The sequence below is a fragment of the Pseudoliparis swirei genome, chromosome 18 (genome assembly GCF_029220125.1).
Source record: "Pseudoliparis swirei isolate HS2019 ecotype Mariana Trench chromosome 18, NWPU_hadal_v1, whole genome shotgun sequence".
NCBI lineage: Eukaryota > Metazoa > Chordata > Actinopteri > Perciformes > Liparidae > Pseudoliparis > Pseudoliparis swirei.
This window is the reverse complement of record NC_079405.1, coordinates 10,939,318-11,083,496: the sequence shown is the minus strand read 5'-3', so window position 1 is coordinate 11,083,496 and position 144,179 is coordinate 10,939,318. Positions and strand designations below refer to the sequence as shown.

The 144,179-nt window shown below is 41.2% G+C and overlaps 5 protein-coding genes, 1 long non-coding RNA gene and 1 pseudogene across 7 annotated transcripts; 4 read left to right on the top strand and 3 right to left on the bottom strand.

The window, feature by feature from the left end:
• Positions 1 to 26,588: 26,588 nt before the first annotated feature.
• dusp7 (dual specificity phosphatase 7) lies at positions 26,589 to 36,465 on the bottom strand. Of its 2 annotated transcripts, XR_008834484.1 has the most exons (4): positions 35,550 to 36,465; positions 33,381 to 33,809; positions 30,042 to 30,883; positions 26,589 to 29,781 (listed from the first exon to the last, which is right to left on the bottom strand). XR_008834484.1 is itself a non-coding variant. In XM_056438103.1 (3 exons), exons 1-3 carry the CDS (start codon positions 35,959 to 35,961, stop codon positions 30,567 to 30,569), a joined length of 1,158 nt encoding a protein of 385 aa, XP_056294078.1. In that variant the 5' UTR covers positions 35,962 to 36,465; the 3' UTR covers positions 26,589 to 30,566. The 2 variants fall into 2 exon arrangements, 1 of the variants encoding a protein (XP_056294078.1); XM_056438103.1 differs by having other exon boundaries at positions 26,589 to 30,883.
• A 15,597-nt stretch (positions 36,466 to 52,062) lies between these two features.
• poc1a (POC1 centriolar protein A) lies at positions 52,063 to 91,648 on the bottom strand. The gene is made up of 11 exons (XM_056438102.1): positions 91,543 to 91,648; positions 83,493 to 83,577; positions 83,175 to 83,346; positions 82,749 to 82,928; positions 82,437 to 82,544; positions 81,835 to 81,950; positions 80,180 to 80,313; positions 77,062 to 77,130; positions 75,034 to 75,183; positions 62,601 to 62,867; positions 52,063 to 53,084 (listed from the first exon to the last, which is right to left on the bottom strand). Exons 1-11 carry the CDS (start codon positions 91,558 to 91,560, stop codon positions 52,974 to 52,976), a joined length of 1,410 nt encoding a protein of 469 aa, XP_056294077.1. The 5' UTR covers positions 91,561 to 91,648; the 3' UTR covers positions 52,063 to 52,973.
• On the top strand, positions 84,708 to 85,434 carry b9d2 (B9 domain containing 2). The gene has a single exon (XM_056438105.1). The coding sequence runs from the start codon at positions 84,808 to 84,810 to the stop codon at positions 85,333 to 85,335; it is 528 nt and encodes a 175-aa protein (XP_056294080.1). The 5' UTR covers positions 84,708 to 84,807; the 3' UTR covers positions 85,336 to 85,434.
• Positions 91,649 to 96,836: 5,188 nt separating the features above from the next.
• On the top strand, positions 96,837 to 100,573 carry LOC130208521 (uncharacterized). Its single transcript, XR_008834437.1, has 2 exons — positions 96,837 to 96,899; positions 99,898 to 100,573. It is a non-coding gene; the product is annotated as an uncharacterized LOC130208521 (long non-coding RNA).
• A 6,252-nt stretch (positions 100,574 to 106,825) lies between these two features.
• alas1 (aminolevulinate, delta-, synthase 1) lies at positions 106,826 to 112,397 on the bottom strand. The gene is made up of 11 exons (XM_056437197.1): positions 112,243 to 112,397; positions 110,806 to 111,042; positions 110,434 to 110,613; positions 110,180 to 110,323; positions 109,745 to 109,964; positions 109,050 to 109,234; positions 108,762 to 108,941; positions 108,410 to 108,574; positions 107,613 to 107,881; positions 107,336 to 107,498; positions 106,826 to 107,149 (listed from the first exon to the last, which is right to left on the bottom strand). Exons 2-11 carry the CDS (start codon positions 111,011 to 111,013, stop codon positions 106,989 to 106,991), a joined length of 1,875 nt encoding a protein of 624 aa, XP_056293172.1. The 5' UTR covers positions 111,014 to 111,042; positions 112,243 to 112,397; the 3' UTR covers positions 106,826 to 106,988.
• Positions 112,398 to 117,477: 5,080 nt separating this feature from the next.
• On the top strand, positions 117,478 to 127,696 carry LOC130208736 (protein shisa-5-like). The gene is made up of 5 exons (XM_056438022.1): positions 117,478 to 117,620; positions 118,526 to 118,664; positions 119,116 to 119,255; positions 124,862 to 125,188; positions 125,824 to 127,696. Exons 1-5 carry the CDS (start codon positions 117,551 to 117,553, stop codon positions 125,988 to 125,990), a joined length of 843 nt encoding a protein of 280 aa, XP_056293997.1. The 5' UTR covers positions 117,478 to 117,550; the 3' UTR covers positions 125,991 to 127,696.
• A 4,757-nt stretch (positions 127,697 to 132,453) lies between these two features.
• LOC130207905 (protein shisa-5-like) lies at positions 132,454 to 135,897 on the top strand (annotated as a pseudogene).
• Positions 135,898 to 144,179: the final 8,282 nt, after the last annotated feature.

The following is a 144,179-nucleotide window of genomic DNA, read 5'->3' as shown; positions in this document are numbered from 1 at the left end:
TGTGTAAATCATATTCTGGTGACTCACTTGTATCACTCGCTCAATTTCACACAGTGCACACATATTTATTATACATATAGAACACACCTACGCACACACTTGCACAGAGTGCCGCTCAGCACTGGGTATTTCTGAACACAGTGTTGTTGGGTAGGCTGTTACACAATATGTGTCTCAGGGACAGCCAGGCTTCCTCTGACCTGTTCTCTGTGGGAAGACACCGGCCTCACAAACAGGCACGACTCACCATTGTCTTTGCAGAGAGAGAGGTGACTAGTTATCTCCGCCACCGGGCATTTCTACTGAAATATAACGATAAGTTACTGGAAGGAACACAGGAGGAGCCACTTCAGTAAGAAAACACAGAGGGGGTGTCGTGATGTGAGGTGTGTTTGATTTGAAAATGTATTACTGAAGTGTTGATGCTCACGAAAACAAAATAATCAAACAACATATCTGATATGATGATGTTGACATGTTGTGATGAGACCTTTATATATAGTTCTTTCTGTATATTGTTCCGTATACGATCTATTCATGTGTATTATTAGGCACTATTGCTTCCGTTAGAGATTTCTGCTTTGATGCTAAACTGCATTTCATTACTCAATGTGTGAAGTGACAAAAAATAATCAATCTAATATAATTGATTCACTGTTCCCAACGAAGTAAATACTCACTATTTGGCTAAATTATTAGAATTATATTGAAGTTTCGGACACTGATGAATTAATATGGATTGCAGATGTTGTTTTTAACATATAAAAAAAGGGAAATCATTGCACTGTGGGATTTAAGCAAGAAGGGCATACGCCATACGCAATCATGTTTTAGGGCACTATACACGCGTCAAAGGAGAAATACGATACTTAAATAAACTAAGAGAATTAAGTGCGCAGGTAAAAAGACGGGAAGTGGTTTCCTACACAGCTTTGGTCATTTCCTGGTCCCAGTTTCCCTACCCTGTGATTTCTCACATGCCCTCTGGTATAGTGTTTCTCAAAGGGTATTTGGAGTACTGCAGGTGACACGTGAGATTTGTAAAACAAACGTAAAGGCGCACATGTGTAGGATTTGGCAGCATCTAGCGGTGAGGTTGCAGATCGCAACCAACTGAAATGTATCCTTTGTGAACCGCTTTTGTTGACAGCTGACCCCAACTGCTGCCAGCTTGTTTATCATTTTCAGTTGTAAGTACATTTTAGACACTAACACCTCTGTTGTAACACCCTGTGTGTGTGTGTGTGTGTGTGTGTGTGTGTGGTGTGTCTTCCCTGTCCCCTGATTCTTCATTCCCTACACCTGTGTTGTTCCCTCTTTTATATACTCCCCTGCTTTCCCTTGTCCTCTGCCAGATTGTCTTTCTGCTTGAGCGCTAAACTGCATTTCAGTAATGAATGTGTAAAGTGACAAAATAACATCAATCTATTCTAATCGATTCACTATTCATCTAATTGATTCACGACTAAAGTGTGAATCGCCTTCCAGTGATGTTTCCAGTGTCGGCTTTGCTTTCACCTCACCTCAATTCCTGTGTATTCCTCTCCTCCTGAGTCTCAGAAACTTGACATCTGATAACTTCAGAAGAGATTGTCCATTTCTAAAAAACTACATTACACAGTATGAGTGAGGTGATTGTTTTGAAAAAGCAGTGATAACGAGTGTCCTTCAACTCAGGTGACAATGATTAATTGATCACATTATAATTCAGACAGTCTGAGGGAAACAAGTCCCAATCAAAGAATCAAAGACACTGTCATCTGGTCTGTAATGTTGAATCAGTCTTTCAAGCAGAAGTTCGACTGTTTCACAAAAATGAAGACTAATTTATTTTAAGGCAAACAACTTTACCAGAGGACCACTGAAACCACTTGACAAAAACAAAATAACAAATGGCTCATCATTTGTAGATTTTTAACTTATGCAGCCAGCACAGTAACCTGAAATATGCACCAAGGAGGACGTTGTCAGCCGTCTTCGTTTGAAATCCTGAGAGACGCGTCAGACGAAGCACCGTCACATTAAGAAGTGGCAGCAGCTCCGATCTGTGTACGTCTGCACTGAGTTCACATCTCATGTGAAGTTTTCTTGTGTTTCACTTTTTTAGAAGCTTTTACCAAGATAATGTTCCAGTAGCTTTTAAATCCTTCCAGAGAACAAACTGTGAGAGTGAAGAGAGCTCAGCAGTTTGATGACCTAAAATCCAACACATTAGTGCTACTTAAGATAGAGACAGCTTTGAGCTGAAGTCTTAATGTCAAGCTAAACTAAACCAGTTGGGAAAAATCTTCAGCAGATTCAATCTGCATTGATTAAAAATCAGTTTAAATATATTATTGGCCAGCTAAACTTGTTGGGGGTGGGTCATTTATCTAGTCTGCGCTTTCCTTCACTATCAAACCTTGCGGCCATGTCTGCGTTTGAATCCTGCGTCCGTCCAACAACGACAACCACCAAGAATTTAAAAAATGGTATATAATCACCTTCAGTTCGATCACAACACATGTTTGAACTAAATACATGGCCTCCATGCATAATTATCATATAATCTGATTATGTGACATCTTCCACCTGCTGTGTGAGCAATGACAATCATTCACCACTTCCCTTACATCAGATACTTTTGGTCACTTGTGCTTTGTGTTGTGATGTTGGAGAGCTAATTCCAGACATGGCCTCCTGACTCTTCACAGTGGCTAAAAATGTGCTTACATAGCGTAGAAATTATAGAGTCACTGTAACAAGAGTGGGTTACCTTTCCGTGTTTTCCCCGCAGCACCAATGATCGAGCCTACTCAAAGTATCGGTTCGCAATACTTTTATTGTGTTATGCGCGCTCTCCTCCTCTGTTACCTCCAGCCCTACTCAGCTTAATATAGAGAAGACACAACACATTCCATTAGCTCCAGCTGAGGCCAATTAGGCCTCCTCCGCACCTGTTCCCTTTGCCACTCCCCCTCTCCCCTCCGCAGCTGAGCCAACCACGCCCCTGCCACCACAGTCACGTTGCCATACTGTAAATAATGTGCGAATACAAACATTTACTTAATACTTTCATTAAAACTACAGTGGAATAGGGTCATTTTTTGTTAAAATACAAACACCAGATTGTCTGAGGAAAATGTAGGTGGACAAATGTTTACAGGACGATGTATGTGGTTCAAATGTAGTCCTGAGGCAAGAGAAAAAGATAATGCATTTGTATTTGCAATCGAGCATGAACCGGACACAGACTCCCTAAATGTGACGCGTCCGACAAGCTCTTCTGATGAAGCTTACAGGCAGCTTTATTGTTCTTACTTCAGTGACTCAGGGACACAGTTTGTACTGATTTTCGTTTTTTTTAGGAAAAATATGTGTGGATTTTTATTTCCAGGATGATATACTGTAAAATTCGTAAAGGTAGTTTCAAAGTGCTAAAACAGTTGACAGTGAAATCACCCCCCGACCCCCTGTAATTTTCTCTATAGCGCCAGATTACAACTAACGGCTGTATGTTATTGATCGTATCTACACAACGGCATGTCATTTATATCTCTACGTGTCGCGTTAAAACTTCTCCTCGGTTCTCGGTATCGTGCGCGCCGGAGTTCCGCCCCCATGCTCACTGTTACTTTTTTACTTTTTCATTACTTTTTTACTTTTATTACTTTTTTCTTAATTTCTTTTTATTACTTTGTTCATTACTTTTTTACTTTCTATGACTTTTTTGCTTTTTCATTACTTTTACTACTTTTTTTACTTTTTAATTACTTTTTTTACTTTTTATTACTTTTTAACTCATTTTTTCATTACTTATTTACTTTTTATAACTTTTTAACTTTTTCATTACTTTTTTACTTTCGATTACTTTTTTACTTTTTCATTACTTTTTTACTTTTTATTACTTTTGTACTTGTGATGACTTTTTTACTTTTTCATTACTTTTGTACTTTCCATTACTGTGTTACTTTTTCATTACTCATTGCTTTCCACTACAGATCTTTACTTTATCAAATGTGGCCCTTGTTTCAAAATGTTTGGACACCCCTGGTATATAGTATATATAGTATATATTTAGTAATACAGAAATATGCCCTCGATGGACTGGCGGCCTGTCCAGGGTGTCCCCTGCCATCGCTCCAGCGCCCCGCGACCCTAATGAGGATGAAGCGGTATTGATAATGGATGGATGGAATACAGAAATACATTTGTATTACCTTAAAACTAAACAACAAAACCACAACATATAATTTTTTATTTTATTTTACACTCTTAAAGGTAGCCGGCTTAACAGCTTCTTAAATGTGCAATTACTCTATTTTAAGCTGCTATTTGCAAAGCCAGGACACTTTCCTGTCGCAATTAAATTCCTTCAAATGCAATTATTATCGTTACTGTCATAACTTCTCTGATAAAGTTGCATTACTGTTCTGTAACAGACACATCGTCATAAAATGACTTTTTATAACAAAGGTTTTTTTAAACTTAATTTACAAAAATAGATAATCTATGATCAATCTGGAATCCAATATTCACATCAAGTATTCCTTCATCTTAAACATGCCCTCATTATAGAAAATAAATAGACCCCTCTTAAATACATATATAGTTTAAGATAATAAGAGACTTCAGGATTTAAATAAATAGGACAGCACTTCCTTATTTATTCTTTTAGGAAGTAATCGGCTGTCAAGGTGTGTGTAATTACAGTGGATGCTCTTGGGTGGTTGGACTGCACATGTCGACATACACACACACACACAGACACACACACACACACACACACACAAGCCCACGCATCATGTGTTGGAAAGGAAAGCGCTACTTCCAGCTCGAAACCCGCTGCTGTCTGTGTGATGGGAGGAAAGTAGGTCTCTCATCTTGTTAATCACACATATGCAGTTTGCTGCGAGTTGAAGGTGTTGATTACACGCGTAGGCAAGCAAAAAAGAGGGCTGCAGCTCTGCCTATGAAATGATATGCTGAGGGAATTTTAAGGTCAGAGCTAAGTCTTTGTGCAAACTCTCTCTGCTGATCAGATGTCTTGGCATTAAGTGCTTTCAATCGTGAGGTGTTTAAAAAGTCGCATTGAGATTTGGTTTGCTAAAATGAAAAGTGTGATCTATGTGTGTCTGTTATGCCTATTATAAACTTTAAAATATGGAAAGAAAAGGCATAACAGCAACAAACAGTTTTGCACCTGAAGGATTGCATTTATTCCCAATGAACATCCTTCTTATGTAAACTGTTTTCCAGGATAACTAAACTTCAATCCGTCTTGAAGAGTTGAGATACTCACTTATACCCACTCACCAACTTCCTGTTGGGTACATTAGACACATGTGGAACGAGATATACAGTATCTTATGTGTGCAGGATCAGGCAATCCGCATCATCATTGATATTAAATATATATATGGAAATCTAAAAGGCCTTCCAGTAAACTAAGCACTATATGCACCAACCAGCACTAACACGTTTAGTTTGCCCTTCACTCCCTCTCTTACCTTCTAAGTAGAATTGAATTTGAGTTATACATCAATAAACCAAATATCGCCATCCAACATCCTAATAAGATCTGTAAATACTGTTCTAAAAAAACCCACTGCTTCTCGGAAATCGGACATTCCAGCATCTGGTTTGTATCTGCTGCTATGGGAAACAGAACAAACTATCAGAGAAACATGGACCTGACCCATAACAGCTTTATCAAATGTTAGGCCCCACAACTTAAATCCATAAGGACTGCATGTGTCACTGGTGCTGTTGGGAGTGAGATGACGCATCTGTAGGAGTTTGAACTGCAATGCTCGGAGGTCCTGCAGGTGTGAGGAAAAAAATGTCATGTCCAGGAATTCTTACAGTAAGCCTCACATTAACATAATAACATCTCACGTTTATAGCCAATGAGCATTCGTGACAGAGCTGATGAACGCAAGCCCACTAAAAATATTTTCTTACAGGCAGGTGGAGAAGTGGCATGAAATTCTGACGACGTGAGGATTTTTCTCTGCACAGCGGCTGTCTCGTGTGTTCCCGAGCAAAAAGACATGTGACAGCAACGAGACAGCAATGCACAGAAGCATGCACGCACAATTACACACCCGTTCATGCACACGCCAATGTATTTCTCCATGCATGGGAGCAAACATGCTTTATTGGCACATATTCTTAGCTACAGACGCACTATTGTTTCTGTATGTGCTGAAAAATATCATGTGCATGTGCCAAGAATGATAAGATGATAATGAACAGTGATATGTGGAAGTGAGACATGCAGCATTAATGAATGAAACGCTCTCACCATTAAGTGTGTGTGTGGAATTAATACTCCCTTTGATCCCCTTTTTGCAGATCATTCAGTCCTGTGGATGGTTAAGCATTCACGTATGTGTGAGAGAGATAGTGCAGAAGAGGGGGTGTTAGCAAATCCCTCTCATTCAGCAGCTGGCTACTGTTTGAAATATCATTCAACTAAAAACGAGTCTTGAAGGAAAGGGAGGGGTGAGGAGAAAGACAGGGATCAATGCGGAAAAGTGGAGCTGACAGAGATGAAGCGATGCAGTCTGAGACACATTTGGAGGGGAAGAAAGATATGAAAGAGGCAGACAAAGGGAAGAGAAAAGGGAGAACGAAAAGAGGCCACTGCAAATGATATGAAATCAACATTTCTTCTCCATTGATTATGAATGGAGCTCTGCAGGCAAGGTACATGTGGGACTCTCTCTCTCTCTCTCTCACTCTCTCTTTCTCTCTGCCCTTCCCTCTCTGTCTATGAGCCTCTGGCCTCCATTGTTCCCAAATGTGGTTGAGCACAATTCGCTGGCCGCGTCCAAGCGTCCTGAGTGAAGCACAGTGATCTGTGAAAGTGACAGGATCAGTTCTGCTCGGAGGAGCACACACTCTCGTAGTCTCAGTCCTCCAGTAGTCACTGAGCTTATATTAAGAGCAAGAAAGAAAAGAAACCTTGTATGAGAAGAGTAAGATTGCCTTCTGTTGTTTTAATGATGTAACAGGCGAGTACAACAGGTGTTGTGCCGCTTGTTAATATGAATTACATTAATATGAATCCGACCGGGACGGAATCCGCACTGCTGGTCTTGAATATGAGATTCGACCAATGGTCGGAGCCTCCTTTCCAGCACCCTGGCATAAAATTTCTCAGGAAGGCTAGCAAGGTGACGTTCCACGTCCCTAGAACTAGTCTATGCTGCCGGCGCCCTGCCCGGCCCGCCGCCCAGTCTACATAGCACTGGTTGTTGAACCGCTCTTACTCTGGACTCTCACTCGAGACCTGTTTGCCTTGGGAGACCCTACCAGGGGCTAATGCCCCGGACAACATAGCTCCCAGGATCACTGAGCCTCTCAAACTCCTCCACAACGTTAGGGTGGCGATTCGCGGAGGATAAACCCACTCAATCAATATTAAATGCTATTAGTGTTCCGTGTGAAACAAAAAGTCAAGGTTGACTTATTTTGTTAGTCATTCGTTGGTCACGTGAAACACAAGGGTGCTTGTCATGTGACACGTTAATGTCAAAGACGATCTTTGGCGAACCCAACAGAAGTTGTTGCCTGAAACTTTCTCTGGAGATGGAAGTTAATTTTCAAAAGATGATGTATTGAGTGGAAACGGACATAATATCCCTCACACATCCCAAAGCACCTGGAGAGTCATAGTTCGAAGCTTCGGGGCCACTGACCAAACATCAGTATCTGACCAGTTGGGAATGAGAACATGTTGATTTAATGCAAAAAACAAAGGCTGTCCATGTGCAAAGTATAGTAAGATATACAATATAGATGATATTCCAACGGTAGGCCTCATGAGGCGCATGTTTTGTTTTAATCACTTTTAATGGTCCTTGAATGTACTTTGGATATCTGAAGGCTTGACCACCAGAGGAGACTCAGAGGTCTTCTGGAGGATCTGCCTTTGTAGGCTTCATCCTTCAGAGGATGCATCTGAATTTAGACTCAGCTTTAGTGTACTTAAATTACAAAAAATCCTATATTTTCATTTGCAGGCCTGGGAGAAATCTCCATTACATGTATTTATAGTGTCAATGTTCATTGTAAAAAGTCCTTCACTGGCACAACTACCTCTTACATTATTCTGAAATGGTCCCTTCCTAATAATAAATACTCTCTATGCTATTACATTTGTACTTTTACTGCAGGACAATATTGAATGCAAAACATCTATTGTAATAATTCCCCAAAAATTGAAAGTGCATATATTTTGTCTGACTACTATATTTTATACTGATGACGAGTGTAATGCTTTTTGAAAGTGAAAGACAATCTGTTGTTTTCGTCAAGGCTTCAGATCCCACGAGAGGCCGGTCCATAACTCTGACTTTTTGCTTGGGCCTCCACAAGCTATCGATTCTCTGGTGCACTTTAGATGTAACCCAACTCTCCGCCTCCATCAATCCTCTCAGCCTCCTCTGCATCCCGCTGCAGCATCCAAAACTGCCTCACTGGAAATTATTGATCCTGGCATGGACCATCTGATTATGATGTGTTTTATGACTCTCTGGATCGGAGCTTTATTGTTTTAGTGGGTGCATCTGGTTTCTGATGATGGACTTGATGAGGTCAGTGTAGGGGAGAGGAGGGGAAGAGAGTTGGGGCACAAGTGAAGAGAACAACACAGAGAACAATAGAGAAAGAGCGAGACAGAGTGGTGTGTGAGAGGGGGGAGTTTAATCGATACTCTAAAGCATTACATCATCGTTTAGCCAGTCTGGAGGGACATCAGGCGCTCTGCCAGTAACCTCGGGCATAAATAATGAATGTCATCCGCTCATCCACCCCAGTCCAGTCTGATGTTACAGGTCGGGGCACCTTCAGTGTGTTGTGTTTGTCAACAGCACTGTCATCTTGGACAATGTCTCCTGTCCACTCCATGATGTAAGTATTTCTACAGGAGGACATTCAGTGCAAGACTCAGTCCACTAAGATGCACCACAGAAAGTCCTTCCTGCCTGTGGCCATCAATCTTTTCAAGTCCTCCCTCAAAGTGTCAGACACGCAATAGACTAGTCCGTGGACCTATTTTCACCACATCATTTCGGATGTCTCCTATGTCTAATAATGATTAAACCTTATAATAATGGGCAATAATTCAATTATGCAATATTCTGCCAATTATATTGCATTTATCATTACATTTATTGTGATATATATAAGGGAACAGAGCAAAGCTGATAAGATAAATACATCCCAGACGATCACAGACAAAAGGAGGAAAAAATACAAGGACAAAAGGTCAAACTATCAGAAGACACAACAGGCAATTTATTTCAAAAGTAAACTTGACTCGAACCAAGATCGTGATATTTATGCTTGCATTTTGTACATAATTTACATTTTACTTTATTTACATTCACTAAGTATAAAATGCAGCTTCTTGAATCTTTAATTGTCTGTTTTATATAATTATGAATTGAATTAATTTGAAGGTTTTACATTGTAGTTTAGATGAAAACACAATATTTAAAGATGTCTACAAGTGATAATGAAAATAATTGTTAGCTGCAGGCCCAGTAATTATTTGCTGAACCCTGAAAATCACAAATAAATATTTTACTCTGCAACAGCAAATCTACTAAGTTAGGAAAATGCCAATGATTACATTTATTATCATTATGATGAAACATTACATAGCATAAAGGCCTATCATGGCAAGTTTAAAAATGTTAACTGATAATGTATTTCATTTATTTTCCAAGTCATACCCATTTGTAGCAACGAGCATGAAAACACTTTTCTGTCTTTTGGTTTTGGCACATTGGCAAAGGACAGGATGCATTCAGGCTCAGGATTGAGTGTAGGTCAACCACATTTTGGCAGCGCTCAGAGCCCAACACAGTTACTTATCGTTACAAATGAAAAATAGAGAAAAACAGACTTAAAAAATATGCTTCAACCCATTAAATGGTAAACAGCAGAGGTCCTTTACTTCACCAGACGGACCTTCAGACTGTCGAGAGGTCATTTATAATTGCAAAAGGTAGAGACTATACACCAGAAGAAATGTGAGACACACTCATGCACAGACAGACATGATGAAAGGGAGTCTGCAACTGAGGAAAGGAAGAGGTTAGTTATTATTCCTGCTGTCTGGAGGTTAATTGGTCTCTTTTGGATTATTAATGAAGAAGGGAGATCCCCGTGTAACTCGGTACGCTCTCCCGTTTTAACTTTAATGATCAAGACGCATCCGACCAGCGTATCCTTACTGATAGAGTTCAACAAGCAGGTGGGAAGATAAACAGACAACATCTTACATTTAAAGTTTATTATTATGCAACTTTACGAGCATACATTAAAAAGGTTTTTGCAGTAATAAACAGATTTACAGAACTAAAACTGCATTACAGTAAGAGTAATACACATACTAAAATGTAAACATGACGAATCATGGGTCTTGAGCTGTTTTTGAAGGTTGCCACTGACAGGAGTGCCACTGATCCCTCACTAGCTTCCTTCCTATGATTATTTTAAATATGATAAAGAGTTAATATCATGGATGTATTAAAATAACTTAAACACAATTCATGATACAAAAAGTAATAATTGACCTTGTTTGCAATTGGAGGCCCACTGGTTTCTTTTATAATGGAGGGTTATGGGATGAGGCATTTTTTACATGCGGGATCTACACTAGCTGCTGGAGCATTTCAATATAAAAAACTTGAATATCCACTTCACAGGCTTAAAGGAAGGTGAGATGGGACTGTATATCCATAAATGTTTATCACATATGCAAACACCTAAGCACATGTTTATTTACACAAACAAATGTGTTCATGAATAGATGTACTTATACTTTCACACTTAAACTCACACATTACCACACTGGCTATTGCTGTGTACCAGTTGCCATAGTGACAGGGTGACAGAATACTGAGTTCAATGTGTCTGTGTGTGTGTGTGTGTGTTTTGTCACACTTCACTCTATCCCATGTCGAGTGATTTGAGAGGAATTCAACATTGCATCGCTACATTGTTGGTTTGTGTGCGTACACAAATGTGTGTGCGTCGAACTCAGTGTGTGCCTTTACTTACTGTGTGTGTGTGTGTGTGTGTGATAAAACAGAGGAAACACTTGAGCTTGTCTGTCGGCACTCTAACCAGAAATAGGCCTCATGAACACCTACTCACCAGATAAGGGCCTCTTTTCCATTGAGCCCCCAGACTGAAAATCACTCTGACCACTCTGACTCAAATATTACTCATATTCTCCCGCTGAATTAACCAGTGAAGAGCTGACTTTTGCGAATAATGGTTTACTTTATAACTTTAACTTTCGAGCCAGACATTTATTCTATACTGCCCAAAACATCAATCTTAATGGGAAAACCCAAACATGTGTCAGATTAAGTCTTTAAGACTTAGATTCAGCTCTTTACAATGAAGGTGAGCTAGTTCACTACAATTATATAAACATTATAATTGATTTTAGAGACTAAGATCCTCTACATTAGTTACACTTGTCCTCTACACTGAGGAAGTCCAAGATAATGATGATAGAGGATTTCTGCAGTATATCCTCTTTGTTATTTCTCTGCTTTAATTTCCACAAAAATGTAGAAATGTTCATGGGGTGACATTGGGATTAAACAAATAATTGAAAATCTTGTTGAAAGTGAATTTATGACAATATAATTGTCAGCCCTCAAAACTTTGACCTTTTCAATTTTCTATCTGACAATTGCCAGCGCTGTAATAGCTAAAGTAAAGCTGTTCACACCTTATCTGGATTACCATTAATTTCAGTGAGAAAGGTGCCAGATGTTTTTGCTTTGTCAAACACTGATCCAGAAGCAATTCTCACAACATTTTGACCTTTGAACTTTGTAGTCACACGGCTCTCCAATGTCCTTGCCAGTTCAAGAGAAGGATTGACCTCTCATTCAGAAAATACCAATTGGTTACACCCTCCTCTATTTAACTGCATATCCAAATAATACGAGCAGCAAGGAGGGAGGTATGCCGCGTGTCTGCAGTGAGGGAACATACAGGCATAAGGTCACCTGGAGACAGGCAGGGACATGAAGACCCGACTGCTCAGGCTGGGTTGCACAATAGATGATCTGGTGGAGAGGGAGGGCAAAGGGGCTTGTCTATAATGAGAGGCTTAGGAGCAGATTTGTGGGTGGATGTGAGCTTCAGGTAATGTAGAAAGTGTGAGAGAAACCAGAGAGCAGAGAGGGAATGTGCTTTTTTTGTAGAAAACATTTTGACAGTCAGAAAAGCACACGTGTAAATAATCAAATGAATGAAGGTTGAATTATACGTACCTGCTTCAGGCCATTTGAAGTGAAAGTGTGTCAACCCTTTTCTATTTCTTTTCTATTCTTTTTCACCAGAGGTAGTATACTGTAGGTGGTTCCTCTGCTCTCTATTTATTCCAATGTCCCATCATTGCTTTAACAGGGAGCTTAGTGGGTAGCATGTTGGATGTTAATGGTCATAGCGTCTATTTTCAGTGCCGCAACCTGAGACGACTGGCAGCTGTGTGGACCCAGATTGGGCCACTAACCCTGAGCATAGGACAGGAAGGCAGACTGGACACCAGGGTTTAGGTGTCAGTATGAGTGTGTGTGTGTGTGTTGTGTTTGTCCGTGAGGGCAGGAAGCGGACGTGGACACCCGAGTCGTCTGATATGTCGGGAATCTGTCGCCTCCGATCACATGGTGGAATCTGAAGTCCCGGGCCAAGGACAGGCCAAGACTTTCCCACAGTCCGAGCATTAGTCAGAGAGAGACAGACAGAGAGAGGCTCACTTTAGTCAGCTCGGCCAAAAACACAAGAACAGAGGAACACTTCCTGTTCCACTGCAGCACGTATTAAGACATGACAACTCTCAACACCAGAACATTGTTTTATATTTATTTAGGGAAAAACTTACACGTAATAGTGCACTGAGCTTGATTTTTTTATTTGATTTATTTTCTTCTATGGCCCTTACATCATTTTATAGTTATTTCGGGGAAAACTGACACATAATCATTACAATTATAATTTGTGTAAGTAAATAAGCATATGAAGTTTGCCTGGTTAACTATTAAGACAACTTGGACAAACAAATGCACATAATGGAAGGTTGCTGAGGTTGTTATGTTTTCATTATAATATAGTAGTGTATACCGTAGATAATGTTGTGTGGTGTATACTTGTTTTACTTACATTGGAAATGTTTCTTAATTATTACCCATTGCAGAACAATTTCCAATAATGATCTGTTTTCAGCTCTAAGAGCTCACACCATGTGTCACTGGGGCTTGTTAACTAAGTGAGAGAGTGAGAGGGCAGTTTTGACTTGACCCGTCGGACACCATATCACAATCATCAACCCTCAGAGAGAAAACAGAAACTCAGATTTATGTGTTGGGTGGTAGTTTATTTCTGTATTTCAAAGACTGTTTTCACAATTGTTCTTGTTGTCTTCCAGGTTATATTTAGTGGGTGGAATTTATTGAGTAAGTACTTTGTAAAATCCCTCTTTTAAAGGGATTCCTCTTAGTGTCATGATATAAACTAATCTCTCTCTCTCTCTCTGTGTGTGTGTGTGTGTGTGTGTGTGTGTGTGTGTGTGTGTGTGTGTGTGTGTGTGTGTGTGTGTGTGTGTGTGTGTGTGTGTGTGTGTGTGTGTGTGTGTGTGTGTGTGTGTGTGTGTGTGTGTGTGTGTGTGTGTGTGTGTGTAAAGCCCAGATTCATGTTTGCAAATAAGTAGCACTGACATGGAGCCTGGGCTGCGACACAACCACAGGATTTGTAGATGATTAGTACACTCAAAGAAATGACTCATTGGATGAACTCAATTAAATTGTTGGCAGGTTTTCCATCCAATAATTATATGCAACTCCAACTCAAATTTAGCACATCAGTGCAATAAAATGTAATTAAGTTAGTCCAACTCATTTGTATCAAATACATCTCAAATAAAATAACGATATTCATTAAATTAAATTAATTTGTGTTTGTCCAACTCAAAATATAAACTAACTAACTAAATATGCAAACTCCGACTGGGAATTGAACCCACGGACCTCTGGCTTTGAGGCGACAGTGCTAGCCACTACACCACTGTATAGCAATGAAAGTGTCTTCACCTCATGTAAACAACTGATTTTCAGCTGGCGCATGCGCAAAGGGTAGTCCTCAATGAAACACATTTATTTTGAGTTGATATGCACACCATCTAACCTAAATAAATCTAATAAATGAAAGTATTCATACATTTTGTGTTACACCCATTCAATATAAATATCTTCGTTTTGTAATTGATTTATTTAAATGTATCAAACAATATTTAAATGTGTCACCTCTAAGAAGGGCTTGAATCGTTTTTTTGAGTGTAGCCCTGACAGACAGACGCACACACGCGCAGACACACACACACACACACACACACACACACACACACACACATACCATCCTGTGTCTCCTGCAGGAAATGACTTGTTGACGTCCTCTTTCTGAATGCTGCATCCTTAGTTCTCCCTACAGATAATGGACACTAATGAGGTGAGAGGATAAAACAAAAGTCACAGGGAGACAAGTTGATAGGAACACCAGATGAAAAGAAGAAGAGAAGAGAGACCCCCCCCCCCCCCACAGAGATAATTAAACATGTTTGAATGAAACAAGAACACCCTGTGAGAACACAATGAGATTACAATGTGGAGAGAACATGAATCATTACTTTGAATCCAGAGCTCTCGTCCCCGTTGATACCCAGATGAGTGTATTCCTCGATAATAAAGCACTTGGTATGCAGTCTGCATGCGTTTGCTTCATCTTAACAACAAACACACACTATGTTCAGATAGGAATTGAAACAATAGCTGCTTATTCAACTTGTTTTTGCCTCAGGTTCATAAAAACCAAACAGGTGTATACAGATGTACACAACTCCCTGTGTGGTTAGCCACTCAACGCACTTGTAAAAAGTAAGAGGAGTATCCTGGTATTGGTTTAATGTTGAAAAAGACAACAGTGCCTTTAATTATGAGACTTTATTTGAACGCTGCATTATCTGAACACTCATGAGTCCCTTACTGTGGGAATACGACACAATATATCCTCAACTGAATACTGTAATGATCTGCAATGCAGGGAAACAGGGTTTGGACCAAAGGCAGACAAATGAGGAAGAAGGATGAATATAGCAAAGCTATAGAGTCCAAATGGCAGTTTGTCCAGGAGACAAATAAAAGCCAGAATAGCAGGTAAGAAGAACCTGCACAGTGATGATGATGATCCGAGGAGGCACAAAGGGGAACGGGGAATGAGATGCAGGCGAGGAGCTGGAAGGAGAAGGCCAGACAGAGCTGATGAGGGGAATGGCAACAGGTGTGTCATGGGAGGGGCTGTCAGGTGAGGAAGACGGGCAAGAGAGTCTGAGGGCATCTGGTGGACAGTTAGAGCAGCGGTGCTCAACCTTTTGATGTTCCCCCTGTGAAATATTAGTTTCAGCCGTGTACCCCCTGACCAGTGCAAAGCATTTTGGGTTTAGAAAAAAAGCATTTTGCATTTGTTTATGAACTTACACTTATATTTTATTGAAATATGTATTAAATAACTATTTTCAAAGGGTTTTTTAATGGATGCTCATTTGAAATATATTTAAAACAAATCTCATGTACCCCCTAGAGGGCCTTCACTTGCCTTCAGGGGTACGCGTCCCCCCATTTGAGAGCCACTGGGTTAGAAGATGGCAGGTGTGGGGAGTGAGAAGAGGGTAGACAGCCTGGGGGAGAAAGCAGGAGCTCTCAGGAGCTTCCAGGATGGACAGACATCCAACAGAAAGAGGCATAAATAACAGTATATAATAAAATAATTGTAGCAGACTGCACTCGTCAAACATCTCTGTCCAAGCCGGGGCCCCCCACTGATCCTCTGATGTCACTTGAATCATTTTCTCAGACTTGACAAGGCTCCTTTAGAGGTACATTACACAACTGTTTAGCAGGCTGAGTATAAAACTGTACGTGAGGGAAATGTTCCTTTTAATAAATGTACATTTATTTCATACAGACGAGTTACATAATTTTTCATTCATCTTCTACACATTGTATTACTTGTTGTGTCAATTGGAGATGAGAGAGCGAAGGTTATATGATTTTTTCTTTTCATAAGAGCTTCTATTCATAACAGCACTATAAATAAATGACCTTCAATACTTTACAGTACAGAATAAGCCAGACCAGGTTTTTCTCTCATCTACAGAGAGAAGTTTACACAAAAGTAGAGATTTCAAGGTTCCCTTTGTTTGGGAAGATGCTATTTTAGGGTGATGCATTTATTCAACAAGCATGGAACAACTCAACTTCCTGGATTTTAATTCATTCAAATCTGTGAGAAACACAGGACAACACTGAAATGGAAAATTTGAATAATTAGTAGAAATTGTATTAATATGTATTGTTTGTCAGTCTTTGTCGACCCTGCAGGGAATCCTGTTGCATTATGTAACACAGCATGTAGTTCAACAAGGCATATATTTAGGCCAGAAGAGGAACGCTTTCTCGGTTTCAGAGCATCGGGAGAGTTGCTTACTGGAGGATTAAAGAGGAGTTTTCTAAATCTTTATTCCCCGAGGGAACAGTGAATTCTTATCAACCCTCGACTGGGGCTAGCGGTTAATGCGAGAAGCTGTGTGACAAAGGGAAGTGTCCTGTTTCAGAACCACACAGCAGAAGTTAAAGGAATTGCTCCATGTTTTGGTAAATATCTTTTCTATTTCACTTATTCTCTTTCTTGGCGAGAATGAGATGAGATGATCACTCTCTGTCTGTGCATGAAATAGCCAATGAAGTGTCATTAATGGATCCTCCTCCTTAATGGGGAAGCAGCTAGCCTGGCTTACTCCAAAGTTCATAAACCCAAATACTAACATATCTAAAGCTCACTTACATGTTATATTCATGTTGTGTCATCTGTACACACAATTGTAAATTAAACTATGGGCAGGAACTGGCAACCATTGATGGCTCAATCCAAATGGCGGGCTAACGGTGCTAACAGCGGCAACAGCGCAGATATACAGTCGCTAATGGTGTGAACTTGGGTTAGCTTGCACTCACCTGTGACCTATCGCAATGATACAAATCCCACTTTAGCAAAGGCACGACCCACCGTACGCTAACTCTGATTGGCTTACCCTTATATTCTTACCCTGAGCAATCTGCTTCCTCATGCCTAAAACTAACGAGAACTACGAACAAAGGCAACGAGTAGCTACGAGCCAATTAGAGGCGCAGCAAGATGGGTCATGAACACGAGGGAAGGGAAGACACAGAAGTATAGCCTACTTCCATGCTACACTTTTGATCCCTGAATCCTTTTACTTTGCCGACAGTGCAATCAAAGTTTCTGATACTGAATCACGCCACTTGAGCTACAAGAGATTAATTGTGTTGTTCACACTTCCGCGGGGTGCATCTTATCTGTGAATGGAGGACTGAATCACTTTGCCACCCTGCTCAGCACTTCTATAATCAGGGCACAGTGTGGTGTGCACATTGTCAGTTCACTTGATTTGGGTTCAGTAAAGTTCAGTTTGGGTCAGCAGGAGTTTGCAGAGGCTGATTATGCAGGTTGATAGATAATCTAATGGGGTCAGATAAGGTTCTGGCTAGAGTCCACAGCGTGACGATAACAGCTCACGACTGCGGCGCTAACAAGGAAGACTCCGTAATGGGAGGCTTTCCAATTTCATCTTTGACTTTTGAGCTTTGTTTTAAGAAACCACAAACACACACATTCAGGATTTTTTTTTACAAGCGGTAATCGCATATTTTGGTTTCCGTCAGTGGTTCAGTCGGTCTTGCTGAGCTCTGCAACAATCCACTTCCTTCCTGTTCCATGATTACCATAGTTACAGGAAAGGAGAACTCTGTTATAAGATGGATCCGCAAAAAAAATATTTGTATCTCCACTTCCCCATCTCCCTGCCTCCATATAACCAGGGGACTGAGTGTCCTCACGAGTTTCATGATGCAGCTGGAGTGCGCAGCCATTTCAAAGGATGTGAGAGAAGCTAAAACGAGAAAACACCATGAAGACAATCAGAAACGTGTTGCAAAACGTGTGAATTGTTACCAGATCTTCTGATACGCACAAATAAACAGAAGCACAAATAGATGCAGACAATGTGTTTGAGGATCCGTCTTCACAGTTTCTTACATGAACGGCTCTTCTTCATTGTATGGAATAATGACATTAAACTTTTTCGAGCTAAAATAAAAATATATCGTGATGATCATTTCGTTGGGCTGCACGGTGGTGTAGTGGCTAGCACTGTCGCCTCACAGCAAGAGGGCCGTGGGTTCAATTCCCGGTCGGGGCAGTCGTTCTGTGTGGAGTTTGCATGTTCTCCCCGTGGCAGCGTGGGTTCCCTCCGGGCTCTCCGGCTTCCTCCCACAGTCCAAAGACATGCAGTCAGGTTAATTGATCTCTAAATTGCCCATAGGTGTGAATGTGAGAGTGAATGGTTGTCTGTCTCTATGTGAGCCCTGGATGGACTGGCGGCCTGTCCAGGGTGTCCCCTGCCTTCGCCCTATGTCAGCTGGGATCGGCTCCAGCGCCCCCGCGACCCTAATGAGGATGAAGCGGTATTGATAATGGATGGATGGATCATTTCGTCCTCAAAACACCAAAGAGCATTGAAAAATTTAAAATGTGTTTTGGGGGGGAAATGTTGATCATTTTTAAAAAGTCAAAGTTAAATCCACCAGCTATGGAATCAATCTGAAAATAGACCCCTACTAATGCATTATATGCTTCAGTTTGAACAAATGATACGTTCCGAAACGTTATTCTTTGAAACCCTAAAGGAGCATCATGGTCTGATAGTGCCGCCGTTATTTCAGAGGTCAGCTCATCCACGTCCCTGTGAGTGCCGGGTGCCGTCTCACATCCAGTGATAATTTATAAACTCGCCGTTTGTCTCGGAGGAGCAGCCAGGGTGAAAAAGAGGGCTGAGGTGGTCTAACGCCAGCAAGGTGCTCCCGAGACGATCAGGCAATATAAGAGTCAAACGTGCTAATGGCGTGCTAATCTGACTCTGGGGAGCACGCCACAGCGTTTCATCCATCATTCATGAATGCTAGAGGAGAGAATATGTCTGATCACTGATTATTTTATCGATGCATCTTAGCTGTGGCTGAACAAAGTACTGGATATATCTTGTTACTACAAGAGTGAATAAATATGATTATACATGAAACACATTTCAAAGAGGCTTTGACAAATTAAGATGTTTTCAGTGTTAAAATCAACATAAAAATAAAGTCCAAACAGCACAGGATGCTGGATGCTTCTTATTGTTAATGTATGCCACAGAATATAAACCAACACATTGCAGTCCTTGAAATTTACTGCAAAAGAAACACACACGTTTTCTTTAATACATCCCAATAACACTTACAAAAATGATATTGGGTTAAAATCCAGTTAGTATTTAAAAGTAAATAAAAGCTTGTATAACATTTTTTTATTTTTAGAAGAATGTATTTTCTTCTTCTTTTTCTGACAGTTTATTGTTGGATTTAATTGTATTGTGTTCGTTTTGGGCCCCCTCAACAACACTGTTCAGCTGTAGAGTTAACACACGAGTCACATAGAAGTACATCATGATTATTTAGCATTTCTAAATCTAGCGATGCTCCATTAGTTTCCCTGAATGATCATGAGCCTAATCTCTTCGGAAAGCACTCATTTATATTTCCCCCGGACATGGTTGCTACAATGTGGACTGTGGTCTGACCGGCAGTCGTGTGGCGATCACCTGTTGTTACTCTTTAACTTGCCAGCGGATGTGTGGTGCACTTTATTAGCCTAGTGAGGCCTCACCCCGTCTGGAGTCATGTTACACCGGCGGAGGGGGAGGGTGGGAAAAAGGATATCAAGATGAAGTGAGCAAAACAGAGGAAGGTAGTTGGTGAAAAGGACAGGATAAAGGAAATGAAAGAGGATTAAGATATAATAAGAGGGAGAGAAATTGAGGAGTACAGAGAGGGTGAACAGTGAGATAAAGTGACTTAATTAGCCAGTTATGAGAGTGGAAAACTACAACAAACAAGACATTATGTATAGTTATTTCACTTGTGAAAACTGTTATTAAATATATGATAATATAAATGAATGCAATGTAATTCATTCATTGTGTATAACCCAAAAACGTCACTTCATGGCCTTGGTCAGGACTACAAAGGAATAACAAGATATCTGACTATATTATCAAATAATACAACCAATAACAGCTCGAGTTACGAAAATGTTTAGAAGGTTCACCACAAAACTTATAAGAAACACATTCAACATTATGAGAATTAGATAAATACAGGCGGTAACGTCACAGGGGGCAAGGAGATAAGAAGAGAAGGAATATGTTTGCTCACCAAGGGCAGGATCAAAGTCAAACATTCACATGTGGCTGCTCATGCGCAGCATCAGACATGCACTCACACACACACACAAACACACACACATAGTGTGTGTGATCATACTCTATAACAATCTTGATTGTACAGTCAGCAGCAAGTGTTTCACCATATTTGGCCTCGACTTAAACATGGATTTATTTCCAAAATGCCACACATCCATTTCTTTGTGGGGGAGTTGGGTTAAAGATTTGTTAGAAAAAGTCTTGAATTATCTACATTTAAAAAAACGATTTTCCATTTTGAGTTTCCGTTTTATTGCAGCAATCACTGTGTGTGAGGTGATGTCATTGATTGGTTATGCTCAAGGTTCATTCAGGTGTGTGTGTTCAATAAGCCAGCTCAGGTGGACTGACGTGGTGTATACCCCACAAGAGTCTTCTAATAATGTTCCTCTGACCTGCAACGGCACTCAGGTTGTCAGCTTCACAACAGCTGATTTCACTGCCTTCGCCCCTTTATGGCTTCCTCTTTGTATTGTTTACTCTCTCAAACAACTTCCTCTTAAATACAAATTTAGATCTATTAGTTCAATATCAGGAACAAACTCTGATAAACATGCAAGCCCGTATAAACTCAGCTCCGCCTGTGCGGATCTGTTGCACTGTGTTTCAAAATGGGGATGTTATTATTCCAGTTTTTCTGGTATTCTATTTTTAGTCCATTTTCACACCACTAGACCACAAACTGAAGCGTAATGTCAACATGTCATCAGATTACTGCTAACATCTTTTTCTGGATTAACGGAAATGTAATATTAACAACAATGTGAGGGTGATTGTGATCACGAAGGCAGATAAATACAAGGAGTGAGTGATACAGATTGGAGCTGAAACATCCGTCCAGCCTCGACTGCTTTCCTCTCGGTTTTGGTTTCCATTTTACGGGTATGCAGGCTTCAACATGATGAAACATGAACATCTCTTCCTCCCTCGCTCCTCTCATCCTCCCTCATTCCCTCCCTCCTCTGCTGCTCCCTCCCAGCTCCCCTCTCATTATGCTCTTGAAGTGGTGCGTTGCTGGAGAGAGCGCTGCACTGGTTCCTTATATAACTGTGAAAGTGAGCTGAAAGAATACAGCACATCAGAGTACAGTAAGACTCACAGTGGGAGGACAGTGCTCGCCTCAGAACTGTGGCGGCAGCAGCAGCCATAGCAGCTATTCAGTGTAATTATTTGAGCCCATTAATGGAGCTTTCGCAAAAGTAGTTTGACCCCGAGCTCCTCTCTTTGTTAATGTCATGACTGTGGTAGATGTAATTTATCCGCACAGGTTTCAGTTCTGTCAGTCATGAACAGAAGCTCATTAAAAGAAGATGGAGGACCATTACTGTAATAAGTCTGTGCAGCATTCACAAGTGATGGCATTAACATTCAGATATCGCTTCAAACTGTGTACAAATGATAAATGACACACACATACACACAGATGTACACTGTGTTTCTGTGTGATCCTTCATTTATCCCTCGAGACATGTCCACATTCCTGAACAGACACGGTGTGATTGATGCAGTTTGGTTATAAGCAATGTTCCCTGTATAATCTTGTTTTATGGCTTCTACTCTGGTTGTAAAGGGTACGAATAGCGTCTCTGACCTGGTGTCTTCATTGACTGATAGTGAGATTGTATTTATTTATTAATATTTTCATAAATATTTAAAACAAACACTTTGGCCCAACAATGTCAATACATGCATAATTATCAGCAGCAGGGTTACAGGTGTCTCTTAAATAGTTGTGGAATAGTGCTATCAATGCACACATATTCTGCTAAATTGACCTTTTGGGAGAAAAGTATTGCTTCTGCAGGAGCCTTAAACTGACAAATGTGAGGTGTGAATCTAAATGTTCTCGATAACATTGTAGGACTCACGATTGACAAAAAGAAATGACCCAAATCCGTGCGGCAGGACCAGAGTTTTCCTCGTCAAAGGAACTGACATTACCGACAAGATTAGATTAGATATTCCTTTATTAGTCCCACAGTGGGGACATTTCAGGATCACAGCAGAGGGTGCACATTAGAGCATTAATACAAATGAAAAAATAAAACACAATAACAATATTAAATACTTATATTAAAATACTAAATTTACAGAGGAAACAAAAGTAGGTGATTAAAGTGAATTTCCAGCAGGTAACTGGACCGTAGAAAATCTCTTAATAAATGACATTGAAAAATAAACAGCTCCAAACCAAACCCTGAACAAGGGACATCGAGTCGACTGGGAGAGAGTAAAGACAAACAGAACCAACACTGTCCGTCAACAGTCAACGGATACCCGGGTGAAGCGTCTTCATTAGTGAGCAGAGCGAAACATGTTTTCAACTCTCAAAGAAAAACACTGCAAATGTCACAAAGCTGTTCTTACTTTCACTAAATTCATGACAAAGTCTTCACATTAGAGCGGGAAACATTTCCTGTTGCATGAACTGTCACGGTGATGATGATGATGACGATGATGACGAGGGGCATGTGGGAAACCCTGTCGTCATGTTGCCAGGAAACCAGAAAGTAATCAGTCGGTGGTGTCTGTCACGCTGTCCCCAATCTCTTCAAACAGGCCTTCATTTCCTTGACTTCACCTCGCTGTCACTGTAATATCCTGTCTGAATTACCACGAGGCGAACGGCTCGCTCGATGCTGCGACGGCACAGGAAGTCAGAGCAAAAATAAAAGACGAGCCGTTGTCGAAGGAGGGAAGAGAAGCGAGGGCAACACTGGAGGAGATATTTATAGCCAGCTCAACTCACAGCGCTGTCTTTAAGATGCTCTTTTTCTTTTGTCACCAGCCCTCCTCGGTCTCTCTCTGACTGCAGCTCTCATGTGCTGCACATCTGCCATTATTACCCACGAGTTGAGAAGGAGAAGGCAGCTTGGGTTATGTGGGCGCACAGTTAATGGACACACACAGGTTGCAGCTTGGAGAAAGAGTTGTTATCCCTCACAGCTGGATCTCGACTGACAGTTTATAGAACAAGGGAACCGTAAACTGCAAAAAAAAAAGATGTAGGCTACTAAAAGAATGGTTCAACAGAATTAGATGACGAGATAATAAGAACCAGTTAGCTTAACTTAGCATAATAACAGTAAACAAACTGATTTAGACCGGCAGGACTTAAGTGCACAGATTATTATATTGTATCTTTTTTGTTTAATTCTGTACCAACACCAACGTGTACATATATGTCAACATGCCAATTTATGTGCTGACTATAGTTTTGTCGAGGAGCAGTTGCCCGGCAACCAGCGGAGAGCAAAAAGATGCTGCGTTCCATTTAAACTAAGTTGAGTTCACGGTTGCAAAATGTAATCTAGAACGCCACCTGAAGTCAGTTTGCTAACTTGGAAAGTTGGACAAACCACAGCAACCCCGACTGCAAAATTCAAGATGGCCGCTCAGTGTAGCAATATTCTGTGTATTTGTCTTATTGTTGTCTCCCTAAATCAGTCGCATGTAGCCTACAGTACTGTCTGTGGACGTGTTGCTAAGGCATTTGTGTGCGCGTATCCCGTCATAATGCATTGTTATCAACTGTTATGGATAACAATGACCTACAATGGCAAACCCATGAAGTGTACATCAGTGTTGGGCAAGTTACTGAAAATTAGTAATTAGTTATAGTTACTAGTTACTTCTTTTAAAAGTAATTTAATTACTTTACTAGTTACTGTATATCAAAAGTAATTAGTTACTCGGGAAAGTAACATTTAAGTTACTTTTATGTCTGCTTTTTTAATGTAATGAACAGTACTGAACAGTCAAACACAATAAACATATGTTGTAGACCTATTTATTGCAATCAACAGGGCAACAGGCCTTCAAATCAAGCAGCAGTACAAAAGTCCCTTTTAATACTTAACTTAATACAAAATAACTGTCTCAGTCATTTAACAGTGGTTTTTTTACATTAGGCCCAATGAAATAAAAGTGATTGGCCTACAGTATTAACACTAATTAAAAGAGAAAACAAAGGTGCCTTGAGGTGCTGCATATAATTGAGGGGGGGGGGGGGGGTGCTAGTGAGGCGTGTACGTGCTGATCTGGAGTCAGTTTGGTAGGATTTGGGTATAAATATATTATTTCATTTAAAATATGGATTTCTATTTAAAGATATTCATGTAATTTGCATGCAAAATAGGTCTACCCGAACCAGCGGACAAAAAATTCAACCAGCGGCAAAAACCGCGGACCTGGCAACACTGGAAGTGGCTGTCAATCACAATGTGGCACCGTGTGTGCTGGTCGAGGGGGCGTGCCTGTGATTGGCGGAGGAGAGGGGAGGCGTGCCTGTGATTGGCGGAGTAGAGGGGAGGCGGGGTTAACCTGTCGTAAAACGGAAGTTACGGGTGGTTGACGGGAACCGTTGTTGTTGATGTTCGAGCTGCTGAGCTGAGAGGAGCACGCTGTCTGTGTTGGTGGATGCCCAATAAAGTGAGGATTAATAACGTCGTCCCGTCTCCGTGTCATCAGTGCCATAACGTCCGAGACGTTACAATATCATTGCGCCACCAAGGTCCTGCGATGTCAGATCAGAAGCAGCTAAAGTAGCCTAGCTTGTCTTCTTGTCTGCAAGTGTTCATTTTTCACAAAAGAGAGTAACGCGAGTAACGAACTCATTTAAATTTCAGTAACTGTAACTGCGTTAGTTGATTTAAAAAATACTTCGTTACACGCTCGTTACCGCTAAAAGTAGTGGAATTACTTTGTAACGCGTTACTCCCAACACTGGTGTACATACATGTTGTTATGGAACAAAGTCAACTCTGATGTGAGAATACTAAAAGGAACGCAGTAATAGTCCATTACATAACACCCGGTAAAAACCACAACTACTCATTTTCACACACGTTGGTGTTTGTACAGATTAAACAGATCAAATATGAGGTGTTAATTAGTGAGCTTTAGAGGTGGAGGAGGATTTTGTTTTCATTGGACAAAGCCAGGGAGCAGTTTCAACCGGTTTTGAATCTGTGTGCTAATTTGAACTAAATGTCTTCTGTTGGTAGCTTTTATCTGTAAGTGGTGCAAGGGAAGGGAAGTGACACAGTTTCAGTTTTAGCAATCGGATGTGAGGCTGACTGAAAATGTGTAAACCGCTGAACAGATACAACATGACAAACCGTGTGTGCGTGCGTGTGGTTGATGAAGAAGATGAAGGGAAGTCAGAGGCAGAGCAAAACCAAACTAAGCTGAGCCGTTTCTATTGTCTTATTGATCTACACACAATCTTGTTTTGTAAAACCTTATTTGCCTTTCCGAAAGGTGATTGCCTTTGGTCCCCTTAGTTAGCATTCATAAGCAGTATATTACTATATAAACTTATTTAAAATATACCACACACTCGTAATTATACGTTGATTAATGATTTTGTCAACAACTTAAACTGATGGAATGGAAGCTGATATTTGAACAGACATTGGAAATATAGTAAAGCAGCTCTACAAAAACTAAAAACGTCCTCATTCACCCTTCGCTAAGCCCTTTCCTAGACACTATTAACTAGACACAGGAGGCCTGTCAAGCTTTCAGGAGGGTAGAGACGAAAGAGGGAGAGTGTCATGTTTGTCACCTTTCAGAAGCCAAAAAGAGAAAAGAGACTTCGGATATAGATTCTAATTCTTAAAACAATAAGCTTGCCTCACACGTTAGCAAACAAAGACGATTGAATATGAGTATTTATGAATGAGATCCAGTGTTTGAATCAAGCCCACCATGTGTGAGCATTATTCTAGCGCTCTTTAAACAAATGGTAAAAGTGGGATAATTTAGTGTTATATTAGTTATATTAGTATGAAAGCTACAGGGAGTCATAACTAAAAGTTTGTTTTAAAAGAACAATATATTGACTTATCCTGCTGTGCAGCAACATTGTTGTTCCCCTTTGTCCTTACCAGAGTTGTCAAGGTGAACCGCTCCCTCCATTTTAATGGACTCTTCCCGACCTTGAGGCTAGGAACCATTGGTTATGGTATAACCTGCAAAATCAATCAATCTAAAAATAATCCAACAACTGTTAATTGTATCGGCAAGTTCCTCTGCATTTTAGATTGATTGATTTCTGCATTGTAATTACTACTTAAAGTGATCTTTGCATAATCTTGTGATAATTAATGAAAAGGACACAAGTTCTAAAGAAAAAAATATTTCAATATTTATTTGCAGTATAAACATGTCTTGTGTTGTTTCCATATACTGTACAATACATCGGGTCAATCGTATTTCCTTCAGTAGACAGAAAGGTGAAACTGCCCTGGTTAACATGCCCCTTGTTTTTATACAGATAGATTGCATCTTCTTTTAAAAACTGTTTACAGCACAATACAAAACAGCTATTCAACGTGTGTTTCGAGCTGTAACACGATGCAAGATGCATTGTCAAAAAAATCCCTGAAAAATCCCTCACTGAGGTAACATTTTGAAAATCATTCACTTCTTCTTTCACTTTGTATTTCGCGCTGCCACCCCCTCTCTGCTTTCCCTCCCCAGCACATTCCTACCGAGATGTAGCAACAACTTTAAGGACACAGAAACGTCCGTTCCCGTGATCTGGCAAATTTACAAACAGAGAAAAAGACTTAATTTCTCTTTCACCGTTACAAAGACAAAAACACACACACACACACACACACTCAAAAAGCAGCTTGAAATCATCCATTTTCTTTTTAAATAGAAAAGCTCCGTACTGAAATATATTTCAACCCTAGGGTGCAAGTGATCAAGTTGGTGGTATTATTCTCATCTCTGATGTTAGAAGAGAAGGAATTTGCATATAAATCCATCACATATATATACTTAAATATATATTCATATTTAAAGGCCACGGGAATAGCATAGAGCGCAATATATCAAAACAAAACGGAGAAAGACGTAATTATATAAGCGGGGTGGTGTAATCGTCTATTGTGAAACATAACTGGCATGCTGTCCCACAGCTCTGGCTGCGTGAAGCAGTGTGTGTGTGTGTGTGTGTGTGTGTGTGTGTGTGTGAGAGAGTGTGTTAGTGAGGGCCTCTTTCAAGTTGGTAACAGGCACGCCGGCCCTACATTTTGGACACCCCAGTTGAAATGTTACTTCAGTCCACAAGCCATATCGAGCTGGATTTTGTATAATTATAATAGAATAGATATAGTACAAAAGAAGAAGATTTTAAAAAAGGACTTGGATCTACAAAATACTGCAAAAAGGGTCTTTTGATATATTGCAGAGTAACAAAGAGGACCTTTTGTGACCCGTGGTGGTAAAAACAAAATAGAAAGACAGCTCGCTGTCTGCTATTACCATGTTCTGATTCAAATAACAGATAAACAAAAGACTCCTTTTTTCTCTTCCTTTTTACACAACGTTTTTCTAAAGTGAGATACAAAGTATTGAACAGTCAGCATTAGAAACAAGTTAGAAAGATTATATAAGGCCAGCAAAAACCAACCTTCAGAATCAACCGTCCCATCTGAAACCCAGTTCTTTGTTTCTGGTAAGACCCTGTCCACATGAAACCTGTAGCCACGCAGCTTGCTTTTTTAACGATGGGCCTCATGAAAGAATCACACTGTGTTTGTTTGATTTGTTCTCAAGTGTGCAAGTTATTCAAGAGAACTTGTCAAAACAGTTGCGATCCCAGCGCTGTGTTTTTTCTTCTTCTCCTCATTGGTTTTCTTATCGAACCATTCCTGCTTTCACAGTAGACGAGCATATTAATAGCCTTTTTTTATTTTTGGGACTACCGTCAATGCTAAATATTACGCCTGCGATTCCAATCTGCTTTAAAAAAAAAAAAACTTTTCGTGAACAACACGTGTCCAGCGGAACAGGGAGCCTTATAAAGCGATTCTCAAGCGGCAATTGTGGAACAATCGCAACTCACGAATGTGCGCGTCCTCATACGCAGGCGGCCGTCACCAGCTTGAAACGTGCCGTTTACAACATGTTTGTGCAGTTTCAAGCTGAATCCGACTCGTCTGAGCATCCCTCACCGAAGAAAGTGAGAGAGATTCAGGATGTTCCTGCATGACGCCCAGTGTACCTACAGACATTGCCATACATCTAAGTGCTTTTGTGTTGTTCTGGAGAAAGACGACATTAAAAGCAAAAATAATGCAGCATTTGCACATGTTTTGGAGTCTTTCTTGTTCAGGTGCTTCTGGTGTGGACAGGATCTCAGAAAACTCTTTAAACTACATACTGTGTACCGCTGTGTGCAGCAGCAACAGCAGTTAAAAAAACGGTCCTCATCATTCATCTTCCCACCTGGTAAAGCAACATCCAACCCGTGGTTATGTCGACTGTTAGAGAGCATACAGTACCACAGCATGCTCAGGTATACAAAATAATATATAGAACTCTTTACTATTATCTCTATAATACATACATATATATATATGTGTATATATGTATATATATATACATCAATTTATCTTTCATATACCCAAGGCTTAAGGGTAAATCAACTTAAACCTTTCTTTGACAAAATGGACGATCTCTTGGCAGAAAGATCTTCCTCCTGTTTTCTCCAATGCAGTTATGGGACGTGAAGCTATTGAAGTAACTAAGTGCAGTCTGAAGCCAGTCCCAGTCAACAACCCCATAATACCAAGACCAGGATACAATCGCAGTCCTGTGTCCTGCAGTTCTTCTATTTTTTTGTTGGTAAAAGGAACCTAAGCTATGACAACCAATTGAAAAACTTCCTCTGGGGCAAAGCGAAGTCGGGTAATACAAGAGTGTTGAGGCACTTCCTTTCCAAAGGTCACTAAAATAAGCTGCCCAAAAAGTTGCTCAGTAAAGTTAACACTGCCTTAGCATCCCCACAATGACCTCTCGGTGAAGTGTAAACAGCAGAGGTGTGAGAAACCAGTTTGGCAAAATCATACTGTGGTAAGACGATATGCGATGTGATGAAGTAACCGAGGACTTTCAGTCGTTTACTCTCTCACTGAACAAATCAAAACAGTTGGCGGAGACAACTGGTACTTCTCGTAAGGCAACTGGATGAACAGTCATACGGGGAAGGAAGTAGGAACTTGCGCTTGAAAACAGTTGGCCGGATGCCAACTGGCCTGTCATGTCTTCACCCAGACCCAAGCCCAACCCCCTGATCCTGCCCGCTGCTCGCCCCTGACCCAACTCTCTCACCCCTGAACCTCGTCCTTGGCTTGGGGGCCAGTCCCCCCCCCCCTCCCCACTCCACTGTGCAGCTGTCGGGACTCGTCGCAGCCTGGGACTGGCCTCTCCTCTTCTCTGAATGTCTCTTTATCTGCCTGCATCCAGCACGGGCTCCAAGTGCCAACGAGTCAATGGCTACACCACTGTGCAAACTGCATTAGGTCATGACAAACCTAGAAGGAAAACAAAACTTACAACAACAACAAAAAGATAACTCGGAATATCACAATAACGTTCCTCTTTGTTGGCGTCTCCGCCGTTTCTTTAGTTTCACAATCTCTTAAGCCATTGTTGGATCGAATAGATACGATTTCTATGTGTATATATTTATATAAGGTACAGATTTGTGCGTTAATGTACACAAAAATGTACACGAGACATACTGAATTGTTCGCTCTGTACGTTGACAAACATACAGCGCGAACTTACATACTTTGTTTCTGTGTGTGTTAATTCCTTGGTTTGTGCGAGATTTCCTACGAGTACATCCCAGATTCTCCACTTGGCACCAGTCAGCTCGGCCAGGCAGCCGAGAGAAAGACAGAGAGGATGTTGTTGTCTCAGAAGTCGATTTTTCCTATCTTTGTATGAAGCTGTCTGTCCTCCCGCGTCCTTCGCTCAGTCACTTCAGTCTCTTTGGCTCTTTGTGGCAAGACGAGTTGATCGGGGCTCTTCCTCCCTCGATTTCAATCAACTCCCACGGAGGACGCCATTGTAAACCCATTTGTCAGTTCCCCCCACTTGGTAAAAAAACCCCACCTCGTCCTCTTCTTCAACGCGGCATCTGTGACCTCCCACTGCCGCCGCCCCTCCTTCGCCAGGCTCTCAGACAACGAGTCTCAGGAGGCTAAAACATTCATTGAAACTGGCAGCTTCCCTCCAGTGCAGCCGCTTGTTATCATGGTAACAACACCACCGTTAACCCCCCCGAAGAAGGAACAGTCACCCCCGCGGATTTTCATCTGGACTCCAGCGTGTCCAGTTGAAACACATTGTGATTGGTCGGGGTGGTGAAGAAGAGCTGGTCGTGCGTCGGGGAGGTGGAGTGGTTATCACACGGGCTGTTGAGGCCCAGCGTCCGCTCAAAGTCCAGCAGCTGGCCCATGAAGTTGAAGTTTGGGGAAATGTTTGACTTTTTCCGCTTGACAAAGTCGTACGCGTCGTTGAGGGACAGGTTGAGCTTCTGCATCAGGTAGGCCACCGTGACGGTCACCGAGCGGCTGATGCCGGCCAGGCAGTGCACCAGGATGCCGCACTTTTTGGAGCGAGCTTCGTCTGCAGAGGAGGGTGAAAAGAGGAAGAGAGGTTTAGAATACGTGTAACACCCACTGTATGTTTTAGCCTTTGAATTATCATTGAGTGAGAAGGAAAAGTCTGTAGATTCTCTGATCTATGATTTCACTGACAATATTCTTTGTTCTAATAAAACAATATCCCAGCTGTCATTGGGCGAAGGCGGGGTTCCCCCTGGACAGGTCACCAGTCTATGGCACGTATAGAGACAGACAACCATTCACGCCCACATTCACACCTACGGGACATTTAGAGTCCCATTAACCTGAGCGAGAAGCAGTTTGAATCATGGAATGGAAAATATTATTTTCTTATTTGTTTCGCTGTAGTGTGAATGAATTTAATAAACAAGATTTATTAACTATAATGGTGATATTGAAGCTGTTGTATTTAATGTGATTATACTGTATAGTTTGATCATGGACCCTCTATCAACATAAACATTATTCACAGAAAACTTTGAAAACCTATTTTTTCAGCTTGTTACGATTAGCTATAAATATATTACTTTATTTGTCAAGATGTGAGGCTCCATCGAGGCATAGAATCAACTTAAGTAGAAGAAAAAAAGGACATCAATAGTCACACCAATAATAATAAATCAAACAAAAAATAAATATTGATGCACATTAAATATGTTTGTTGCTTATTTAATCATGGCTATTTAATGTTATAGAATAACATATATATATATAGACTGACTAAAACCACATTTTCAGGCACTTTTAGTAATGGACGTATTTTAATTACATGAGAATAAATTATCCTCATGGAAATAATATCATACACTCAATCTATACCACATTTTGTTGGTATTGAATTACAACTAAAGAGCAATCCTTTGTGCAATAGATACTAAACATTATATAATCACGATACAACTCGCATCGTACAACACACGCATAACGCTGAAAATTAGACAATTCATTTCTCTCTCAACATTTATTATATTTTTACTCCAGAATGACCTTTCTCAGAATGTCACATTTCATTCTGCTTTCTTGCTCTCAGTCCGTAGAAAAACGTGAATAAAAACTCCATCTTACATTATTAAAGGGCTACATCCATCCCCCTTCTATCAGTTACAAGCCCTTGCACTTGCATCACTGCAGGCCATTAGAGCGAGAGAGTTAAGTGCTTCTTTCCTTTCTTCCTCCCCTCCCTCTCTTTTATCCTCTTCTTTATCTCTCACTGCCTGATCTCTTGTTGTAGGATTGGGGTCAGTTGGCTCTTGAGTTCAGGCTGCTGACATTTAGATGTGATGTGTGCTCACTTTCCACAAATATACAAGACTCTGAAGTCAAATAAGTAAACCGTGGTTAATTTGTCCTGAAATTATCTGTGGACTGTGCAGCGTTACATCACTTTATGTGTGCTTTAAATGCGTTATAACACAATAATTGTCCATTTATTAGTTTACATGAAATTCCTCCATGTTCATACAATAATTTCAGATATTTAAGGAATCTGCAGTCTACAACAGTTCGTGGAAGTCACATGTGGGTCTCCTTTTCAGCCTGAACGTCTCTCCTCTGCCCATAATGATCCTGCTGTTACTAAAAAGACCTGCCTGATGTAATCCCTGCACACTACAGACTGCAACATTCAACATCAGCATGAGCCGAATCTGCCATGACCTCTGGCTCTGGCATATGTCTCTCCTCCTCCTACTTAAGTTGAAACATTAGTCTTAAATAAGAAAGGAAATGTCCGGGGTCTGGCCGATCACAAAGACTCTGGTTCTCATTGACTCATCAGAGAGGGAATTCACTCGTTCTCTGAGAATTAAGTCAGAGGGAATGATGGGAATGATGGGAAATACTGAAAATGGGATGATGAGGGGTTAAAATTATTGTGGCTTCAATTCTAAAATAACCTATTTTCACGTTTTATTCAAAACTTTGCTTTAACCTGAACCCTTTTGTGATATTTAATAAATTTCTAATCAGGAATGGTGAAATAGAATAAATAAATGCAGCTCAACGAAGCAATTTTAAGACAATTTCACACGTATTCTATTAAAAACTATTTCCACAAAAGCTATGATATGGCGTATGATTAAACTCTTAGATAAATGTATTTAAAGATGGTAATGGAGGATTCACTTAACTTAACAAAGATAGTAATGAAATCATTTAAATATTTCACTGGTTTAAATTGCTCAAATCTAAGTATTTAATGCTTACATTTTATATAAATCAATTATTTGCTGGAAAAATGGTATTTAACCAATTTATTTGATAATTGTTTCATACATTTTAATGCAAAGACACAAGATGTCCAGCTTCTAAAACTGTTCAGATTTGTTTCTTTTCTTTTTCCAGGTATGATAGTTTACATTTTGGACTATTTGTTGGACAAAACAAGACATTTAAAGACGTAACATGAATGAATCGATAATCAAAATAATTGTTACCCTTCTGTTTCCTAAAAGATCTTGTGTAACATAACAGAAAGAGTTCTGTCCACCATTACTTACCAATGAATGAAATGGCTTCGGGGAAAAACTGAGAGAGGTTCTGGCTCCAGTGATCGGAGATGGGGATCTGTTTGTACTTGAAGTCGCCTTCGTGTTCGAACATGTTGGGCAGGTTGGGCGTCACGTTGAGGATGTACTTGATGTTGTACTTGCTGAGCACATCCAGGTTGGTGGAGTCTTTGGCACAGCCCAGGTAAAGGTACGGCAGGATCTGGACAGGAAACGCTGGCTGGTTGTTGGGGAGCGGGCTGCCCTCCGACTCTGTGGCGCTGCCCGGCTCACGGTCGGATTCCCCGTCTGAGCAGTCGGAGCTGATGCGGAGTCCTCCCAGGCCGAGGACGGAGGCCGGTGGCGAGCTGCTGGGACAGGAGCAGTCCAAATTGGTCTCGCAGTGCTCGGGGTACTCCGACTGGAACTTGTTAAAGCCCCCTGGATGACAAGGGAAAGATTAAAAAAAGTCAATATCAGGTTAAAAGCCAAGAAAGTAATTTCCCTGGGTGGTATAAAACAAAGTGCCGTGTCCACCACGACCACAGGAGAGGTTGTGTTATACAACAGCTACAAAATGGCAGCTGAGTGTCAAGTCTGCATGAGACAGGAGGTGGATCATAAACCTGAGAGACAAGAAATAAATTAGAAATAAAATAAAACTAAACTAAAAATAATTGACAGAAATATTTTTTTTAAAACAACATTGATGTTACTGGTAAATGAGCATAATTTATATTCTAAAACATTATAATCTAATAAAATACACAATGTATACTCTAATTACATAATAGTATATAAAGCAGCCAGGTGTAGTGAATGCTATCCAAATTAAATACATTCACAAAACGTTTTTTCATCAACTCATATAAAGATGTATAAATAATAAATATTATTAAATTGGCCATTTCTATTGTAATAGTGTGTTACAATTAAATACATAACACAACACATAGATGTTCTCGTTAAAAAAAATGCATTTACTGCAGCCACGCCACCCTTTTCATGTAACACTACATATTCATATTTTATTGCGACAGATAAGAGGAGATTAACATGATATTTACGTCATTGTGACAAAGCAAACATGCCGGACAGATGTGCTCCATTGAAAAAAGCTGAGCCCCGAGGAGGACGAGCAGGGCAGCGGGCTCTGCTGCTTCAACACTCAGCGCAGTGGACTTTTTGTGAATGGCAGCTCGGTTTATGACTCAAGTGAAACATTTCTTCAATTGCCATAAATCAAATGCGTCCACGTCTTCTAATGCGACCACCTCGTAAACTATTCATATCATATTTTAGTCCCGGAGGATCAATCAGAGTGGGACGTCGTCTCCTCGTTTCCTTGTTCATTCATGAAAAAAAAGAAAAAAAGAGCCAGTCTTTTCCTGAAGGAGCACAACATGGCGCGCCATTTTTGCAGCATTTAATTGAAAACATATTTGACCCAGCTCTATTTACCGACACACAGGCCACCGTTGAATGCTTTGTAAAAAAATCAGACGATACTTTAAGCGATTCTACCCAAATAATCACGAGGAATTAGACACAAATGAATGTCGGCATTGAGTGAAGGAAGTCCAATGTCAAACTTCATTCAGACTTCACAGTGAGCGCAGCTCACGTGTTTCACCTCGTTTATATTCGCCTGAGCAAAAAAGTGGAAACCGTGGCTGCCTCATTATAGTTCATCATGAATAAGACACCAGCTCTAGACTGAAGGCGGATGATAACAGCTGGATTCATTTGAAGTGTCGCCACACGGTGACACTTCAATATCCCGACAAGCTACTTCCTAATCCGTAATAAAGGTTATATATGATATGGCTTGTCAACATCTGAAATAATATCTTCTTAAAGCTCCTCAATATCAAGCGGTGTGTTTCAGATGTATCAACGACCCAGACAGAGGATGAAACATGCGCACATGTATTCATTAATAAAACCATTCAAGGCGAGACCATTCATAACATGTATGCTGTTCAGTGTGGTGAATAGGACACATTCACAAGAGCCGCATATCCTGTGATTATATCCTCAGATTATTACATCAGAGTGAAAATAAACAATCAGTGTGAGTTATTTTAATTTAATAAAAAATAAAAAAATGTTTATGAATTAAAGCGACTTTAGGCGACAACCCAGGCGCAGACCTCCGGGTGTAAAGCCAGCTGCTCTTACCCTCCAGGTGGAACGCCTTGCACCCGTCGTCCCGGAGCTTCTGCAGCAGCAGCCCCAGCACGGAGCTCCCCAGTCCGGACTCCTGCCGCTCCGGGGTCGCCTCGTCGTACAGCACCACCACGTCCGTCTTGCACCGCTTGACGAATTTCTCCTTGTCCTCGTTGTTGGGGATGATGGAGCGGATGGGGAGGTTGCCCTTCTTCAGCCTCCGCAGCATGAGGCCCGGGATGGCCAGGTTGATGGCCGACTCGATGTGCGAGGACTCGTACAGCTCATGGGGTCTGCAGTCCAGCAGCAGCAGCAGGGAGCTGGCCCCAGACTCCAGCTCCTCCTGGAGCCACTCCACGCTCTTACTCGACATCATCGTCATGGTCACGATCACAGAGTCTGTCCAAAGATGATGTATTTTCATCAGGGAAACGTTAATCCGCCCGTCCCCGGGTGTGACATGAAAAAGCAACGCAGCAGAGGAGAGAGAAGACAAATCACGGCGCTAAACTTCCCGCGGCCGCCGCTGCTGCTGCTGCTGCTGCTGGTCCTGCGGGCGCGCACACACACTTCCACACACACACTCACACGTCCACGCACACATCCGACACGCACGCACCGATGCCCCTCTAGTTGGAGCAGGAAACTTGAACATGCAGGGGGTTTCTCTCCCTCCTTCTTCCTTCGGTCCGATAGATGTGGAGCTTTTATTCCAGTCCATGGACGTCCATTGGGCGAGCGAGCTCCAACTTTTGAGGGCGCCCGAGGAGCCACGACGCGGCCCCGGGAGAAGCCTCGCTGGAGTCCGAGGTCGTGAGTTCCGGATGAGTTGCACGTCGCTAAAGCTCACGAGTGTTGTTGTTATTTGACATGCCGGCCCGCGGAGCGCCTCTGGGTTGTCATTTCCACTGGATGCGCCGAAGAGGCTCTGCGGCTTGTCATTGAGGAGAGGGCGGGGCGGAGGGATTTAAAGGCGCAGCGCCGCTGGAGAGTCACACGAGCTCGCGCCGCTTCCGCGACATTCACAACCATTCATTGATATAGTCTGCACGGTGTGGTCGAATCTTGAATGACACGTTTGACTAAGACATCTGCAAATACAAGTCACAATTCAATATACACACGGGTGTGTGTTGGGTTGATGGAACTGCACATAACATGTTTTTATATATTATTTATTTTGTTATAGATATTTCTAAACTTTCTCCATTAATCTTAAATAACACATTTTACATTGTAAGTTAATGTTGGATCATTTTTGCCTCGTACCCTATATTTTCCTTTATGTTATTACATGTTACAATGCTTTTATAAATGTCATATTAATAATTGTACATAACTAATTCCTTCCAAATATAAATGAGAATTAGAAAAACAATCATGCCATATTCTTTGTACTAAATGGGGTGACTAATTAACGTTTAATCTCAACATTTGAACAAAAAGCATCCGTAAAGTTCTCACAACAATTGAAAGTTGAACATGTGGTAATCCATCGACATGAAGGAAATCTCCAGAGTAGCTCACTAAAGGGCCGATGTTGTGTTGTTCAGGTACAAAGAGGAATGACATGGAAGTGTTCTTCATCATTCAATAACACATTAGATACATGTGATATTCTGAGCATCCACAGCAGCATACAGCTATAGTCTATGTAAAGGTCAGGTGGAGTAATGTCCACCTGAGCAGAGAAATCTCTCGCTCCCTGTGTGTTAGTGTGTGTGTGTGTGTGTGTGTGTGTGTGTGTGTGTGTGTGTGTGTGTGTGTGTGTGTGTGTGTGTGTGTTGTTATCCAAGCGTCTCTGTGCTTTGTTTATGTAGCCAGGCTTTTTATTACATATTTGTGCATCTGAGTCCATGTGAGAGTGTTTCACTATAAAACAATATTCTCAATGTTTTTAAAATGTTTTATTCAACCCATGCTGACACTACCATGTATAGACTGCTCACAAATGTATTCTTACTGGTTTTGTCTATTTTTGTCCCTCACATGACTCGATCCTTACCGGCACTGCAGATGATTAAGAAGTCTTAATGATGAGCATGAAATATACTTTCCCTCCAATTTGTGATCATCCTGTTTGTTTACTTTGGTAAATACTTGACAATGAACTGTTTTCATGAAATACTTGAGGACAGAGTGTAACTTCCACACATTTGCTTATCAATTAATTACACATTACAGATGGAAATTTGGCCTTTGCCCACCGTCTCGACAGCATGAAACGAATGACAACAATCAGAGTTTGTCTGCTAAAAGTTTGAGAGTAAAATGTATTTTTTGTTACAGCTAAAAAGAAATAAAAAATACAGATAGGAAACATCTTCTTCCTCACTCCTTTATTTATATTATCTCTAATTATCTGCACTTTTATTTAAACGTAGAGCTCAATTCTTCAAATCCAGATTGTCTAATGTAAAAAATATTTTCACGGTTTTGAAATATTTCTTCTTTTTCATATCATTCTTAAAGCTTCTGGTGTTATGATGATTGTTCACCTTGTGTAACAGTGGGGCTGATGTACCTACTGCTGTGGGTCATCACCACATACGTTTCACCATGAATGACCTAATAAGGCATCAGCAGGTTGTGACAGAGGCAGAGAGGAGGAAAAGAGGAGCGTTTGATTTCCTCACAGCTGCAGAAAGGAGGAGTTGGGGATGCACCAGCTGCAGACAATGGCTCTTTATCCCCCCCAGTGAGACACACACACACACACACACACACACACACACACACACACACACACACACACACACACACACACACACACACACACACACACACACACACACACACACACACACACACACACACTTTAGGGCTCTTGTGTTTCCACTCCCTTCATGGACAACAACAGGCTCTCTTAGAGATGTGCAGCCACTTTGTGCGTCTGTCCAGTGGTGAACACAAACTATCATAACTTATTTTTAACTTTCATGACTGAGGACTGAAACTTCTGATGCAGCTCTATCGGAGTTGTTTGATTTAGTGTGTGGCTGGCTGACATGTTGCTTTAAAAGTACAAATAGACTGTTTATGAATAACATCTGGAGGCAATCTGTCACACTATAAAATATAACTTTTGGGGTTCCTATATCAGAGTGCGTGGATCATTTCTTATCTTTAAGAGCTAGGTGAGTTCAGGGCAAAGACGGCAACATGAACTTCTGACTTGAAAAGTATGTTTCATTATAGTAGATCACCAAATATAATTGTTTGGTTTCTGAGTCAATACGTTTGTACTTTTGCAAAAAGCACCTTTAACGAGCTGGATACGGTGCGGTCACTCTGGTGCTGGTAATTAGCTCCAGTGGCTAACCGCAGCAATACAACAGGAACATCTCATCAGGAACAAAAAGCATTTCAACACCGGACCACCAATCCCTCTTATTTTATATTTGCAAAAATGTCCCAGAGCACAGAGAAGTGAAAAGTAATGTGACGTCATTCCAGTGTAAAGTGTACGGGCGCAGCGTGAGTGGGTGGGATAGGGAGGAAAAAAAACCTTTTTCCTTCAAATGACCGGGTGCCAATTTGGAGTCCTGTAAATTACACGACCTCCATGGTGCATTGTGTGTCATCACATGTTTTATTCTGAGTGGCTGGTTTCTAACTGTGGGTCAAAGCAACAGTCACTTTATGCTACTTCTGTCCCAATTTCGACGTGGCCCCTTTCAGGTCGGCTAAACTCTAAATCGGCGAATCATCGCTGGCACATCCATCGTGACAGTAGCCATGGCAACATCAGCAAACATCCATCCACCTTTCTTCAGATTCTGATTCAAATGTTGCCGCATCTTGATTTGTGGTCAGAAGTACGTGACACGGTTTAGTTGAGCCACATCGCTCATCGTGAGAAGCTGATTGGTCGCCAGTGCCTCCGACTGGTCTTTCATCGTCACAAGCTGGATGAGCTATGTAATAAAAGCAGGGTAAGACAAATGAGTTTATGTAAAGATTAGGACGTATTCAACGCTATCTGAAGAACAAAAGACATGAGCTCATCAGCAGCTTTGCCCACCGTCGTGAGTCTACTTGCTCATACATGCATCAACAGCCTTTAATCTGCCATTTTGGAAAGAACAGAAGCTTTCAGATTGTCTTTGTGCACACGTTTCCTGTTTCACAATACATCTGTGTCACAGTCAAGTCTTTAGAAAAGATTGTCCTCCTCCATTCTCCACTATACTTGAGGGTTTTAATCAGCTTTTTCGTTCTCATATTGAAATGGAATATGAATAACTGTCCGTACAGTATAACCTAATCAAACAGAAAAAGCAATATATGGAATATGAATCTATTCAGTGTTGACACTGAGACTCATCCTTCACTGGTGGGTAGAATCCTTCTCCCAGACGGAGAAGCCCTTAAGTCCATCTGAAATCTATACTCCAGAATGTTAATGTCATTTTTATGAAGCATGGGGTTGAGATGAGCAAAAAAGTCCCTATTTCCCATTTGGAAATCTAAGATCTGGAACTGAAGTGTATGAAGTGTTTTTCATCTGAATGAAAAGCCACATAACAAAAGTATTACACAAACCCGGTGGAGCAACCAAAAAACAAGGACAAAGATACATCTTATGTGAAGATTTAATTTGTGTGGGGGGTGGGGCAGTGTTGTTAGCGAGGATTTAGAGATTGATGAGAAGCAGTTTTTGTGGTTTAGGATTCCACATCCTCCTGGACTGCACCTGAAAAGACCTTCTGACTGTCACATTGTCTGAATCTTAAAAAGTAAAGTCAAACACAAACCATAAAATGTTATTCTGTGGTGTAATTTAGCAAAATTCTAATTGGCAAAAATGAATTGTGATACATTTTCCTGCATCAATAGCGCCCCCTACATTAGCGTTCTACGGTGGGCAGGAGACTTTTCGGACTGAAAGACAATGTTGGTGCTCTGTTAATGACGTGAGGTACGGAGGATTGTACTGACTACGATATACTGAAATACAGATAATGTCGGACATTTTATTTAAGTGTCCGAATTGTCATACATTTACCACATATTAGAGATATAAATGGTTACATCAGAACCATGATGATCGCTGGTCGGAGAGGATTCGGCTGTGGAGACGAGACGTTTGCAAAGGAGCCGCATCAAGTCGGATGTGTGTTCCCTCAATCAAATAATCTGGAGTCGTGACTCGTGCGGCTGTTTCTTTATTTATTCCAAGAGGTTAAGTGGTGTAGAAATGCAGGAAAATCAGTTTTTAAATCATATTTTTTTCTTGAGTATGCTCTCCATTTTAAGACATAACCCAACTTAACTCCCAAAGCATCCTCTAGAAACTATAAGTGGAGACAGTCTCACTATAAAATATGCATAAAAGCTGCAGTGTCATTATAGTTGTAGTCTATAGAAACAAATGTGCACTTCAGACAAAAAATGGAATATTAATCTGACCGGTATGCTTGCCAAAAGCACCTATTTTGCAATATTTCGTATTTAAAGCGATCTCCAGATAGATCATCCACAGATATTGTATCTGTGTTATCACACGTTTATTAAACGGGGGGAAATATACCCACCCTGGTATCTTTACTGGACTCGTCTGGGCCTTCTTTCTCATGAAATCTGCCCACTTCCCTGGATTGTATCCATTATTCATGAAAAGTCTCCTATTCATTGTCAGTGGAGAGGCTCCAAACACCTTTTTTCACAGGTTAAAATGTTCTTGATTCAAATTCTCTGCAAGGATTTAAATGTCGTGTTCAAACGACTGTTCCTGATCATTAAGACAACATCTGTAGCTCAAATCCTGATAACAAATGAATTTGATCATGCGCCCCGTCTATCATTACTATCCCAATATGCTGCATGTACATCGAGCGTGTGTGTTCTTTGCTCCTGTCTGAGTCTTGAAGGCAGACTCTGGTTTAAACCCACTCACCTCAGTGATGGAGTGAGGTGGCCACCCCTCTCCCACGCTAACGCTGGCATTTCCTCTGCTGTTTCCTTTGCCCCCAAACACGCAGGTCGCCAGCACATAAAACACGGGCCTGGAAAATGTATCACAGCACGTTGTCCATCTCTGCTCAGTCGCTCTGTGACTCGAGTCCATTTATTAATCACAAACATGTGAGAGATTGTTCTAGGGAGCGATTTAGTCATTCAATCTTAGGTTTTCATATGGTGACTGATTTAGTTTGAATTTTTTTTACGGTGTTTATTGTACTCATTAGAAAATGACAAGCTTGACACGGGTACTTTCACTGTATTGCAAGGGTATCGTGTTCTGTATAATGTACTGAAGTGGATTGCATTACATTACTTTAGATTACACAGTTCAACAATGCTCTTCTGCCCCAGACAATGTCTCCATGATCTTATTTTATACAAAGCACTTTGTAAGAAAGCATAGATAAATATCAGTTTAAATTTTTTTTTTCTTTCTGGTATTGTCGGTTATGTGCAGAACTAAAATGTGCAGTGAGAGCAAAAAGCTTTTTTAAATTAAAATTAAGAAGATGCAGAATATGAATTCTAAAATGTTTTTTTTAATGTCAGCATTGCCACACATGTCATTATTGGAAAAAAGTATATTGTTTTCAAATTCTCGCTTTTAAAAAGTCTCTGCATTGCCACTCCACAATGCCTCTGGCTCGAAGAAGGTCTTATGGTTAGCACAAAACCAAAAGTTAATTAAAGGTCTGTGATTGAAGATGACATAAGGTCTCCCACCTATAGGTCACATACAGTACATCCTTGACCCCAACCTCCTCATCCTCACACTCTGAAGGTTCACTTTGGACATCAGAGACGCAGATTCATCAAATGTGGCCGTTATTGCAGCCCACCCATTGTGACATGTTACAAAAGTTGTGGTAGCATGATGTGAAAACATCCTTTACATGATGATCATAGCTAAGCTTGTTAACGAAGGCGGTGCTTCTGTGAAGAGATTTAACGAAGCCAACAGCCAGAAACAGCGAAGGTGCTGAGTGATGCTCCACCTCGCACACATGTGATGAAATAACACAACAGCTTCTCAAACATAGCCGCATTAAAACATCTGCGATGGGATCGGTGGGTGAAGTGGTGGAGCGATCGCTGTGTAAAAAGTCAAAAGGAGGCCAGCGTTATTGCTGATGTGTTTACTGGAGGAGTGTGAGCACTGACCGCAATGAATTTGACAGAAATCCAAGAGATAGAGAAGTGTGACTGTGTGTGCATTGAGTGTATATTCTGTATGGATAGTGTTTGTGTGTGTGTGTGTGTGTGTGTGTGTGTGTGTCTATCGAAGAGTGGTGAACACAAGCCATAGAGAAGTCTCTCAGCTGAATGCATTATTAAAGACCAAACCAGAAAGATGGAGAGAGACAGAAAGACTGACAGAACACAAAGAAAGGGAGACAGAGAGACAACAATCTTGAGGGAGAATGGATTTAAAGTGCCGCTGGCTGAGCGACAACGATGGAAATCAGCAGCAATCGTGAGAGAAAACAACTCAATTAAACTCACACTCTTTCATTGATCCCGTCATCCAAAAAAATAATTCACTTAAATACTGCTAATCAGCGTATTATGTCAAATATGTGGCAATGTTTTATTCAATGTGTGACTCTCTCAAGGGGAGACACCCCAGGTGAACAGGGTCAAATATTTAACGCTTAGCTTTCAGCATGAAGCTTTCTCAGTTGACTATTTACATTAAGACCATTATGTTTTGTATTATAATTTTTCTTGAAGAAATGTGTTTAAATAAGCAAATGAGCCTTTATCTTGAAGTGTGCGTTTTTATAACTTTAAAGAACAGAATTCTGAACATTAGATGAAGACAGGTTAGAAATTCGTGTTTCATTTTTCTTTTATATATATATATATACACCACTCCACACATCAGAAAATATACTGTCAACAAACATAAAAGATGAATCAATTTCACCATGATTTTAGGAATAAAATGTTCTGTAAATCGGGCTATGAATTATGTATGAACAAACCCCTCTGTATAAAACCTTTATAATATAAATAGGAATTTACCAGAAAAGATTTGTGTTTAAGTGAAGAGGAGATTTATTGTTCAGAGTTTGAGGAACAAATGTGTTTTGAGTAAATGGGCTTCAAAGATATATATTATTTTCCTTATTTTTGCAAAACACAAGATAATCGGGTATACAATATACTATAACTATATAGCCATGACACTTCTTCTGTTGATAACTTACATTAGAACAAATCATGTTTGCATTACAGGTTTTCTGAAATATTATGTTTGAATATTCTTACATTTTCTAATGCTAGCTTTGGTAAATTCAGGAGAAATCTACATAAAATAAACACTGAAATATGTATTTTGGATATTTACTCTCCACTTAAGGTCTCAGTAGGCTAGTTCGTACAACCACATCTAAAGTCAAAATATCTGAGCGAGACGGAATGAATTTCTTAAATTCAAATGTGAAAAGTGTTTGTGGGAGAAGAGATTCAGAACCTACTGAGCCTCATTTCCACAGCATCGTACGACTCGACTCACTTTTGGTACCAAGTCCATTTTTCGTTTTCCCCTGAGGTTATTAGACCGACTGTAGGCGGGAATCTCAGCTGATTGTCGTCGGGATCTTCATCGCAAAGCAACAGAGGGACGTCTGCACTTCGTCAATTGTAGCATGTAGTTTTGAGGGCTACCATTTTTCTTAAATAAAGAAAATTTTACAAAAGATCGAGTTCAAGTTAATAACATGATTGCGGACCCTGTGTTTTGTCTCGTGTGTTGTTGCTTTATTAAAGATTTTGATGAAAGCAATGGACAGATCGTGGTTCGGTTTCATAGTTCACGGGTCGGTCGATCCACCACTTTGGTTGAGATTGAAATATCTCAAACACGTTTTTTAAGGACGTTTGTGACATTTTGTACATAATGTCATGGTCCCCAGAGAAGGAATCCTTTGATAGTGCCCTGACTTTTCCTCTAGCGCCACCAACAGGTGACATTGTAGGTGATGAACATTAAACATGCTAAATATCAGCATGCTAGCATTAGTCCCGCCTCACAAAGCAGCGAGCATGGCAGCCAGAGAACGTTTATACAGCCACGCCACGTCCCTGTTGACTCATACAATATTTAACCAAATATCACTTCAACAAAGTGCTTTGAGTTGCTTGGGAATGTATTTGCTAATGCAAATAAGTTGTTTATTCACATCATTGCAAGGAAACATGGTGAGGGAACAGGGGAAGATTCCACCGACACTTCAGTTGAAGAACTGCTGACTGCCAAACAACAACAACAACAACAAGTCTACAGACCATAATGGAGCAGGTAGACTGTCAATGGGTTAACAATAGAAATCCACCCTAAAACTGAGTCACCCAACCTGTCCTCCAAATCACTGTGCGGCTCTCGAAGCCCAGAGCAGATCCAGAAAACACATTTGACTGGTTTTATTCCCAGTTTGAGTGAGTATTGAATAAATCGCTGAGCCAACACGACAAAGGCAACATTAATTGTCAACGACTCCTGATTTGAACTTTTAAATCGTCTCTTTAGACCACCTGTACGCCGACCGTATCTAATCAACCTGCAGAGCAAACACACTGCAACTGTGTAAGCAAGATTGTAAAAGCACTGAGGTGAGTCATCGAGTGTCCTTCCTCACCTCTTACACACACACACACACACACACACACACACACACACACACACACACACACACACACACACACACACACACACACACACACACACACACACACACACACACACACACACACACACAGTATTATAATGGTGTGTGTGTGTGACAGCTGAGAGGCCGGGCAAAAGCCTGATGGTCAAAGGTGGCCCAATAACACACTAATGATCTGTTCTATCTCGGTTTCAGCTCCAGCAACAGTTGCATCAGCGCAACTGTAACCAGCCATTTGAAAGCAAATACAGGCAACCTCATAACTACTGCTGGCACATAAATACAATAAGGGATCCGAATGCTCAAGATTTAGGAATGTAATTGCCATATGTGGAAGTTAAAAATCAGTTTGGATGTGAGTTGGCTTTCTAGCTCTGATAATACAGCTGCAGTGCAGTGAGGTCTTATTTTAAGAGCTGATTCTACGCCTCGTGTGAATGGCGCACATCCATCTGTCTGCGCTCAACTCTTCCTCTCCTCATCATTGTGTGTCTGCGAGTGGAGACGTAGGGTACGTTAAGGTTTTGGGGGTCTCCCACGCTAAATAGTGAGCCGACTTCCCTCATTCATGATGTTGACATTATAATTCTAAAATCAACATTTAAATGCTGCGCAGCTTCCACTTGACCTGAAGTGATTAGCCTGAAACGTATGAAACATGAAACGGTGGAATTGATATGAGAAAGTTCTCAAACTTCCCGGGTGGTTCATAGTTTGAGTGACGTTTCGACAGATGTCTCGTACTAATCTCCGTCAAAACTAAACTAAAACCAAACTTAAATAGATTCTGAAGAGATTTTAAGTTTTTTTTTGTTCCAAGATATAAAATAAATCAGTTAATATTAAACCTGTACATTTTGAAGCTTTCACGCACATTTCTGCCTGGAAAAGTAAAAAAAACTATTTTTTGGGGCCACAGAGCTTATTTTCTTCATTAACCTTTTTGAGAGGAAGCCAGTGTGACGCTAGATTCCTGGTTGGACTACACAAAATGATCATCCCTGCAGCTCTTTATACAGTTATGAGAGTGTTATGCAAGCCTGACACACACACACACACACACACATTCAGGTAAGTGTTATTCTAGAAAGTATCATAAGCACTTACACACATGAAATCTAGCTTCGAGACACATTTCTGAGTTACATCTTTGACTTAAATGGCGGGTGGGTGTCACAGCGTTCAACCGTTCGATTTCAAGGTGAGACGGAGTTATCTCAGTCTGTTTTATGGGCTGGCTCGTGGTAAAGTAGGTCATCAACTTTAAACTCTCAGCACACATGTACACACCTTGAAGCGTGTGTGAGCTGGTTGTATTTGTGTTACCTGAGAAGTGTGTGATTTAGAGGCATTGTGGTTACACTGCAGACGCTGGAGTTTCATATTCTACTGGAAGGAAGGACTTTCCCCTAATTATATACTTAGTAAATATACATCATAGATGTGTATAGAATGGCAATCTTTGCTGAGCAGCAGATGTGGACACATTGAAGTTTGTGCCCCCTGAAATGAATCCGGAAATAAACTGATGATAAGAGGGCAGCGTGAACAACTTTTCATAAGAGCTGCTGCTCCTTTCTTTTCTTCAGATTGCCAAAAATCAACAAGATTAAAAGCCTGTTGTTGTTGTTGTTGTTGTTGTTGTATTCAACTTAAAACAAAAAAAGAAAATCTCACTCCCGCCGTGCAGTCACGATGGAAAAGATAGTTTTGGAGCAGAAGCTGACGCGTGGGTTGGAGAAGCCGAGCGCCAAACCTCAGCCACCGCCGACGAGCTGGGCTCAGTCTCAGAGGGTGAAGGAGTGGGAGGAGATGAGGGGGAGGGGGAGGGAGAGAGAGAGAGAGAGGGAGAGGGAGAGAGAGAGAGGGGGGGGGGTTGCCAAATCCAGCAGTGGTCAGAGAAGACATGGCGGCACTGAGGCTCAAACACGTTTCTCCCCTTTTCAACGGTTCTGTAAAGAGCGTGACGCATGTCCACACCTGCACTTGTGTTTATATTGTTCATGTGACTTTGTTGCCGAGAGGTCTTTCTGATCAATCACAATAAATTACAGAGCAAATAAAGGCCCGTGTCTCATTCTCTTTGGTCGGTGATATAGCACCTCTGCTCTTTTTGCCTTAAAATTAAGGTTTTGATTTATAAAACTGCATTAATTGTTAGTAGAGGTGCTCTTTATTTCAGGGTAGGTGTCCCGCCTCCAAAAAATAACACAGTAGAACATCCAGACTTTTTGAAAAAGATGTAGGCTACCAGTATTCGTCACCTAAGCATGACGTCACGGATGTTTTTACACGACTCACTTATGAACATATGAAGAACACTTTTCTAAAAAATAATGCCGCTGCAGTTTGGACACACAAGGCTTCTTTGGGGCTTGACTTGTTCCTCATGTTGCTTTAAAAACTCACATACCTGCTGATCGCTCTTATAGCCGACAACCTGACACTCACAGTCAGACCCTTGTGTAGCTGTTGTGTGCCCACATTGTTCTGTTTTTATGAACTTCTCTTTGGGCTTTATGTTTCTCACTTCAGAGCGCAGACTTTTTCTTTGTTTTTCTCCGGTGGTTCCTCTTCACCAGGCAGCGACAGTGAAGCTATCTACGTCAGCGCCGCCTCCACCTGCTGCCCCCCGGACGCAGCAGCCGGCCGGCCGCGGGAGAGGCCCGGGATCTTTTTAATCTCATAAAGTCAGAATATGACACAATGTTTGAGGGCACACAAAAAGCCAAGAGGAGTCGAGCCGGAGAGCAAAGACACTGACACACTTAACTAGTAAAACACACACTCGGGAAAGCAGTAGCAACGACCACAGCGCACCAGGAAAAACATATCCAGATGTTCTCCATACGATCACCAACCCCCCCACACACACACACACACAGACACAGACACACACACAGACACAGACACACACACTCTTGTGGGCCACACATGGGCCACATATTAGAGTCTTGCTCTCCAACTTCTCTTTGCTCCCCTTTCTTTTTCATGTACGCACACACACTCACACACTTGTACAGCTATATGTGTGAGGACTCTTTGACATAAAGTGTTCTCTCAATACTTAACCGTAGACATCACAACTGAACCCTAAACCCCAAAACACACGGTGGTGAAGTGCGGCGAGCTGCTCTGCAGCGTCGATGGAAAGCTGTGACCGTGTTGAGTAGGGATGGGTATCGTTTGGGTTTTTTCCGATACCGGTGCTAAACCGGTACTTTTAAAACGATACCGGTGCCTAAACGGTGCCTGAACCGATTTTTTTTTTAAACGCACAATGAGGACATTAAAAACCTCTTTGGCCATATTCCCTGTAGAAGCCGTTATCATGGAGCACGACAAACAACGGATATCAGACTGTTAACATACACAATATATGTTCTCCGTTATATGATGTGATATGTATTGTCATGTGCAGACCTTATAGGGTTAATCCTGTCACTGTTTTGATGGGCAAAGAGAACAACCAATCAGAGGTACTGAAGATGACACGTGACAAATAAAGTTTTGCTTCTGACAGCGAGAGTTCCACTGAAACAAAGTGATGCCCCACGGTCTTTATTCCTCCGTCATTATATTCCCGGTAACACCGGGTATACAGCCGGGATCGCTGGACACCAACACACCTGCTAGCAGACTGTCACGCTCGTAGCTAGCGCTAGCTACGAGCTAGCTTAAGCATGGTTATAATGGCTAATTTATTATTTCTTGGCCTACTTTTATGAATGCAAGACTTGCAGTCAACGTTACGGTACTAATCTAAGTTCAGGCTGCTCGTCATAATCGGTCTCCACGTGTTCAGGGGGACCGGTGACGGTCTCCCCGTCGCGCCCAGCCTGACGCTGGTGTGCTCGACACGGGCTCACGTAGTCACACACGGCCAGGGTTGCCAGGTCTGTGACAAAACCAGCCCAATATCAGAACTCAAAATATGCCCGTGCCAAACCATATACACTGCTTTTAAAGTCCATGTCCAGTACCGCTGCTAACCATGTTGGTGTCCTGAGCATAACTCCTCCATGATGGGGGGGGGCAAGTGACTTTTTTTCGTCAGGCGCCGGCACCAGAGCTCTGCGGCGCGCGCGAGACCGAGATCGGAGGAGCGTTAACGCGACACGTAGAGACAGAATGACATGCTGCTGTAGAGACGACCAACAACAGACGTATTGGAAGCTCATTCTGCACATGCGTTAAATGCGTTAAACAAAATTAACTAATTAATCCTGTAATTTAATCATAACGCGTTAACGCGTTATTTTTCACAGCACTAATATATATATATATATGGTTCTTTGAAATAAGTTTTTTTGAGAAATCATAGGTTAGGGCACTTATAAGCTAGATAGCTTCAGCCTCGACCCTTTCGGTCAGCCACTTTCTTCTTTTGTTGAATTCTGATTGTTGTATATTTTGCTGATCGAAATAAACTAAACTAAAATAAACTAAACTAAGGGGTTAAAAGGGCCCCATTTGTGAATCCCACAGAACCAAACCCACCCCGGGATGGGGTGTAGGAGTAATCACACGAGGTGATTCTCGCCAAACCGTCCCACCCCGTTGGGGAGGTAGGCGATTCATAATCAGACTCGCCTATGAATCGCTCCTCCCGTGTAGGCGATTCTGAACCGCCTATCGCCCACCTCTCCTGTGAGATTCACAAATCCCTGCTGCTTTGCTGGAAATCACTTCTACTTACAGACTCTGGTCCAGGGCTCCGTGACGTCACTAGCACCAAAGTGCTTAGATGTCACGTAACAATGTTTCCATGGTGACGGACAAGGTCGCGGAGATCGAAGGCACTGCGCGGATGTGTCGGCGTGTACGTGCTGATCTGGAGTTAGTTTGGTAGGATTTGGGTATAAATAAATTATTTCATTTAAAATATGTATTTTTATTTAAAGATATTCATGTAATTTGCATGCAAAATAGGTCTACCCGAACCAGCGGACAAAAAATTCTACCCGCGGCAACACTTCAAAAGTAGCCCAATTCCGCGGGAAAACCGCGGACCTGGCAACACTGCACACGGCGCAGCCTCCGCTGTCAAAGTTAAATGATAGGCTATCGTAACCTGCTGACAGGGCGGAGTCACCAGAGAAGTTCACAACAATAGTTTTTTTCAATTTTAATCGGCTCAGGCACCGGAAAGAAGCACCGAAATGTGCGTTGCGTTTCGGTCCGGGTAATACCGGTTGTATTGGAACCGGTACCATATTGGCACCGGGTTTCAGTACCCAACCCTAGTGTTGAGTCCTGTGACTCCTGTGACGTGTTGACCTGTTACAAAGAACTTCTTCCAGGAAGTCCAGTTTGAGTAACAGATCCATTAGTGTTATTATCAGATGCTAAAACACTGCAGAGGCCTCACCCTTAACTGAACCAGGACTGCAACTCAAATATATTTTCACGTTCGTTAATACTCCAGTTATTCCCTTGATTAATATTTTGGTTTATAAATATATATGGTTTTATAAAATAGAAAAAAGACCTTCACATACTGTGAGAGTTCAATGTGACGTCTTCATAAGTCGTGTTTTGTCAGAACAAACGTCCGAAACTCATAGATTTTCAGTTTACAATCATATAAAACAGAAAAAAGCAGTAAACTTTTTACAGCAGAAAAGAACCAACCAAGAATCGGTTGGTGTTTCTACTTAAAAAGTTACGATAGATTATAGTTGCCGATTAATTTCCCTTCAACTGACTTATTGATTCATCGTGTAAGCTCGAACTTAAACCTAATTCTAACCTAAAAACCTTAACATAACTTTATCCCTGTAACAAGCAAACAATCCTGTGAATGTCTGGCCTTAAGGTATTCCCCACTTTGTAGAAATTACCCCACTCCCAAGACACACACACACACACACACACACACACACACACACACACACACACACACACACACACACACACACACACACACACACACACACACACACACACACACACACACACACACACACACACACACACACACACACACACACACTTTCAGCCCTCCCCCTCCCCCCTCGAGCTGCTGGCAGGCCGTCTGGTTGAGGCCCATCGTAAAGGGAGCCGTTTTCTCTGGCACGAGTGTGTGTCTGTGTGTGGTGTGTGCGTTTGAGCGCGTTTGTGTGTGCGCGTCTCCTCGGGCCCCAGACAGGAAGGAAGAGAGTGGGCCCGGCAGCACAGCTCCAGAATTCCGGTTTTGTTTTTCTTCTTTTTCCATCAGTGCAGAGCCCGAGTCGGGTCTTAAAGAAACAGTCATTAATATTTTCCCCTCTTAATGACGCCACACTGTTCTCCGAGACCTCCACAATAGGAACCAGGATCATTAATTACAGCTCTATGTAAACATAGTACCAGTTTGTTCAATAAAAAAGTCCAATGAATGAAAAGGTCTTTTATGGCTCAGATGAATCTGTTCCTGGAGAAAGCACAGCGTGTGTCTCAGCGTGGCCTCGGGCTTTCATTGAGCATCTAAAAATAAAAGTACTGATCCAGCATCAGTGGTCAGGTTATGAAAATTACTCAGTGGGTGAAACATAAGGATTTTGGACACAAGCAGGTCAGGTGAATTTAGCTGCCACCCCCATGTTTTTGTAATAAATCATCACTCAAAATCTGGCAAAGTAAGGGTTGAAAATGAGCACTTGATGACAGTTCACGGCTCGTGAACTTAACATCTCGGCTGAGAACAATAAAGACAGGATATCTTGGGTAACGACTCGAGCTCTGTGGACCAATCAGAGCAGGAAACCGTCACTTTAAAGTAACCCGGTGACATCATCGATTTGGCAACGGTTATGAAAACAAACGCTCTTTCACTCGTTACACAAAAAGAGCTTAGTGTTGTGAAAGAGCAACCAGAATCCTTTTATCAACTGATTTCAGAGAGATCACAGTGAAAAACATTTATTAAGAAGGTACACAATAAGTTACTTCCATTGTATAAAATATTCAGACGAAAGAGGACGCAACGAGACGCTCATCTTTCAAACTGCAGTCATTACAATCGGCCATTCTGCACTCGTGCCATCATTTCAACTGAAAGTATAAACTACCTTTATTCTACATTTTGTTTCATTGTCATCCAGTCAGGAGACAACAATGTGTGAGTTCATTTCTCAATACTTGAGAGATGAACTTTCCTATCCCGTCTGTGGCTCTCAGCCGGAAGCTAAAATGAGGTCAAACTCAGGTTCCTCTTTCTCCTCTTTCTGCAATTTGAAAATGATTAAATCCCCGTGCTGGCCTGAGTGCATCGACAATAATAACTGTGAGTAACTTCAGCACACGTCGGTTCTGATTACTGCTCACAGTGTATTTGCTTTTTGGACAAAAAAAGAACATTTCCTTCTGATGCCTTTCTGCGAGAGCCTGCACAGGTACAAATAGATTTTAAAACGCCCACACGTGGAGAGCAAAGGCAAGTATGAAAGTCTTTTGCTTGTGTCTACACACACACACACACACACACACACACACACACACACAGTGACTTGTACCAGCAGGTCCTTCGTCAGCAGAAGAGGGGCCTGCGCTCTCAGCACTCTTGTAGAAGAACGACTTCTCTAATATTCAACTCCTTCCCTTCTTGTATCTCCTTGTGAAATATCCCGATGCGGTACATCAGCAGTCAGGCTCAGAGTGCATTTGAAGTCCAGAAAATGTTTCCAAACCGTGTGCAAGTTTGCACATTTTACGTGCGATCCAACAGCGCCGAGTACCGCATCCGCGTTTCTGCTGCTGCCGTCGGTGCGACCCGGTTCCCCTCACACGGCGCCACCTCTCTCTGGGGCCGCCATCTTTAGGCCTCCTCTCGTCTCTGGAGATGCAGACCGATCTCCATCTGGTTCTCCAAGCACTCCTTGAGCTTGTCCTCTGTCAGCGTCAGACGCTGCTCCAGAATCGAAACCGTCTGGTAGGAGGCAACAAGAGAGGGACACGACAAAGAAAGAGAAGGGGGGGGGGGAGATGGATAAGAGAGAAATAGCATGTGAGAGAGGGCTGTACAGCATCAGCTTGACAGTAATGACTATATAATGGCTGTGTTTGTGTGTGTGAAAGAGGCAGTTGTGTGTGTGTGTGTGTGTGTGTGTGTGTTTGAGACAGATGTTGTGCATGCAAGACAATCCAGCTGATTATCGTAGCGAGATCTGCCGCCTGAGCCTAAAACACCAGCGTTTCTGTGTCTGGCACGCCGTCGCTCTTGTTCTCCCTCTCACACAGTTGCATAAGCACTCTTACGCGCAGAGAGAAGACAAGAAGGTCGCTATCCGAAACCGGACGGGCGTGTGTGGGTAGTGAGATCACAGTGCGACATACTTCTCCTCTCAGCATCCTCCAACAGTGACAACATGTGTTGTGCACTCGTGTCATCGGAGCCTGTTGACCAGAGCAGCACCCAGTTGTAATTTCACCATCTGAATGAAGCGATTCGTGGGGGGAGAGCTGGCTTTTCTATATTTGATTGCATCTCACATTCAGGCAGGAATGTAATAAGTCTTTTATCATCGAAAACAATTGCAAATAAGTCCTTTTCTTCAGAGTTCGAGCAAGTTTAAAGAATATAGTATCCTAATATATTTGAAGAATACAAACCCAGTAGGTTCCTCCTTACACTGTCAAAGTGTAGAAGTCTTTGTGAGTTCACTCAACTTCAGGGTGAGCTCGTTGCGTTAAGATTACTTGAATGTGATGCTTCCGTCCCTTGATATGTTATTTTAATTGCCTGAAGCTTTTAAAGATGACAAACTGAGGAAGTTAAGCCAATCACTGTTTAACTAATCTTGTATGAAGTTGTTAACCGTTGTGGATACAGGATTAGAAAATGTATCCAGCAGTAAACACTTATTTGCCATGTAAAGATATAGTGGAGTGATGTTGACCGGAGCAGTGAGCCCCAGTGAGTCCCAATGAGTCCCAGTGAGTCCCAGTGAGTCTCAATGAGCCCCAGTGAGTCCCAGTGAGTCCAGTGAGTCCCAGTGAGTCCAGTGAGTCCCAGTGAGTCCCAGTGAGTCCCAATGAGCCCCAGTGAGTCCCAGTGAGTCCAGTGAGTCCCAGTGAGTCCCAGTGAGTCCCAATGAGCCCCAGTGAGTCCCAATGAGTCCCAATGAGCCCCAGTGAGTCCAGTGAGTCCCAATGAGCCCCAGTGAGTCCCAATGAGTCCCAGTGAGTCCCAGTGAGTCCCAGTGAGTCCCGCTGAGTCCCAATGAGCCCCAGTGAGTCCCAGTGAGTCCCAGTGAGTCCCAGTGAGTCCCAATGAGCCCCAGTGAGTCCAGTGAGTCCCAGTGAGTCCCAATGAGTCCCAGTGAGTCCCAATGAGCCCCAGTGAGTCCAGTGAGTCCCAGTGAGTCCCAATGAGCCCCAATGAGTCCCAGTGAGTCCCAGTGAGTCCCAATGAGCCCCAATGAGTCCCAGTGAGTCCCAGTGAGTCCCAATGAGTCCAGTGAGTCCCAATGAGCCCCAATGAGTCCCAGTGAGTCCCACTGAGTCCCAGTGAGTCCCAATGAGCTCCAGTGAGTCCCAGTGAGTCCCAATGAGCCCCAGTGAGCCCCAGTGAGTCCCAGTGAGTCCAGTGAGGCCCACTGAGTCTCAATGAGCCCCAGTGAGTCCAGTGAGTCCCAGTGAGTCCCAGTGAGTCCCAGTGAGTCCCAGTGAGTCCCAGTGAGTCCCAATGAGCCCCAGTGAGTCCCACTGAGTCCCAGTGAGTCCCAGTGAGCCCCAGTGAGTCCAGTGAGTCCCAGTGAGCCCCAGTGAGTCCCAGTGAGTCCCAATGAGCCCCAGTGAGTCCAGTGAGTCCCAATGAGCCCCAGTGAGTCCCAGTGAGCCCCAGTGAGTCCAGTGAGTCCCAGTGAGCCCCAGTGAGTCCCAGTCACACGCCGGGTGACAACACAACCCCAGCTAGTCAGCCGTTATGGACAGTCGTGCTTGGCAACATGAATGGTTCAGAGCAGGAACAATCAAACAGTGAACATGTCTCCCCCCTTAGATCTGGGCCGGTGAGTGAAAGATATGTCAGCATGTCTCGACCTGTGATTTTTTTTATGTCCTCCTTGTTCTAGCGAGTGTAATTTAAAATTGCTAGAAGGAATCGCAGAGATGAGTCATTTATCAAAATAAAACCAGCTGTGTACGAGTCATTACAAAGAAAGGGAAACAAAGTATTTAATTAACAAACTTTCCAGTTTGTTTTATTGAGAAATAACCTGATGCCGTGTTTGTTCATTAAAACTATACAGCAGGTAACTCAAAACTATGATATATAATTAATATAATCATGATGGTAAAATTTCTCCTGGGTGTTTCTGTTTCAATGTCTCTTCCACATCATTAAACGGTTCCTTCACACAATCAGGATCCTCTTGTCTCAATGTCTCATTAAGAAGATCTGAGTCCACAGATTGTCTTTGGATTTTTAAGGTCTATTTTGATGAGTGTAATATTTTTCCAGGTTTATCCTCCCTCCACAGATTAACCCTATCCTTAAGATCTGATAAATATCAAAGCATATGCATATGCCGTCATGCCGTAAGCAAATGATTATTTTGTCCATGCATACGGCCGAAGGTTAACTCATTGACGACAGCGCGCCTTAAATTCCTTTAATTCAAATTAGAGAACACTGAGAGCAAGAAAGAATCTCAAAAATGCACAAAAGAACAAAAGTTAAAAAGAAGAAATCCAGAGACAAGTTTGGACTGAACACATGCTTAATACTCACATAAAAAAATCCACTCCTGTCATGTAAATGATTGAGTGTTTAATTATTAATAACCACAATAACCGTATGTCATTTAATAATCACAAAATTGACAGTGCAGGTATAATTTGATAGGTGGACAAAAGTCGAAAGAAAAACTTGTTATTTTTTCACTTATTGATAAATGTACCATTCACTGAAGCACTCGCTATGTGTGATTTTATCAACGTTAAGCAACAATGACTTTATGAGCGCAGACAAAGACTACAGCCCGAATGAAACTTAATATTTGCGTCACTGTAAATTGTTTCGTCCACATCCATTGAGTTCACTCTTCTTTTATGTATTGCTGTTATCTCTGCGGTCTAAAAAACTCTTCTCTATTATCTTCTGTTATTACACACACGCCTGGGGAAATTGCCACTCCTCGCATCTTTAGTCAAACTATTATATTCACTCGCAACTTCACTCGCGGGCTTCTGGGAAATGGTGTTCACTGAAGGTCGATAAAATACAGAACTATTAAATAAACAACATCTTATCGTTCTGGTTTGCTGCAAACCATTCCAACACCGTTTTAAACACTTTTATTTTCTTCTCAAGATTACCGTTAGCTCAGATGTAAACGCAGTGATTTTCAAGCCCGAGACTCCACGCGCAGCATGGCCCAGCAATACAGCTGCGTTTGGTACTTGGCTATCGAAGTCCTGCCTGGACCCCACAGAGCCACGCAAGCGAACACACACCACCAGGCACGAACACTCGAACGCGCAATGATGAAGGAGTTGACAAGGCTTGTTGAATCCCTGAGATGAGCTCACACTCAGCACACACCTCGTGACTTCAACAATGTGCGGGCAAGTTGTGTTTTCTTTCGGGTCATCAAACTAGATCTCCTGCTATTTCATGCCTCGCAGAAGAGAAAGGGCTTATATTTCCTTTTTCTCTCCCTCTCTCTGCCTGTCTCCATTTTCTAGATCAATACCACCCTGTTTATCTTACCAACCTGATATGGCTACCCAGTCCTCAGCCCAGCCACCTATGTATATGTGTGTGTGTGTGTGTGTGTGTGATTCTGCATGTGTCCCCAGGCAGCGGCAACATTATATGGGCATATAGTTTTCATCTGGAGTAGAAACCAAATCTTCATGCCCCTAAAAATAGAGCGAGCTGTTTTTCTTTTCTTTCCAGACCACATTCTACTCTCCATCGCCCCGAGCATTACTGGCCTCAGTTACAACGTCTCATAGCTTTGGTATGACACGCACTACAATAGTCTGTGAGTCAAAGAAGCGCAAACTGGTGCCGGTGAGACGTGGAAAAGTCTGTTCTCCTCTATAAATGTAGGTAACGGATTACAAAATATGCCACGACTAAAGTGAATTACAAGAATTAAAAGAGAAGAGCAAAAAATAACACAAGTTTTTAGTATTCCCGTAATATGATTGAGGAACTGGTCAAGAACGCAAAAAAATGAATCAAACAAGACTGAGTTGTAACCTAGTATATGACTGACATGCCTGAAATTAAAAAGATAATTACACCTGATTGACAAAGAGCTGTGACACTGTTTACACCAAACAGTTGGTCAACTCTGGCCTCGCACCTTAAGCTGTAATTAAGTCTTTATAGCTTGAGCACTTGGTGTGGGAGTTAGTTTGCACACAGACGATTCTCAGTGGACTTCAGACTCAATGTGCTAAATTGTGGCCAAACTGTGAGAGGTGTAGTTCTGGTGTCCATCACGGGAACTCCTGGATATTAAAACGTTCTGTGGTGGTCGCGGTGACATTTGTTCTCCAAGTGTACTGAAGAAGCACATCATATGACATGGTTAAGATACGGTTGAAACAAATAATTTATTCAACAATATTACCATGCAATCTTCAACCATTTTGGGGTTTTGGATTACGGATCAAAAGGTTTTGTACTGTAACTGGTGGTATTTTTTTACTCTCCTGCTTCACGTGTTGGACTTTATTTTGCCTCCAGGGCTGAAGTTCATGCTCCTTTCAGTGAGGTGAGGCATTTATTCAGGGACAAACTGAAACCTACACTCGACATTTACAACCACATGACGATTTTACTGCTAATTTCTCCTCTGCTTTGATCACCAACTGCGGTCTGAGCTGAGCACAGCACTATCGCTCTCTCTCTTCGCTGGACCACACACTTAACAAACATAACTCGTGCATCACACGGTGTCAACAACCTGAAAATGTAGGTTTGTAACGCGAATACAGAAAAATATAAAATCACACAGAAGGATGAAGCTTTGCGGAGAGAGTGACACACGTGTTGCACATCAACAACAAACGCATACGTATCGAGGAAGTGGATCAGTGAACCGTGATATATTACATTTGTATACGCTTTTGGAACTTTGAACATAAAAGTCAAACAACTTCTTCATTTGAACAATTTCACAATTTGGAATTTCTAAAGTCTTTCTAAAGTCGGCCTTCTTTTCTGCAGTTCATAGAGGAAGTAATTTAACTACGTTGGCTGCAATTATTTTGCAGTGTTTCATTCTCTCAGAGCACCGCCGTAAACATACAAACCAGAGACTCTGCCTCCGTTTCCTCAGAATCTTAAACACTGAGGTGAAAACTTAATTCTTCAGAAAGCATTTGGTCAACAAGTGGTTTAGTGGTGTCTAGTACGACACTTCACAGAAATGTTTTTACTCTTTTCTGAGTAATATTTATTTCTCTTTCTCTGTTCTTTGCAGCTCTGCTTTGACAGGAATATGTAAGCAGTGGATTGGTCCACATCTATTCATATCTATTCTGACGCACACATTGTTAAGCAATTGTGACTAGCTACTCTGGTAGTTTGGAGGAATTACAGAGGGACAATATTATTAAAAGACTTTCTGCTACAGATTTCTCCCGTTGAGCCACACCACAGAGAAAGTTCACAAACTCTTCTCATCTTCTGTCTCGTGGTCTATTGAGGAAAAGACAGCGCCACTTAAATTGGTACATGAAATTGAGAGAGAGAGAAATTATTTATAATTTTTTTCATAATTAAGAGGGGGAGTGTTGAGGAAGGGGTTAAGTGTGGGTACTGCAGGCTTGGTGTGAGAAGACATGTAAGAGCAATGAATCAAACAAAGGGAGAGGAAAAAGAAAGGGGGGGGGGGAGACAACTGAAAAGCAGCTAACACAGCAAACTGTGGCTTTGGAAGCGTCAGTCTAACGGTGAATAATTCAACATCTTCCCTCTCTGTCTCCTCAACTATTAGAGTTACAAAGAGCTGTACTCATACAAAATAATGCTGGGGAAGAGAAGTACAAAAGAAGCAGGGATATAATGCAGAACTGAATAATGTCACTTTGTCAGCCTGGTCGCAGGACGCCTAACTAAGGCAAAAGTTGAGCAGAAATTAGAACAAGCGTGACTTTATACGAGTATAATGTTATACGTGCACTTTGTTGTGCATTGTAAAAGCAGCATGAGTGCATTTTGGCAGTTAACTGCAGCATAACTTGATTAAACCTGTCTCGTAAATACTTGAAGTAGGCTGCTTTTAAAATGCCTTGTAGGGAATGTCTGTATATTAGGGAACTGAAAGCATCGGGGGTCGCACATGGACTAGAACTCTCTTTCTTTTTTTCTCTCATCATCAAACAGCAGGTGAGTTGCAGGTCACTGATCTGCCAGTGTAAACATCTGTATGGGAACCAGCTGTGCGAATTGCTGCATTGTTAGAGAATTTTATGCAGGCTTTGAAATGATTCTGTTTCATGTTCCACACCTGGGTCGGAAACCAAAGTTGCAAAAAGTGATGTTTACATTTAATGTTACTCACCAAAACGCACTGATTGTATCCTTCAGGTCTAACAATTACATTTAATAGATATTTTTCCTCATAAAACATTTGCACAAGACATTTTGACACTTGTTTAAATTGGTGTCTACAAGCTTGCGGAAATCTTTTCTGCCTTTGTTGGGGTATCGGTGCTTTTGTTGGTGCATGACACCTGTTGATCGGTAGATTAAAGTGAAGCCATAACGGACTGTGAATGGCATCACCCTGAGCGCACGCATGAGATAAACGGGGACTTATTAATAAATAATTTAAAAAACTGCTTCATAGCATTACTATAGGACAAGAGGTCTCCTCTCCACAGGGTCATTTCGTATCATTTTCATTAGTCGTGTTTTCGTATGATTTTCTTTTTAGTTGTATTCGTTTTTACAGTAAAAAAAGACACAATTAAAATACAAGTTACTCTCTGTATAAGGTGTACACATGTATTATGTTCTATACTGGATTGACATGACTGCAAGTCACTGCAAGGCCACACAAAGTTTATTTTCAATGACCACCTTAAGATGGTCAGATAGGTTGTCAGAAATGTATATACTATAAAGAAAACTCTACAGAAACCATGTACGTGATTTACCAGCGCTCTCAATCTCTTGGCCTAATCTGGAGAAGAAGAGTGAAACCAAACATTAAAAGAGTAGAAGGATAAAAACCAGATGCAGACGATCCATCTGGTATCCGGGTTGGGGTACAGTGGGCTTGAAAGGAAGAGGTTGGCACCACCCCCCTGGGAGGGGTTAGCTAGCTGCCTGGCTGCCCTAGGCCAATATTAAATGCTCCCATATGCTGGATTGCAGCTTGAAAGAAGAAGAAAGAAAGAAGAAAATACAGCCAGAAACACACATTCAAGTTTCTGCTCCTCAGCGTGGCCATTGAGCACTCACACTTAATATCAGTGAGTGAGGCAGAGTGCTGCCATCACTCATATATGAATGATGCATTTCCCCTCAGGACAGGTTCACAACCTGCAGCTAAAACCCATCAATACATGAGGAAAACACAAACAAAACCTCCATGCTCTCTCTCCTCATTGCCCTCCTCCCATCTGTCCGTCCTCCTTGTGGTTTCTCTCACTCTAAATCTTCCTCCTCACCTCACTTAACCCTCCTGTTACCTTTAGGGTCAATTTGACCCCATTCAATGTTTAATGTCGGTGTTCTTTGGGGTCAATTTGACCCCAGTCTGTTTTTCACTGTGTCAAACAGATAAGAAATATCACCTTTTTTATATATTTAAAGGGCTATTTAGGTAGTCAACAAACAAACATAAAGTACCTCACACTTAACTTGGGAAACAATATTCATTCTAATAATTTTCTGGAGGTTTTAATAGCTGGGGTCAAATTGACCCCGAGGGTAAAATATGTGAGTAAATGTGAAGGTAACAGGAGGGTGAAACAACTTTAGTTCATTGTCCCACTTGAACCTTTATCCAGTGATATTGTTCCTAACAGTAAGTAATTTAAAGAAGGAATAGTACATTATGTCTCATATTTTTGGAAAATAGTGTTGAAAAACGTAACATGCACACATTGTGTGTTTTAAGGGTCTTAGAAATTGCACTGAGATTAGGACCATGGTAGTTTTTGCTTCACGATCACTCATCTGTTGATCAACAAGTTCAAACTAACTACTATAATACAGGATAATGATGAATAATGTCGATGAATTATTCTAATCCACACGCATTTAGACCGGCAAAGTAAATACAAGTTGAATGTGACGCCCTGAGTTTAAAACACATGGGAGATTATTTTCATCATCTGACTTCCACAGCTACACATTTCACAATTCACAGAAATTATGCCTTCTAATCATCCTCACAACGTGGTCTTGGTCAATGAGCTGGAAAACAGCTATGTAGACACATAAAATAAATTAGATGGGTGATAGGAACGATTTGCAATGAGGTGTGGTCACAGAGTGCAACTGGCTGCAGCCTCAGATATCCATCAGAAAATCTTAACGCCAACAAAAAGATTTATTGCTGTCCAGTGCACTGAATGTTTACAAGAAAGATGAATACGAGTTGTAAATTTAAAAGCTGCAGTGGATTAATTTCATGCGGGACAGTTTAAGGGATTACTTTGTGTCAAATTTACTTTCAGGTTTGTGCCAACAGCTGAGCGTCAAACGTTTTGCTGTATTTTACAGCAGTTACTCAACAAGTGAGGAGTCTCAGTATTCATCAATGATCACATATATGAAGCGAAAAACCAACACACGCAACATAATACAAAAAGAAATTAGAACTGATTGTTGATTGTGTCTGTTTTTGTTCGAGGATATATTTTTAGTCCTGCAGGCTCTGGTTTATTCTGACTTTGTCAGCAGTTATTCAGACCTCAATGTGTAGAATTAGAGCAAACAAACTGGTTATAGTAAATATCTTGGCTCGCATTAAGGTACAAATATCTCATACTTAATATGCACTACTTTGGAAACAAACCGACACAAAAGGGTTTCTATGGAAAGACGGATTGTCTTCCTCCAGATCACCGAGGTGAAAGTAAATGTATTTGTGGTGCATCAAAAACATTTTAGCGAAATAGCTTTTTACCAATTTACTTTATCGTGGACAGTATCAGCGTTTTTCACCTTCTGTAGAGGATGGTTGTGGATGAAACACTGAAATGTAAATATGAATGTGTGGAATAAACTCAACCACAGACACCAACATCTTGTGTCGAGTGAATGTGCCAGTCTAACTCAGTACCAAACAACAGGGAAGAGGTTGTTCTTCTTTTGAAAACATATATTTTTGTATCTGTGATGCTGAATCCGTCTCTGGGCTGCAGGTTGAAAGGAAAGTAAGCTTTTGTTCTGAGCCGTGTGAGTGGGTGGCACAGCCAAAGCACAATGCCTGCTGTTTAGGAGATCAACACATCTTCTGCTTACCTGAGTGAGAATATCCAGTTGACCTATGATGTGATCAAGGGTGCGGGCTAAAGCAGGGGGGACCCCTCCATCTGAGGCCTGGGACTGTGCTTGGGCCTGGGGGGAATGCTGTGGTAAACCGTGGGCCTGTGGCTGGCGGGTGGAGCAAGAGCTGCTGCTGAGGTGTCTGTAGGTGTTGGAATGAGGCGCGCTGCTGTGGCTGACGCTCTGAGTGTGGGCGGCAGCGTGGGAGTCCTGTCCATTCAAATGTTCTGATGGTTCAGAAGCCTAAAAACAGAGAGGAAGGAGGGTGAGAGTTGTTGATGTGCTTCACAAAGAATACTGTGGAGTGCAGCGCTACTGAAATGGGCACTACTGCCAGTGTTTTGTGCTGGAGTGCACTATCAAAAGAAAGGAAAGGCTAAAACTATTTTAAAAAAGGGGTTGTAATTTGTTTATTTCCTACACCATAACACTTATAAAACTGGCTCCTAATCATTTTATATACTGAAAATATAAAGATGGCTCTGGTTATTGATGAAAAATTGCCAAATTAGATCACTGATGAATCACAGGCTGACTTTCTGAACAGTCATCATATCAGTAACGGTATTAGTATCAAGCAGCGACAATTGTGGTACATTTAGATATCCTGAGACATACTCAGCCCATAAATAATAAATATGTATGTATATATATATATATATATATATATATATGTGAAATTTATGGCAAGACCAATAAATACAATCAGAAACATGACATCGTGCATTGAAGAAATGATCTGGGAAAAAGTGTTAATGTCATATCACATACAATTTTATAAGATATAACTTAAACAGAAACATGTGAAACTGAATAGAAGCCAGTATTTTTAAATCAATGTTGAATTTTGAGTTGATAATGTACCAGCACAGTAAGAACTCAAAATCCACCCGACATTGGAAAACAACACAGACTTTGCTGGAATCTGTTTTGTTTCCATAAAAGGAGCCTTTTGTACAAAAGAGAGAAACTGTCGTCGACACTCTCTTTCGCTCTCACACATTGTCAGCCTGTCTGCTTTATGATTAATTTCAATGAGACATAAACACATGACGGTCTGTGACCACATGTCTCCCTCATCTTGTCTATGTGACAAAAGACTGTGCACACACATCTATAGGTTTCTTCATATGTCTGTGTGGGGGTTAGGGTGTGTGGGTGTGTGTGTGTGTCTGTGTGTGTGTGTGTGTGTGTGTGTTCAAATGAAGCCCGGTTTTGACTCCACAGACAGGGCTAACACATACTGCCACAAGACAATTCCTGTGTAAGCTTTGACAAAATAAAACAATAAGCATGGAAATTAAGTTTCACTGAAAGATATTTCTTGACCATGTAAATAAATGATTCAAAGCCTTAAGATAATGCCTACAAGTTTTAAAAAATGAAAGAGGAGGTTGGTTAAGGAAAAGCTGGCTCTGCAAAAAAGAAGATGTAAAAATAAGATTGCGCAGACAGAATCAATCGCAAATGCAGAGGAAGAAAACGTCAGAAGGGGAACTCAATGCCCATCTGTAACTCGCTGTGATCTCTACACAGTACATGGTGCCCGCCAACAGACATGTTCTTTATTTAATAATCAGCATGTTTTTGTCAAGTATTTGTCACGCTGAAATGGTTTAAAAATGTTGATATGTGGTAAAAATATGTATTTGGATTAAGTTAACAAAGTAATCTACAACTAAAGAATTTGCAGAGAAGTGGATTACATTAGAAAGTTCAGCAGTTGATGGCTATTCCTTCACTGCCACCACACAGTAATAACTTCAGGTCAGACCTATGAAGAGGGTCAGGTGTTGGACATTAAGACGCTGATATAATTATACACTTTCCTCACTCAGTCAGGTAAAATAGAGCAGACAGGCCACTGGTGTAGGGACGCTACGCCGGACACATTCATGTCAAGCTGAAGAGGACGGTGCCGTTCTATAGTATCTTTCTATCTTTCAAAAGGAAAACAATTATGTTCAAGACGCTAAATAAATAAATGTTATCAATGCACAGTGCTATAATTACTTTATATTAAAGTGTGAAAAATATGAATAATCATTTTACAGAAGCTCTAAAACACAATTCAGCTCTAAACCTGATGAATAAATGAAACACAGTATCAGTCGATTACATTATTTTGTTTTTTACTATGGTGCTTTATCCCTCTGCCAGAGAGAGAGAGAGAGAGAGAGAGAGAGAGAGAGAGAATAGAGCAGTTCTGCTGAGCCTACAAGCTCCATCAAGACTGGATTAACTTGTGTTGAGAGTACGATTTGTATTAAAACAGCTGCTCAAACACACACCAAGCACTGGTCCTCACATCAACACACACACACACACACACACACACTAATAGATAACAGCATATGAATAATGGATGTGTATACAGTAGAGAGATGCACTTGTTGTCCAACACACACACACACTGTAGGGAGTTGAAAACATTGTGGGGAAAAACTGCTGCTGGAAATCTTTGAAAAACAAAAAGTTTAAATATAAAAATTAAATTAAAGAAATGTAGCATTTTCTCCTGAAACAATTGTCTTCTGCCCTCACTATAAGATACAAAATAACAAGACAATTCACACACTTTTTTTTCCCCACTGCATGCTTAATAATCAAAATGTTGCTAAATCCAAATGAACCATGTCAGTGTGAATAATTGCTTCGTCTTTCAGGTTAGTCAGGAGAAGCAAACTTTTCTCGCTGTGATAATTTGCAATACAGCAGTAAAGGGGTTGACACAGTGTACCGTTACTTTATCTTATTACAAACCATCCTTTGCAATGTGACATGTGTACATGGCGTTATTGATGCTAAAACAATATATTGTTCTGCAAACTCAGCACATCCTGTACCGCCGTAGCCTTATGTGGATCCAGGGAAAACCCTGATACGCACAAGTGGACACACACGTGTGCGTACAAACACAGCACACATAGTAACCAGCCTCCTAATGAATCACCTGGAGTGGAAAGAACAACAGTGGAGAATTTCCTGGGGCCCAAATTAAACTCTTCGTCTGACACAGCGAGCCATCAATACACTGCTAGCTCCATACAAAACCATTCATCACTCTACACGTGCATGCACACACACGCACACACACACACACACACACACACACTTGTAGCAGCAGGTGTTCCCCACCTGAATATTTATTTATGAATAGAGCATAAAAGTGAAGTGAGGTGAAAAAAAGCTCAACTAATAACATTAATTCTGGTGATATTTCATGTACTTGCACCAGTGCCAGAGTTATTGTACGCATGCTCGCAGAGCCATCTTTAATGTTATTAGTTACACCTGTGAAATCTCAAAATGGCTGCAATTAGAAAGGCCTAGTGAGGAGTGTAAATTGAGAAACTGGAATGTCTTGAATCGGCATTTTTCAACATGGCTACCAAATACTTAAGGCAGGAGGAGGATGAACACCAAACACAAAACAGTGATGTTTTATTACTGTAGTTGTGAAAATGTTGCTCTTTTGATAATAAGTAGCACAAGTGTAAATAGCTCATTCCTGTTTCTCATGGGAGTTGATAAAACAACAAAAGGAGTTCTTGCTTGTTGTCTGCTTCCTCATCCATGAAAGACATTTTGCCTGTTGTGATGCTATTACGGTGACAACATATGTGTGTTCAACAGAAGGAAATATAAACTCCTGTCAAAGTACTCAAACCCGCACCTGTAGTAGTTCCTGCTCCAGCAAGTGTCTCTGAGATTCCCTGTCTGACGAGGAGGCACTCAGCAGCTTCAATCACCACAGCAACCTTTGATGCTGCTTGATGAGACACAGCTGACTGAGATGAGCTAATTAGAGCCGTCTAACACAGACACACAGGACACACTTGCACATCGCCAAGCTCTTTAGTTAGACTAAAAGTCCATTGAATGCTCAACATATTTTAAACATTATTGTTATTTTTGAACTTTCTAAAAGCCACCAATAGGAGTAAACGTCTTCAAATGGTTCAGAAGGCTCCAGCTAAAATCTCAACACTCCCATGTGGAGACGTCAAACGTATCAGCTCCGTTTCTCAGTTGCACATCTAATGCAACAGATAGGCTCTCATTCATTTATGCAGCTGACCACGCGGGCTGCGCCCAGGTTTGCGTCTCACAGGCATAACTGTGACCTGAAGCATTATTTACGATTCAAGTCTATTGCTCAGTAATACCTACATAAAAGCGAGGTTGATGGCCAATAAAGCCCACACTGCACAGAGAGTTTAGCTGCTCATTAGCTGACGGAACCGGTATGGACAGTCCCTTCAGCGTTGCATCAGCGCTGTTGATAACGTAAGGGCAACGCTGATGTGACGCTGGCGCTCTAGGCACAGGGTAGGAGGAGAACATTTGAGCCTATAGGTTCTTTTCACAGTCGCTATTTTGACAGTTAAACACAGATATTATTGATAAGATCCCCCATTCTATTCAAGTGGGCCATAATTAATATCAACAAATACACTTGTGGATACCATGCAGTGACATGTCAACATGAAAATTGCCTATTACACCAGCTTCAGCTTCCATTTATTGGCTACCCATCTATGTCAGTTCAGATCTACTTAGAATACTGAATGAATGGACACACCCCTTCCTACCAGCCTGATCTCCTTTAATCTTATACTCTAATCAGGAGGCCAAAGGGCCTTTTACCCGTCACATCCCCTTCTTATGGAATAACCTATGGGCATCAGACAGTCTAGCAGCCCCTGATTTTAGCCTCGGCTATAGTTTACAGAATGGACAAGAGAAGGTCTTTCTCACTAAACTCTTTCCTTAATGATACTTAGTTCTCACTTTGCCATTTCTTTCTGACTGCTGGTTCCATTTGCATCTCTTCCTGCTATTCTTTTGTCGCCTCTATAATCACTTCCTCTCAGTGTTAAGTGTAACAGGGATGAACAGGTGTTAATGGCTATTATTCCCGTGCTTCCGCTTCCCATTACGATCTTCTCTTTCTGTCTCCTCCGTGCTCATGATGGCTGGCTGGCTCACGTGCTCACCCTGTTTTCCCACTTGCTACCTTGCCCTTTACCTCTCCCTCTCCCGGATGTTTTCTCGCTTCACTAGACCGTTAGGCTCTTTTTAACTCAATTGCAATCTTGTCTTCAACACACCCTTGTCACACCCCCTGCCTTTGTCTCTATTCCCTGCTGTCAAATGCATTCAACTCCTACCGTCAGAACAATACCACCTGCCTTTCCGTACCCACAAACTGCATCAGAAACTGCAGTTATCAGTGCAATGCTCGAAGATCTTTCATATACATCCTCATATATTGTTTCACTGCTTGTTGAGTCTTTAATTTAGGAAAGTGCCAGAAAAGTTTGGTCTGCTGTCGCACAGTTAAAGCGTCTTTGTGTACCTAAAAAAAAAAGCGCTCTAGAAGTCTAAATGAATATTATTATTTTTAGTTACAGCTGCCTATAAGTGAATGTGAATGCAAAAAATAATGATGGAGGAGATACAAGTTCATACAGCCACGGCAGTCTCTCCAATCCACATCCCAAACGCTGAGCCGAGTTGTGCAGTGATGTGTGTGTGTGTGTGTGTGTGTGTTTGTGTGGCACTGCGAAGGGAAGCCTGCTGCGAGTGTGCAGCTCGTCTGTCTGCACACGTGAGTCGGAAAAAGACCCAGATGTGAAGCTAGAGACAGGAAGGGGGTGAGGGGGTTGAGGAGGGGATGGATGGAGGGATTAGGACGGATGTGATCAGAGGGAGTTGATCTGCCTGTCAGCAATGGTTGGCACACACACATCTACACACACACACACACAGCGAAACAGCCGCACATGGAGATTTGCTCAGCTCTGTTGAGCACAGAGACAGCCTCACGGAACCACACACACTCTCAATGTTTAGGCGGAGGAACCGAATTTCAAAGATGGCTTCGTGTGTTTCACAAATAGGCCCACGTGTTACTGGTACAGTGCACTAACAAATTATCATGGAACGTCGCATTAAAGGATCAGCTTATCAAATTAGATATTTCTGAAATCCCTGTCAGGATCTCATGTGCTTCTGAGAGGGCAGCAGCCATGGGTGGCCTTTGCCTCCCTATGAATAAACAGGGCATTACTGTCTCATTAGTCAATTTCTTCCGGGTGAAATGAATTAAAGCCGAAGGGGGTTGTGTGTAATACTGGATGTTCGGCACAGTAAGGAGGGATGGTTTTAACACCGAGGTCACATGAGACAATTCAATTGTAGTGCTGCCGGCTTTCCATGCCGGTCTCTGCACCACAAGCGTCAGCCGACTATTATCTCTAAAAGATTCTTTGATTTGTCTTTTTTTGAAGAACTTTGAATATCATATTATTATTTAATGATATTATTTTGCGTGCAGACAAATACAACGTATCCCATGAATTTTAGGCGCACTCCAAACCTCAAGGAAGCTTTTACTAAATGTATAAGTGACACTCGGTTGTAAATTTATTAGGAACGCCAAGCTTTAATATAACAGTCCTGCAATAATTCCTACCTGTAAGTAGGTTTTATTGCTGTTGTTGTTTGTTTGGAGAGGTTCAAATGTATTGTTTCCTGTTGACATTATTTTGTCATATATTAATTAGGGAAGGCTAAATAAAACAAACAGCTTTCTGTATGATACAATACAATTCAGCAGCACTCTGTTACATACCCCAAAATAAACACCTCCATCTAAAACTGTTATGAAAGAACTGAACCCGTAAACCTTAATGAAGGATGCGTCGCTGTACTGTTGTATTAAGACTGCTTTAGCTTTAGTTACCAAGCAACTACGTGTATAATAACGTGTTGCTTTATGCTTGACTGAACTTGTGCCCTACACCACTTGTATCAATTTAGTTTTAGTCAGTTTTCTGTCACACACAATATGAATCCACAAATAGCTCCTCGAAGCATTAAATTAGTCCCATCAATTATCTGCAGTCACATGCGCCAGAATGAGAAGAGGTGTTCCCATCGGTCATTCAAATTTTAATATAAATGAAGTTTTATCTTGAGCGCTGTGCTTCTCTTTAATTAGTTTGCAGTATGGCTTTTGTTCGTATTAGCTGCAGTAGCATTCAAAAACTAAGTTCATGGCTGCAATAACATCTTGTTTCCCACATTATGCCTCTCTGAAAACAAGTTCATTTACAACATCACATGAGATCCACTTCGGCTTCATTAGACTCAGGGTGGACGACATTGGGTAATTATGTTATTGGGATTTTTTTTTTAGAAAATCTGAAAAAAGAACAGGAAAGCACTGCAATAAAATAAATATGAATCTTACTGACTTCCAGTCAGTAACAGTAAAAATAAAACACAAATTAAAGTGCAGAAATACATAACCGATCTCCTTATTATCTCTAAACATGAACAACAATGATCTTTAGTCGGGTCTTGCAATTGTCAGACACTGCCTCGCGATAGTATCTGACTCTGTCGAGCATCATCTTGTCTAAAGCGTTTTTGTGGCATTTTACAAGTTGTTTTCTTCATCTACTCTCATTCTCATATGTCCTATGCTGCGTTTGTGCACCTGAAGCCCACACCCAGCTGTTACTGACCCTTTGGTTGGTTATAGTCTCGTATTCATAACAAACAATCGCAAGCTAGTACATTGCAAAGGTGTTTATTTGATTGTTCGTTCAGGCCTCATTAGAGGACCTCTCTGAGATCTAGACCTTCTTTTGAAAGTCATAAGCCTTTAAATACTCTTTCTAGGGGGAAGGAAACAAACACATTTCGGCGAGCTGGTGACATTTTTCGCCTCCCTGCATCGTCTCAGGCAACACGTATTTGAGACTTGAAGCAGTTTATGAGAGATAAAAGCGCCTGTATTAATAATAACATTATGAATGGATAAATAAAACATGAAAAGGAAAATCGAGGAAGCTGGCACTTCCAGGTGCAGCTCCCATAACTTTAAATGTAACAACTGGCAGATGACAACAATAAAAAAATGATGAAAGTAATCCCATTTCCAGGAACAAACTCAAGTTAATGAGGTTAAAGTGTGTGTGAGTGTGAGGTAGTGTGTGTGCGCTTAAACTAACAGGAAATTAATATTATTAGAGCATTCTTTTGAGAGCACTAGTCGCAGTCAAGACATTTTTGGGGTATTAGTCACTAGTGTCTGAAGTCAAATGCCAAAGCAGCATGTATTATTATTATCTCAATCATTTTAAACATGTATTTTTAATGACTTTATGTTTCCTCCCTGTGAATATGATGGCTGCCACTGAACAAGAAGCTGTAATGGTAACCGAAAAATTAGTAACAATCGACAAAAGGAAAAAGACTTTGAAGATCAATCTCCACCAGAGCTGGTTCTGACATGTTCCCTCCATCAGTCTACGTTACACGTTCTACATTATATAGCTCTGTGTTTTAAATAGACTCAGCCATTGAAATGCTGTGTTGAAAAACAGCACCATTGTTGTCGTAGGCATGAATGAGACTTAGAATGTTTATTGCTATTGTAATTGTCATTTTTGCAGTCAATCCAGATTCTGCAATTATGAAATAATAGCGTATACTCATCACTTAGAAATGTGACTCATCAATACATGTTTTCAAGATATGGAGCCAAAACAAACAGTTAAACCATTTTGCACTGAACCCAGCAGACGTGAAGTGAGGTGCCTTGCTTCAGAAAGATGTATGTAAAAAAGAAAAAAAATGGAATCCGAAGAAAGGGTTTTACAAGAACAGTTGTTCTCAGAAGAGGTGAGTACATTTTAAACGTTGCATTAATCATTTCTCTCCCCTCGATCAAACTGCTCATTTTCTAATCACCCTTTGAGGCACGTCTTTAATAACGACTGTCGAATGGAAAAGCTATTAAAATCAATTTACACTCCTGTATCACAGCAGCGAGAGTGAGAGAAAGGCACAGTCAGACATAGAAGAAGAAAAAGAGCCCCATGAATAGCATGAAGAAAAGAAGTGCTTAAAGGAAATTAGTCGATGTGAAGAAGATGTTAGAATAACCACCCTCTGAACGCTGATGCTGCTTAAACGCTTGAATGGAGTTGGTCTCAGTTGACTAGAGAAACAGCTGACGTCTTGTTTGCCAAGTTTCTGAGAGAACATTTTCCCTAAACCGTGTCACTTGGGTTTCGCCACTGCCCCGCCCCGTTAGGAGACCAACAGCAGGTCCGGAAACGTTTCACTCCAATGGGAGAAATGAACGCCAGTACAGATTAGGACCAATTTTCCATATTGGACCCTATTTTGGACCCTATTTTCACAAGCCACATAACTGTTGAACATTCTTCGACTAAAATGGCATTTTCTTTGATCGACACATTCACCGACATCTCTTCTCTCTGTTGGCACTGAACCGTCAGTCTGGAGATTAGACTGCATTACTCATTGTGGCAGCGGGGGGGGGGGGGGGGTGCTTAGGCTCGGCTGCAGAGTGGTTGGAGCGGGGGGGGGGTTCAGGGAACGATGTATAATTGCCCTCAGCTGGTGGCTGATTATTAATTAGCACAGCTGAGGCCAATCTGTGTGTGTGCGTCTGTCCCCATAAAAGAGCAGTAGGGACAGTCTGCAGTTACAATAAAAGATATTACCAAATATCCTTTGTGTACGCCTATTCTTTGGTGCTTGGGGAAGAAACCTAGTGGTGACAGCCCACGAACCTGTTACACTCGACTAAACGTTAGCTAAACTGTGCCAACATTTCAATCTGACGTTCTCAAACGACCTAGCCGACGTATTTTTGAAATGCTCGATATGCGATAAATATTTAATAAATGTTAGCAAAATAAAATATAAATACATTAGGCCGCACCCACTCAGGAGACAGGAAGTGGATACCATTTCATAGCATTGGCGTAGCTTGTACTGCGTCACCTTTTAAAAGACAGATCATGATGCATCACATTTGTTATGTTACTTGTTATATATCTTTCGTAGGATCTTAACTGAGCAGTGGGATCAATAAGAGGGAGGGTGTGTGTGTGAGAGAGAGCATGAGACAGAGAGGACGTAGCTGTGCCCTTGTTGATGTAAGTAACACTGTAGCAGTCAAAGGGGTCGAAATCCAAACCATTGGTTGCCCAGCCAGCCGGTGACACCCTGTCCCCTTTGTGTGGTTGTGTGTGTGTGTGTGTGTGTGTGTGTGTGAGTGAGATATCTAACAAGGTATTTTTATATTTAAATGTCGCTAAAAGCTGCCCTACTCTCTCACTTTGTTTTAAAAAAATAATTCATCTTTCGGTTAAAGTATCACAATAATAATAATTATAATAAAAATGCACAGCATAAACATTTGTCCCTTTCAAAATCAATCTCCTGCTTCTCCAATTGTTTGTGTTTTTTTGAAAATGCATCAGCCTGAACTAGTATTTATATAAGTAGTGTTCAGTCTGAAACTCGCACTTAAAAGTGAATACTACGTTTCATGAAGTGTTTTTGTCATCACTCTTAGCTACACGTTCTCATTGGACAGATGTACACAGCAGTCAAACAAAGGGTGTGGTGGATTCAGGTCAAGTGCAGACTCCTCCTGATGTTCTATTAAATTACTATCACGGAAACGGAGGCGACGCTGCCATAAAATTAGCTTTAGTGTCTGGAAGGCTTCAATCTGAATATTTGTTATAGCTTAACTGACTTTGGAATTTATTGACTCGTAATTTAGTGTCCAAGCCTCTTAGTCGTCAAATTAAATAAAAACAGTATGAATCAGGATATTGGAGGTCGGACGATAGTGGATTTTTGAGGGCCGATATAATGACATAATGGATAATGTATTTAGCCGATTAATCTGAAAAAAATTATATAGACTCTATAACGGCAGAGATCACTGCCTGCCTCATTTCAACAATGACAATAACTGCAGTATTAACAGTGTGTGAAAACATTCAAACATCATTGATACTTGCTGCTGTTGTACATTTTAAGAATTTATCATCCAAAACGTACCTATAGTTTACCTATGAGCACATAAACTGAGCAGATTAATATTTAATGATCTCATGTGGTCAGAAACATGGAAAAAAACGTCCTCCATATCAAAGTGTAGATGCCGGAATAGGTCGGTATTTCTTGTCCTGCATTAGAGATATGAAAGTAGCTTTGGGCCACGCTGCAGACTTCAAAGGAAGGATGTGCAGAGAGGGATTAAGCCAGCAGCACTGGCAGCATGAAATACTGAGGGGCATCTGTGCCTTTGCATGCGTTTCTTTTTGAATTTATTTTGTTGCAAAACGACACGCATGCGTGTAAATGTGTATACATTCTTGTTTTAATTAGTTTTGTGCAGTGCGTGTACATTTGTGTATGTATAACCTGTTGGTGAAACTATAAAATGACCCTGCTTTTACATCGTTTTGAAGACTTCATGAGCTTGCACAATCCTCAGAAAAAAAGTATATTTTAGTAGCACGACTGGTAAACCTCTAAAAATATTGAAAACATTTCGAGGTTGTCCAATTGCTTGAAATCAGAAAGTTCCACACATATCACATATTGCTTAAATCAATCTTAAACACTTTAAAACAGCAAATTCAACTGAAGTATGAAGCGTCCTGGTGGTTTAGTGGTTAAGCTGTGACTAAGGAGTTGAAGCGGGTTGCCACTAATCAGAAGATCGTCTGTTCGATACCCAGCCTGTTCTTGAGCAAAATACTGAAACTCAAGTCGCTCCCAAGGACTGTGGCTTCAGTGTGTCCGAGTGTGTGTGAATGCTTAAACTAAAATCGGATTAGCAAGAGGCACCTTGTATACTGGATGAATGTGCGCGAATGGGTGAATGTTGACATGTAAAGCATACCTATTCCCACATTTCCATTCAGCAAGATGCATACCAAACGACTGCAGTAACATCCATCTGTAGCCTCACTGTTAAAATATCCAATACAAAATGACTGCAAAACTACTTGCTTATCATTTGGTTATATGTAGTTTGATTGTTTGGTCCTTCCCTCCCTCCTCATTGGGTCCTACTCTTGGAGGGTATAAACATGTGGGAGGGGATGGGTGGGAATCTTTGGCGGGTGTTTATGTGGATATGGATGGATTTGGATGTGTGCTGATTTTATTTTGTTGTAGATATATATATATATATTTTTTTCTTTTTTTCTAGATGTCAAGGAATAATCTGTTTGTGGAAAATGCAAAATAAAAAGTTATACAAAAATATATATATCCAATACAAAACTCAAAATTGCAAATGTTGAATAATTTTGACATTTGTTAACAATCAAAACTGAGCCACCAAAATCACTTGATTCAGACCTCCTGATGAGGACACTAGGTACACACGTGTTAACTAAGGACAATTTGTGCATGTAAGAGTGTCTGAAGGCAAGAAAAGGATATATTCTGTGTGTCTGTGTCTTGGATAAAATGCTGGATCTAAATGGGATATCAAAGTAGATTTGCTGTCAGCGTGCTGTGGTTGTGTCTTGCTGTCTGAACTCACCTTGCTGCGGAGAGCAGGCGGGCGCGAGTTAACGGAGGGCTGAGCCGTGGAGCTGGCTGGGAGTGTCTGCAAGCCGGAAGTAGTTTTATGTTGCAGCCTGACACCATCGCTGCCGTCGGCACAGTCAAAGTTACTCTTCCACACCATCACCTGTACGGTGAATACAAAGCAATGATGATTCTACAATATTATATTATTACTAGAGCTGTCAATCGATTAAAAAAAATTAACTAATTAATCGCACATTTTGAAATTGCGATTAATTAATCGCGATTAATCGCGATTAATCGCAATTAAAAGTTAAAAGTTCATTCTTTTTAAAGACAAAACTTCACACAGAGCTGTGTTTTCAAAGAGGCTCCTACATATACAGTGCCAGCGAGGTATTTAATATCGTGGATGATAAATTGTTTCTTCAGTGAAACATCAGATTAGTAAAAAAAAAGAAGTATATTGAGACCCCATTGGTCCTGTCATCTTTAACATTGAACACAGCAGAACCAGTGGCCTTGATAACTGACTGACATTCAAATATGTCACGTTAACCCTCTGGAGACTGGGCTCATTTTATACATTTTACAAAAAAAATTAAATTCACCGTTTAACCTTAGAAGTTGCCTTGGTCATTTTGACCCGAATCAATATTACACCTCCTGCCGCCTTCGGGTTAATTTGACCCCATTCAATGTTTAATGTCGGTGTTCTTTCGGTAGTCAACAAACAAACATAAAGTGCCTCACACTTAAACTTGGAAAACAATATTAATTCTAATAATTTTCTGGAGGTTTTAATTGCTGGCGTCAAATTGAACCCAAAGGGTAAAATATGTTAGTAAATATAAAGGTAACAGGAGGGTGAACATTGAATCGGGTCAAAATGACCCAAAGGCGGGGAGGGTTAATATTTAATCGGGTCAAAATGACCAAGGCAACACAAGGGTTAAAAGTGTTTCCTTCTTTTTAAAGACAAAACTTCACATAGAGCTGTGTTTTCAAAGAGGCTCCTACATATACAGTGCCAGCGAGGTATTTAATATCGTGGATGATAAATTGTTTCTTCAGTGAAACATCAGATTAGTAAAAAAATAAATAAATATTGAGACCCCATTGGTCCTGTCATTTTTAACATTGAACAGCAGCAGAACCAGTGGACTTGGTAACTGACTGACATTCACATATGTCACGTTAACCTCTGGAGGCTGTGGGCATTTTATACATTTTACAAAATAAATTAAATTCACCGTTTAAAGTATTTTGCATGTGACACACCCCCACGTGTTATACATCAAACATTCCAGAACAATCTCAGCTCTGAAATGAGCCTCATTGTCCTCGCGCCGTGTCCTCTGGTTCTCTGACTGACAGGCTGCTAAATGAGCCTAACCTGTGAGGTGGGAGGTCCTTTGTGATTTACTGAGTGTTCATTGGTTTTTTTTCTCCCGAAATGTTGACAGACAAACGGATTGACCAATCACGTTGAAGGTTTCGTGTGTCGCGTTCTTTCCGCGCCGCGTCACCCGACACGTCCCCCCTGTGTTCCTCTGTGTATCAGAGGGGGAGACGGGAGGAAGGAGGAGCAGGAGGAAACCCGACTGATTCATCCACGAGTTAAACTGATTTCTGCTCCTTATTTTCGCGGAGAAATGATTGTTTTAAAAACGGAAACAGTGTCAAACCGTACTGCCGCGGTTTAAAAAAAAAAAAAATTTGCGTTAATTGCGTTAAAATATTTTAGTGCGTTAACGCGGCCAAATTAATCGCATAGATTAACGCGTTAACGCTGACAGCCCTAATTATTACACCAAAGTCAAATTTAAAATAATCCTACATACAAAGAATGAAACATATCGAAAGCCAGGGTCTCACAAAGTGACCATCCTGGACAAATCAAGGTTAAATTAAATACAAATTAAATTAATTGTAAATATACCTATCAATATCAGTAGTATGAATAGGGCACATAATATGGCCAATCAATGGACTATATTGGTTCAATGTTTTAGGATCAGTTAGAAGAACAAGTCATCACCTGTTCATCGGAACCTCCAGAGGCAAAGTACTCTCCAGTCCTGGAGAAGGCAACACTGGTCACTGGACCCTGGAGCGAAGGCAACGACACGGAGCATGCAGGTGACAATCAAGTACAATCATATCCTGACTTTGCCTTATTTTTATTGCAAAAGAGAAGTATCCTGAAACTATTAGCTGCAAACTGTTCGAGGAAAACAATGTTATTGTTGCAACCAATTTCAATGAAGAAAACAATATTCATGAAGCACTGATGTGATAATCAAGAACAAATCTCATGAAGCAAATGAAGCAAACGGATCGATTAAACAGCAGTTCATTTGATAACTGCCTCATCTCTTGAGTCATTTTCAAAGCACGCATGACACACCTGATCTACTCCACATCCAGCTACTCAGTTGAGAGCATCTGCTTCTTCTCTTTGTTTTATTTAACAAACTGGATATCCGACAATTTATAGAAAATCAAATTAAGAGATCAATAATTTAAAGAGTACAATTATTGATATTACAAATAATTGTTGGTTTCAGAACTATGAGGCAATCCCTGTGCAAATGGTGTAGTCTCTGTGTTTCATGAAGCCCATTCATTCATTTTCAAATCCAACATATTGTACCTTTGAAATATAGAAGTAATAAAAAATATATATATTTTCTGCCAAGCAATAGCTGCAGTGAAAGTGTCGGTGTTCATGCTAATTAAAGAGGGGGAAACACTACAAAATTAACAAAGCAAATCCACCTCTAAAAATACACAGAGTGACGAGAAGAGAGCTGGAAAGGATTAAGTGTTTGTGTGTCTGTAACTCAAAGCGTGGAGGAAACCGTTCTCCTTTGTCTTTATGCTCAGTCAGAACTGAAGTTCTTGCATGTGTGTGAGTTTTTTATGTTTGTGGAGGAGGAGGTGGGCGGGTGGAGACTTTGGCAGAGCAATTATAACAGAAAGCAGAGACCCAGGTGAGGTGAGGTCACACATGGTTGGAGCCAAAAAGGATCACCTGCTGCTGTCAGGACTTTGACAAGTGTGTGTTTGCGTGAGCTTGTATGAAACTGGAGCGCACACCGAATCCAGCTTGAAAAACTCAGAAATCCCACTCTGGCTTTTTTACCTTCTTTTCTCTACCTGCAATGCAAAATGGGGTCAACGATTACAGCCTGAGCCCTCTGACTGTGTTCAAAGGGAGGATGAAGGAGAGAACAAACAAAAGAAGGGGAACAAAACCGACAGGGAGGCTGCTGGGAAGAAAATAGGGTCTGTGTGTCCTGCGGCTGGCACCCAGACAGGCTGGTTTGGGTGAGGAATGGTTTCCCAGAAGCACCTGAGAGAAGCAGACAGTGTCACTATGGCAACGCGACGGTCTGACAGACAGCGTGTTCTGTCTGTGCTCTGACTAATGCCTGCTGCCAGGCTGGCACTTGCGTTGGCCAGCCAGACCGACACACACATATACACGCACACTCACACATGTATGTTATGTTTTGTACACTTATTTAAAATCTATATTTAAGAGCAGTTCTGTGTCTGAGTCCGTGTTGCTATAAAACCTCTATCCACATTAAGAGCCGTTGAGAGGCGATCGATAAGCTCAATTTCGAGTTTGGCCCCTTTAATTCCCCCCCAAGTCAAATTGATTGTGTGTAACGTACTTGGCCATAATAAACAGGTCTGATTCCGATTCTGAAACTAATAAAGTCTGATCGTAGAGGCTCTTTGCCATACTTACCGGACATGTCCCACCCTGCAACCAGTTTCAAGCAGGAATACAGTTAACTCTGAAAACCGATTCTCGTCCGCAGGGTCTCTTTAAAAGCTAAATTGTAGTTGAGATCTTTCTTCAAGCAAAGGTTTTGTATCACGCTGTGAAAGTCCGTTGTCAGGCAGCGAAGCAGAGAGAGAATTTAACCTAAAGGGGGCTGATTCTACCCGGCGAGGTAAGCCGGTACCGAGGTGAGGTAAACAACACGTTTGACGGATCCAACAAAAAAAACACTTCCTTAGATCCCTCCTGTGTTTTCACATACAGTTCATGCACGTAGGTCTACACACATACACAGACAAGCAGACACATAAACACGCACAAACCTACGCACCCACGCCGAACAGATGGGGGTCTCTCCCATTTTCAAGCCTTGAGACGAGAGGGACAATTAACACCCTGAACGCTGCGAGCACCAACGGATTGGGGAAGTCGCCACTGAGCCAAAAAGAACAGCAACAGAAATGGAGACAAAGTGCAGGAGATGACAAATTTGGGAGGTGTGAAGCGAGAAAAGTGCCTTTTCATCTCGACAAAGAAAAGAGTCTTGGCGAGGGCTTGAAGAGAAGCATGGGTGAGACAAACACAAAGAAATGACAGGCAACCTGTACAGAGGGATAGATAAACAGACGGACCACATGTGGTCTTAGCCAACCACTGATTTCCACAACTAGCCAGCAAGCCAGTCCATCAGCTGTTGAAACAAACAGAAACAGCCAGTGAGCCGTCCGGACGACCAGTCCAGCCACAAGGTGAGGACATGAGGGGTGGGAGCTAATAGAGAAGGACAAGGAGGAAAATGAGGATGAGGATCCATCCATCCATTATCAATACCGCTTCATCCTCATTCGGGTCGCGGGGCGCTGGAGCCGATCCCAGCTGACATAGGGCGAAGGCAGGGGACACCCTGGACAGGCCGCCAGTCCATCTCAGGAGGATGAGGATGGTGGCGGCAATATTATAACATCGCCAGAACAGACGGAGAGGAGTGTTTAAGTCGGAGAAAACACATGGGACATAAACAAGATAGGAGGAGGAAGAGGAGAGGATCCAGAGGAATGGAGGCAGAAACACAGATCGGTTTCCTTCCAACAACCCTGAGATGAGTCATTATGAGTGGGCTGCCCGCTCGCCTGGCAAGTACTAAAATACACCATATACAAAAAAGGACTCGCATGCACACGCTCACACACTTTACAGAATCCAACATGCACAAAGGAGATGACAAACACACACACTCAGAAACACACTGAAGAGCACAGATACAACCCATCATGATCAGAACTGGGTTAACTGCACATTTTGGCCTGTATGGTATCTAAACAGTGTGTGTGTGTGTGTGTGTGTGTGTGTGTGTGTCTACCTGGTGTCCGTGCAGAGTGTACAGTAGCTTGCCCTCTACCAGGTCCAGTATCTTCATTGTGGAATCGCTTGACGCAGTTATGAGGAAATTACCAGCCGGGTGGAAAGACAAGCTGTTCACCACACCACTGTGGACTGGAAAACACACACACACACACACACAAACTTTATGACAGTACAGGAATAGACATTCTGTCACTGTAATTCAAACTCAATTACTCGTGTGTGATTGTGTGCAATTAAAAGTTCCAATTCACATTGTTTACATAACTTGTACAACTGCTTGTTAAACAGCATGTAATTATTCAATTGTATGATTTAAATCATGATGACAATAACAATGACTTTCACACAATTTAAAGACATCTGTCTTTTGAGAATGATCATGATATGAATATCAAATATCACCAAAAATACTGAGAGTCAAAGTTGATCTTTTCCAATGCCAGTTCGATACCAGCATTTCTGCAGCGTTAAAGAGTTCGGCGTCTTGCTCAGGGACACTTCAGCAGGCCAGATGCTCTCTCACACGGTTGCCTGGATGCCCCTGAAGAGCACTGCTGCCGTACATCGCAACGCCTCCGTTGCTGTGTAACTGGAGAATGGCTTAACATCGGCTTTCGATTAGCACGTATCAATACGACACAAATAGTAGCCTGCAGCAGCTAATCCAAACTTCCCCAGACCTGAAATGAATCTAAGCCTGGTGAGCCGGTGCTTACTGAGACAACAGCAGGACATGCAGCGGGCAACATGGTCCCTCTGCTGGCTGCACGATGCTATGACATTTACAATATACTCTGACACCTCGAGCTGCAAAAATATGTTGAGAGGCTAGTTTCCCACAAGGATAGTGAGCAAGGTAAACACCCCAATAAATCTAAGGCAGTTAAATGAACCACCCGACACAAAGCGAAATGACTAAAACAAACAACTAATCATGGGTATCCAACAGAAACCGCATCACATTTTAACCACACTTTCACACTTTAGGCTGGCACAATTGGTGATTAACTACAGTATGTAAAGCGAAGCCCTGTGGAGTGTGGAAGACATGAGAGGAGAGGAAAAGCTTTTATCTTCATGCCCCATCTCCTCAGACAGATGTGATTATCCATTATTAGATCTCACAACTGAAATCCATTTAAGAGTGCTGATTAGAATAATCAGACCGAGAGGCAGACTGACAAAAGGCATCAACATTTGGCTTATTGAATATGCAAGGATATCTTGATTACCACTTTAATCGAGAGCTTTAAAGCTTTAATTTGATCTTGGTGTGATTTCAGTCAATCGCTGTATTGGTCAAAGTGTTTAAAGGTGAGGCATAACACCTCAAGACATTTTTCTCCCAAACACAAACACTTTGCAATTGTCTTTACTGTGTTATGGATCTTGTTTAATATACAAGTGTGTAAAACTCACCTGTGTTGTTTAAATGTAAAGCTTCTAAAAACATAATATATAGAGATATAAAGAGTGTTTAGAGGGGGCAAATACATGTAGTAAATAATTCAATTAATGTTTCTTAAATATATAAATGACTTTGCATTAAAGCTATGAACATGCAGTAATTTAATTATGTAGTCTTCTGTAATCTTAAAATGGTATTATTGGAAACTAAATACTTCCTTTAACAGTTTGAGGCGTCTTTACCTTGGTAGTGCTGCAGCATCTTATGTGATCTGATGTCCCACACCTTCACAGAGTTGTCAGTGCTGGCTGCAGCAATGCATGTTCCACTGGGGTGGAATTCCACATGGTTTGCATAACTTGGTAGAAAGAAAACATGACATTTAAAACAATTAGATCTTTGGCCAAGATTGTTTTACATTACATAAACATAACTATTCCAGCAGGTTAATTCCCCTAACACCAAATATTTGATCTGAAATATTAATTGGAAAGCACCAAATGTAAAAAGGCTTCTGGATGATGCTTTTAGAAAAGTCTGTGATGAATGAGTAGATGTTCAGTGCCTTTGTTTACAGGGATTTAGACAGAACACATTGAACCTGTAGTAGCCTTTCTCAGTTATTGTTGTTGTTGTTGAAACATCAGTGTAAATGTAATAAAACATTTTTTAAAGGATTATTTACACTCATTAAATAACACTATACAACCTCAACATTCACAAAACATATCAGAATAAACAATTACATAATAATTACAATTAATTAACAATTAATTTTGACAACATTTCTCATCCACATTTTACCCCTCCAACTAGTTTATTTATTTGTATTTCAATTGCTCACCCAGCATGTTCATAGAAAGAATGAATACACTCTCGGCTATTCTTGTCCCACAGCTTTATGGTCTTATCATCACTGCACGACACAATCAAACGATCGTCTGGAGAAAATCTGCAAAAAGATTTGTAGACATTTCTAGATCAAAAACTGCTACAGTCTTCAGCTACAGTTGTTACAAGTGACATGTATTCATCAAAGTTGTATGACAGTAACATGTATCAAATCTATCTATATGTATATACAACAAAGAATAAAAATATATAATATATAATAATACATAATATCTTGAGAAAACTATGCGTGTGTGCATCGTACTTGGCACAGCGGACCCAGTTGATGTGCTGGTTCAGAGAGAAGAGAAACTTTTGCCTGTGGACGGTCCACACTTTGATGGTCTTGTCGTCGGAGGCTGTGACCAGATTCAGTCCATCACCAGAAAAGTTAACGCTGCGCACGGTGGCAATGTGAGCCTTGAAAGATGTTGACTCAGCCTTCCTGTACACACCCACAAACACCAAGACAACATTTCAAACAAATTACCAAAAACAAAAACAAGTGGGTGATCTGAAAAGTGTGCCTTCTTGTGTGTTGGCAAAGGCAGACGATTCAGTACAACTGTCGAGTTTTGTTTATTTTTAGTCGGCCACATTGTCCTTTGTGAAAGCTTTCTAGTGCAATACAATAATAATGAGATGATAGGGATGTAACCAAAAACCAAAGGTAGAAAACTTCCAAACTCACATGCTGGGCACCCAAAGACGAACAGTCTTGTCTCTGGAGGCAGAGGCCACCAGGTGGCCAGAAGGAGAGAACTGAACAGAAAGGACAGCCTCTTTGTGTCCATCAAAACGATACGCTCGCATCTGAGTTTTCATGTTCCAGATCATCACACAGGAGTCCATAGAGCCTGTGGCTGGGAGAGGAGGGAGCACAGGAGTGTCAACTGAACTCATCGTGTAGAAAACATACCATTACATACAATCACATACAAAGATAACAGTAAGCATGTGCAGCAAATTATTTGGTTGCAGACAAAGAGTAAAATTAAGTAGAAGTTACCAATCTGTTTCATGTTGCAGCTGAAGTCCACACTTGTAACATTGTCCCTGTGACCCTTGAAATGTCTTTCCAGAGTTGGATCCGACTGAATGAAGAACAGAGAGACAAGTTGCGGCAGTCGCATATTAAAAGCTTGTGAGCACTTATTTCTAAGCATTTCTTAATAACATTTGATAGTCATGGCAAAAAATGTAACAATTAAAGTTGTGTGTGACATGATTGGCAGTGGCCTGGACACTTCCGCTAACAATCCCATTATTGTCATCCATAGCTCAAAACCGTTTCCCGAACATTCTCTGCAATGTGTTAAGAGTTTGTACAGCCAAGTTATTTTAGCCAATACAATTTGACAATTAAAACAAATAATCAATAAAAATGGAACTGATGATTTAGCTTCATGCATTATGTCACCAAAAGTATGAAGGTGTTTTTTCAGTGTCAAAAAAAGAAAAGTGCAGGTGTTAAAAAAACCGCGAATGGTGGCTGGATTCAGTTTCAGGCTTCTAGTTTTGTGTGTGCATTCCGACGCAACCTTTAAACTGCCCTGAAAAACATGAGTTATTGGTAATTGTACTCATAATACCAGTGTTTTTTATTGTATACAATGTTGATAAAGGCCCATTACTTCCATATCTGATAGCTCATTACTAAACTAGAGGAATTAAGATAAGATGCAACTTTTTTTATCCCGAGAAATTGTAATGCTCGATCAGTTTAATTGCTGCGGGGAAACAAGCATTTCAGGTATAAACATATATATATATATATATATATATATATAATATTATATATATATAATATAATATATATGTATATACCTGAAATTTGTAAACCATACAGTGCTTCAACAAAATAAAGTACTACTGCCGTGGGACGGCAGTGTTTCACAGTCAGTTGTTTCCAGAATCCAAAGCCTGTTTAAATCCTTGCTCCAACACATTTTGCCCTCCGCGTGTCCTGCCAGGCAGCAGTTTTTAAATTCGTGTCACCGCAATAAATTAACTAGAGTTAAATTAGCTATATATCTGGTATAGTTACAAAACAATGCATCTCATTTGGGAAATGTTGGAATGTGTGTGTCTAAATGCCATTTAGCAATGCATAATCTGTTCACATTGGAACAGGATGTGCTGCCTGAGAAACTGAAATCAGGGATAAATGAACAGAGTGTCCAGCAAGCTCAGTTACCAAGGAGACGAGAGCTGTGGCGCTAGCCTCTGCTCGCCGTTAAACTAGCGGCTGAACTCGGACTAGAAATCCCGAGAAAAGAGCCCTCGGTGCTCGATATATTTGTGTGTGCGAGCACTTTGGCAACATGGCCGAGCTCCACATTATAGGCCAGATCGTTGGGGCCACTGGTTTCCCGCAGAGCAGTCTATTTTGCAAATGGGGAGTCCACACGGGAGGAGCATGGCGCCTTCTGTCCGGGCTGAAGGAGGGTCAGACCCAGGTGGATGTCCCCCAGACGGGAGAAGTGGCGTACTGGAGTCACCCGATCGATCTGCACTACGCGACTAAGGGACTCCACGGCTGGCCGAAGCTGCACTTCCAGGTGTGGCACCAGGACTCTTTCGGGCGCTGCCAGCTGTACGGTTACGGGTACTGCCACGTCCCGTCCAGCCCGGGACATCACCGGATACACTGCGTGACCTGGAGGCCGCTCGGCTCCTGGCAAGAGCAGCTGGCGCAAATGTTTGTCGGCGGAGGACCGCAGCTCCGCAGCCCGGACCTCGTGTACAGCGGGGCGGACAGATACCGACTGCACACCGAGGCCATGGGGACAGTGGAGCTCGAGCTCAGCATCGTCATGAGACACTTTGACAAATATGGCGTCGAGAGTTAACGCTGTGAAATACAACAATACTTTGGAGAGTTGTGATGGGTTTTATAATGTGCAGATGGAGGTCTTTTATGTTTTTATTAAAGGTTTTTTATTACTTTTTCTAAATTGCATTGGTATTTATTTATTTATATATATATATTATAATATATTATTTATTTATATATTATTTATATATAATATATATTATTTGTATATATATAATGTATATATACATTATTTATAATATGTATAATATATTATATGTAAATAAACTTATTTGTTCATATATCATTATCCACTCTCGCCTAATGTTACTTAGCAGTGGTAGCAGTAAGTGGATGGTGAGTAACCAGATCATTCTCAATTATGAGTCATATTTATCTTTGTTCTACATTGTTAACTAGAATGTTCTTAACATGTATTTAAAACGAAATATTAAAAGTCTAGTCCAAAAGAAAAAAGTCACACTACATAGCTCATATTTAACTTTCTTTTTGTATCCTTGATTGACATCCACAAGAACACCTCTTGGTTATGAGGCACCCAAAGTGGGTGATTTATAACCTTCAAAGTTTCCTACTCAATGCATACAACTCGAGTTTTCGATAACTTATGTTGTGATTCAGGGTGTTATTAGAACAAAAGTGCATTATAGTTGTTAAAAAATGTATGACAAATTGATTCAAGCTGCTGAATGTATTTAACAAGGGTTGCAAATGTCACCTACATGGGCAAGCTAAAATCTTTGCTCAACATTTGTGCTGATCGTTTAGCAAGGATCGTTTCATGTGCATCCAGGCATTGAGAATGCTCCGATGGGCAAACAAGTACAACATATATACCAACTCCCTCCTATGCAGCACCATGCACTTTTCAGAGGAAGACACTGTATCACATCTGTAATGACAACTTTAATATGACACCAAAGCGGCATACATGGGATTACACTATGAAACTATAAGTAGTATTAACATACAGACTGTGAGTTTCATGATTACGTGCTATGTGTATTACACAGTGGTAAACAGCATAGTAATTCACTTTACAACTAAGTGGAAGAAACATCAAACTACTTATGTGTTGTCACAGTTGTATGATACACATATATGCTGTTAGATTAGATTAGAAACTTCAGGATCACAGCAACGGGTGCACATTAGAGCATTAATAAAAGATACAAATAAAACACAAAAACAATACTAAATATACAGACTATATATGTTGTTGTTGTTGTTGTTGTTGTTGTGTTGGTACTATATATGTGCTGTTGACCTGAACAGACTTGTAACGCACTGAATTCCCAGAAGAAATAATTTAAACATAATTCCCATTCATTAATTTGTGACCTATTTGGACCATAAGCATATCACAGAGCCCAGCATCAGAAATAACTTTACAACATATTTCCCAAAGGGACACACATACAACAGGGACACACATACAACAGGGGTACACATACAACAGAGGTACAGTTTTAGGATTGGTTTTGGTAGAGAGGTGTGTCCTGTTTACTGACACCTGCATCTTCACTGATTGGACGAGCGTCATCACCTGGTTTCAATTGAGTGTCATTTGAATACCAACGAGCAAGGGGTGGTGTCAACGCGGCTGGAGGTAATTGGCACCAACTTGGGCTCATAACCGGATCGGGTCTTTAGCGTCAGCGGACGAAGACTCGGAGGACAAAGACATAGGAGTCTTCCGTTGGAGTCTTCGTGGGTGGCTGTGTATTCCACCATTTTGTGAATATGTGTGTATTTTCCATACCTGTGCGTATTTCAACTCGTAGTTACTATAGGACTCGTTCATTCATGCACCGGAACCCCTCCTCGGTTATCCTTCCTACCCGTTCTACTCACACCCAGCACCTTGTCACAGGAGGCCTCTGGAACTGTCAGTCAGCCAACCGCAAGGCCGGTTTCATCTCTTTGCTGTGGAGCAGTCGCTTGACTTCCTGGCTCTCACTGAGACCTGGATCACAGCAGACAACACGTCTACCCCGGCTGCTCTCTCCTCTGCCTTCTCCTTCAGCCACACACCCAGACCCTCTGGTCGGGGTGGAAATACAGGTTTACTCATCTCACCCAAATGGTGTTTCTCGCCCTACCCCAGGGCTCCAGACTAACTTTTTTAACTAGGAGCACAGTGGCCCCTAACTTAAAATTTTAGGGGCGCAAGCAGAAAATTTAGGGGCGCACACTATAAATCGACTTGCAAAGTTTTCCCATCATTTTTACTGTATTACTGATAAATAATTTGACAATATACAATCTTATGCCTGTTTGCCTTCATGAACTGCAAAACAGTCACAACAGAGAACTCTTCAGAAGTTACTGTATTGAGTTTAAACATATTTTAAGAGAAAACGTACCTTGAGCATGTGCATGTTGCACTTCGATGTGGCCAATCAAAACATTTATTGGTTTCTAGAGATGCACCGATCAGGTTTTTGGTGCCGATCACCGATCACTGAAATCAGTATCTGCCGATCTGATAATACCGATCACCGATCACGGTGTTGATTGAAGCATTCTATTTATTGTATAGCATTATTGCTATGAGGACTATGAGGAAATACATATATAAAGCAACTCAAACATTAAAGAAATTACCGATTTCTTTAAACATTTAGGACTTTTACTTTGAAAAATGTCCTAATTGATACATTAAAATTGTTTGATTGCTATTGTAGGGGATTTCAGATATGTATGGAACACATCTGCATCATTCATTTCCTGGAACTCTTGGGGAAATCTATATACAGGACTTTTCTTAACATACAAAAGTCTGACTTATTTTTATAAACTCTTCCTTGGTCCAGTAAAAATGTTTTACTGTTAGCATAATTTAAGCTAAATCTCAGAAACTATCTCTAAAGATACAAAATCAGTTCATTGTTTACTTTTATATGTTCGTGTATGATTTGTCGACATCTTATTTTGAAAAACGGATGTTGTTTCACGTGGTTCTTTCCGCTAACTTTGCAAAACCGGATGTTGTCACTTAAATATTTAATAAAAAATTAAAAAATCTGCTAATTTACTGGTCACGCATGCGCGAGTTGATGAAAAATTTACTCGCACTGTGTCTAATTTTAGGCGCAAAATGCGACCATTTGGTCGCAGTCTGGAGCCCTGCCCTACCCGCTTCCACTCTTTATCCCACTGACTTTTGAGTTCCATGCTGTGACGGTTACTCATCCGGCTCAACTACACATTGTTGTTCTCTACCGTCCCCCTGGTTCTTTGGGAGATTTCTTGGAAGAGCTAGACGCCCTCCTGTCGAACTTCTCGGAACACGGCCCCCCGCTCCTCCTTCTGGGTGACTTTAACATCCAGACAGAGAAGTCATGTGATCTCTTACTCTTACTGTCTTCCTTTAACCTCTCACTCAGTCCCTCCCCTCCTACTCACAAAGCCGGCAACCACCTTGACTACATTTTCACTAGAAACTGCTCTACCTCCAACCTCACTGTAACTCCTCTCCATGTCTCTGACCACTTCTTCATCTCTTACTCTCTCTCGCTCTCTGGTACTGACAACCCGCCCATATCTACAGACTCTGCACCTGTACGCCGCAACATTCGCACCCTCTGTCCCTCCTCCCTGGCCTCCTCTGTCCTATCTGCTCTCCCCTCAACTGACTGCTTCTCACTCATGCATCCTAACTCTGCCACAGACGCTCTCCTCTCTTCCCTGTCTTCATCTCTTGATTCTCTTTGTCCTATTAAGACACGACCGGTTCGGAAATCCTCTCCGGCTCCGTGGTTGTCGGACTCGGTGCGGGCCGAGAGAGCCACCCTGCGAGCGACCGAAAGAAAATGGCGCAAATCGAATCAAGCGGAAGACTTGCTCTTCTATCAATCTCTCCTCTCCTCATTCTCTACCTCTATCTCTGCAGCCAAAAGCTCGTTCTACCTGACCAAAATTCAGTCTTCCTTCTCTAACCCCAAAAAACTCTTCTGTCTTTTCCAACCTCCTTGATCCCCCCTGTCCCCCTCCTCCTTCTACCCTTTTGCCGAGCGACTTTGTCGACTACTTTACAAACAAGATAGACGACATACGCTCCTCCTTTACTTATCCATCTTCTATCACCTCACCAACACTAACTTCTTCATCCCCCTCTCTTTCCTCTTTCACCCCCCTGTCTCCCAATCAAGTTCTTAGCTTGGTGACCTCCGCTCGACCGACCACCTGCGCCCTTGACCCCGTCCCGTCTCCCATTCTCCAGGCTATTGCTCCTGACCTTCTGACCTTCCTCACCCATCTTATTAACAGCTCCCTCTCAACTGGCTGTTTCCCCAACTCTCTGAAGGAGGCGAGAGTCAACCCTCTCCTGAAGAAACCCACGCTCGACCCGTCTGAAGTCAGCAACTACAGACCAGTCTCTCGTCTTCCTTTTCTCTCCAAAACTCTGGAGCGAGCTATCTTGAGCCAAGTGTCCTCCTATCTCCACAGTAACAACCTTCTTGACCCTCACCAGTCTGGATTCAAGGCCGGCCACTCGACAGAGACGGCCCTCCTTGCTGTCTCTGAGCAGCTTCACACTGCTAGAGCAGCCTCTCTCTCCTCTGTTCTTATCCTTCTAGACCTTTCTGCAGGATTTGACACAGTGAACCACCAGATCCTTATCTCTTCTCTTCAGGACCTGGGGATCTCAGGCACGGCACTCGCGCTTTTCTCTTCCTACCTTAACGACCGCACCTACCGGGTAACTTGGAGAGGATCTGTGTCTGATCCTTGTCCTCTCACTACTGGGGTTCCTCAAGGCTCCGTCCTGGGTCCCCTCCTCTTCTCTCTGTACACAAATTCTCTCGGCTCTGTCATTCGTTCGCATGGCTTCTCCTACCATAGCTATGCTGATGACACCCAACTGATCTTCTCGTTTCCACCGGCCGAAACACAGGTGGCGGCGCGAATCTCTGCCTGTCTGACTGACATCTCTCAGTGGATGTCTGCTCACCACCTGAAAATCAACCCTGACAAGACTGAGCTACTATTCCTTCCAGGGAAAGGCTCCCCACCCATGACCTGACTACCACCTTCAACAGCTCTGTGTTGGCCCCTACCCTGACTGCCAGGAACCTCGGGGTGACACTAGACAGTCAACTCTCCCTGACGGCCAACATCACTGCGACGACGCGTTCCTGTAGGTACATGCTGCACAACATCAGGAGAATATGGCCTCTTCTTACTCAGAGGGCGGCACAGGTTCTGGTCCAGGCTCTGGTCATTTCACGCCTTGACTACTGCAACTCCCTCCTGGCTGGTCTACCCGCTAAGGCCATCCGACCTCTGCAGCTCATCCAGAATGCAGCAGCTCGACTGGTCTTCAGTCTCCCGAAATTCACCCACACCACTCTGCTCCTCCGCTCTCTCCACTGGTTACCGGTGGCTGCTCGCATCCGCTTCAAAACACTGGTCCTGGCGTACCGTGCTCTAGACGGATCGGGCCCCGTCTACATCCGGGATATGGTCACACCGTACATCCCGGCACGTTCGCTCCGCTCGGCAACAGCCAACAGACTTGTGACTCCTGCACCTCGAGATAATCACTCTACATCCAGACTGTTTGCTGTCCTGGCTCCTCAGTGGTGGAACGAGCTCCCCACTGACATCAGGACAGCAGAAAGTCTCTACATCTTCCGCCTGAAACTAAAAACACATCTTTTCCGACTATATCTGGATTAAAACACAGATTTGCACTTCAGTGGCACTGGGATAGCACTTATTGTGGTACTTTTGTAGTTCGACTGAGCTGAGGAAATGTTACTTCCTGTATTCTTATCGTTCTTGGTTTGTGCTCTGGGTTGAAATGCACTTATTGTAAGTCGCTTTGGATAAAAGCGTCTGCTAAATGACATGTAATGTAAAAAGGTACACATACAACAGAGGTAAACACACATACAATAGGGATACACATACAACAGAGGTACACACACACACACAACAGGGGTACACATACAACAGGGGTACACATACAACAGAGGTACACACACATACACCAGGGGTACACGTACAACAAGGCTACACATACAACAAGGGTACACATACCCTCGTTTGTGATTAAGCCTCGTCACAAATAGAGATTTGGGTCAATCCCATATCATATACAAACATCTCTTAATCTCTACTATCGACGTTTACTAGTAAACAGCGAGTGTGAAGCTACAAACCAGAAGCCAACTTCAGCGCGCCACACAGCTAACTTAACTTAAGGTGCACTCACCAGGGAAGAAGTCATCATTCCTCATACAACGAGGACGCGAGGAGACGAACAGCCGGGGAACGCGGCCACTTCCTACCGTAAAGTCTACTTCTCTGTGGTGGAGCTAAATGTGCTGCTAGCTCTTCGGTTGTCCCTCGCTAGCGCACAACTGTATTAGCCGGTTGTTGCTGACAACAACAAGATTCAGTTTACCCGCCGCGATTGGGCGCTGAGCGTGGAGTCGGATTTCTTAAAGGGAAAGTTGTAAAACTACCGTTGACAACGTTTATGTGTAAAAGTAGAACTTCGATGTCAGAGAGTACTACGGTATAAATATGACTAATGTGAGCAATTCACAGTTCATTATGATATTAATCTGAGTATATATTTGACTGAAAACTGTCATTTATTTTTTTAACTTGTAGTGACGCACAATCACCGCTAGGTGGCAGCAGCGTAGCACCGTTAGATATCTAGCATTACGGCTGTAGTGGTTGTATCACGGAAGTTGTATAACACATATTAATAATGCATTAAGACCGTGGAAATATATGAACATTGTCTTTAATTGAAACAGAAGCTTTTTTTCATGCAATAAGAGAATGTGTGAAGTGCTGTAGCTATCAGTCAGACTGTTAACATCACATATGAAGCACTTCAGTTCCATTGTATTCCCCTTTATACTTCCACACCCCAACATATATGAAGGAAATATTGGAATTTTTTACTTTTATACTACTTTTATCTGACATTCAGATCTTAAGATGACTTACGATCATGGTAATAAAGCAAGACCCACATTAAGGCCCTTATTGTGGCAGTTCATAATTTAACTTAACTAGCACAAACCAGATGAAAGAAATTTAAGCCTGGAGATTTCCAGCCTCGAGGCATTTGTCTGCTCTTCCTGGTTGATAATAAAGCCTTGTGCATAACCTGTACAAAGGTATATTGTGTTGTCACCATAGTAACCCTCACTGAATTATGGTCAAATCAGGCCACTTTATCTGCCATGTAATATTGTTTGTTTTATTTGTCCAAACATGTCATAACACAGGATTAAATAAGCACACTGCAGGTGGAAAGACTATAGCAAAAACTGCATAGTCAGACAAAAACAGATTTAAGTATTATAGTGTGTTATTTCAAGGACAATTTAGTCATTATATAATGCACTTTGTTGTGGTATTAATGTCAAAACAAACCCTTTCATTAATGAAATCCCTTGCGCACCATTTAAAGTGGATGGTTCTCGTGTCACATAGCTAATTATTCATACCACACCTATTTTCGTGGGTTTCCTTTGTTACCTCGTCGGACTAGTTATAATTATTTAGTTTTCATATATATTATACACCATGTAGTCATATTTCTGTTTAGGATGTATTCCCATAAACGGTCTCCTTTTCACACAAGAGCAAGAGACAGTTATTTTACAAGGGTAATGACATTTTTAAAGAAGTTTGATATTTGCTTTGGGATACATGCAAAGCTTTTAGCAGATGCTGTTATTCAAACGTATTTTCAAAACCTACTCAACCTTTTTAAATCAAGCTTTGGTTAAGCTTAATGTTTCCTTTATCAAGAAATATACTTTCTTTTAAAAAACACATTACATGTGAGTCCAAGTCAAACCTGTTTGTTGCACACTGAAGATGGACATTTTTGTTAAATCTAATAGGAGTGTCAAGAATTCCCCCAACATACTGTAATTTAATAAAACAAAGGGCTCATAAATTCAACTAGCTTTCAGGAAGAAAATCATGAAGAAACATTTGCCCTTCACGTCACTTAGTTAAGTATGCATTCTGCTTGAGGCACACCCATGGGGTTATTCCCTTGGCAAGTTACATTAATTCTAAACACACTGCACCCTTTACGCACCGCAGTGTAACCCCATCAAGGACATGACCATCGTGATGGGAATACTTCACATGTCTGATTATTGTTTCCAGTTGATGATCAGGAGAAGGAAGGAGGAAGTAAAACAAATCAGACTGATGAACTGGAATCGTTTTTACAACAACAACTACTAAGTAGTAATCATACATTATTAAAAAAGGATAAAGAAAAGGATCCAGGAAATGTGTTTTCTTTGGGCTTGGGGGATTGTTCAAGTCAAAAGGATCCAGCCCAAGTAAAGTTAGGAGTCATTGCTGATAAAGTCAAATTGCAGGTCCTTTTATTATTTTGCCAAAGTCAGCAAATCTGTGACTCGAGTTTGAATCGAGTCCATGTCATGTGACTACGATAAATACATAACTCCAGTACAGTACCAAATAATTATCTCTCTATATATATACTGTATATATATATATATATATACATTTCAGTACACTATCTGTAGAGGTGATGGTAGGGTTTAGCTTTGTGCTACAGTTAAAGTTCCCATGAGAATTGACACATGAGTAATGTGTCAGATTATAGAAAGTCACTTCACAACAACAACTTTACTCACTTTGCAATAATCAGTGTAAACCATGTGTGTCATGTACATGTCTACTGCTGACAACATGCTAGGGTTGAGATATAAAAACCAAGGAGTTTCTTGGTTTATGCTCTTCCTGAATAATTAATAAATAGGTAAATAAAAATGAATTCTCTCTTAGTGAGAGTAAGAATAATTATTATTTACAAAGTTAATAAATGTCTTATTTATATATATATATAAATACTGTTTTTTTTAAACTAAATTACTTTTTTATTTCCATGGGGATATGTAGATGCTGTTATTCAAACAAAACCTCATACACCTGACAGATATGGCCTCATAGATAATGTATTTTTCGAAACAGTTTAGTTTATTATGATTTGGCTAACTCACAATATATTTTTGTCACAATGGATCTGAGTTCACATAGACCCACACAACTGCCCCTCTTAGGCACACACACACACACACACACACTTACTGTAAATATTGTGTTGTTTTTTATTGTAAATAGTGTGTACTTGTTGCCCTTGCACATTCCTGCTGAGCATTGCCACTTTCATTTCACTGCACACCCTGTGTGTGTATGTGACAAATAAAACATCTTGAATCTTGAATCTTGAGTTGGAAACATTCCAGTGTCAGGCTAGACTGCCATCACAATAATGATGAACTCGACCTGGTGTATTGTACACAACTGAAACAACTATATCGCTCATGAATGAGGAAATGTGAATAACTCAGAGAGCCACTGAACAGCGTATGACGGCGTCCACATAACTGATCCATTGTGTTGCTGTCAGTTACTTGATGGTTTGGCCCGGTGGTTGTCAAATACAATAGAGATGGGACTTTTTGGAAATATTCATATCGGTACATGTTCTAATCAGACACACATAGTTGTATTTGCTCAATGCATGTGACCTTTGACTATGTTTTTGTGGTCTTTTGTGGTTGCAGCGTCAAACGCAAAACTGTTGCTTACCAACGTACTTTTATTTTTTAAGTGTGTTTATAAAGGCGTTATTCATTTATGTGCAATTATGCTCGAGTGAGGAAAATTATTGGGTGTGAGGAACATTCTCAAACATAATAAGGTTGTGGTTGCAGCCAACAGTGTCACGGAAGAGCAGCAGAAATCATCCTTCTTCTTTTTCTCCGTATGCACTTCTGTTTTCAGCCGCCTTGACTTTGACTGTCAGGTGATATTGTCATCTTTTTAACATATCAGAAAACATGACAAGTTTAAAGAAGTGAGCCTGAAGCATTCAATTCCACTTGTATTTATTTTAATTAGTAATGTCCTCATGCACGTCTTTGGACTGGCTTTTGAATTAAGTTAGAAAATAAAATTACGCCAATGAAGGCTTACATATTTCTGGTTGTTTAAACAGGACAAAATCCAAAGTAAATGTAAAACTAGGTGTAGGCTTTGATGCTACGTGTATTTATTTTTATAACAGCTATTCAAGGTCATTGGTACATTTACATTATACTGTAAATGTTGTGAATAATTCAATCTATAAAATTCAAATCAACTTGCAAAATATGAGTTATGGCTCTGGTCTTATTCCAAGAGGTTGCACTGTGCTCTTCCTGCTGCAGCGAGGGGAAATGCATTCATGATTACTTCTATTGTGAAGGCGAAAACATGTGGACTTTCCTGCCGACATCCTTGTTTTTGGTGCATGACCATGTGACAGTACGCTGTGAAATGAAACACCAACCAAGATAACTATTAGGAAATTACAGTAAGTGATTGAAACTAAGAAGATGTAAATCACTATTGAAAATAGAAGTGAATAAAGCAAAAAAATAAAAACGCTCTTCAATGCCACTCGGTTACCAGGGGAAAGGTTCAGGGTTTTACGATAAAGAGGATCCGTTTCCCTGCATGACGTGGAAAGAAGTTGGCAGTGTGGAGAAACACGCCCAGTTCTGATAAAAGTAATGACTGCAATGCGTGAAGACTTCTCACCCAGATTGTTCACACAGATCATTTATCAAGTTTCCCTCTGCTTCACCATGAGGAGGACGAGCAGATTTTTACCTTGATTGTGAAATAAAATGATTGCTACCCTGGGCTATTATAGTGTTCTGGTGCGTGTACAGATGTGTTTATTGAAAGTTATCTATCACTGGCTCACTCATTACAAATAAAGAAAAAAAGAATGGCGTGTTGCTGCAGAGAGGAAAGGAAGTGACCCTGTGGATGTTTTCCTTTTATCAGGTCTGGGTCTCACGCACATGCAGCTATACTGTAAACACAAGCACGCTCTTTCTCTCTCTCACTGAAAACATCGAATCTCTACAGAAACACATAAATATCTCCAGCTGAAAAAGTCAGCTGCTCTTACCAGTTTTCTGTATCGTGGGATACAGGCTTCGACTTTAAAAATGACCCATCTATACGGGTTTAACCCTTGTGTTGCCTTAGGGTCATTTTGACCCGAATCAATTTTACACCCTCCCCCCGCCTTAGGATTAATTTGACCCCATTCAATGTTTAATGTCGGTGTTCTTTCGGTAGTCAACAAACAAACATAAAGTGCCTCACACTTAAACTTGGAAAACAATATTAATTCTAATAATTTTCTGGAGGTTTTAATTGCTGGCGTCAAATTGAACCCAAAGGGTAAAATATGTTAGTAAATATAAAGGTAACAGGAGGGTGAAACATTGAATCGGGTCAAAATGACCCAAAGGCGGGGGGAGGGTGTAATATTGATTGGGGTCAAAATGACCCTAAGGCAACACAAGGGTACTAGTTACATGTTTCTTTTCCTGGAACTTTTTTATAGATTTTGAAGTTGGAATATTTTTTAGTTCTATTATCTTTTGTTCGACGATGAGATGAGAAAGAAAGTGAACAGGGAAGTGTGTTCGGGTCTAAGTGGTGTAAAGTTCCTGGTGAGAGCCGCTGTTATGGACAGAGTCATCTACCACGGTATGTTACCTTTACACATCCTTGTTCCTGGTGTTGCTTCAGACGGGTAAAGTCTGGTTTTAGGGCGAATGTTGCAACAGAGATTACGTGTTCCAACAAATAGGGGAGATACTGATAATCTTTGCAAAAATACTTATTCGCTATCACTGTTGTCATGAGAATAAAAAACGGATTCATTAACATGTATATTCTTGACTTATGAGGACCACTTTTATACTTAAAATATCATTAAAAAAGTGCTTTCCCTTTCACTGTTGATACAGTTCTGATCCGTAACCTTGTAGGTGTCCCTCAACAAGGTCGCAGGGACACGAGAGGCCTCAGGGGAATGTCCAGCTTGAGTTTGTGTCCATGAGAATGCTGCAAGGCCAATGTGAGCCACCACTTCAAAGTCCTCATGCGCTGATGGAAATATTCAGCTCCAATGGGTCTAGGATCTGTGAATACTTCCATAATCTTTTCCAAGAATTCCTCCTCAGTATAGGAGTCTTTCGTGTAGAGCTGGTCAGCTAAACATGAAAACAATTTTAATTGGTTGACATGCGAGCATAAAAATCCACATATACAGAGATTTAAAATTTCCAACTGCAAATGCATGATGCTTTGAATTAAGCTGTTGGTATAGAGAACATAGGAATGTATATATCATTTCAACCACATTACAAAGTTCTTTCCAGGATACTTCCCCGTAAATAGTTAATTGTGGATCTTTTAAATAAAACATTATAGAATATGACCCCAAATATAACAGTGTTGTATTTATACTGCTTCGTAATGTGGATTGCTCTCAAAACAAAGAACACACAGTATAATTGTCCTTTATTCATTCAATCCGGTCAGAGGGGGGGATTGTTTTGGAGGCCCCACAGTTTCATTCCTGTATGATTTCATGATCCAGAAAGCCAAAGAGGAAACTTCTAAAGCCATAAAGAAAACTCACATTAAACAATCACAAGTTGTGAATGTCGTTCCCTGAACGTTGCATCAAATAATGAAAACCAGTCGTTACTCAGTAATACTGCAATTCCTGAAAAAAGGAACAGGTTGTGTTATACCAAACTGGATTAAAGATTAAAGATTAAAACAGTAGTTTAGTTGGCACTATAGATTAGTTGCTCAACACTTTGTTATCAAGCAATGAACCACATAACCATGACTTGCATTTTCTGCAGTCAAAAAAAGAACACAATATTTATATCTGCATACATTTTGGAGGTTTTCTCTCTACTTTGAGGAGTGAAACTGCCCGCTGCACAATAAATCAATTATCTAGAAACACAAAAAAGGCACTCGACTTAAATCAAACTCGTGACACTTGTTTTTTAGACTACTTCCACAGATACAGGAAGTCTTTATTATGGTTCCCTGGGAATTCAACAGACGTGTCTCTTATCCACCATAACTTGGGGGCGGCTGTAGCTCAGTGGGGTAAGAGGGCCGTCCTGCAACCCCAAGGTTGTCGGTTCGATCCCGGCTCTCCCCATTAGTTGCAAGTCGAAGTGTCCTTGAGCAAGGCACTGAACCCCCAGTTGCTTCCCGGGCGCATCACTGCAGCCCACTGCTCCTTAATAACTAAGGATGGGTTAAATGCAGAGAACTAATTTCCCCTTGGGGATTAATAAAGTATATATCTTATTTTATCTTATCTTATAACTGAAGGAATCGTGTAATAGCCAGTGCAATAATCGCTTGTCCTTGGTGGTCAATACATGTACACAGGGAGGAGTCACCTAGTGATGCAGTGTGACTCAAAGCCTCCCTTTGTAATCTGTAATAATCAAAGCAGTCAATGTGAATTTGTTAAAGTTACTGCGTTTACTTCCTCCTCGCGATTCATCTTATTGGTGATTTGGTAAACCCTGATAATCTCATAATGGGCTTATTCAGTAGATATGTAAATAATAATGAGAATCTCTCATTATAAATGATGTTTGTGTTGGATATTTTATGGTGAGTTATCAATGCATAGGGACATAATGGGCTTCCATAGTCTTTAATGTATTATATTACTGATACCTCTTAAACGGTGCACGTCGCCATCATGAACTCAATCAGTGAGCAATACCGAGTATTTTGAAGTGGAGATAGATTTTTGTTCTGTAATGAAATACAACGTGACAGAATGGACCTCCTCACATTTAAATGCAATATGCAGTTCAATAACTGCAGCAGAGGATTCCCATGAACTCATTGTGTTTGTCCCAGCACAGGCCTGAGATAGCTTTAAGGTATCTTCCTATCCGTATGATTGAACGCAATTCATGCCGACCCAAGCACCTTTTAGATGAGCCAAAACAGTGAACCAGTCACATGGTCACATTCCTTGAGGCTCCAAGGACCTGCAGTTTTCTGGACCCTGATGGCAGCTGCAAGATAATGAGCTCAGTGTCAAAGACAAACCAAAAAATGATAACGACAATTCAAACAACTATTTATATAAATCCTCTGACTGCTGTATAAAAACTGCAGCGACAGACCTTTTAACAATGTCTCAGAAGTCTTTCTTTGAATCACGGACAGCAGAAACGTCTCGGCTGGTGCATCCATTTGTCTTTTTGAGTTGACTTTGTAGGAGAAGTTCTGCTTCTCCGAACAACGGGTCCATCTTTAAACTCGGTAGAGCAAAGGACGCTGAACGCAATAAAGCAAACCTCTATCTATTCTAATTCTCCACAAGCCAGTGGAACACAGAGGAATGAAATGATCATGTCTCATTTCAAACAAAAAAGTAATGTCGATGGATGAGACTGCAATCCTAATAAGGGATGTATTGTTTTCAAAACCCAGCTGCCCAGCTGCCCTTAAATCACAGAGGAATGTTTAAGGAATTTAATAATTTCAATCAGCCATACAGAAATGTGATGACAACGTTACAGTCACAGATTTCACGAGAACAAACCATTATTGTGTTTATGTGTTTATGTGTGTGTGTGTGTGTGTGTGTGTGTTATACAAACACATCTACTGACTGTTTCCTGCTCCGGGTGTTTTGCTGCAGGCTATACAGCATATTAATGGCAACCGCAGGAACTTGTCTACATACCTGAAATAAGGTCAGTGTTACTACAAGTTTAAGAGATTTTAAATCTACAATATAAAATATATATTTGAAGCTTTCTACGTGTCTTACAAAAAGGGCTACTAACAAATGGCTAAATGAGACTAGACAACGTCTGCCTCCACAGCCTCGTTGTGTACTTGGTTTACAGCCTTCAAAGAGGAAATTGCTGTTGATTTCTAAAGATTACCTGAATAAAACATGTAAGTATCATAAACTTGTGTTTGTCGCCAATGTTTATTTTCTGCAATAATCCCAAATCCAATGTAAAAAGTCCCATTGGCTTTTTTTGTGAGGAAACCAGTGCGACGCAAACTCCCAAGGGTTGGAAAAAGTAAGTCTTCCCTTTCGGGCAGAAACCATTTGTTCATGTCATAGCAGTGTAAACACATGTGTAATTTATACACGTTGAGTGTGTTACAGCCGTTCCAGTGAGCCAGGAAGAGCCCCGGCCCCCTAAATGCAACAGAGCCGTCACTAACGTGTGTTCACGCTGCAGTGACGGGTACAAGTGGCTGCGGTGAAAAGGGCTCATTGGCAGCTCAGAATATTTGTTGTGCTTTTTAATCAAAGCAATATAAACAGAGTTGATCATATATTAAACCTCACAGCCAAACCTTTGTGCACGACTTTTTTTTATTCATAAATGTATTGTATTCTAGCCGTTTAAAATGTGTTGGAAATATTCGATTGGGCTCATCTAACCATCGCTATGTGGTCAACATTTTATTTAATTCTTCGTTAATATACAAGGAAGCCATATACATAATATGGGAGTAATACGGGAGTAGAGACATTCCTATTGAATCAGCAGGATGATCAGAGTGATGGCCATTCTTATGTGTAGAGTTGCCCTTGTGATCTTTGCAGCAAGCTAACTTCCGTATAAACTAAACCAACGAGTCCTCAGTGTGGTTCGGCTTCTCAGAAACAACTCAAACAGGGAGTGGAGATCTTCCTCACACAGTCTCACAAAAGCACAAACATTTAGGAACCATCCAACCAAAACAGTGACAGAGGCACTGTAACATTGCAGATCAATTAAACTAATTACCATTAATCAACAGCAATGTTCCCAAATGACAAATGTGCTTTATGAAATTAGGCTGTGAAAAGATGATGATCAACTCCTGTGTGTGGACATTACAAGGTTTATGTCCACACACAAAAGACAAATTACAGGTAAAAACTGAATACATTTGGGTAGAAACATAACGGATACAAGTGCGTCCATACAGGTGACGAGGGGTCACTGAATGGTTTCATGTCAAAACAAAATAGAAAATACAGCTCAAGCCAACTCAACACTTCAGGAAGATTTTAGACAAACATGTGAGACAGCTCCACATTCTTATCTTGAAGAATGGAGGTCATCCGTTAGTAGAGTTGAGAGACGCTACAAAAAAGCCCTGAAGCTGATCTGGTAGGTCAAAGTGACACGATACTATGTTTTGTTTTTTCTTTCACTTGGCACCCATTTGGGATATATAAGGCAAAATGAAACTCTAAACACAACTGTAATATGTATGTATATTGATACATTATGTTTATTTAACATTGTATATACTGTTATGTACATTTAATATGTTGGCATGCTTTAAGACTTTACACAACATTTAACTTATTATAAATAAACAAGCTGTTCCTTTTAGGAATTTACCAAAACTCACTGTTTCATTAAAACTTCAAACAACTTCTCTCCACCCCATATTTCAGAGATTAAATATAAATGATATATGTGTAGTTAATTAAGAAATAGATTTCTCCTCTAATAGTGAATCCCCCTCAATGTGTGTGTGTGATGACCTTGTTTATGGATCAAATTAAATGAGGAGCCAAGTCAAAAGGGGAAGCAGTAGCTACATCAGTTCTGTGAAACAGCTGCACGTATTTCTCACTTCCATTTTCAGAGCACTTCTGCCTCTTATGACATAACCGTGGCTTTTACAACACCTGAACTGTCAAATGAATGAACTGTCAACGCAAGATTGTGACAAGAGCAAAGTTGACTCACATGTATCCTCATTAAAAGAGCTGGCTGGAGTTTGATGGGTGCTGACCAGAAAATCACTAAATGTATTAATGATGTCAACACTGACAAATAAGCGTGTACAGCCTATTATGATGAAGAGCAGCAGAAGTAACTTGAAGCCTTCAGCCCCAGGCGCCCTCAGCACTCACATGTATCCGTCAATACAGTGGATTAAGAGAGGAAAGATAAGAGACTGATCCAAATGGTTTCCTAAGACGTGTGTGTGTGTGTGTGTGTGTGTGTGAGGCTGACAAGGTGTTTTCATCTCCGCTCTGCAAACACAACGAACATGAACCATCCATGACGGGCTCCGAGGCGTATGTGGATCCTGCGGATGTGTGTGTGTATGCTTTTGAAGCGATTTGACTTGTATTTTGTGAATCTGGATCACCTCGAGTTTCACAGCAACACTTATGTCATCTCCGTCTGAATTTACAGGGTTCCACGTGTACGGTGGGATTGGTCTCCCAGACACTCGGACCTCAGATCTTTTACAAATCATTCTTATGTCTCAGGATTTGGAGAAAAGATGTGTTGATGCATTCATCTTACGTAGACTTGACGACTGTAACAGCGTCTTTACATGTCTCCCGAAAAATATGGACCGCAAAGCTGCAGCTGATTCAAAACGCTGCCGCTCGAGTCCTCACGAAGACCAAAGCAAGTGCGTCACAAATCGTCAGTTCTGAGGTCTTTACACCGACTTCCTGTTTGTCAAACTTGAATGGTTTAGGCCCAAAATACATTTCTGATCCGATGCTACATTATGAATCATCCAGACCACTCAGGCTGCCGGGGACTCTTCTGCTTCCTTTCCCCAGAATCAAATCCCGGAGGAACAGCGTTCAGTGTTTATCATACATCTGGAAGAAACTCCCAGAATACTGCAGCTGTGACTCTAAAGATTAAGGCTGATGACTTTTGTGTGACGCTGCTTGTAAAAATATTAAGTATTTTTTCCACTGCATAAGAACTATTATTATTTGTGTTAATCCATTATAGCTTTTGTACATTTTCTAATCTGTTGGCTCTTTAATGATTGTTTTAAATTGTACGTGAATGTCCTTTTGTGGTGTCTTACTTTTTGCAAATGGTCTCCATATTTCTTATTTTTTAAGTAAGTGAATTGTACTCCTTAATACATACCCGCAAACTCATAATCATTGTATTATATACAATATGGTTAAAGTCATTGATGAGCCTTTTTCTTGCAGTCTGCTCTGCCTCTCCTGGTTGTCGCGATACCAAAATGATAACTTTGATACGATACCTGCCATAAATATCATGATATACCCGATACCAGAATTAAATTAAATATCATAAATACGATATAATAGCACAAATACAATACTGGTATATTTATCTAGAAAAGTAATAAATAAAACATCTGTATGGTTGCCTTTTTTACCACTTTTTGAACACTTAACAAATGGCATTAATATTAGCCTACAGCAAGATATTAATAAAAACTACATGGTGCCATAATAGCATTAATTATAAACGGCTATACATGCCTTTTGTCCGTATCCGACCAGATGACTACTTAGTTCCTGCCATAAGAAGCCTTCTGAATAATAATAATAATAATAATGATAGCCTTAAGATAGCCCCGCCCCCTTGCAGTCAATGCGTGCAGACAGCGTGACCGGGAGCGGAGCAGCGCGTGCGCTCTGATCGCACGCTATTTTTAATGAAGTATCGATAATAAAAATATGCAAAATCGAATCGTTTTTGACGGACGGGTACCTTTTTAGTATCGATACACCGTGCAACAAGACAGCAACTAACCCCCGAATGAAGACGCTGTAGACATCTGATTGGCCAAGACTCGACACGTCACACCAAATATCTTTTATTGCGAAGATCACCACATCACATTTTCTCCATGTCTCACTTCTTCGGATCTACACGTGGATGACTTATTTTGATTTCAAAACGGCACATTTCAACAAGTTTGCAGGTATGTTAAAATAGCTACAAATGGCAACAAGTTTGTTCCAGATGTTTATTGGTCCCAAGCGGGAACACTTTCAATGTCTACATTTATCACAAGCACAAGTCAGCCACTGGAGCAGAAATAATGAGGATTCTAAGAGCACCATCAGTACAACACAAAGATTCAGTGTTTTAATTAGCGGAGCAGACACATTGTTTTGACAGTTGATCGTTGTTGTGAGCGGCAGAAGAAAGGGATTAAATGTTAAGACGTCAGCTCACCCAAATTACCCAACGAACACAATCTGTTCTGTTATATCATTCAGCCAGTGGCGTTTCTACATCTGGATCAGGTGGGGCACTGACCCACCTGATCCAGATGACGCTGTTGTGCAGAAAGCTCAATACATTCTTACTTCTCGGCAAAATATATATATATTTTTTTTTAAATGCAAAGTAGCGTGAATATATGTATGAATAAACTTGACTCACAAGCATTGTAGTATTGTTTTGGAGTAATTTGATTTGTGTGTTTGTCTGTCTGTGTGCTTGCTCTGTTAAATGCTGCTCTCCGCTGTCCTTCCCTTTCCGGTGGGCCAACAGCCCACGCTGCCCCACCGTGACCATCAAACAAGCAGAAAAAAGAATAAAAAAAAACAAAAAATGTTCAACAAAGCTTTATTTCAAAAACACTGTCCACAAACAACTATCAACAAACAACTATCACACTGTAACAGGGCATGAGAGGCTGAGCAGAAACATTTTTTGTTGGGTTGGGTTGCAAAATAAAGGTTTCTAAAGTACATCCTCACATGGTCAGGGTCCAGAGCAGAATAGCAGAACAAAGTCAGAGGGTCATCACAGACAGACCATGGGGACAGAAAGACAAGACAGACCCCTCTTTAAAAGTATCTCTCTCTTTAAAGTGGTCAAACTCAAAAAGTCATAACTTCTTAAACCCGTCATGTTTGTCATTAACTTCCTGTTTTCAGTCTGTCTTTCTGTTGTTTTTTCGTGTTTTCGATGTCTCCTTTGTGTGCTCTGCTGCTCTGCTCTGCAAGCTCTGCTCTGCTCAGCAGGGTAGCGATCAGGCTGTTAGTAGCAGAGTGCGGCCTGATTCCAAGATTCGTAACTGCGGGCAGATTGTGCTTTCTTTTTGTCTGCAGCTCTTTAGATCCCCCCCCCATCAGTCCAGAGTTGCAACACCAGACAGAAACTGGAACAACCAACAGGGGCTGACAGCTCCGTTAGCAACAGCGTTCTCAAGAGCTTCTCTGCTCTCTGGACTCTGAAGAGTCTCTCTCTGATCTGCCGAACTGATCCAATAACAATAAAACGATGAAAAAAACGTGAAATAATAAACATTTGTCATATTTTGTGTCACAATATTCACGCGTCCAAGATGTCCTCCGAAACGCCGACTGTCGAATGCGATGTTTGCTCCCTGTTTCACACCACACACGCCAGTGTCGAAAATGGGGGGGGGAGGCTTCTCTCCGTGATAATGGTGGCGATTTTATATTTTATTTTTCACAATAACACAAGTGGTTGTTGACAGGTGACCCACACACATTTTAGCACGTCAACACGGTATATTTTTCTATTTAAATGATTTGGCATATAATGTTTTTTGACAGGATGTATTTTTTTTTCTTCTTCTTTTTTTTTTTCATCTCAAAATTTTAAGAGGGGCGGCGCCCTAGCACCCTCTATGGACGCACCGCCACTGGTTACCATGGAAACACCAATGAGCGTGAACCACACAGGCCAAGGTTAACATTGAGCGGTGGGGCACTTTCAGATGTGCCCCATGAAATCTGCCTGGCAACTAGACTGGAATAATGCAAAAACGGTGAGACCTGTACCCCGTGACTAAGAAGAAAATAACATAGTCAGATCAATGTCAGTTACGGGTTAGTTAGCTCTCGCTAGATTTAGACAACTTTGGAAGAGTTTTTAAAGTAATATGAAAAACGTAGATTATTTGTTGAGGGTGCAATTTAGCACATTACCCCTGGAACTAAAACGTTTGGGGCCACACAGACCAGATGACTTGATCCTGCAGCCTGGTGAGAAAGTGAATCGACCTTTGAAGATGGATGGGTTTGAAAGAAAGACATGGCTAACTATGAGCACAACAAAAAGAGCACTGTTCTGCTTTCCATTCCTTCTTTTGGAAATACAACTAATGCAGACTCAGTTTGGACAACTGATGGACATAAAGACCTGAAGCATCTGGCAGAAAGAACGGTGAAACATGAGAGCTGTAAAAGTCATATCAATTGCGCCATGAAATTGGGACTATTGGGACGGGTCAACATCATGGCACAGATAGATAGTGCTGATCAGCGGAACATTTTAGCGCACAACAAGCAGGCGTATTATAGTGCGTACTATGTTGGCACTCTGAGATTCTTTGGAATGAAGAGTGCTTTAAAAATATTTTGCAATATTATTAGTATTATTATAGGCAACATCTTTGTGTCGTGCTGTGAAATGTATTTGAAATAGGATTTCTGCTCCCTGCAGGCACTCAAAATGCAGCCCATAGTATATCTGACTGGTCTATATAGGCCTACTGTTATAATAATCAGCTACCCCTATTTGTGTGACGGTGACATGACGTCATACAAAATTGCCCCACCAGAAATGTCAGGCTAAAATCGCCACAGCATTCACCCATTTTAGATTGCGTATTTATTATGGTTGTCAGCAGCACGACAATCTGAACACACAGCATAATTACTTTCATTTACCTGTCTTGTATACACAAAAAGTGCAAGTAAAATGTAGTCCGAAATTTATATGTGCGGAAGTGCATCTTCTTCTTTTTTTATGCGTTATCTATCAAATCATCGTCTGTATAAATCCACCCCCCCCCCAAAAAGACACAAACACAGGTTTTCTTTCCATCTCATATTTTATTCTGAGCATATAAGAACATCTGAACATATAATATATTAAATCATATGTGTTGAAGGACTTATCAAAGATAATACATTCTATGACAGTGATAAGAGGAATGGCATTGAGTATGTATGTGCCCTCTCTAGCAGCAGTGGTGTTATGCGCAGGCTGAGATGAGGTGGCTGAGGCCGCTGAAGTAAGACTTTTCACGGTCGCTCATCACCTCAAAGTGCAGCGGCTGCTGGCAGAAGGTGCACTCTCCTGAAAAGTGGGGCTTCAGCCCCAGGCCCACCTCCTTCCATGTGTGCACCAGCTTCTCTGTGGAGGGAAAACAAGGAAATGATCAGTACAGAGAGGAAGCTGCAGTCAGTTTGCACATGAAAGTTGAGCATTTTGACCGAAGCCAATTATACATTCACGTACATGAGGGCGAGTGTCATATCCAACCGGGTGAATTTACATTTTAACTTCAACACATTTCACAAGATTACTATATGCTCTTACCAACAAAGAATTTCATCATCTCGGGGGTGTGGTGAGGTGTTGGGGCGATACGCAGGAGCTCCTCTCCCCTGGCAACGGTGGGATAGTTGATGGCCTGGACGTAGATGTTGTGGCGACTCATCATGAGGTCACACACCTCGGTGTTTTTCTCCGCGTTGGACACCTACAAAATAACAAAAAGAGACACACATGGTGATTAGAATGGCGCTGTATCGGAACCGCACGCAGGACTACTTTGTGTGTCGTTTACTTTTTATTATTGAAGTGATTAAATTACCCTGATTGGGATGATGTGGCTGGGGCAGTGCACCACCGGCAGCCCAGAGTCCATCAGCATTTGTCTGAGCAGCTTGACGTTGCGCTGGTGTTTACGTCTCAGAGTGCGGCCCTCCTCCCCTTTAAGGATCTGGATGGAGTTCCTGGCTCCGTGTAAAAGCATCGGCGGCAGAGAGGTGGTGAAGATGAACCCCGCAGCGTAGGAACGCACCGTGTCCACCAGTGCGGCGGTGCTCGCGATGTAGCCGCCCACACAGCCGAACGCCTTGCCTGGGAGAGGACGCGGCACATTGGGGGTTATTCTTTAATCTGGCGTGTTGCTACAGCTCCGGGGACATCATTTAGCATTCTTTAATAAAAAGTCACAACATTAGGCTCAGTGGTCGATGAAACATCCTCTGTGATCTCACAAAGTCGATCACTCTGAATTGGCAGCGGAACAGGGCAGTAGAACAGGGGCTGAAAAGCTCTCCGTGAGAAATAATTGTCCCCTCAGCTTGACGGCGACAAACAGACGCAGGGAGTAATTCAATCAGAGCGCTACAAGAGCCCTCCGTCTCCTAGCAACAACAGAGCTGCTCCGGCTTCTTTATGCCCTCTGGCCTACTTTGTGACACAGATGAGGTCAGCAGAATTGAAAACAGAGATTTAAAAAAATAAAAATAAATAGATACTGGAACATTTGCACACATTTAATGGCTCAACAACATGTTGGCATGACTTCATTAATCTAAATGCTCAGTTGGAACAACATCAGGATTTTTTATTCTCCTTTTTTACAAGAGATTACATGCTGACCTAATGTCCCCGAGATGATGTCCATCTTGTGCATGACGCCATCCCTTTCTCCGATGCCTCCTCCTCTGGCGCCGTACAGGCCCACAGCGTGAACCTCGTCTACGAAGGTGATGGCACCAAACTCGTGGGCCAAGTCGCACATCTCCTCCAGCGGACACACGGCTCCTGTGTTCCAGAGTGAGACGTTGAGCCATGAGCCAGAGGACAGCCACAACAATAGGTCTTTTTAGTCGGACACCACATTATAAACTACATTCACGTTGCGAGCTTTATTGCTTTATTTTTTTAAAGATGTTCTTGTGTAGCTTCAATCAGTTTTAAAATAAAGTTTTAAAATAAATCCCAAACTAACCATCCATGGAATGAACCGTCTCAAAGGCCACGATCTTCGGTTTGTTGGGGTCTCCCTTCTGGAGGACCACTCGGAGATCGGCGACGTCATTGTGGCGGAAAATGAATTTCTTAACGCCGCTGTTCTTGATGCCCATGATCATTGAGGCGTGGTTGCCCGCATCAGAGTAGATCTCACAGCCTAAAATAGTTCAGAAGAGAATGAGAGTTTTCATCACACATTTATTCACGACTAACTTATAAACAGACATAAACGATGGATTTATTGGAAACATTTTGCATTGTGTACCAGGCAGCATCTTGGCAAGGGTGAAGAGGGTGGAGTCATTGGCGACAAAGCAGGAGGTGAAGAGCAGTGCAGCGTCCTTCTTGTGAAGGTCAGCCAGTTCCAGTTCAAGTTCCACATGGAACTTACTGGTCCCAGCGATGTTCCTGGTGCCTCCTGCCCCAGACCCATGCTTTCGTAAAGTATCCCTAAAAACAGAGAAAGACCGACAAAAAAGAAAAGTGTTATCCTGTCCAGAGACTACAATAATTGGAAGGATGTCAATAATTAAGCAGACGGGTAGGTAACACCTTGAAGGGAAGGTAACACCTCGCTCACGTATCCCCTGTGCACCTTACTTCACCTTGCTTCAAGGTGTTACCGCGGCGCAGGGGATACGCAAGCTGGACAAGCTCAAACAAGAAAACAAACGGCCCCACCTCACTGGGGCCCCGTGAGGTTTAAACTCTAGCGTACTAACGCCCACACAAACAATGGGCCGGAACACCCAGGTGTCAGGTTGATTTCACTAACGATGTGGCGTGACTCGGCTTTTGCACGTTGTTTGGCCTCTCAAATTAAAGCGCACACAGGAGATGTAAACAGCCAAGACAAATATTTGTCTCATTCCATGTAAACACATCTAGCCCCAAAAGGACCGAATTATTTGTCCTACACGACACACGTGTACACACTCTCACACACACACACACACTCACATGATGGACTGCACCACCCGCGGGTGTCGACTCATGCCCAGGTAGTCGTTGCTGCACCACACGGACACGTCCCTCTTTTGCTCCAAAGAGCCGGTGAAGTCGTCGGCCATGGGGAACTCGTTGGCCAGACGGTTCACAGTCTTGAACACACGATATGTGTGGTCACTCTTCTTCTCCTCGATCTTCTTCTCGAAAAACTCATCGTATTGGTAGCGGGACACTGCAACAGAACAGGAAGGCAGACGCTTGCTTAATGTGGCTTCTTGCATTGTGGCGGATGAAGCAACAAGATGAAAGTCTTAGCTACACTACATACGGGAGTGACCTCGTATGATCATAATGTCGCAGGACAAAGTCGTAGCGTTACAACTCTGCAGTCCTGTATTGACACTTTTCCACATGGTTCGGTTGCCATAGCACCCAAATTAAACTTACAACTGCCAGGCAAGTTGTCCTGCAGCAAGTGGGAGACGCTTTTCGGTCTCTGTTTCAGGAGAGTCTTCAGCAGATTAGTTTCCTCCCCTCCGCTTCCCTTCATGCTGCTGGCCAGGGACGGCTGCAGCTGGGCAGGGGACATTTCTGCAAAAGGGTCAAGAGAGGACGCAAAGAAAATGGCATCAACATAAGAACAAAAAGACGGGCTAAATCAGTCTCGTCAAAAGCCTAACCCATTTCTTAACAAGTCTTACCTTTGTTGACTGTGCGGACTTCCTGGACATCCTCTTGGAACTCCATGCTGACCTGGCGGACCACACTGCTGTTCTTTTGGCCCATCTCAGCAGCCAGAAAAGGGCATTTGGAGGCCACCGCCTGACCTGAGGTCGGCACAGGGTGGAAGCGCAGCTTGGGCTCCGCTTCTTGTTTAGGGCCTGCAGGTGGACAAAAGAGGTTTTAAACTTTAGTTAGATCCTTATTAAGAACCTTTAAACAATGCCATAAAATGCAATGATTCAGTCACTCATCGCATCAACTTGGATAGTTAGTAGTAGGTAATAATATAATGCAACTACCACATTAATTATGCTAAACATCTGGATCTACTCCTCCTTTGCTCCCCTCACCTTCAACCGACATGAGGTCCTCAGTCTTCTGGCGGGAGGAGGAGGAGGAGCAGAGGGCCCGAGCCATTGACGGGGCCATAGGTTTAGCGGCCAGCTCCATCATGAGGGGGCATCGCTGGGCGTACACCACCATAAACTTTTTGGACTGCTGGAAGAAGGCCTGAGGCACACGAGCCAGGAAAGGACAGCGACGCATGATCACATCCATGTCAGCAGTGGTGACTCTTGTCCAGGGATCTAAAGGAGACAGTAGACAGTACATGTAATGAAAAGTAGAAACTCCAGTTTAGATACTCCTCTGTGCGGTAACAACCGGTTTAGAAAGGTGTTTGCTTGAAGGCAAAGTACACAAAACACAATGGATTATTTCCCCTTATTTACCTGAAATGCAATCAACCCACAGTTTTGGTATAATTTACTAAAATCTACTCAATAATATGAACACATTTAAGTTAACTGGCTCTTCTCTCTGTGCAAGGAAGACCGCTGTAGTACTTTAGTGAAATATAGTTATGAAAGTATTCACAACATGATTTTTAGAGCTGTCATTTTATTGCCATCTGGGTTTTGAACTCTTTTTCTTTTGGACCGCAGAGCAAATGTCTCTGGAGTCAAATGTTTTCAGACAAAAAATAATCGAAAAGGAAAGATTTTAGGAAAACAGAGAAGGACTAATACACGTTCAGTGTCACTGCAACAAGTGTCTCATCATACCATTCCAACATGTACAAATAAAAAGTCCCATTACGTAAAAAAGGGAAAGGTCCTACGTATATGCCTGTGTCATAACCCTCTCTACATTCCTCAAAGAGTAATCACTCCCATACTTTTTCCGTCCACTTGAAGTTCGAGGAAAAGAGATACGAGCGAGTAAAACCGCGCAAGTGCGACCGATTTAACCACTAAAAAGCAATACATTGCCCAAAATAGCTCGTGTAGATGATGAGAATACTTTTGATTTATTTCCGTGTGTTGACTTGTGTTAGCAGAGTCTTCACACTCCAGCCAGCATTTGTAACTTGATTCCCGGTGTCCTCCTTTGCACACTATACCGGTCAGATACACACACTGGCAAGGACACTACTTGCTATCATCGCGTGATGGCCAGATGTACAGACACTGCATGGTTTCCGGGTGCTCGCGAGCCCTTTGACGGAGTCTTACGCGCTGACTCGCAAAGCGTTTCATGTTGCACGTTACGACACATAAAGAGAGCAAGAGTCACGACTCGTCTGTCTCTCACGTTACAATACAAGTATACGGTTGCGGTTATAGCGTTTTTATACACAAGTATTCAATGTAAGAGGGACTAAGTGTCAACACCAGCCGCTCGTGACCCTCTCGGGTTGACCGAGAGCAACGTTAGCTAAGCGCCTAACATTAGCTAAGAGGTTACATCGAGAAGTCAAGATAATAAGATGCGAATAAGAAACTTACCTCGTGCAAACTTCACGCTTTAATGACGTTAGCCTCTTCAACAGTCGCGCAGTGGACAGGGTGACAGCAGCGGAGCGGATCTGGTGTTAGACTCGGACTCAAACGCCTGGTTTTAGGAGCTGGTGCAGAGAAAGCAGCTTCGTTATCCTGCACTGAGGACGAACGAAGAGGACGCGCCTGTGCAAGCGCTTATAAGAGCTTACGCTATGGCGGATACCACGCGGCAGTCTCGCGAGATCTCGTTGGTGGACGTCAAAAGGTCATTTATGTCGATCAGCTGTGTGACTCATGCATGTGATCAAACTGTCACTTCGCAGGGTAATTTACGTGGTATTTATTTCTGTATATATTTTAAGTTATATGTATACTTGGTATGTTTGGTTTATTTCACTAAACACATAAATAATGAGAGTTTATGAATATAACTGTCATTTCCCAATTACTGCTGATTCAACTTTATGTCAACAGTGCCATCTCAAACTGCTCCTTCAAGTGCATGCCTTGTTTTTTAAATTACTTAAATGCCATCAATTCTAACTTCAGCTCAAGACTTACATGGACTAGTTGATGTGGCGGCATTGAGCGATGTTCTGTGCACACGTGACCCCTGGTGGTGATAAAGAGACATTGCTGGTTCTTTAACATGGACTGCAGGCTATATATTTAAAGTATACAATTGTGTAAGTGTGATGACCTGCTATGTTTGCTGGTGTGAGTTTGGCAAACAATAGAGGAACTAAACGGGAAGTTTACACCTATTGCGTCTTAAACATTTAAACAATAGGACAATAACTGAAGTTAAACTCAAACAGTATGCACCCAGTTGCCAATTTAAATAAATAAAATATACACTTTTATTAATCCCCAAGGGGAAATTAGTTCTCTGCATTTAACCCATCCTTAGTTATTAAGGAGCAGTGGGCTGCGGTGAAGAGCCCGGGAAGCAACTGGGGGTTTAGTGCCTTGCTCAAGGACACTTCGACTTGCAGCTAATGGGGAGAGCGGGGATCGAACCCACTACCTTGCGGTTGCAGGACGGCCCTCTTACCCCACTGAGCTATGTAACATTACACCTACCAGTTATTGCAATAACTCCTACCTTTCAGTTTTTGTTACATTTGTTCTATATTTATATTTTCACCCTGGCTTATGGCCTCCCCTTGTAGATGAAGTTGGCGGGGACCAAATAAAACATAAATATGAACAAAGAAAGACAATACCAATTGACCAATTTGAACCTCACACCAGTAAAAAGAGTGTCTCCAAATTGTCTTTTGAATTAAAAAAGCAAATAACTTTGGCAACTTCATCTATTAAATGTATTTCGGTGGTATCTTCGTCTTAGCTTCACAACAAATGCAATCACGGTGAATTGCTGCCCCCTGGAGATCCATTAAGGATTTGGCACTGGTGGTTGTAAAGTTTTACTAGCTGGACTTCCTGTTTTTAAATGTGACATCCATAAGGAAGGTTATAGACTTGAGAACAGGTTGCTAATTTAAAAAAAAATCAAATAGAGATACAAAAACAGATCAATTCAACACAATATAATACAGAACAACTACATGCAGGGTTGATTGTATTTACTTTCTTTTTTTGCCTTTTGGAGACACAACAAATGTATATAACAATATATCAAATAGTCAACATTATCAACACTTTGATCAGCAACAAAAATGCAATTTACACAATTTCTAATCAAATGACATGATACATATGAACATACTAATGACAGAAGGTATTGTGCTCCATAATGAATATGTTGTACTTTTGATCCTTTGCTGATAAGACTTTCATACTTTCAACTCAAGTAACATTTTTAATTCAAGGTTTTTACTTTCTGAATGCTCCTTGCTTTTGATCTCTCAACCACAGATGCAGCAGACCGCCCTGTCTTGCTTTCATCAGCCAGATGCACATCCGGTCTATCTGCAGAACACGTCAGAGGACACAACTCCAACCACAAAAGGCAAAATAGATAGGGTGGGCGAGTCTTGTATGGATCCCACATGAAAAAAATAAGATGTTAGTCTTGTTACTTCCTAAATGTTGTTGGGCAGTTTGACTGCTCTTGACTGAATTGCCATTTTGTTTTCACTTTTAAGTAAAAAAAATACTTTTCGTACAGTAATTTTTGGACTGGTGGTCAGATTAAAACCAGAGGTTTAAAGAGATGCCACCTGCCTTCGCCTGGTAACCACCAGCAGGTGCTCCAGTGACACAAGGCATTATAAGGGAATCTTGAAGTTCCCCCTTGAGACCCAAGTTAAATGATAATTTGGATTTGATAGAGACTAAAGATGAATCTATTATAAAAACAGTCTTTATTTGAAGGGAATGTGGGAATATGCATTTCTAAAGTACACATGTTTACAACATTATAAGTGCCCTATGGTGGGTCCAAGAACTGTCTTGAAGAAAAAGAAAACATTATTTCTGCTGATACTGCAATTGTAGATATTGCTCCACATTGACAAACTACAACATTAACATTATCTTACATTAATAAAAAAATGAATAATCAGATATTCTATAATAATAGTACTCTTTGAAAGGACCCATTAGGATGATAAGAAGGGTGTCGGTGCAATGATTTTAATACATTAAATTGTGCAATATCATTAAAAAGTGCATATCTAGAGGGACCATTTGTGCCAATAAAACAAACAAATTGTGTCCATTACTCCCAACCACGTCAGGTGGTAAACTCTGATATGATTGTGTCACACAGCAACAAGTTAATGGAGCTGACTTACTGAAAGTCAGCTTCAGACTGGTATGATTACATAACTGCATGTATTAGGACTATGCCTCAATACTGTTCATTCTTTTGAGAAATTAAGATACTGAAATGTCGGATATACTGTTTAGTGCTAATGCAATTTGAATAATATCACCATCTGTTAGATTGTGTACGGTATTAACAATAAATAGCATTGAAATTCCCCCACTTAGGGGAATTATCTTCTCTTTATCCGACATCTGAACATGATTCAGATTGAAATGTGTTTCTGTTTTTCACTATAAAACAGGTCTGAAGTATTTAGGTTAAAATGTTTCACAATACAAATAGATCCAAAGACGGTAGCATATGCAAACCTGCGTTACGATTAATAGGGTCCTTGGGAAATATTCTCCTCTGTAAGGGGTTCCATGGGTTTTCCAAAGTGTTTGAAACCCCTACTGGAGTACATGTAGCAAAACAATCCACACACCCTGTCCTATGCCAAGTCCCTTATCATTCAGCTTTCATCCATTCAATATGCTGTCTTTAAAAGCTCATCTTAACCTGTTAAATGGTCTACGTGTTTTCATTTCCTCACAATAGATACTCCACAAACTAAGATAACTCCTTTGATTGCAATACAATGATGTTTTCAGTCCTAAAAAAAGTAAAATATGTATCATTGACTATATATTAGAAAAAAAAATCTAAAGGTTTGAACATTATAAAGCATTTTGCCAATAAAGTAGCCTAAAATAAATGAAGTAGGTAAATAGAGTCAATATCATCTGAGAGGAATTTGTTTGTTAGAGGGATACAACCATGGCCCTGTAACATACACTACCGTTCAAAAGTTTGGGATCACTTAGAAATGTCTTTATTTTTCAAAGAAAAGCACCTTTTTTTCAATAAAGATAACATTAATCAAAAATACACACTATACATTGTTAATGTGGTAAATGACTATTCTAGGTGGAAATGTCTGGTTTCTCATTAAATATCTCCATCGATGTATAGAGGCCCATTTCCATCAACTATCACTCCAGTGTTCTAATGGTACATTGTGTTTGCTAATCGCCTTAGAAGACTAATATCTGATTAGAAAACCCTTGTGCAATTATGTTAGCACAGCTGAAAACAGTTATGCTGGTGATATAAGCTATACAACTGGCCTTCCTTTGAGCTTGAAGTTTGAAGAACAAAATTAATACTTCAAATATTAATCATTATTTCTAACCTTGTCAATGTCTTGACTATATTTTCTATTCAATTTTCAATTCATTTGATAAATAAAAGTGAGTTTTCATGGAAGACACAAAATTGTCTGGATGACCCCAAACTTTTGAACGGTAGTATATATATATATATATACACACATACTTTATTCATCCGGGGGGACATTTGGTAGCAGCAGCAAGCATGTTACAAGATATACACTACACAATAGCAGAGCAGGACATATAACATTTTAAAAATGCTAAGGATATACAGTGTATTAAGTGAAAGCGGTGCCAGGGTTATTGATGTTAATTCAATCAGGTGATTTATTATAAAGTCTAATTGCAGTTGGCGGGAATGCCATCCTGCACCTGTCCAAAATTGTCTGGATGACCCCACACTTTTGAACGGTAGTGTAAGTATTGATATGCTCCGATTCATCTTCATCTCTAGCAAGTTTGAGGTATTTTCATTAAACATCTGTCAAGATATTTTTGAAATCCCTTCAGTCAGCCTCAAGAAAAACACATCAGGGAGGTCAGGTTTAATTTATGTGGGTTCCAGCGCATCTAGGGCTGAGTGGGAATGATAGGGCGGATAAGTTGGCAAAGAGGGTTTGAAAGAAATGAAACACAGATATGTAAAGATCAAATGTATTATTTGGGTAAAAATCAACCAAAAGTGGCAACAACTGTGGAACAGAGGATATAAGGAGACATGTATCATATTCAAAAGGTTGACAAAGTTACAAGGGTAGATGAACAGGAGAGAGGATACATGGTTAACAAGGTTAAGGTTGTGGGCGCTAAACAAAACACAAATATGATAGAAAAACACCAGCCAGGATTGTGTGAAGGACGTGGAGGAGAGGAGTCAATGTAGTTTTGAGTAGTAGTGAGTATGATGAGGAATGATCTGAGGCAATCAGGGGTGCATGAATGAACATTAAAGCAGTACTGGACATGGCTGAAGGAGCACAGGATAGCTTTCTTAAAGAACACATGGATTTTTTATATAGGGATGATGGAAATGTAGGGATATAGTACAAGGATACTTGTGAGTGGTGAATAAAATATAGGTTAATGTGGTATGTGTGACATTTCTTAATTACATTTTTTAAAAATCTTTATTTATTACATTGTTTCTTAATTTTGTTTTGGGGAAAAGATTGCAAGTTTATTCACACTCCGGACAATGCTGCAATAAGCTGAATGCTGACCGACGTAAAACCGGATGAAGAAGAAGATGGGCGGGACCGCGATGACGTCACCGTGTGCATAGACGATCTTTGCGGCGGTCGCTCTGCTCAGTCTGTCGGAGAAGAGCCCGCACAGTTTCTTGTTGTCCTGGAGTCTTGGAGTAGCCATGGCGTCAGGCCTGCTCTGTGTTGTTGTTGCTTTGGCTTTAACTGTGGTCCTGGCCCCGAGTGTATCCGGTGAGTTTTCATTGTTTAAACTTGAACTGAAGGGTGGTTGTTTTTCTTCTTTGTCTCGTGTCGTCTCGTTTCGTAAACGTTATTGCAACACTGGCTCGGTTAGCTAGAACCCGGGGCTCAAACAGACCGAAGATCCGGGGCGATGTCAGAGAGCCTCGCCACCGAGAGCTGGTCGGTCTGTGAAAGTGGCCGCCTGTTGTTCACCGGGTTATCTTGCTAATACGTGTCTAACCGGATCTGGTCCATTCTTATAAACGTGTCAGTAGTTAAACCGATAGAATCTACAAGTTAAGGCTCAACTGAATCAACTAGTCAATTTCAGTGCTTTGCTATTTCCTCTAAGGTCTGCTGCTACTGTCCAATATAATATGCTTATTTTAAATAATACAAATAATGTTCTCCCTTTAGAAAGCTGAACAGCTGTAGCCAAATTAGGCTACTAGCTACCATTATTTGTATGAACAAAGATGGCTTCAAATTAAAAAGTCAAACGCAGTACAGCGACCTTACTAACTTATACAGTTTCAACAAATAATCACTTTGATGAATGTTTGTGTGTTTCATAGACTAACAGTTTCAAAACCAAAATACTTTCAATACATAACATAATAGTAAAAGTAATCGCATTGAAGATAAAAGTAGAGAATATTTGACAGTTTAAAAAAAAGAAAAAAATCTATTTGAAAACCAGCGTGGACTTATTCTGTTCAGGACCATCACACCATTATATGAACTCCTTACATTAGCACTGAGGCTTTAAAAAAAAAAGAAAAAGTGGTTTCAGTGGAGTCATGCATGGTTTTATTAAATTAACACGTTTGACCATTTCGTCAGTTCATCCCACTAAAGACTTGTTTTCAGTTGTGTCCAGCCTAACCTTTCCTGCCCTCTCTGCTCTGTTACAGCTGGAAGCCGTGACTGTCAGGCCTACAACGACCAACCCTATAAAAAATGCAACATAGGATTCTGCTGTGGTGCCTGCATGAGCCGATACTGCTGTCAGGACAGTTTCATGAGGTTTTCTGAGGATGAACAAGAAGTCTGGTATTTCTTTTCTTTTCTAATCGATGATAAATAATCGCAGACTTCAGTTTTATTTTTTTCCCCCCGTGTAACTTCAGCGGTGATGTGTCGTTGCAGCCTGATATGCAATGCGTATGCAGTTGGGCACAGGAAGTCGAGTCTTCCTGTGCACGACCGCTGGCACAAAGCTAATGTGTGAATTCATTTGATCTTGCAGCAGCAAGTCTCTTTTCACATAACTGATTCATGAAATATGTTTAGCTTGCTTGCTTGATGTTTATTAGATCTGCAAAGAAAACAATGAAGGGGATTTTACAAACCAAGCAATACTACAATGCAATTTGTGTTGTAATAATGTTTACTATCATTTGTGGTACAACATTGACCTTGTTGTCTTCTATTGTGTTTCAGTTAAATAACTGCAACATGCATACTGTTTTACATGATTATGTCTTCTTTGTTTCTCTTTTAGTAGCTTTACCTTCAGCTATAATTCCTCACCGTTGCCCATGGGCCTGGGTATTGGAAGCTTCATCATCTTTTTGGTCATCTTCATCTCCTGTTGTGTCTGTCCTTGCTGCTGCATGTACAAGATGTGCCGCAAGCCAAGACGTAAGTAGCCCTTCACCTCGCCCTATTTATTTTTATTTTTTATGATTTGTTTAAGATTCATGAATCATGACAACGAAACACTGATTGGAAGTTGTCTTGGTCTGTGCTACACGTCAACACTACAAGAAAAATACACATCGGTGGCACAAGTTACACACTGGTAGCAGACAATATACGTTTTGTATTGTTTACTTTGTAAGTTCACATCCTGAAACTACCCGAAAGGTGAAGAGAGGTTAACACAAATGGGTGTGAACAAGTGTTTCAGAGAAAGAGAAACTTAAATGGGTGCAAACGGATAGTGAAAGGAATTGCGTAATTAATCTATATTATAATGAAGATACTTTAGAGTGGATTTCCCCCATCTGTACACTGGTAGTGATATAATGCACAGGCATTCATTCCTGTGGATGAAGTTAAAGCTCTGATCAACCACATGGCCTACATTTCTAGTGTATGTATCTGATGCTTGATTTTGCTTCATTTCTATACTGTGAAAGTCTATTACTAATATTTAAATATCAACATGCATATACAGTGTCCTAGTGTACCACGGTTTAGTTGGTTTTTAAGGCACGATCAAATTACCCGTTGCAACATTCTCTCTGCAGACTCAGCTGAACCTAACCCTGAAAACTGTTGAACTCCTAAACTCAACCTCTTTTGAGAATATTAACGCTTTAGGACACAAAATAACTTTTTTGGGATTATTTTTAGTGAGTAATTACTGGTAAATGTACCTGTCCATCCTGGGGAGGGATCCTCCTCTGTTGCTCTCCTGAAGGTTTCTTCCCTTTTTTTCCCCCTGAAGGGTTATTTGGGAGTTTTTCCTGATCCGATGCGAGGTTTTGGGACAGGGATGTCTATGTGTACAGATTGTAAAGCACTCCGAGACAAATTTGTAATTTGTGAAATCGGGCTATACAAATAAACTGAATTGAAATCGAATTGAATTAAATGAGAACAGGGTTTTGAACTTTTGGCTGGACAAAACATAAATAAGTAAACTGTTTCTGAGAAACATTTAGTATTCATGGGAATTTTATTTTTACATATTGTTGCCTAAATTAATAATAACTTAGTAAACAGAGATCAGATATTCGTATTAGTTAGCAAATATTTGATTTAAACAACGGAAACACAAATCAGTTCACACTTGAACCAGTTAGTATTGTATTTGCAGCCTGTGGCCGGGGCCTCCTGCTTCTGCAACATGTAGCTGCATGTGTACATTTCCTGCCCACAGCCAACAAGTAGCACAAGCTTCTCATCCTAAGTAACATTCACTGCCAGTTTGTTGGGGGGTTGTTTTAATGAAGAAGCCAGACTCTTAGTTCCCAGTGTGTTATCAGAGTACTTTTGAAAACAGACATGGGGACTTTTGAGGCCAGTTGGCCACCCACCACATGACTTTCATTACTGATGTGACTTTGTCTACTCATAACACAAGCATTGATACACATTACATTCCTAAAATGACATGTGACACTGCCAACAGTTTAAAAAAAGAGGTACTTTTATTTGAGTTTATCATCACGTAGCATGCTATGCAGGTTTTCACGTTGCTTTTGAGGGATCTTCTGTGGTGAGCCGTGTTGATGACCCAGTGCCGCCCTTGGTGATAATTGCTGTTGGACTTCAACACTACTGTCGTTCCATGAAGGAAAAACCATGCCCTGACTTAATTTACACTGCCCCAAAATAGGGCTTATATTTGATAAATCCCAGCTGTTTTAAAAACAGCTTTATTCCCATAAAGCTGTTCGTATGCTATGGTTTTAATATTTTTTTTGTTATTAACGGATAAATGTAGTGATTTTCTATATTTTGTATTTTGGTTTGTTGTTGTCGACAAATCCAATGAAAGTATTAAGTCCAAAACCAACAATGATCATATTAACAAGTATTGTCTCTGTAGCCATCAGTAGTCATACATCTTATTACTGTGTAATAAACACACATGCATGCAAGAATATGGGCACTGAAGTTTATTTTGAGTCTGGCACAGTTATCAGTATTATTGATAATGATAGAAATACAGAATATAGCCATCCTCATTCCTTGGATCGTAATATCATTTAGATGAACGTATCTTTTGAGTCGTCTCAACTGTCAACACAAAAACTCGTGAAGCACTTTGTGCAGGGCTCCAGACTAACTTTTTTAACTAGGAGCACAGTCGCTCCTAACTTAAAATGTTAGGGGCAGAAAAAAAAATTTACCTTTTTTTTTGTCAAAATCAAATTGGGGTGCTTGCTCCAAAAATTTTAGCGCCGGCGCGCGATCTTCTATTCATGCAGAGCTATTGAGTGCGTGATCAGCCAGGGGCGCGCCGTGATACGACGGCACCGGTGGGTGGGCACACCTGAAACATACTATTGAGAACACATATTCGCTGACATGAACCTGATGAACACAGTTGTTTTTTTTTTTTTTTTTTTTTTTTTTTTTTTTGAATTTGTTTGTCATAGGCGAAAAAAAAAGGCTAGAAGCGCGCGCCCACATTCTCTATTTGAAAAAAAAACCCGCGCACACTATGAATCGACTTGCAAAAGTTTTCCATCATTTAGGTTTTGTGCGGATCGATCATCACTGAAATCATATGGTATCGCCCGATCCGATATACCGATCCGATCACGTGTTGATTGAAGCATTATCTTATTGTTGTAGTATTATTATATGAGGACTATGAGGAAATATATATATAAAGCAACTCACATTTAAATAAATTACGATTTCTTTAAACATTAGGGACTTTACAGCTAAATCTCAGAAACGATTCCGTTCAAAAACCCTCGCGCGCGCTCCTCGGAATGCGTTTAATGTGAACAACAGTCTATAGGGGCAGATATGGAGAGTGAGTTGAGTTGACCCAGAGATTAACGGGGGACGGGACGGGGACGCCGGTGCGGATCCTCTGACCTCTCTCTCTCTGGCCTGCCTGCTGGTGCGCCTCTTTTTCTCACATTAGCCCCCCCCCACACACTCACACACACTTATTCTTCGGTTCTTCTTTCTTCTTCTCTTTTTCTTTCTTTGTCGGTTAACAAAACCAGTCATTCATCATTTAGGCATTAAACTACTATAGTGGGCTAAAGTCAAGAACAAGTTTGTCAAAAAATATTTAATTTAAAAAAAAAAAATCTGCTAATTTACTGGTCGCGCATGCGCGAGTTGATGAAAAATTTACTCGCACTGTGTCTAATTTTAGGCGCAAAATGCGACCATTTGGTCGCAGTCTGGAGCCCTGTTGTGTAACTTTCATTACAGTAATCAGCATCACAGACGTCTAGGTTTAACTGCTGCTGTCGTCGTGGTTTCTTTGAGACACGACGTCACAATCGTACTCGACCAGCAAAAGCACCCCGCCATTAACTTCTCAAGGGAAGTTAGTTCAGGAGTGTTATGACCTTGGAAACCAAAATGTCATCGACAAAAATGGGACCAAAGAGTAAAAACGCCGCAGACTTTCAGGTCCTGCTTTTGGAAATTAGAAGGCAAAAAGGTAACGGGTTCCACTGTCATCGGGGGCGTGAATGACCCGAAACAGTTGAAACTTATAAATGGTGCCTCTGTTGAACATGTTGTGGTCTGCACAATGAATCATATTGTTATCATCTGACTAACTATAATCTAAATTAGAAAACTGTGATGATGATTATATGAACAACAAAACATTATTTGTGCGTTAACTTTGTCTTGGTTCTCTATATTTTAGTTTTGGTTTACATTTGAACTCTAGATTCATTCAGATTACGGCGTTATGTTTTCAGGTTCGTGTTTTTTCCCTCGAGAGTCATACACCATTAAATGATTCCTTTTTAAAAGTACGAGAACATGTGTTTATACTCAGACAACCATGCTGGAAGAAAGTCAAATGGAACTCCCAAACAGATACAAATAGAAATTGGGCTGTATATTTTCCATGCCTTGTTTTTTTTGATGGCCGTTGCACAATCGGAGACAGACATCCTGTATGCCGTTTGTTTTTCTGTCCTCCAACTCAATATTTACGCTGCTAGATTTCTTCTTTTGTTCTCTGCTCTTCTCGGTACCAACCTGTAACTCTGGAAGGAAAGTCCCTGAGTACTGTGTGTGTGTTTGTGTGTTTGTGCCGGCGCTCCACCCTGTGCAACGTTCAAAGTGCTCCCCACTCTCACGCTGCCTGTCAGTTCGGACTTTACTGGCAGCTCGTTCAGGTTTTGCGACGCAGCGGCGGAGCTCCGGCTCAGAGAGCGGGAGGCTGAAACGCCGGAGTGTGGACTCCCTCGACTCGGGCCGTTGCATGTCGGGATCACATTCAGGAATGTCAGAGCTCCACCTCGTGTGACTCATTGTTTCCATGACAACCACAGTGGGGAAAACTCGAGACCATCCCACGTCATTTACAGGAAGTGGTCACGATGACTCCCGCTCTGTCTGTTGGGGAACGTTATTATCATGGTGGGGGAGTGACTGACACACACACACACACACACACACACACACACACACACACACACACACACACACACACACACACACACACATATACACAAACACGGGGTTTCTTTAAAACACTGCTGTCTTACAATTTCATTTACACAGGGTTGTATTTACTCGCTACAAGGGTGGCAGTTTGAGCCTCTATTTATATACATATATATATATATTGAGCAAGTAACGAATCATGAGGAAGTTGTTTTCCAAAAGCTGTGTACTTCTCAGTTTTGCTAAAGCACATAACAAATCCTGTTCAGTGTTTTTGAGAGAGCATGTCGTCCTAACTAACACCGTTATTTACTTCCTTTTGTTAATTTATCGTCTCATTTCATGAGAATATTTATTAAGAATACATTTATTAAGAATTAGGATTTGTGTAACCTGAAAAACATGGACAGGAGGTATATGTTTTTCAGCCCTGAGTTCTGTCTACAACTGTTCTTTTCTCAACAACCTCCCCCCTTAAGTTGGGCAGACAGTCTGAGGGGCAAAGAAAGTCTAAAACACACTCTGCTCATGTGACTGTTATCGCTGACATTGACTCTGATGAAACTTTTTTTCGACTGGATTTTGGCAGAAGGAACTGTTGGAGGTTTCAGTGCGTAAGACACTGGTTAAAAAGCATTTATGTACTGGGAATTACTCCTTCGACTTCCTGTAGCCCCTCATTTGTTATACAATTATTGGACTTAATCGGATTTTTGTTCTAGCTTTTCAGTTTTGTTTCTTTTTCTTTGCCTGGTTCGTGCAGTTAGATAATGCAGGAGTTACGGTCTGATGGTTACGCTCAGTCTTTTCTACATATAAGTAAATCACACGTTTACTTTTGTATGAAAAAAATGCTTCCTTTAAAAAAAAAATTTTGTTGTAATGCCGTTCTATGATTGCCGGCTAACCGTGTGACTTTCAATGCTTACATTTTGGCCAGTTTTATGCTGCCGTTTGTTTGTACTTCAGCCTCAGCGATCTCGTTTACGTTAAAAAAAGCACAAGATCAAACTTCAGCCCAGACTAGCTGTTGTTCACATCTCCTTACTTGAGTCCCTCCACTTCCACTGAAACGGTGATTCACCCCCTGCATAGCTGATATTAACTGTATTGGTCTTCTGCTTGCTTGCTTCCAGCTGTGATAGCGACCAGCACCCACACCACAGTGATCACCACCACCACCCCGCAGCAGGCAATCTCAAGACCTGGGCAGCCTCAGACCTACCCGGGGGGCCAGTATCAAATCTACCACCCTGTCCCAGTGCAGCCAGGTTACGGGCCTCAGCCGATGCCCCAGGGTTACGGGCCTCAGCCGATGCCCCAGGGTTACGGGCCTCAGCCGGTGCCCCAGGGATACGGAGCTCAGCCGGTGCCCCAGGGCTACGGAGCTCAGCCCATGCCGACACCACCCTCCCACGGACAGGCAATGGGAGCAGCACCACCACCAACATATCAGGAAGCCAGTGAGTGTGAATGTTCTATAACGTAACCAAATAATTACACGTCTAATTGTTATCCCGAGCAGGAATCAATAATATGTGTTTGTGTAAAATTATAAACAAACAAAAAATCAACAACAAAAATCAAATCCCTCAGATTTGCCTCATAGTAATAAACATTTTTTTTGCCAAACTATAACTAAAACTATTTTTTGCCACAAATACAGCAACGTTTAAATTTGTGTTCTCTGCTCTCAGAGAAAATCTAAATGCATAAAATAAAAATATAGATACGCTCCAGTTTTTCATTTCCCAACTGGAAACACTTACACCTTTGTTTTATTTTTTACAATCGTCGTCTGTACTTAGTTGAGTGTTTCTCAAATGGATTTGAAGGGAATGAAGACGACCTTCAACATGAGATGATGACACATTCCAATGCAGCTTTAAAAAACAATGACATGATGGCATTTTGCTGCTTCAGAATAGCCGCAGTCGGAATAACCGCTGCTGGTTTAAAGTCGGGTCGTGTCTGGATTCATTTAAAATAGGAAGTTAAATGTTTATGTTGACTTTGTTGGATGGAACTGAAGTTGTGGCTCCTGTAAAAGTATTTCCAGCCCTTTCATCGCCATGCCCCGTTTTCTCTCTGCCTGCAGCCGGCCCCGGCTTCCCTCCCAAACCGATGCCGTACAGCCAGGCTGCGTTCGCCCCCGGCCAGCCGCCGTACCCCCCGCAGCCCACCGGCCAGCCGCAGCCCAAAGCGCCGCCTCCGCAGACCGGCTACCTGTCCCAGCCAGCGTACAACCCGGATTACAAAGGCTAATGGACCACAGTGCCACTCTCTTAGCCACTCTAAACATGCCGCAGCATTTTCAAACTTGGCAGGACTAAAGATGTGTCATTTGAATCCAAGATGAGAAGTGTCTCAGAGCCGTCGTGATTCATGTCTTTTGGTGGTTAAATATGGAAATGTTATCGTTGTTGTTGTACATCTGTTCTGTCGAAGAGTTGCCAAGTGAAAATGTTGATGCCTCTCGGCTCCAATTGCATGGACTTACAATATACAAGTGTATATATATATCTATATATAGATATATATAGATATATAGAGAGAGAAAGAGTCCATCTTGGTAAATTTTACATGAAACCACTGAGTCTAATTCTAAAAAGTCGATGAAGTGCGTTGACATTAACACGCCTCGACTCCTCCCTCACGGTCCCCGTCGATACCGAGCTCCGGCCGAACATGCCCGACCTCTTCGTTCATCATCAGTCATTGCAGTCCGACTCGGTGGAGAAACTTTTGAGCAGTTCTAGGCCACGGCCATAATCTCATTGCTTTCTGTCAGTTTATTTCAGAAACGGTGGAGAGCTTTGAACCCTTTCCCCGTACTTTATGATGCTTTATGTGTGTTACTTGGGAACAAATCAAGTCCAAAGTGTTTCATACGTGTCACTAGATTAGGATGCATGTCATTGTCCGTTGACAAGCGATGTTGTAAAAGGGTCTTTGACCCTCCAGCAAAAGGGAATGTTCACCATGTTAATTCAACAAAATCCACTTTGCTCACAGGGAAATCTTTTTTTAAGTTCATATGCAAGAGAGATTTCACATAATATTTTAGTTCTCCTTTTCATTCCTTGGTACTGACTTACATGTGCAACTGAGCTGAAATGGCAGCTTTGAATGGAAAAACCCAAAGGAGATTTTATTTTATTTTAACTTTTACAACGACACATCCACAAAAAATTGGTAAAGTTACAAAATGCAAGAAACAATTGTGCCTTCTAAGCCACAACATTTTGTATCCTACGAAAGTGAGCATGTTATTTACAACGGCTTCAAATGTGCTCGTTACTCTTGCACATGTTTCACAGCATTCTGTTACTTGTACTTGCGTGCAATGCTTTGTTAAGGGTCATCTTTTTCTATTCAGTATTCAGTTTTTTGCCTTGTAAAAAAACTTTTTTATTTCTCTGGAACATTGTTATCACCGTTGCCTTAATTGGACTGCAGCAGCATTGCAGTCAGGTTTGAGCAAGTGGTCTGTGGTGTTTCTTTTTTTTATCTAAAAACTAAATTAATGCGCCTCCCGTGCTCCGCTTTGTCACTTCTGCTTGCTACTGACTGAAATGACTTGAAAACAGCTTTGCTAAAGTGACTTTTTTTCCTCTGATCCAGTTGAACTTGCAGACGTACAGTCACAGCTCGTATGACGAGCCCGACCGTGACGACGCTTTCAGCTTCCTCTCTGTACACGTTGTCTGTGTGTCCAACGTCGTACCAGATATATTCCCCTCCAGTGTTTTAGAATGCCGTTCAGTCACATCCATGCTGTGACTTAATTCATTGCACCAGCTGATCTGTGACATGCCCGCTGAAGAAAGGGGCCGGATGTCCTCACATCTGTCATGAGTGGAGAATGTGCATGTTTCTTCCATCAATAAGTGATTTGTCGGTGTACTTTCTTGTAGGATTGCCATTTGTGTGACGTCCGTCTTTATAAATGTTTTCTTCCTGTGATTTCAGTCCTGCGGTCAGCGTAGTTTCTTCAAGACTGTCGGAGTGTTTTTATGTGCGTGTGAATTATAGCCATACGTTTTCTTTATGAAAGACGTACCTGCAGAGATTTATTCTGGTTTCTCGTTTAAGAATTATTGGCATTGATGCCACTTTGAAAATATGGGCTGTACATTCATTTTTATTTTGTTAAAAATCCAGCAATTCTTCTGCAGAGTTAAATAAAATGTTTTGGTTTCCCCCCCAACTTATGAATCTTCGGTATAGAAGATGCTAAATATATTACACCTATGAATATGAAGAGAACGAGACTGAGCAGCCATGATAGCTGCTCTGAGGCTGTGCTTGGGTGATTAGACCTTCAAGCTCATGCGAGGAATCATATTTGTAATATTAAATATTTAGCAGGTTGTATTAGGTACAATATTCACCATCTTGGATGTAAAGTGTTAGGATGCTATCATCTGCTAATTAGCACCAAACAGCCGAGGCTCATGGGAATGTCATTAGTTTTTGCAAGCATATGAAGTAATACATGAAAGTATTGGACAAATTTAAATGTAGACTTATTGTGCACAATGAAAAGTTTGAGGATCACACGAGTTCATACAATTCATCCTGAGGGGAACATGAACAAAAAGCCTTTGAGATACTTCAGTCTGGACAAGGATGTCTAAATAGAAGTTGGTTAAATGGGTGAATTTAATCAAATCATGCAGTATCAGACAAATACCTTGAGAATTGTTGACAAGAAGAGAATACCCAAAAATCATGTTGGCTTCTTGGCCTGCTAGTACATGTTGAGGTAACCACAAACATGTTTTACAATATTTGAAAATTATATTTATATATATATCATACCTGCAAACTTGTCACCTTTCGGTGAAATTCACCGTTTTGAACTAAAAATAGGTCATCCACGTGAATCGTGGAGATCCGAAGAGTTTTTTTTGGGGGGGGGGGGGGGGGGGGGGTCACCTGGCCCGCTGCCGTTGAGATTGCAGTGAGACGCTGAGAAAAATGTGAAGTGGTGCTCTTCGCAATAAAACATCTTTGATGGGACGTGTCGCGTCTCGGCCAATCAGCGTTCAGATGTCGACATCGTTTGGGGGTTCAGGTTAGCTTGAATGTTAGCCCGCTACATCTGCTGCTGTCACGCTGCACGGTGTAGCGATGCTAACAAAGTACCCGTACGTTAAACACGATGTGATTTAGCATATTTTTAGTATCGATACTTCATTAAGAGAGCGATCAGAGCGCACGCGCTGCTCCGTGTCGAGCTGTCTGCGCACACTGCGCTGCGCAGCGCTCACAGCGAGAGAAGTGGCGCAGCTTTAGAGACTTCGGCTTAACAAATAAAAAGATGCCAGAAGTGAAATGTTTCAGTCTGTAAAGTTCTGTAACTCTACAGCTGCTCATCCTGATGAACTGTGTATCATCTGGTCAGATACAGACTAACGGCCTGATAGTGTATAATCAATGCTATGATGGCTCCATGTAGTTTCATTCATATCTTGTAGGCTAATACTAATATTACTGACATTTGTTAAGTGTTGAAAAAGTTGGTAAAAAGTGAACCATACAGATGTTTTATGTATTACTATTATAGATAAATATACCAGTCTCGTATTTATGGTACCATATTGTTTTTATGGTATTGTATTGAATTCTGGTATCGGGTATCATGATATTTATGGCAGGTATGTCATATGTATAGAAGTTATAATATGAGTATCGTGACAAACAGCTAGAGACAGATTCAGGGAAAAGTCCATGAGGACTGTTCAGGCAACAACAACAAAAAGGAAGTTGGTTCATGAATGACTTTAACCATATTATATATAATGACAATGTATATTTGTTATTACTATCATTATAGGGCTGAGTCAGAGCGGAGGACCTTTTGTTCTTAAACTGTTTATTATCATTATTTAGATTTGTGGTCAGAACAATAAAATGACTGTAGTTGTGGTTCTAAAAGCTTTGAGGCTTCAAACAACGTGGATGTGGTGTGGCGACACCTTTTTCACCCCTCATGAGTTTGCAGGTATGATATATATATACACTACCGTTCAAAAGTTTGGGGTCACTTAGAAATGTCTTTATTTTTCAAAGAAAAGCACTGTTTTTTCAATAAAGATAACAATCAAAAATACACACTATACATTGTTAATGTGGTAAATGACTATTCTAGGTGGAAACGTCTGGTTTCTAATGAAATATCTCCATAGGTGTATAGAGGCCCATTTCCATCAACGATCACTCCAGTGTTCTAATGGTACATTGTGTTTGCTAATCGCCTTAGAAGACTAATGTCTGATTAGAAAACCCTTGTGCAATTATGTTAGCACAGCTGAAAACAGTTATGCTGGTGATATAAGCTATACAACTGGCCTTCCTTTGAGCTTGAAGTTTGAAGAACAAAATTAATACTTCAAATATTAATCATTATTTCTAACCTTGTCAATGTCTTGACTATATTTTCTATTCAATTTTCAATTCATTTGATAAATAAAAGTGAGTTTTCATGGAAGACACGAAATTGTCTGGATGACCCCAAACTTTTGAACGGTAGTATATATATATATATATATATATATATATATATATATATACACACATACTTTATTCATCCCTAGGGGGACATTTGGTAGCAGCAGCAAGCATGTTACAAGATATACACTACACAATAGCAGAGCAGGACATATAACATTTAAAAAATGCTAAGTATATACAGTGTATTAAGTGAAAGCGGTGCCAGGGTTATTGATGTTAATTCAATCAGGTGATTTATTATAAAGTCTAATTGCAGTTGGCGGGAATGCATCCTGCACCTGTCCTTGTGACAGCGGAGCTGAAGCAATCGTTTGGAGAAAGTGCTCCGCTGTCCTCGAAGGATCGAAGTTTCCTCAAGGAAAAGAGTCGACTCATCCCCTTCTTGTCCACAGCGTTGATGTTGGCCTTCCACTTCAGTCTGCTGTCGATGGAGACACCCAGTAACCTCTGTACTCCTCCACCTTGTCCACATCCTTCCCCAGAACTCTCAGCGGTTGTGGAGCCGTCATCTTCGTCCCGAAGTCCACCACCATCTCTGGTCTTGGCCACGTTCAGAAACCGGTGATTTCTACCGGCCCACGCCACAAAGTCATACACTACTGCCCTGTACTCCACTTCCTGTCCGTCCCTTATGCACCCGACCACTGCAGAGTCATCACAGAACCTCTGCAGATGACCCAGAGTTGTACTGGAAGTCAGTGGTGTAGGCTACAGGGTGAATAGGAAGGGAAACAGAACCGTTCCCTGTGGGGCTCCAACATCACGTACCACCGTCTTAGACAACACGGCCCAGTCGGACAAACTGTGGTCTGTCTGTGAACTAGTCAGTGATCCAGGAGACGATGGATGGATTGACGCCCACGACCCACAGCTTCTCATTCAGCAGCAGAGGTTGGATGGCATTTGAATGCACTGGAGAAGTCACAGAAAGCGATTCTCATAGAGCCACCAGTTCCATCCAGTGTGACTGAGCGGTCGAAGGCGAGCCAAGACCAGCTTCTCCAGCACCTTCATCACATGGGATGTGAGGGCAACTGGTTGGAAGTCCTTGAGGTCAGATGAAGTTGTCTTCTTTGGAACAGGGACCAGGCACGATGTCTTCCACAGCACCGAGACTCCCGTCTCATGCAGGCTCAGGTTGTAGAGATGATGCAGGATGTCAGACTGGGTGGAGTCAGATACTACTGGCAGATAATACTGGGTTAAAGCACATGGGTGGGGTCGACTTTATTGCATCCACGAATTGCTTAACCCTTGTGTTGCCTTCGGGTCATTTTGACCCGATTCAATATTTAACCCTCCTGTCGCCTTCGGGTCAATTTGACCCGATTCAATGTTTAATGTCGGTGTTCTTTCGGGAGTCAACAAACAAACATAAAGTACCTCACACTTAAACTTGGAAAACAATATTAATTCTAATAATTTTCTGGAGATTTTAATAGCTGGGGTCATATTGACCTCAAGGGTAAAATATGTTAGTAAATATAAAGGTAACAGGAGGGTGAAACATTGAATCGGGTCATATTGACCCGAAGGCGACAGGAGGGTGAAACATTGAATCGGGTCAAATTGACCCGAAGGCAACACAAGGGTTAACTGCACAGACAGAGACTGAAATTAAGCAATGCTGCCATACTGTAGCTTCCTTTTGTAAGTGTTACAGGTACTGGAACTCAAAAGCAGGACTCAGAGGCAGATGGACAAGCAACATACTTTTATTTAGTTTCAAGCAGGGTGAAAACTGGAAGGTCAATCGAAACAGGCAAAATCCAGGGTCGGCTAAACAGGGTATAGGTCAGGCATGGGACAGCGGTACACTGGAGTGTTTGTCACTAACACACACGAAAATCTGGCAGAGGAGAAGTGAAATTGAGGGGATCTAAGTATTGAGGGACTAATGAGATAATGGGTTCCAGGTGAGACGGGCGTGAGGACCAGGTGAGGGAATGAGGGCTAATCAGCTGTGATGGGCTCTGAACTGACATGAGAGTTAATTAACCAGGCAGACAGGGTGAAAACAACTAATATGAAGGGAATTCGTGACATTTTTAGGAGCTGCTCCATTTCAAGGGGTTTCCTTTTGTTTTTACCATAAAAGGGTATTTAATGTAAAAAAGAAAAATCACATTTGAATTTGTGCAGCAAAAGGAAGGTGAACAAAAGTAGCAGTTCTACGTCACAACGAAACACCATTTGATATTAAATAATAACAAATACGTCTCTCACAATGTGAGGAATGCTGTTGGGCCACTTGCTACAGGGTGGGACAGACCGGCCGACAGACAGGTTAAAGCAGTTCAGCGCAGTCAAGAGTCATTTCCTTATTTCGCCAATCCATTGCAGTTATGGCCCCTGGTGTCTTGTCCAGTCGTGTTTGTGTTCTGTGTTTGATCCTGCTCCCAGCTGTATGGGGTGAGTTTTATTTTGATGGATAGGATAGTTCAATCATATGCAGGCAGTCACTAAATGAAATTAAAATGACTTAATCAAGTTAAATCAGGAAATTATCAGACACTTTATGGCAGTGACTTTTGCTCTGAGCTTGTCTGTACGTGAATGTTTAACTAGTTTATCTGTTAATCTCTCACACTCACTACTCGTTGCCATGACTGTGTCTTACATTTTGCAGCCGGTTACTGTGGCGGCTACGAGGGCTCAAATGGTTCCCGCCAAGAGACTCAGGATTGCGGCTCTCAGTATTGCTGTGGAAACTGCGAGAGAAAGTACTGCTGCAGTAACAAAACACAACATCTTTCTCAAGAAGTGAACTGTTCTGGAAGGTGTGCTCCTCTTGTAAAAAAAAAAAAAAAAGAGACAAAAACAGAGAGCTACAGGACAAGAAATGAAAATATTGTTTCTGTCTTTTCTCCAGTACTTCTGACCTTGGGACAAAACGTCTCCTCCGTAATCATCTGGGAAGCGTTTTAGGAAGAATTCTTCCGATTGTGCTCATCATCTGCTGTGTGGCTCCGTGCTGCTTTCTCTTCAAGAAGTGTCGGATTGGAGACAACCAAAGTTCACAAAGTACGACACAGTCTAGTGGTTTCACTATACAACTTTGTACTGTGTTGATAGTTCAAGCTATAATAGAAAAGTTTGACATGTTGGGAATTAGATGAGAAGATTTGCGTGCACTCTTTGTTTGCATGCTAAGCTAGGCGAAATATAAAGTTACCGCCAGGAGCCGGCTAACTTAGCTTTGCACAACATCTGGACACAGATGGAAGCATAGTCTGGTTAGGGTCAGGGTTAGCCAGCTGTTCTAAACCGCCATAATTAACAAGTTGTATCTAGTTTGTTTAATCTGTACACTGTTAAATCACTGTTCTATGGGCGGTTATGTGGCAGATAGTTCTTGGTCTGTACCAGTTGCCAGGCATCTTGGGGGACCAGTAACTCCCTACTAGAATCACCTCTGGTTGTCTGGCAACTGGTACAAAAATATCTAACACATAACCACCCATAAAACGTCAAATGTTTTTACGTAAGTGTTTTGACAGATTACCAAAAAAAATGCAATGTGTTTATTAATGAGCCCTAGAGGAGCCAATCCAACCCTCAGTAAGAAGGCGAATAGCGAATACAGTATTGATACGGCTTACCTGACTTACAAACCAAACTCAGCCTATGACCTTTCCTCTAGTTGTGATGACCTCCTACACCCCTGTCGGCGAAAACGTGCCTGAGCAGTCACTCTCTCACCCCTACGGATATCAGCCGGCCTACCGTGGCTACCAGCTCGTACCTGCCGAGCCAAGCTATGAAAGCCGGCCCACGCTTGAAGCACCACCACCATACACGGAATCTCGTGAGTTATTTCATAACATTTATAAACTACAGTAGCTGGCACATTTAGAACTAAAACAGTGTTTAAAGTTGTAGCAGACTTGGTTGATGTCACCCGTTGACCAAGCTAATCTCATCCACCTGGAGCTTTGCACCAGTTTGTTCTGTGATTTACTATATAGAAGGTTCTCATTAACAAATTAATGTTGTTTCTCAGTTTTACTGTCAGCAATAATGTGTTTAAAAAGTAAGCCTATTGATATTCTTTATTTTTCTTTTATTGTCAACAATTCAGATAAAAACCCAAACCAACAATTAATCGATTTTGAAGTATTATGTGTGTACCTACATTATATTTCTTATTCCTCTGTTCGTTGGAGCTCCATTGTTGTCCAAAATCAGCAGATTTGCAAAGTATGAGTTATTTCAGGTGCCCGCGGTTACCGAGGTATTTTCCCCATAGAGAAATGTTACATGACTCACAGTTTGAGCACTTATACAGCTCGGTTCGGAAATTCAGATTAAAGGTGACAGTTCACTCCAAAATCTAAAAAACATCTTTATATATATATATATATATATATATATATTATTTACCTGTAGTGATATTTATAAATCTAGATGTTTTTGGTGTGAGTTGTCTCGTTTTGAGATGTAGATGAGATGTAGAGATGTCTACCTTCTCTGGAATATACTGGAACTACTGGTACATGGAACTGCTCCAACCACCAGAAAATACTTTTAAAAAACTATTTCCAGAAATCATGATCTAACTCAAGATAGTCCACATACCTTGTTGTGAGCTGTTCAATAGAATAACAATGACATTTCAACGACTGCTGGAAGAAAAACAGGAGCAACAACTGTGCACTGAGTGACATGTTCCTCTCATACCATAGACGTCGGAGTCAATCACACCTTTGCAGTTCTGCTGCTGTGAAAATGTATGCACTTGAATTTGAATTCATGTTCAATTGGAATTGAATTGTATTATTCCACATCTAAAAACAGCCCCCAAGGAAGTCCTTTGTACTCCTGATAGAGTAAAGTTTGCAAGAAGTTAAGTGCCAAGGTAATTTAAGTAAAAAAAGACTTTTCCAAAAGAGAGAAAACTATAAATATCTTCATGTGTTTGTAGGAAAATGAGAGCAACAGACAGTATAGGGAAGTCTTGTCATTGGATATGTTGACACAAACAAAAATAATGAACAACTCCAGCATGATCCTTTCAGAATTGTTACAGGGCAACATCATATTAAAACAAATTAAAATTCGGAAAGCAACACAATCTTCTTTACTTTCCAGCTGCATTCCTTGCCGGGGTACCAGTGGTGGCCTTCTTTGGTCAGCCTTATGCACCGCCACCACATTCAGCACCGATGCCCTTCAGCGATGCCCCTACAACCCCACTTATGTGGACAGCTAACGAGACCAACCTGCACGTTTGAAAACCCTGTTCGCACCACCATTCTCCTGGGAATAAAACTTATGTGGATAACATTGTGTTGTTACAATGGAAATATATATTGATAATATTCAAATATATCATAGGAAGACTACATAATCTACTACTTAATCATATTGATATATCTTGCTGCTGGGTAAACCTTTACGAATGGCCATTTGTTTAGCAATATCCAATTTTAAAATATGGCCACTTTTCAATGGAAGAGTTGAATGTTGAATTATGATGCATTAAAACAAATTTGAAGTACTGAAACACAATTCAAGTCAGGAGAGAGATAATATAAATAAAAACCTCAATGATATGACAATACATCTACAGAAAGTTGTACTATTTGTAGTTTATTTTAATTTATTACTCGAATTGTATTCTTTGTTTATTGGGATTTTAGTATTTATTTAAATTGTGGTTCCATTGGAGAAGTTGAAATCATGATTGAAAACTAGTGAATATGTTTATTTATTTAATAAACTATAACTGCCTCTAGGGGTCACTACTTCTTTGCTTTTCATTTGTTTAGTTAAAAGGGAAACAGAGGGATACTTTATGCTGCATACTGGAGGTTCTAAGTCTTGTCATCAAGACAATAAATAGATAATAAACCTTATGACTCGTTTTTCGCCAATTACGATCAAGCATACTTCTTTCAGATGAAGGATTAAAATCACAGGTGAAGTATTTCAACCACTTGATGTACATGATGCATGTACATCAATTTTTTTTGTCCTTTTTCATTTGTTTTGGGATAATTGAGGACTATTAGTCTAGTGGGTGCAATAGAGAATCACTGGGTCTACTCTGTTTAACTAGGATCATAATCCTATTGAGATTTTGAATCTTTTACAACAGGGTACTGACAATAAATGAAATCTTATTGTTTCCGAGAGTTGTTGAGAATATACAAAAAGGCACACAGTTTATAACCAGTTTGAAGTTTGATTTGTTATTAATTAAACATTATTTGCAGAATAGGAGTCATTTGGATACTTAATGCTCCTGGTTACACTATTTTTACCTAAGGTACATTTTCAATGCAGGACTTATATGCAGTATTCAAACACTTAGATACAGTGTGTACAATGTAAGCATATATAAAGTGAAAGCGGTGCAAGGTGTATTTCTGTTGTTCAATTTGAGGAGTATCTAGCCATATGTGATTTATTGTACAGTATTATTGCAGTGGGCAGGAAAGTTCTCCTGTATCAGGAACGTTCTCCTGTATCAGGAACGTTCTCCTGTATCAGGAATGTTCTCCTGTATCTGTCCTTGTGAAGCAGTCTGTTTGAGTGCTCCGCTGTCCCTGCATTAGGTGGTGGAGAGGGTGGTCTGGGTTATCCGATATGGAGAAACATTTCTTCAGTGTCCTCTTCACCACCTGTTCCGGATAGTCCTGTTTGTCGCCAATGATGGAGCCGGCCTTCCTCACCAGTTTAGAGAGTCTGTTGGTGTCTCCGGCTCCAATGCTGCTCCCCCAGCAGAGTACGGAGAGGAACAGAGCACTGGTCCAACAGACTGGGAGAACATCTCCAACATCTCAGAGCACTGGTCCAACAGACTGGGAGAACATCTCCAACATCTCAGAGCACTGGTCCAACAGACTGGGAGAACATCTCCAACATCTCAGAGCACTGGTCCAACAGGCTGATAGAACATCTCTAACATCTTGCTGCACACATCGAAGGATCCAAGTTTCCTCAAGAAAAAGAGTTGACTCATCCCCTTCTTGTACAGCGTTGATGTTGGCCTTCCACTTCAGTCTGTTGTCGATGGAGACCCCCAGGAACTTGTACTCCACCTTATCCACATCCTCTCCCAAAACTCTCAGCGGTTGTGGAGCCGTCGTAAAAATTGTTATTGAAAGTATGCATCAATTCGATATTTACACGTTTTTCCGACAATTTATACCACATGTGGAGATTAATGTCAATCTTATCCATACATATCTAGAAAAAAAGTGCAAAACATAGGACAAATAACAAAAAATACAGAATGAAGCAAACAACAATAAAAAAGGAAAACAACTCAAACTAGGGGGTGATCCATTTTCTATTGTAAATTCATCACTTTATGAAAATAAATTCAGGCCTACGAGGAGTTGTGTATGTAACCCATTTTTCCCAATATGTCAGAAACTGTTTCAATTTGTAGTAACAGATGCCGTTATCTTCTCCATGTTATAAATGTCCATTGTAATGTCCATCCATGTATGTAGAGTAAGATTTTCTTCTGATAACCATTTCCTGGTGAGTCTTTTTGCCTGCCACTATAGTACATCTATTAAATATTTGTCTCTTTTTGACAATGTTTTAGGTAAACATCCCAGATACATGGTCTTACTCTTCAAAGGTATTTCATCCTCAAACATGTTTAGTAGGGTGGTGTGTATCCCTCTCCAATAGTTTGTGACACTGGGGCAATCCCAGAAGGTATGGTAATGATTTGCATTTTGATTTCCACATCTTCTCCAGCAAACACTTAGAAAAGGAATTAAGTTCTTGGTTTCTTCTCCCCATGATCTTTTCTCTCTCCTCCCCATGATCTTCCCTCCTGCTTGGCTTCTCTCTCGTCATGTCTTGTCTTGTTTATACTTGAGAGACTCTCTCATCGCAACTTCAACTAAAACCATGGACCCGATCAACTGATCATCTGATCAACTGGTCTCTCAACGCAATTGACACCGTCTTCTGCTGGGTTCTGAACCGGCCCGTCCTGCCGCCCGTTGCAGCTGGTTACGACGGGCGTAGCGTGTGCCTACAGCAGCCTTTCCGGAGGACGATGACATCTACCTATTCGAACTATGATTACAGGATTTCTGTTGTTTTGGCGTTGCCCTGATTAAGTTTATCGGAAAATTAAGGAAGCGGTGACAGCTTAAAAGCCCTAAGGCCCGACGAAATTGGATCGATTTGAAAAATGGAGGAAAGTGGTGGAATAGCAGGTGCGTAAATTGGATGTAGCTGCTGGCAGACCAAACAATCCCAATCTTATCTGCTGCCCCTCAACCAGGCCTTGGCCAAGAACAACAACAACAACTCCCTGAAGATCGCTGAAGTGAGAACCTCTCCTTCCCCCTATCCACAGACACCTGTGGTTGTTTTCTCCCAGACCTTTCAAGGCTATCTCCATGGCAACGACCATCTTGCGGACTGAGAACTCTGTCTGTTGTGGCCTGGGGAGGACGACATACCAGAACACGCACCACGAACTTTCAATAGTACTGATTGCATTCACTACCCCCCCCCCATCCCGCCTGCTTTTCACCCCAGTGGGACGGGCCAGGGCTGTGCTGGCGCTGCTATGTTGGCGCGGACGGCTGGCTGCTTGTCGGTGCTGGTTACCTTCTGCCCCAATGGATGGGCTTAGATCACCCAGTTGTTGGATTACCTCCCCTTCCTACCCCCTTCCTTTGCAAGTCATGTCTAAAATGTATGTGCTTATGTGCTAAGGTGTTTCCTGCTCACACACGTACCCTCTCGGGGCATAGTCGGGGGGTTGGTGTTTTTTCTCGCCTTCTTCCCTCATGTTATGCTGTAATCTTTCATCCACCCTTTCTTGTAATTTCGATGCTTTTGTACCTGTACTCTGGCAAACGACAAATAAATATATCAATCAATCAATCAAAAATCATCAAGTTCCATCTTCCTATCTCTTCCTTAATTTTCCATATTAGTGGATCATAGTTATATTCTTCCAGTTTTGAAAGATCTTTTGTGATATTAATGCCCAGATATTTTAAGGATGTTAATTGCCATGCGATGGCATATTTATTTTAAATTTCTCTTGGTGGGCTATAGCTATATGAGAGTAGCTGGGTTTTACCCACATTAATCTTGTATCCTGATCATTTACCATATTGTTCAAATGACTGCATCAGTTTAGCGAGAGAGTATGTTGGTTGCTCCAGGTAGATCAAGATGCCATCTGCGTAACAGGCCAGTGTGTGCTCTGTGCCTTTTATAGTAACTCCTGTAATATCTTCATTTTGTCTGATATATTGAGCTAGTGGCTGCAAATATAATGCGAAGAGTAGTGGTGACCATGTCCAGCCCTGTCTTGTACCTCTTTCTAGATTAAAATTGTTTGATAAATATCCGTTGATTTTAATCCTGGCAGTGGTTTTGTCGTTAAATGCCTGACTTGTTTTAATAATTGTGTCATTTAGACCAAATCTGTGAAGGACTCTATAAAGAGAAGTCCAGTTAACAGTCAAAGTCCTTTTGTGCTTGGTGTTGTTGTATAAACCCTGTCTGATCATTATGTATCAGCATTGGTAAAAACTCCTCCAATCGTCTTGCCATAATGCAAGTGAATAATCTATAATCTATATTTAGAACCGATATTGGGCTTAATGATCCACATTACCTTTGGTCCTTGCCTTCTTTCAGGATAGCTGAGATTATTGCTTCTTCCCAGCTGGACCAGTGGTTCATAACCTAATTTTACCTTATTGGAGGCACTGAACCCTGCAAGCTCCATCAGTGCATTAGCCGAACCCTTCATAATTGGAAAAATATAATGTGATTTCTTCAAAAGATGGATACCGTTTATATTTTATTAGTGCACAAAATGAACCATGCATCAGTTCTACCCAACATCACTGTGTTCAAAGAGCAAAACCAACAAAACATAATTTTCACACAAAAACATAACTGAATATTTATTGCAAATCAATGTGACTTTTGCTGTTGCCTTTCAGATACAAGTTCATAAATGCCCGGCTTCCCCTTGGCAAGTGCCACTCATGTCATTTTCACAAAATGTCAACGCTGATTGCGTTGGGCGAATTTTTCGCTTTCATTCCATTCAAGTCTGTTCATGGACTTCTCAATGCTTTTGGTGCGAACGCAGCATAACACGGCGAAGAAAAATGGTGTGCTGACAAAATGTTAACAGACAATTTTTTGACGACCGTCAAAAATGGCCCGACATTGCGAGTGTGAACCGGGCTGCACTGTATGCGTCTTGACCCCTGCCGAACCCCTGGGGTTCGATCGAACCTCGGTTGAGAACAACATTGCTAGACCGTCTCCCGGTGAACCTACCAGCCCTTTTGTTTGATCGTTACTCTGCCTGCTGTTTACGAAGCTTTAAATAAAAGGTCAAAGATCACTGGAGTCGTGTGATTGCATTTGGGTCCAGATACGACCCTTGTCAATGACTGTCAGAGGAGTTTTCAGAACATCACATATTTTGGAGCTTTGCAGTTATGCATCAACGTAGTGGAGAGATTCACTGAAGTCTTAAAATCCTCTTACAAAGAAATCAGTGTTCGCCAGAAAAATCCATAACGTTGCAGATTTTGTTATTACCTTCAGTCTGACACTGCACTCAATTTAGCTTCTCCCATTAGAATCATGTGCTGTTAAATAACCAGAGTGGGTGTGCTTGCATTTAATCCCACAATAACCAGCGCCACTCTCTCTTATAGTTTCCCACACCATCCATTAATCAATAAAGTAATAGTGCTGACTGAGTGAAGACGGCTATAACAGGAAAAAGGACCCTGATTGTAGCCTATGTGCTGCTCCCTCCTTGGCGTCTAAAATAAGATCTCTCCTTGAAGTGTGGCTCGGACTGCTAATGAGCACTCGTGGTGGGATGGCAGTGTCATGGACGATGTGGCAGATAATCTTTACAACAAGACAGCACTAATGTTCTTCTCCTCCTCCTCCTCTATCCATTTATTCTTCTTCTCCCTTTCTTTTTCTTCAGCCCTTCCCTCTTACTGTGCTTTGTTCTGTCTGAAGGCATTCTTGTCTGGCCTCCTGCCCGAGCTGCCATTAAGATGTTTTCAGCATTTTCTCGACATCCCACACCATTCCTTTCTTCTGTCTCCTTTTCTTCTGCTCTGCAGAATCCCTCTGGTATTTATAACTCAAGTCGAAAGCTTCCCCGACAAATGGAGAGCAGACAGGCGACGCACTATGTTATTGGATATCGGAAATCAACCTGCTGATCCGGTTTTAGATATTTATTCAGGAATCAGAATCAGTGAACTGTGTGTGGGAGCAATTACTAACAAATTTCCCATTGCGTGCTCGCTCAGGCCAAGATGCCCTAAAGAGATACGGGCTAGCTGAACTTTCCCACATGCTTAGAAACACTAACAAACTTGGACAGCTTTATTCATGTTCAAATGAGCTATTTTTACACATACCAAAGATAATTGATAACAAGTTTCCAACAGCATTTATATTTTCATATTTCTCCATCTTTTCCATCGCTAAAGATAAGTGTTAACATATTTTCAGTTACAACTATTATTAGCTGCATGGCTCAAGGGATGTTTGTTTGGTCAACGTTGTCCACACTGCTAACATATCTCATCCATCCAATATATCATCAACTATATGATTGCCAGTATTGAATACGACCAACTTTGGGGACTTTTCTTTTCGTACCATGAGCAGGTTAATTTTGTACCCCCTTGATGGATTTTAATAATTTTGGTGAGCTCCTGACTTAATTGTCATTTAACACCATCCGGAAATCAAATACTTTAGGGACTGCATATCTGTTCTCATCAGTCTTGACTGAGTTTTGTTTTTTTGTGCTAATTAGCAAACGTAAACATGCTCATATGCCGAGATGGTAAACCTGATACCAGCTAAATGTCAGCATTCTATGCAGATTAGCATGCAGACATTCGTGTTTAGCTCAAAGCATAGCTTCGCAGAGTCGCTAGCAGCTAGTTTAAAGTACACAGACGATTGGAGCCAACAAATATGCTCGCGGAAAATTAAAATGGCATGAGCTGCAGTCTAATTCAACTGTTCTGCACTGTGGATGTAGCTTGTGGTGCTATTGAACTGCAGGGCTCTCAAGTTTTGAAGATAGGCAAGAGTTACATTTCCATCAGCACGCCCCCCCCACCCCGCAGAACGAAATTTTCTGATATCAGTCAGTCGCGCGCAATTCCAGGATGCTTTATTTTCATTGGTTGCTGGATTAAATCTTACCCAGATACAACAGATACGGGTTTTTTTCTGATTGGCTATTGTGTAGCCCATTTTTTTTTGTCGATTGGCTGATAAGTGGCACCTCACAGCAGAACTACAGGAGAGCGCTTGATTCCTCCACGGTGAGGGCGGCGCGGCCAGCTCATGTTTGCGTGCTGCGGCACATTAAAACATTAAATAGCCGAGAGTTTTTTTCAGCGTGAGAAATACGATGTGTGGCGGGAGTGCGTGACTTAAGACCGGAATGCGTGAGTGTCACGCTCAATGCGTGACACTTGAGAGCCCTGGAACTGTATTCCAGTGTGCAGAGAGATGTTCCTGTGATTCAGCCTATTGTCCTAGATATAAATAGGATGGACACAATAATAAAAACACATAAAACACACTACAATTCAGCAGCACCACAAACTGCAGCCTGCAGAATAGTTATAGAGTTGAACCACTTATTGCAGAACTGTTGCATTAGACTGCATTGGCTTGACCTTGGTGTACCTAATAAAGAGGCAGCTGAGTGTACAGTGAAAGCTCGTCAGTTATTTCATTTCAATACCACAGAGAGGCAGCAGGGGGCAGAGTGTTGGACGCCAGTAGCTGGTCCACGATGCCAAACGATCACATGAGAGGAACTCAGCCTCTTTCTTCCAGTAACCTGGTGTGTTGTGGACATTGATGATGGTGTAATGAGACACTAATCTTCGGTCAGTTTTGATCCTCCTCGATGTGCAAGTTTTGTTAAGAAGCTTTGTTGCCTCTTTGCCAACGCTCAAAGCTAATTTATCAGCTGCATCTTCAGGCAATAAAACCACACCAACCAAGTCCATCACATGTTTTTGTCACTGGAGACTCTGCAAGAAAACTATATTTTGAATTGAGAATATACTTAATAATTACAATAACCTGGCAGGGATGTTGGACTGCATTCGATTGTACCAGTCTACTTAATAACGTGGTCACTGAGTTGATATTACACAGTCGAAAAGCTCCAGGGTATACAATAAAAAGTGCATTTTCACATTGCATGTGTTCACTGCAGTATGTTTCAACCTCTTTAATCAATATATACATTTTGATTCCAATATCACCGGCTCTAATTTAGATTGGTGGGATGAGTTAAAAAAAGACATAACGTAAAAACCCTTGATTGGAAATATGAATTCAATCTTAAGTCACAAGTAACTCTCTCAAAAAAATGCTGTCTATCCAAAATCCCATCAGCACATCCTAACTGGGAAGGGGACACATCAAAGTTTTTTTTATTTTGTCACGTTGTTGGAGTGTGTGTGAGGTTTATGGGGTGGAACAGTTGCGGTGACGCACTGACAGCTGGTTGACTTGCAACAAACAGAAATCAGCTGGTTCAACCAGCAGCTGTGAGCAAGAGGACATGATTCAAATAGGCGGGCTTTATTTTATGTGTTTGAGCTACTTCTTTTGAAAGTCATTGGAAAACAAAAACACATTCATTTTAGTGAATGAATCAAATCCCACAATGTGCTTTGTTGGAGCCCTGCAATGTTCCTGATTATGTTTCATTGCTCTGTCACAGAACCACTCTCCCTTTCCAGAGGAGCTAAAGGTCTGTAATAGAGTTTCGTGGGTCACTGTGCACATCCCGAGCCCCTTTTGTCCCCCATTCATTGCAGATCGAGTCAGACATCAGGGCTTTCAAGCTCAAAGTAAAAAACTAAAACGTAAGATATTTCTTCATCTGGCTGGCTTTTCACT

Coding starts and splice junctions, on each gene's coding strand:
- dusp7 (XM_056438103.1), bottom strand. CDS start 35,961: ATGAAAATACATCATCTTTGGACAGACTCTGTGATCGTGACCATGACG. Junction 33,810..35,549: donor CAAGGCGTTCCACCTGGAGG/GTAAGAGCAGCT, acceptor CTTGTCATCCAG/GGGGCTTTAACAAGTTCCAG. Junction 30,884..33,380: donor CGAAGCCATTTCATTCATTG/GTAAGTAATGGT, acceptor CCTCCTCTGCAG/ACGAAGCTCGCTCCAAAAAG.
- b9d2 (XM_056438105.1), top strand. CDS start 84,808: ATGGCCGAGCTCCACATTATAGGCCAGATCGTTGGGGCCACTGGTTTC.
- poc1a (XM_056438102.1), bottom strand. Junction 82,929..83,174: donor CGTCTTTGGGTGCCCAGCAT/GTGAGTTTGGAA, acceptor GGGTGTGTACAG/GAAGGCTGAGTCAACATCTT. Junction 77,131..80,179: donor ACACTCTGCACGGACACCAG/GTAGACACACAC, acceptor CCTTCGCTCCAG/GGTCCAGTGACCAGTGTTGC.
- alas1 (XM_056437197.1), bottom strand. CDS start 111,013: ATGGATGTGATCATGCGTCGCTGTCCTTTCCTGGCTCGTGTGCCTCAG. Junction 109,965..110,179: donor GGACAACTTGCCTGGCAGTT/GTAAGTTTAATT, acceptor GTTCTGTTGCAG/TGTCCCGCTACCAATACGAT. Junction 108,942..109,049: donor CCTTGCCAAGATGCTGCCTG/GTACACAATGCA, acceptor GAACTATTTTAG/GCTGTGAGATCTACTCTGAT.
- LOC130208736 (XM_056438022.1), top strand. CDS start 117,551: ATGGCGTCAGGCCTGCTCTGTGTTGTTGTTGCTTTGGCTTTAACTGTG. Junction 119,256..124,861: donor GATGTGCCGCAAGCCAAGAC/GTAAGTAGCCCT, acceptor GCTTGCTTCCAG/CTGTGATAGCGACCAGCACC. Junction 125,189..125,823: donor ACCAACATATCAGGAAGCCA/GTGAGTGTGAAT, acceptor CTCTGCCTGCAG/CCGGCCCCGGCTTCCCTCCC.